Source organism: Perca flavescens, chromosome 20, assembly GCF_004354835.1.
Source record: "Perca flavescens isolate YP-PL-M2 chromosome 20, PFLA_1.0, whole genome shotgun sequence".
NCBI classification, from domain to species: domain Eukaryota; kingdom Metazoa; phylum Chordata; class Actinopteri; order Perciformes; family Percidae; genus Perca; species Perca flavescens.
In genome coordinates, this window is record NC_041350.1 from 19,345,358 (window position 1) to 19,489,536 (window position 144,179).

A 144,179-nucleotide genomic window follows, 5' to 3' on the forward strand; every position below is an offset into this window, starting at 1 on the left:
GTTTGATGGAGGCAACTTTGGTTCACTGAACATATTTTAATGACAATAAACTGTTTAATGTGGACAAATGCCTCTGCCAAGAATACATATTACATACACAGACATAATATGTTTCAAATTATTCATAAATAGGCCTACGTATAAAAAAAAACACATTATCCATGTCTTTTCCCGTTGGTTGTCCTGTAGATAACACAAACAAACACCTGTCCATGTGCTGTTTGGATGTTCGTATAAGAAAACAGCAGAAAATCTTTTGTTATTGTGGCCTCCATGTTTTCACACACCTGATGCTCTAGGCTACGGCCAACCGTTGGTGGCAGTCATGCAAAAAGTTGTTATGTTATATATAACAGAAGAAGAAGAACACGCATCCCGACCATGTGAACGCTGCCAGTCGGAAAAACAACGTAACCACGGGGGCGGTCCCTGTTATTCCGAGGTGGCATGAACGCGCCATAACATAAGTGTTCCGTTTGGGACAACACTAAGGGCCATTACTGAGTCAACGCGAGCAACGCGAACAAGCAACACGAGCGACGCGCTCCCTTTCATAGTTTAAACAGCGGACGCAAGTAGACGCAAGTAGACGCAAGTAGACGCAAGCGTCACGGGCGATGCGTGAAATGTAATACACCGCCCACACAACAGGGGGTATCAGAGTGCTCCGCGGGGTTCGGTCGGCAGAGCCTCCACGCCGGTGTTCGGTCGGCAGAGCCAGACATGAGCCAGACCCTCCCGGAGAGCAGCACTAGTCCGAATTGTGACAAAAGTGACAAAATAATGCCAACATGTTCCTCTCATGTTACGTTGTTTTTTGTACACGCTGTGACTCTAGAAATCACAACATGTAAATAGGAACATGTTGGCGTTATTTTGTCACTTATTCGGAGCAGTAGGATTGCTGGAACCATTCACCTGCATGTTCTCTGCTGGCCTGATGCCGCTGGAGCCGTCAGACAGCATTACAGCACGCACGGAGATGAGAAGGATATGCATCGACTTGTCTAACTCTGGGGGTTAAGGTGAATAAGCTAAATTCCCTATAAGTCGGCGTGTTCCTTTAAAGGCTCATTTCTTTTGCATTGTGCTTGTATTTTCTGTTTTAGATGCTCTTACACAGCAGATGGGGACAGCCGCTGTCACCCAATTTACTTTTGCCCAGGCTGTGCAACAGTTGCTGCACTATGCGCCAGACCAGGCAGGACGGACTGGACGACAAACCAGTCAGACATCAGAGGACCATGAACTGTAAATATGCTAACGAGCACAAATAATTAAATAAGAGGCTAATAAAATTAATTTCTTTTTACCTTAAACAGTGTGGTGTGGTCAGTGTTTTAGGCTAGGCTATAGGCATACAAGCTTTCAAATGTTCCATCACTTTTTAACATCCTGGCTGTAGATAAAGCAGGATATTCATTATAGGCTATTTAATTTAGGGCATTACATTTTCGTATGCCTAGCAATACTTTTCTATGGCTTAATAATGTTTGAAATTCCATTGAAATCACGTTGATCCTTAGTTCAGTTGAAATTTCAACATTGTTTCAATATTCCTGATAATTGAAATACCATTGAATTTCGGTTGATCTATGGACAGGATTTCAACGTTGTTTCAATATTAAAACAGGGTGCAAAATGATGTAGATCAACATCAGAGTTTGATGTGACTTAATGTTGACAACAGAATGTTGATTTAACATGGTTTCAATGACTGTTTGCTATCTGGGATAGGCCCTACAGGAGTCTGTTTTGTTCTGCGGTGCTTCGGTGGACCTTTGAAGAAAAACTTGAATAGCCTAAAATTAATTAGTGAAAGCCCTCATTTTCTGCTGCTCTTATCTGCCACAAATCCAACACTGGGCTATCTCTGGGCAGCCCTGGCAGTTGTAGAGTCTCCCTCCTTTGTAATCATTGCACTTTTCACAGTTGTTTAACAAATGACAGAGTTTTGCAGGCGCCACCAAGCGACCATCCTGTGACCTCCAAAGACCTTGGTCTGTCTTTTCTGCACCTTTTAAAAGCCACTGATTTTTTTTCACAGGGGCCTGCTTGCTCATGTTTTCTCCATATGTTTTCTTTGGTTAATTCTAGACTGTTGTCTGTCTGTAGACATATCAACTGTCTGTTGTGATCATAAGGTATTTGTGCTGGGGGACTCCTGGTAGGACGATCTCTAGCCCAGTGTGTAAGCTGCCCACAGGTGTAACAGCCAGGGAATCCTCTTGGTCTACCTGCCTTCTTTTGTGTGGTCTCTGGTACTGCATAGGATAATGTTGTGGCGTGACTGGTTCTGCCATGATGTTAAGTCGTCTATCCCTGACTATGTAAAAATGAAACAATGAAAACAGAAACAAAATGAAATGAAATGGAATGAGATTTCCAATGTTAATTCAACACAAACGATTCTAATTACAATGAATTATCTTATTTTATAGTTACTACAAAACATGCGCTACGCAAGTCGCCTCCTGCTGACTCAAATTTCAACACCACACTTCTATTGAAAATGAATATACAGTATTTTACAACCCTATATTAAATTTTTTCCTATTTTGCACACAGACTAGGTTCACTTCTTTAACCTCACAGAGAATTTTTTCATGGACCATTACAGGCTTTTTAAGCTTTACAAACACACACACATATATATATATACAAATACAATTAAGTACAGTATCAATTGGTAGGCTATTACTTTTTAGATGACTTACAGAGTGGACTCTGCTGAATCTCTCACACCTAAATCCCCTAAATAATTATGCAGAGTTTTTGGTAAAACACCTAAAATGTCTACTTTGTGACATAAATACACAACCTGTTCCCACAGCTTGTTTGCAAATATTTGTTAAGTGGAATGTAGGCTATGTGAGTTACAGTGTACAAAGTGCTCTACTGAGTTGTAAACAGAACAGAGATCATATTATAAGAAAGTCACACTCCATGGCAGACAGACAGGCTGTTTATACAATGCTACTAGATGGAAAAAAAACAGAAGAGGGATAGACTGGAGGAGGGAGCATGCCAGCTAATAGTTCCAAGTTGTCTGACATCATAATTTCCTTTCCCCTTTCCTTAAGCTAGTCAGAGACAGACAAAGAACAGTAGAAGAAGGTAGGCTACTGGAGCAGTGCAGTGTATCTGGTCATTTTACATCTGGACTTCCTGAGAAAGAATGGCTCTTTTGTCTACAAGGTACGCATAAGCTTTATTTTGACTTTTTATGTTTTGCCATTATTCACTGTAGTTAGAATATTAACAAGGGCCATAAACAGCTTAACAATGTTTACTGTCAGTATTATTTTGTGTTTTTTAACATTGTCTGTGAATGGCAGTATACAGATAATTTATAAAAATGTACTCACCTTTACAAAAAAGTGATCTCAAACAGAAAAGGGTTAATCCTAGAGACCAAGTATATTTGTTGTTCACATACATGTCTACATCTAGATTGCATTACTCACTACTCACTATTTGTCTCAAATTTGTGTAGTCATTACGATCCATTTTAAAACTGCTGTACTGCAATGCTGATACAGAAATATTGTAAGAAGAGTTCAAAAAAGGCTCTTAATGCATTTCAATTGAAAGCATTAAATATGTGCTAAATAATAATCAGGGGTGGAGAATATTGTTAGGCAATTACATTTACGTACTTCAGTATAATTTTGAGGTCCATTATCTGTTTATTTATAGTTCTACTCCACTTACTTTGCATATTCCAATTAATAAAAAATAAAAACATTTGGTTGTAAGCAATCACAATCTTCTTGGGCAGCACTAAGCTCCGGATGGTGGCTCTGCAGAAATAGTCTCCAGAAGGAACTGTTCACACAATACAGTAGCATGAGCTTTTTAAATTTGCTAGATACAATGTTAAACGTAATTTTCTCTATCAGTGTATCGCCGTGTTTCACCCATAGCAATCCCCTCCAATCTGTCCCAAAACATCCCAGTATCTTACTGGGATGTTTTGGGACATATTCTTTGTAAACTGGCTTATTGCACAATCCAAATAAAAATTTGCTTGGAAATGTACTTTGGTTGATCCAGACTGTTCATGGTCAGTGCCCTAAGCCCCGAAGCCCGGAATCCCAGTGAATGTCATCTTTCATCACCCATTTAACAGGGAAGCTGCCACCTATTCATGTAACTCAGATATTATTCCATTATTTCTTTCTTTCACTATTAAGTGTTTTTGGTAACATCTGATTCCAGAATTTCGTTTCCCTTTGTTTGCACAAGTGCTTTTTGGTTTTGCACTTTCACCCCCAGAAATAGAGTGAATCTTTAATGATCAGTGAAATTCTCATCAATATAGTCAAGACTTTCTTATTTTCCTTAGGAGAATTTTGTATCTTGCATTGGTGAGAACAATGCTGTAACACACAGTTCCATACTCTCGGAACGTACACATACACACTAACATCACTATATTAAGAGTAGTGTCAGCTCACAAAATGAGTCTAGTATCAAACAAATAATTTATTAATCCTTTATGAATATTTCTTTCATTTTATAAATTCCAGGTAAAATCAATAAAAACTGTGTTTCTTTGATTACATACAAATAACTCAAAATATAGTTCACAATTCACGTACAACTTAAGAGGTATGGTACGCGGTGCTTCCCTAAAAAAGTGTTCTGTAACTCCCAGCCAGTAACCGCGTGCAGTTGTGCAGCCCTTCTCATTTCCAAATGCCGATTTAACCCTTGTGCAGACACAAAGAAGCAGACATGATGAAGCTCTGCATTCACTCATGCTCCACCACCACCTTGCTCTCTCTCGCACTCTTTCTCTCTCTCTGTTGAGGATTGGCCAACTTTGAACCTTCTTCTCTTTTAGTTTTTGTCTAAAATATTACACACATACAAGGTCATTGTTGTGGCTGTAAGCAGTCCAACAAAGTGCTGCCGTGAGGGACTAAACACTGAGAGATGCATAAACACACTGTGAGACCATAAACAACATGATATGTGGCTCCTACAGTCATGCTCTGGAAGTTTCTGGCAAGACCACAAACAGCCATAACAATGTATTTACCTGCAGAGTTTTAAGAGAACTCATCGAACCCAACCCGTTTAATTTGAAAAGCTACCAACGAGATGTGATAAAATCATTGTAAAACTGACTTGACGCTGTCGCCCCAAATGAATGCTCTTGGGGGTTTTGTCAGGTTTCTGGTAGTATGGTCTAGACCTACTTTATCTGAGTGTCCTGAGATAACTTCTGTTAGGATTTGACACTATAAATAAAATTGAATTGAATATTTCACAGTATTAGTATTAGTAGTATGTTGATAATGATAATAACAAAATGTTAAAGAAAACTTTAAAGTTACTTTCAAATCGTCGTTTGTTTTAATCTTGTCTGGTTTGCCTTCCCTTTAACTCTCCACAGCGACTCTGCTAATTTCAGCACCGTGACTACATCAAACCAAAACAACACAGAGTGTCCTCTAGCAGAAATCAAAGATTGGCAGTGGACTGTGGTCCCGGCGTATATGCTGCTGATCAGTGTGCTGGGAATCGGGATGAATGGTTTTGTCCTGATGGTTTTCTGCCTCCATAAGAAAGCCTGCACCGTGGCTGAGATCTTCTTGAGCAACCTGGCTGCTGCTGACTTTTTCTTAATGGCGTGGTTGCCTTTGTGGGCTGCATATGTAATCAACAGATACGACTGGCCCTTTTCTCATCACCTGTGCTCACTGTTCGCCCTTTCCATCAACATGAACGCCTACTGCAGCATCTACTTCCTCGTTCTGATTAGCATAGATCGCTATATTGCACTTGTGCACCCGCTGTCCCATAAAGGAATAAGTAGGACAAAATTTGCCAAACTGGCCTGTCTGCTTGTGTGGGGTTTTGGCTTGCTCCTGAGCGTCCCCACACTCGTGTACAGGAAAGTGGCCTACTACTCTCAATTTAATAAAACTATGTGCATTCTTAATTACACAGATGTCAAGGAACAACTCCTGTTTGAAGGGATGCAGAATACATTCGGCTTTATCATACCCATTTGCATAATTTCCTACTGCACTCTCGTTATTATTAACTCTCTGAATAACCGGTTAATTGAGAGCTCAAACAGCCAGAAAATGGAGCAGAAGGCCACCACTCTGGTGCTGGTGGTCCTCTTGGCGTTTGTGATTTGCTGGGTGCCACACCACGTGGTAATGATACTGGAAACACTCAGAAGAGCTGAAGTCCTGAAAGGATGTAGCATCATTGCCAACCTAGAGATCTGCCGCGCAATCTTCATGTACTTAGCTTTCTTCAACAGTGTTCTTAACCCCATCCTCTACGTCATTGTAGGAAGGAACTTCAGGGGAAAGGTCAGGGGTCTCTTCAAGCAATGGAGCATTAACAGAACAATGACCTACCGCACCACCACCTCCACAGGCTCAAACCTGTTGAGAAGTGTTAAAACTGAAGTAAACTCAATCTGATCTGCAGGATTGTTTTAATTAGTTTTTTCGTTTTACAATTTCACATAATGAAATTGTTAGTCATTTTTACAAAAGATAAGAACCCTATTTGAAGTAATACTTATGTAATCTGAATTCACATTAAATAAGACCCTGCTCAATACTGTGAGGTTTGAACTCTCGCTTTGATTGTTTGCGCCTCATGGGACATACTGTAACCCTAAAAGACTAAAAGAGGAGGGAGGTCTTCTGGGGAACATCATTTTTAATCCTTTTGAGAAGATGTAACTCTTTTGTTATAGGATATGGGACTCAATTTACCGCATATGCCATTCTAACACTTGTGCCCTAACTGTTTCGTTAGAAATGCTTTCAGACTTAATACAATAATAACACTGCTACATAATTAAACAGCATTACCAGATTGTGTTGTATATTGCAGAAGTAATGGGCATCAAACTAAGATAATGGAAGTAATGTACCAAAGAGATGGAAACAGACTTTGTGTCTCTGTGTAACAGCAAGGTCTTTATATGACACTTTAATGGTAAGATGTCCCACGCTCATCTGTGTGCATGTCTCTGTATATATGTCTCAGTCTGTGTCTCTGTACTGTAACATGGTGTTGCTGTTACTTTCTTGTAATATTTTACTGTTGAAAACCTCAAAACAAATATTTTATAACCATGTATTCTCCCTTCTGTTTATGACATTATAACTCATGTATCCTTTCTTTGACTCCAACATAAGAGAATGGCCACCTACACACTGCGCATATATTTGCATGCTTGTACAATTTGTTGCTTTGTACAGTTTATTTACACTTCAAAGTCACAGTAGCCTGGCCACATAGTGACTCACACAGTCATGTTGGTATTTCTTTACAGTGTGAACAACCGTCACTGTTGCTGAAACATCTGTGTAAATGAACGATTTGTAACATTAATTTAATGTGATACCTGGAGTGGCATAAATGCAAAAACGTAATCTTTTGCTCACTTACGAATAAACTTACACCTATGTGACTGTATGAAGACATGCTCCTAGAATGATTTATTTTTGTCAGCACTGCAAAGTTTTGACAAATCTTTTCACAATGAATAAAGTTTTTGTAGTTAAGTCCTTTTCAACGTGACACAAATATTAAAGTATAATATCTGTACATTGCATATCGGTTATTATTTTCATAGATTTCTTTTCCTCAGTTATGATAACATTGTTTCCAAGTTAACTGCTGAGATCTTGGAACAGAATGTCATTGCTTCAACAGCGGTAAATCAAGCAGCTTATAAAGAAGCGAACAAAATGAGCAACGGTGAAAGCAGTGACATAACAATGAGTCAGACTGGGTAAGAAACACAAGCAGTCATGTGATTTGTTTAAAATCTGATAACTGGTGGCCCTTGCCCAGTACTTCTTGTTTTTTTACACTGGAACTCCAGCACATCCAACAAGCTTTATTTGGTGAAGAAAAGTAAATATTTTGAATGATCCCCAATGGCAAATTGCATTTTTACACACAGGCAAACATGCACTAAGTAGAGAGATGTGAGAGTGAGGGGGAGCTGCTCATTAAAAGCACTCTAAGGAGTTGAGAGTTTAGTGCCTTGCTCACAAACCTCATCAGTGCCCAGGAGGAGAACTGGCACCTCTCCAGCTACCAGTCTAAACCTGTACTATCACACCAGTTACCCTCTGATTCTGTTTCATTCAACCCATCATAGATCAGTGTCACCACTTTATTTAGTCAGGTTCTACCTTGTGTATATCTATAACATAGCCTAAATCAGTAACTGTATTGGTTTAAAATATATCTTTATTACAGTGTATTGTATATTGTGCTGTTAGAAACCACAAGAGAATGAAACAACTGTTTGAAATGTGTGAAATACAATGTAAATCCGGATTACAATGTTACCATCATTCAAACACAGTACTTTATAGAAAATAGGAAAAGCATCCACAGTTCCCATTATTTAATGTTTTAAAGGGTTTCGTATGATTCTCTAGCCTACCAGTAGTGTTCCTTGTGTTTTCAAATTCAAATATTCACATTTTGGTCAGAGTAAGTATGTGTTAGCGTCAAAATGCTGTTTTCCAAAGTCTTTTCCCCCGTGACTTGACAGGTTTATTATTCTACACTAACACTATATTATTTGATTTTTAATACTGATGCTTCAATGGTTGACAACCTAGGGGTCGGCCCCCTCCAAAATGTCAAAAGATAAATTTGAGATGATTAATGGGATATGAAAGAACAAAAATTAGAATTTTGCCACACAAGTTTCTCAGTATATATATATATATATATATATATATATATATATATATATATATATATATATATATATATATATATAATATCATTTAAAATTCATAACTATCTAACATGTTCTTTTCTATGAAATATTGTATCATTTTCCCTCTTTATTATTTCAATGGAAACATTGCTTTAGAGAGAAACATTTTCTTTGGTGGAACAGCTGACATCACAGTATAATTTATTCATCCTATAAACTTTTATATCCAGCTAAATCTTTGGGTTGGTTTTGTGTTGACTATAAAAGCTGCGGAAATAAAATGACAGTCACAGTGAAAGCATTGGATGTTGTTTTCATTTCGGGCATGGCAAAACATGTTTAACCAGGAACTATTTACATTGCGGAGTTTATCTTAGTTCAACAGAACACAGGGCTCTCACGTTACAAGGGATGCAAACGCGAAACAAACGCGAAACAAACGCGAGCACATCTACCTCCTGCACCGTGGAGTCTTCAGTGGAAAAGCACATGTATCCAGCTGTCTAGTCTCTTTTTTTTATTGTGGGCTTGTATTGTATATAATATGGATGCTGATGAGGAATGGGAACAGCACGGCGTTCTATCTCATCAACCTGTCCATTTCAGACCTGCTCTACACAATCTCTCTGCCTGTGTGGATTGAGCTGGCCCTGCAGAGGCCTCTGGGTGGTCTCTGCAGTTTAGTAGCTGTGATCATGCACAACAGCTTTTACATCGGCTTAGGCCTCCTTTGCTGCCTCTCTGTCGATCGCTACCTAGCAGTGGTCTATCCTCTCCACTTTCATTGGGTCCGAGAGGTGCACACAGCAGCAGTTGTGAGTATTGCTGTTTGGACTTTGGAGATTGCCATCCACATCATCTTACTTGACCACAGGGGGGCGCTGCAAGCTTTCTCCTCAAGAAGCTTGTGTGAGGAGCGAATACCCATGACACAAGAAGATGCCAAAAATTATTATTATTTGGAACTGTGTATTTTAGGAGGTAATACTAAAGGTGGAAACTAAGTGTTCGTGTCCTGATGCCGTTTTACTGACAATTTTATGTTAATGCGATGGCATAATTTTCTGTGGGGACATTTTTTTTAAACTTTTTATGGCCCCTTCACTTCGGAAACCAAACCTATTCCCTTGTGTTGATTTTGTTTTGAACAAATCATCTATTTTATTGTTGAAATGTACAATGGTTAACTGTGAACAAGATCACATCTACATGTATTTCTTGAGTTGATAATTGATTATTCAAGTTGAGCAATAGAAATATAAAATAGGATAGGATTGTTATATCTGTTGCCTTATTTAATTTAAGGATAGTTTAGTTAAATATTCAAGACTTTCTTACTGCAGTACTTAAATGCCCTTATGTACAATGGAAATTCACTCTTAGTGCTTCCACAGACAGTGTATGTTTGCTGAGCCACAGCAGATGGATAGTATCACAAACAGGAAAATTGGTATTACTTTGGAAGATCCCTTTTTTATTTGTTTAACTTTACTGAAGCCTCACATTAACTTTGTCTGTTACTTACATGAAACAATTATGTTCACACAGATGTGTATTCCTTTATCAGACAATAATGGCTCAAGAACCTTTTCAGTAATGACAGTGAATTGTACAAGTGCTGGTCTGAGGTGTGGCAGAGTAAAAGTGGATATCTGAAGCTCTCTAGTGGACAGTTATGGAAGTGCAGCAAACTGTCTCTACACAGTTTACACTTGTATAGTTGATCATTTCAGATCTCTCTTCTGTGGTGCGCTTGCACAATGTTTTACATGTTTTATTACATAACCTGTAGTGTTTTATTACAGCTATTAAACCGAACACAGAAATAGATATATGCCATAAACATTGTCCTCTTGTATCAAAATCATGCAGCTCATACACAAATGCATGTACAAACGTAGAAACACACACATGCACACACAGGCTTTAAACATTAAACAACCAGGAAACTGCTTTATGTCCCCAGATGTGAGGTGAACCCACATAATGCACTCTAAAAATGCAATCTTTATATTTATATATTATGACAAAATGCAAGAGTTTGCAAGGTTTTATTCTCAGGTGTTTAAAAAGTAACATTTTGTCATCCTGCCTTCATAACAATAAAGGCTGGCAAAGACACCTGCTCTTCCATGTGAGTCCTTGTCCTTCCTCTTCCATCCATTCATCAATGCCAGATAATATGCTTCACCTAACACTGAATAACCTGCATCAGCAGAAACTGGAGGCTATAAAGGCCATCTGAACACCCATCTTCTCACCTCTCATCTCTCACTGTCCTTGACTCTGCAATAGCCTTCTTTATATGTATTATTCAGGTGTATGTAGAGATGGAGATAACTAAGGATCACTGGGTTTTGTCAGTGAATTCTAACTTCATCTGGATGTCGGCAGAGTTTCAGCAGCAGCGCGTGTGAGAGCCTGCTCCATCTCAGGCATGATCAATGAATAGTAATCTACACTGGTGATCTGTGCACACGTGTCATAAAAAACATGATCCTTGTTGGAATAAAAGGGTAGAGTGCAAAGTGAGCTGCAGTGCTGTAGTTGATTCTGTATCATATAAAAAATGTTGGTGTTGGAAAGTTGGTTGAAAGAATAAAACAGGTCTTGAGTCAGGATTATGAGACACATTTTGTCGAATCCCATGTCACGGCAACTGTGACCCACACTGGTTGTTGGCAGGCAAGCTAAGGGAAAAGTCAGGGCAATGTACACATACACGTGTATGATATACATGCCGCAGAGAAAATCTGAACCGCAGATGTGCTAATGAAGGAAACAGATGGACAAATATAGCAGTGTAGAGTTGTGTGGTAACAATATTACATAAGCCATTTGTAATGTAAACTAAGAGACTAATAGATTTAATAGGTTTTACTGTTTACAACAGATGTTTTACTGTAGTTTATGCAACTATAAACTGGATTTGCTGCAGTAAAAATATAACCGGAACATTTCTTTCATCACTGACTCTTATCCTTAAATATTTTCCTTTCATTAATGTTGCCACAAATTTTCATGCCGTTTGAAATTTCATGTCCATTTAAATAATTTATTATTCCAATCTAACACCATGAATAAATCTGCTTCTCAGACTGGCACATCTCTTCCCAGCTATCTCCTAATCTATAATCCAAACTGTCTCACCGTCCCTCACTTGTTTCTTTCCCACTTGCCAGACATGCACAGTCAGACTCAGACATAATAACAGTTATCTTAGTCATTAGGGAGCAGAGTAGGGAGAGCTCTTTGTTTCACTATGACTCTTTTCCAAGTATCTGAATGCGTAATGGATTATTATCTGTGTGACATAATGCTGGAAATGTGAGCATTTTATTATTCTACAAGGGCGTGATTCAGTCTAAGCCAAGAAGTCAGAACTTGACTCAAACTTTCCATGATTATTCATACATGTAAATCTGATATAGGTAACACTGTAAATAAAGTAAAGCCTTCACTCCACTCAGCTTGGAGCAAGAGCTGACACCAGGCCTCCAGAGGGATTCAGCACCTAGGAGGAAGAAAGTAAACTCCTCTTAGCTCTGGGACTGAGTGAAGAAGGGTCCAGTCCCAGAAGGCAGTGTACTCCCATAACACAGTCTCCAAAACACAACCCAGATGACTCCAAGGTTACATTACACCCGGATGGGGCATATTTGCCTAAGACTATCCCCGCAGCCTTTAGCTCCATGGCTTTTGAGCTTGTGAGCTTTTGTCTCCCTGCTTTTGCTTCTGAGGAGCAGACAAGGTTGCATCTCCTATGTCCTGTGTATGTGCCACGCACCTGCACAGACCACACTCAGAGTGTGTGTTTATGTGACCAGTTGGACCAGGGGCTATTGAACTGAGAGGAGAGTTAGTTAGTTAGATAGTCTTGAGCATGGGGGATAGTTCAGGGCTTGTGCCCTTTTCTATCCATGAAGACAGCGTGTGAGGGGAGGAGCTGGAGGAGGAGCCCACTCGGAAGGAATGAAGGCAGCATGTGACCAAAATTATTATTATTATATATATATATATATATATATATATATATATATATACAGTACAGGCCAAAAGTTTGGACACACCTTCTCATTCAATGTGTTTCTTTATTTTCATGACTATTTACATTGTAGATTCTCACTGAAGGCATCAAAACTATGAATGAACACTGAATTATGTACTTAACAAAAAAGTGTGAAATAACTGAAAACATGTCTTATATTTTAGATTCTTCAAAGTAGCCACCCTTTGCTTTTTTTGATAACTCTGCAAACCCTTGGTGTTCTCTCAATGAGCTTCATGAGGTAGTCACCTGAAATGGTTTTCACTTCACAGGTGTGCTTTGTCAGGGTTAATTAGTGGATCTTTTTTCCTTATTAATAAAAAAGCAAAGGGTGGCTACTTTGAAGAATCTAAAATATAAGACATGTTTTCAGTTATTTCACACTTTTTTGTGAAGTACCATATGTGTTCATTCATAGTTTTGATGCCTTCAGTGAGAATCTACAATGTAAATAGTCCTGAAAATAAAAGGAAACACATTTGAATGAGGTGTGTATATATATATACACAATACTGTGCAAAAGTTTTAGGCAGGTATGAATAAATGCTGTAAACTAAGAATGCTTTCAAAAATGGAAGTGTTAATAGTTTATTTTCATCAATTAACAAAATGCAGTGATGGAACAGAAGAGAAATCTAAATCAAATCAATATTTGGTGTGACCACCCTTTGCCTTCAAGACAGCATCAATTCTTCTAGGTACACTTGCACACAGTTTTTTTTCCAGGACTTCTTGTTCTTCTTTACACTGAAGATAATTCTTAATGACCTTGGCTGTATGTTTGCGGTCGTTTTCCTGCTGCAGAATACATTTGGGGCCAATCATACGCCTCCCTGATGGTATTGCATGATGGATAAGTATCTGCCTGTATTTCTCAGCATTGGGGACACCATTAATCCTGACCAAATCTCCATCTCGATTTGCAGAAATGCAGCCCCAAACTTGCAAGGAACCTCCACCATGCTTCACTGTTGCCTGCAGACACTCATTATTGTACCGCTCTACAGCCCTTCAGCGAACAACCTGCCTTCTGTTACAGCCAAATATTTCAAATTTTGAAGACAAGGCCAACCTCTGTGGGTGAGACATAAAAGCCTTTTTTGTCATTCATACACACTCTCAAACAATTTTTGATAGATGAAATTGGAATTCTGCAGCAGCCCTGTAGGTAAATTGCACATCTCTCTAATGGATCTCTAAGAGCTGTAAAGCTACAACACTGATAGTTGACATCAGTTAATGTTTCTTTAACTGTCAGTATGCCAGAAGAAATCAGGAACCATAAAAGATGCTTTTTGGCATCAGAGAAATTGTAAGAATTTTCAGTGTTTTTCTCGCTCTAGCTAAGTGTCATGATTTATGAAGGCCAGATGGATGAAAATACTTTGCCAAGTATCAAATGAATAAATGTTTTTCTGTTGCATACAGCAATCTTGTGGAAACATAACTAAAATGGAAGGAGTGTCTGTCTGTCTGTCTGTCCATCCTTCCGTCCGTCCATCAATTTTCTCAACAAGCATTCATCCGATCAACTTCACACTTGGTGGGTGTAATGCTGAGGACCCAAAGAAGTGCAATGTTGAGTGCAAGTACTGTTACACCACCTCACAGCATGCTAGGCACAGCTCGCTCTCCATCACTCGCTACAGTACATTCGAGAACAAATGAAGAAAGAGTGACTGGAGATGTTACATTGTAGTAACCAGTTCAAGCGTCAGTGACGTAATTTTCAGAATGAACGCTTTCTTTCTCCGGAAATAGCCTGGTCCCAAATAACCAACTGTTAGCAAATGGCGTGTATACTCTAACATTGCTAGGGGAGGCAACTATGTAATTTCAGGTGTATTGCTCAGGACCCAAGGAAGCAAAGTTTCAGTGTGAAGTAGTTTGGTTAGCAGTTCTAGAAAAAACTGTAAGCAGCAATACCACTAAACAAGCAATCTTCCCCCTTCCGAAACAGCAATAGTCACATTAAATTTGCATGTGCAAATTTCATTTAAACTGCACTAAAACTGGATGTGCCAATGAGATAGATGCAGTCTCTCAAGCTTTTGATCACACAAGTTAATATGGAGGTTATGAATCAAACACATGCCATCATGGTTAAACTCTTCCTTCTCATTTTTTATTAGGAGGCCTTTGGGTGCAATCAGATGTGAGCAGCCACCCATCACAGTTCTTTTCCCCCTGTACTGTTGTAAAATAACAGTTGATAGATGGAAGATTCAACAATACCATCCATCCATCCATCCATCTTCGTCCGCTTATCCGGTGTCGGGTCGCGGGGGGAGCAGCTCCAGCAGGGGACCCCAAACTTCCCTTTCCCGAGCAACATTAACCAGCTCCGACTGGGGGATCCCGAGGCGTTCCCAGGCCAGGTTGGAGATATAATCCCTCCACCTAGTCCTGGGTCTTCCCCGAGGCCTCCTCCCAGCTGGACGTGCCTGGAACACCTCCCTAGGGAGGCGCCCAGGGGGCATCCTTACCAGATGCCCGAACCACCTCAACTGGCTCCTTTCGACGCAAAGGAGCAGCAGCTCTACTCCGAGCTCCTCACGGATGACTGAGCTTCTCACCCTATCTCTAAGGGAGACGCCAGCCACCCTCCTGAGGAAACCCATTTCAGCCGCTTGTACCCTGGATCTCGTTCTTTCGGTCATGACCCAGCCTTCATGACCATAGGTGAGGGTAGGACGAAAACTGACCGGTAGATCGAGAGCTTTGCCTTCTGGCTAAGCTCTCTTTTCGTCACAACGGTGCGATAGATTGAATGCAATACCGCACCCGCTGCGCCGATTCTCCGACCAATCTCCCGCTCCATTGTCCCCTCACTCGCGAACACAACCCCAAGGTACTTGAACTCCTTCACTTGGGGTAAGGACTCATTCCCTACCTGGAGAAGGCATTCCATCGGTTTCCTGCTGAGAACCATGGCCTCAGATTTAGAGGTGCTGATCCTCATCCCAACCGCTTCACACTCGGTTGCGAACCGATCCAGTGAGTGCTGAAGGTCGCAGGCCGATGATGCCATCAGGACCACATCATCTGCAAAGAGCAGCGATGAGATCCCCAGCCCACCAAACTGCAACCCCTCCCCACCCCGACTACGCCTCGATATCCTGTCCATAAATACTACAAACAGGATTGGTGACAAAGCGCAGCCCTGGCGGAGGCCAACCCTCACCTGAAAAGAGTCCGACTTACTACCGAGAACCCGGACACAGCTCTCGCTTTGGTTGTACAGAGATTGGATGGCCCTGAGAAGAGACCCCCTCACCCCATACTCCCGCAGCACCTCCCACAGTATCTCCCGGGGGACCCGGTCATACGCCTTCTCCAAATCCACAAAACACATGTAGACCGGTTGGGCATACTCCCAGGCTCCCTCCAGGATCCTTGCGAGAGTGAAGAGCTGGTCCGTTGTTCCACGACCAGGACGGAATCCGCATTGTTCCTCCACAACCCGAGGTTCGACTATCGGCCGAACCCTCCTTTCCAGCACCTTGGAGTAGACTTTACCAGGGAGGCTGAGAAGTGTGATACCCCTATAATTGGCACACACCCTCTGGTCCCCCTTTAAAAAGGGGAACCACCACCCCAGTCTGCCACTCCTTTGGCACCGTCCCAGACTTCCACGCAATGTTGAAAAGGCGTGTCAACCAGGACAGCCCCTCCACACCCAGAGCCTTGAGCATTTCTGGACGGATCTCATCAATCCCGGGGCTTTGCCACTGTGTAGTTGTTTGACTACATCAGTGACTTCCGCCTGGGAAATCGACGACAATCCCCCATTATCCTCCAGCTCTGCCTCTAACATAGAGGGCGTATTAGTCGGATTCAGGAGTTCCTCAAAGTGCTCCTTCCACCGCCCTATTACCTCCTCAGTTGAGGTCAACAGTGTCCCATCCTTACTGTACACAGCTTGGATGGTTCCCCCTTCCCCCCTCCTGAGGTGGCGAACAGTTTTCCAGAAGCACTTTGGTGCCGACCGAAAGTCCTTCTCCATGTCTTCTCCAAACTTCTCCCACACCCGCTGCTTTGCCTCTTTCACGGCAGAGGCTGCAGCCCTTCGGGACCCCTTCGGTACCCTGCAACTGCCTCCGAGTCCTCCGGGATAACATATCCCGGAAAGACTCCTTCTTCAGTCGGACGGCTTCCCTGACCACCGTTGTCCACCACGGTGTTCGTGGGTTACCGCCCCTTGAGGCACCTAAGACCCTAAGACCACAGCTCCTCGCTGCAGCTTCAGCAATGGAAACTTTGAACATTGTCCACTCGGGTTCAATGCCCCAGCCTCCACAGGGATGCACGAAAAGCTCCGCCGGAGGTGTGAGTTGAAAGTCTGTTGGACAGGGGCCTCCTCCAGACGTTCCCAATTTACCCGCACTACACGTTTGGGCTTACCAGGTCTGTCCAGAGTCTTCCCCACCCTCTGACCCAACTCACCACCAGATGGTGATCGGTTGACAGCTCTGCCCCTCTCTTCACCCGAGTGTCCAAAACATACGGCCTCAGATCAGATGAAACGATTATGAAATCGATCATTGACCTTCGACCTAGGGTGCTCTGGTACCAGGTACACTTATGAGCATCCCTATGTTCGAACATGGTGTTCGTTATAGACAATCCATGACTAGCACAGAAGTCCAACAACAAACAACCACTCTGGTTTAGATCAGGGAGGCCGTTCCTCCCAATCACGCCTCTCCAGGTGTCTCCATCATTGCCCACGTGTGCGTTGAAGTCCCCCAGCAGAACAATGGAGTCCCCCACTGGAGCCCCATGCAGGACTCCAGTCAAGGTCTCCAAGAAGGCCGAATACTCCGAACTCCTGTTTGGTGCATATGCACAAACAACAGTCAGAGTTTTCCCCCCACAACCCGCAGGCGTGGGGAGGCGACCCTCTCCGCCCACCGGGTAAACTCCAACACAGCGGCGCTCAGCCGGGGGCTTGTGAGTATCCCCACACCCGCCCGGCGCCTCACACCCTGGGCAACTCCGGAGAAGAAAAGAGTCCAACCCCTATCCAGGAGTATGGTTCCAGAACCAAGACTGTGCGTAGAGGTAAGCCCCACCAGATCTAACCGGTAGCGCTCCACCTCCCGCACCAGTTCCGGCTCCTTCCCCCACAGAGAGGTGACGTTCCACGTCCCCAGAGCCAGCGTCTGCTGCCCGGGTCTGGTCCGTCGAGGCCCCTGACCTTCACTGCCACCCATGTGGCATCGCACCCGACCCCAACGGTTCCTCCCACAGGTGGTGGGCCTAATACTAAGCACACAAAAGGAAAATAAGTAAAGGAAGGAAGCAAAGAGCTGTAAAAGCAGATGAACGTTTTGTGCGGATTGTTAAATAGTTTTGATTTGTTTAAAAGGGGGCAAGGAAGTGAAGGAAGAAAGAAGACATGAAAGTACACAAGAAGTAAGGCACTAAGACAGTTAAACACTGAAGTTGTGTCTGTCGAGCAGGAGATAATTAAGCAGAGAGCAACAGATGTATATTTTTTAAATGTTTACATGTCTCCTAGTACATTGCTGTGTATGTCCCAATATGTACTGCAATAATGATAATGAGTCAACCCACCCACTCACTTGAGGTTGCAAATGTAAAATCAGAGTTTATGAATATATTAAAAATGAAATATGTCTTTAACCATCTTTAGATATTCATGCACAAGTTATGTATTTTAGTCAATGGTGTTAAACAATCAAATCCCTTTTCTGGCACTGTGCCGCATGAGGTTCTGAAAGTGTTCTCCTACCCCAAAATGCAGCGTCACACTATTATCCCGAATTAGTTGACTTTACTAGAAATTTGTGTGGAAATCCGTTGCTGAAACTTAACAGGTCAAGTTGTATTAGCACAGACTGGTAGTTTGAAGCAGTAGACAAATCAAGTTCATATAAGTAGTCACTACTAAAAGTCTTTATTTAAACATGTTCCTTTTTTAATATATATGTAACAGTCTCTACTTATCAAAACTATAGATAGACATCAAACTTATAAACATGTTTTTTTCTTTCGAATAGTATAGTTTTAAGAAAAATGTATTCCATACATTAGTTCCAGTAAAACAGAAAGGATGACAACGCATAGATCGTAATTTCCAACGTGCTCTGCGTGGATCTGTTTGATCAAACACTGACTTCAGCTCCTTGTTTGATTCATCAAAAACATGCCATCACATGATAAAAAAAAAATGGATATTTTTAACTAGGAGGGTGTGAGGGTACAAAAAGATGTTTTGTTGCCTCAGAGCAATGATATGCTGTACTAGTTAATTAGTTCCGCGTGCAATGCAGCAGACTTTTTTTCATTGACACAGTAAGGTGTTGTTATATCTCAATCTGTATTTAGTGGAGTTTTGTTTGGGATTAAATGGGTAATTGGGATTAAATGGGTAATTGTATTCATTACATCACATTTACTATAAATGCTGCACATGGGGGCAGATACTTTAAATGACAAATTATTTTTGAAAAAAAAAGATCTAAATTTTCATCTAGGTATACAGTAATTATTCAGTTGTGAATGTTGTTACTGTAATTTATGTGGTGAAAAATACTTTTTATGGCATTTTGATTCTCTGCTTGATGCTTCATAGACATGTTTGTCAAGAGATGTTTTTTCTTGTTTCCTGTAGTAAAACCTACTCTACCATTCTCTTCCATATCAATGACTCAGATTGACTATCTAAGGACATGAGTAAATAGACTAATGAACAACAACTCACAAATAGAAAAGAAATGATAATTAATAAAGAAAACGTGTTTGATTAATTATGTGTGCGGGAAGAACAGAAAGATAATGAGAGACACAAAAGTGAGAGAGAGAGGAGGAGGTCAGTTCCACCATGAAGGAAAACCCTCCACACACACACACACACACATGCACACCCGCACACACATACACACACACACCCTTTCTATTATATGCAATTTATAGCTCTGCCTTTACTGACCTGTCTCCCTGATTAATTTCTTCTGTGGCGCTGTCAGCTGGGTCTTTTTTCCTGGGTGCCATGCACACTTTGACACATGTGACAGTGGCACCCAGCTATAAACATAAACATGTGAAGACCTTAGGCTCCACTACCCTGCAACATCACACAAAAGCTGCAACAAGGCAAATTCACATCATGTGTGGGCTATAATTGAACAAAAAATGGTTAGGCTAAAATTTGGAGTTGATTGAAAAAAGGAAAAGGATCCAAATTAATTTAAGTGTGCAGAGAAGCGATGCTTTGAATAAACTCCGTAATTTGAGAGCATTTGCATTGTGTCTTTGTGTGATTTATCTTTGTCTTCATTACCTTGATTTTTTAAGGGTAAAAAGGTGAATAATACATAAACTAGATGTTCAACTTGAGATTATTAAATAGTTCTTAATATAGTACTAGTACTATTAAGAGTACATAGCAGAATTTAGGAGTTTTTAAAATAACTGTAGAGATAATTGAATAATGAAATTAAACTAGCCTACATAAAGTGCTAAAGAATATTTTCAAATTTGTCTACATTGTTTTACAGGAAAGTATGTCACTAGAAATGCATGCAATACATTATGCTATAAGAGCAGGTTGCATGCTGGCAACATTCACGCCAGTGTCATTTGTTCCACTAAGCCAGCAAAATACATTGGTTGTTCTAGGTGCGTAGCTGGGGAAAATTACAAGATTCTTTTCCTGTATTGTGTAGCCAAGAGCATGTGGTGCTAGCTTTAATGATTAGACATGTACATATATGTTTAACCAACAATTAGCCTTTTCCAGGAGAGACATTTTGACATGTCACAAAAGCACATGCGTAATTAATCAAATGAATAATGGCCAAATCCCATTTAGCTGTTCCAGTTTCAGGGTCCTGGTATTGTGCATGCTGTCCCATATGCTAATGCTGTTATAACAATTACCAGATTTCAAATGTATTCTCATGTTTATTATCTGGAAAAAGGCACTCACTACATTTAATGTGATCTGTTCATAAAATAAACGGTATACAACAAACTTGTCACAGGTCGTGGTCATGAAAATGTTAATGATATCAGATAAACAGGTTACAAGTACAACCAGTGTGTGTATTTCGCCTTTAGAAATGCATGCAATGCACGCTAGTGATACATTTAATAATTCTGTAAAATGTAAAGAAGGCGCTGGGTAGTAGTGTCAGTACCTGTTTGTAAAATGTGAATAAAGTTAGAGCACATGTGTCAAACATGTTAGTGAGTAAACCTCTAGGAACTACAGGAAAACATTTCAGTGTGAAGATGATTGAAGCCACAATGTTTGACCATTTCAGAAAAGAAATACAAAAAAAAAGAAACATGATATATTTTACAGTTCAATGGAAAATTCAACTCAAGTGCTTGACTGATATAAAAAGGAGTCAACACAGATTCCAACATGCTTGATGAATACAAAATCAACAGCATCTCATTCATTCATTAAAAAGTAATTTAAGAAAGAAGACTGAAGTCTGAAGACATTTGTGATAAAAGTGAATGTCATATACAAAAAAGTTTTCAACATGGCTGACAATCCCATGGCCAAAGGTGATTAAATGTGTCTTGTCAGTTGAATTCCAGCTCAGTGTTGATCCACAATGGTGGCAATCATTACTGAAATAACATGGTTTTTTTTACAAAATATGAAAGAAAGCAGTATATTTCATCTAACTAAAACAAAAAGAAACATTATTACAGCTGTCATTTCAAGCTTTAAAGTTAGTCAAACTGCTATGATTGTGTTTTAATATCCATGCACAATCAAGGTGAATAGATATGAGCTTTTAGTATGTAGTAGTTTTACTGTTGGTTGCATTTTCAAAGTCACATACCATGTAGGAATAATTGTACATGTCAGCTAGGCAGCTAATATTTTCTATTGATCCAGTGGAAATACAACCTCCATTCATTTAATGTTGTAGTCCTTTAGTAGCTGAGCTAAAAATAGCCTCCATAATATGATGACAAAGTTGAGATCGATAATGTATCTGAAGATGGATACCATGAACCTAGCTCTCTGGATGTCCTGCCCACATTATTAAAAAATAAGATTCAACATTAACAGACCGCTGTTGCCCAAGTGTCTCTTAAGAGTCGTCAAGGCTGAAAGACAACAAAGCTGGAAACATAGCTCCTATAGAAATAAAAGTTCTTAAGAAGCCCATTCTACAGTACCATCCGATATGAGGTATTTTAAGTACAGCCTCTTCTGTCTCTTCAATTTTTTGGCAACATATTTTCCTCCCATGGCTATGGCACGATGACTAAATTTCCTGGGAGCAGTTCAAATATAAGCATAGGAAACAGAAAGGCACATTTATTGACATCTCAAAGGATCATGCACTCTTGTTCTCTGTCTCTTTATCGTTCACTCTGTTTCTCTCTCTGTCTTTGAAGCACTCTTCCATTCAATGCCTAGTCGTTCCCTCTGTCTTTGGCATCCCCTGGTGTGAACCCATTCAACCTGCTGCGATCAAATGAGCACTGTGCCAGGTTTGTCAGACTGGTGTTTCCTTCTTTTCTTTCTTCGTTTTCCTCATCTGGCTCCCCATCTTCTTCTACTTCCGTCCTCTCCTCCCCTAGCATGGCACTGCCATTGCTTATGCCTACACTCGCCCGTCGCTCTACTTCATCAATGTTCCTCCGCAGCTCGCGGTTCTTGTTACGTCTGGCCAGCTTGGTTAGGGATCCAAAGCGCAGGTTGAAGAGATTCTCCTCCGAGGAAGACGCCGTCTGTTGCGTTTGCTCACTCCCCTGATGGTCGTACGGCCCACAGGCCCCCTTCAGCCTCAGGTTGTTGAGCTTGGTGTCGATGCTCTCCTGAGAGGAAGTCTTGAAGCGACCGGCATCCAGGCTGGCGAACAAGGCTCGCTTTTCTGGAGACAGCATGTCCAGGGAGTGAGCTCGCTGCTCCAGGCCAAGTTGTCGGCGCTCCATGCTGCGGATGGTGGCAGCCCGCTGGAGCTTGTCATGGATCTCAACACTCAGGCGGCGCCGCGTTTCACGGAACTCTGCTCGAACATTTGCCTTCCATTCAGCTGCATGAGCTTTAATCTCCCCAACCTGTGACGACAGCACAGTAAGGAAAGGATCCGGAAAATATTTGGAAAACACATGGGGTACAATCTGCAGCAGCAAGACATTGTCATTGTGGTACATTATTCTTTCTAAAAGGCCCTGAAAACAAATTTCTCAGTCAGCTTCTTAGTGTGAGTGATGGGGTCTTGAATGATAACAAAATCTTCTGACAAAGATGGAAAAGTTTTGGTTATTTCTTGGGTATCTGGACTGGTTTTCCTCCCATCTCTCAGATAGAAGTTTTTCTGTGTCACATGGTCCTACATGTCTGAAACTGCTGCCCTTTCCTGTGGTGTGCCTCAGGGTCCTATATTGTTTGCATTGTATATGCTTCCCCTCGGCCTTATTATTAACCAATTTAAAAGGTATATCATTTCAATGTTACGCTGATGACATCCAGTTGCATGTCTCTTTTAAACCTGATGATACCGACAAATTGGCAGTTTTGCACAATTGTCTGACTGCCATTAAGGACTGGCGAACAACTTTTTACAGGTCAATGCAGATAAGACCAAGGTCCTTATTGTTGCTTCAGGTAACAGCTTCCAAAGTGGTGTTTGGGGTCTCTTTCTTCAGCTGTAGTCTAATCTCAGAAATCTCGCTATTACATTTGATTATGCTATGTATTTTCATCAACATATCAAATCATTGACCCGTACATGTTTCTTTTAATTAAGAAACATTGCCAACATTGTAACATTGTATCACAATCTGAATGAACCTCACCTCCTCTTTGGTCTTTTTAGACAGTACTCTGAGCCAGTCTCCGATCATGCTAAGGACAGCCGCAAAGTACGCCAAACCAACCAAGATCCAGAACCACACCAGAGGCTTGTACCACTTCATATAGTCCATACTACGGTTACCACCTGGGGGATACCAAAAATAAGTCATGATAGTTTGACAAAACAGTAATCTACATCATGACAGAAACAACCATCTGCCGCATAGATCTACCTGCCACATAGTCTCCTATTCCCACTGTAGTAAGTGTGATCACAACAAAGTAGATGGCTTCTAGTGTGGTCCAGCTCTCGATGTGTTTAAAGATGACAGCAGGGATGGTGACGAAAACAATGCAGCCAGCCAGGATGAACATGATGGTGGACGTCACTCTGATCTTAGTCTGGCTGATCTGTTTGTGTTTTTGCTGAGAAAACCAAACAGGAGAGATGCTATGAGAAAAATACACCAATTAAAAAAGATATAATGATGATAGTGTGATCATCAAAGGCCCAAAGGAACAAATAGGAAATAAAAAGAACTAAAACTAACAAACTTGCAACTCACCCTGAATATCTTCTCAACTCTCAAGATGCTTTTCACAAAGATGGTCCCCAGCTGGTCTCCAATCCCCGCCAACAAGAAGCCAAAGAGAGGTATGCCAAATATGGCATAAAGGATGCAAAAGATTTTCCCGCCCTCCGTGCTTGGAGCTATGTTTCCATAACCTGTCACAAACAATGAAAACAGGAGGAAGAGGAAAGAAGGAAAAAAAAAATGGTGATAAAACATGGCCGAAAAGACGTTGTCAGGGGCAGGCGGAGGAGGTGGAGTGTTAAGAGTAAGATGGGAAGCAGAATAATACAATCAAGATTTTCTTATGCAACATAATCAATTGAAGCCCATGTAATACTTATTAGTTCCTACTGCAGGGGCCTGTGGTAAATAAGCTCCTAGAGAGACAATAATTAGGTTCTTCTTAGAGAAAATTGTATTATGGCCCTACAGTGACAAAGATAGAAGAAGACAATGAGACACATCAAGGACAGTTCTATCATTAATATTTTGAATACCTCTCTAGAGAGAGAGGTAAATTAATCCACTGAAAGCCAATGTTTAGCAGTATAATAGCAAATGCCAGTTGCGTTTTTTAATCATAATGTCTTTTTTATCTATTTAATATTTAACACTTTGGCCTTCCGTACTTTCTGACCATACTCTGGGTAACATTTTTTTTAATTAGGTAAAAAATGTTTCATAACAATAGCGGATTTAACTGGTATTAGAGCATTAAAGAGTGAATTGGTTAAAACCTTACCTATGGTTGTGATGACAGTTCCAGCAAAGAAGAAGGCACTGCCCAGGTCCCAGTAACTGGAATTGTAGGATACGTTTCCAATAGGACTCACTCCTGCATTTACAGCATCTATGGAATGCTGGAAAGAGGAAAATGTATGAATGATTTTGTGACTGGGGGAGAGGAATTAATCCTAGATCCATGTCATAGAGCTATGATAAGAAGAAGAGCTAAATGGATGCAGTTACAATTAATTGAATCTGTTCAATATTATTTTATTTTGCAGTGGAATCACATCATGATAATATGATCATGTTACAAAATGCATTTAATTAAAAACACACTAAGCAAACACAATAAGCACTGCATTAAACATACTTTACATTAAACATACCTCTGATTATTTCATAATTTCAACATTTTGCATACAGTTCGTCAGTAGATACATATGTCTGCTGGTTGTGACGAGCTGAACTATAAAGTAGTTTTCCTTGCTTTATTTAAGTCCTAAACAGGAAAAATAATCCAACAATTCGCAACCACTGTCCTCAAGCATGCTGTTTTTTTATATAAACAAATATCCTCCATCTGATAAAAAGTCTATGCAGGTAATTTTAGTATTATGCAACACAATGTCACAGTTGGATTATGCGCATGAAAACAATCAACCGTTATAATGTCAACATATGAAAACACTCTGCCTGTGGACTTACAGTTGTTACAGTATATGCACAAACATCTAGCACGAGATCTGTTCACATTATTCAGTGTCTGGCTCTTCACCTGGAGCTGTTTCTCCTCTCTGCATTCTTACCCACTCGGCATGTTTTACATTTTACGTTAAATAAATCTACATAGACTTTATCTCTCTTTTCTTCTGTGTCAGCCTTTTTCTTTAGTCCCTCAGCTTTTCTTTATCCCCCGCTTGTCTTAGGAAAAGCATCATTATTCTCATTGATTTCCTTCTGGGTTCCATTATGTAGCCATGAAAGGTTAATCTACTATGTTGTGTTCTTTCTGAATTCCCTGTTTATTGGCAGTTTATTAGAAAGCATTTATTTTCTTATCTCCATGGAAATTAATAGTTAAAATTTTGCCTCTTGGCTCCAAATAAATATCCCTTCTGCTGACATGAAAGTCATTGTGGGGAATGCCTTTGGTACTAAATAGCTGTATTTACCAACATTCTTGGGTAGATATAAAGTACAGCTTCTTCATTTACAGCAACCCCAATGTATCCATTCAAGCTGTTAGTGAGATGCACGTCCATCTACTAAAATATATATCAACTCTCATGACATACATTTCAAACCAGACAGAGCGGAGGACCACTTCCACACACATCACTGCACATGCCTTTTCATAATCTTGCATGTGATTAAATCGGCTCCATCAGCACAGCTCCCCTTATGAGACAGATTAATGTATCTAAAATTAGCCAATTACAATAATGCTATTTCATAGGTTTTAGCAGACACAGCTACATAGAGACAATATCAAAGTGGTAATTATATACTAAACCCCCAAAAGCCTAATTCTGGAGTCAAGGGACATCTATAAAAAGCCTCATAGATCTGAATACTTTATGAGTAGGTCTATTTTTGTCTTTCGCCCTTTTCACGCCAAGTTCATACTGCATTAGAAATGTGGAAAATCGTCCTTCTCCACAGGCAGTTTTGAGGCACGCAGATGCTGATTTGTGTTGCAGAGTGTTAATTAGGACGACAAATGGGGTTTTTGTTTCACATGGGCTCTCCTCCATTTTGATTACACGGAAGAATCAGCACACAGACATTCTTGCAGACACACAGTCACCACCAAATGTTTGAAATAGGCTCTTCGCTAAAAAGTGTTTTCATGTTCTACACTGAGAGCAAGTTAATTCACTGCAGATCTTCATCTTCTCAGTGTGCCTTTCTACCCCACCAGTAGCACCTCCAAGAGGTGGCCAGGTGGGGTGGGCAGCCAACCTGATACAGTCGCTAGGCTCCCCTTGCAAGCCGCATAAGCATAATATCTGTGTCCGGATGCCCTCAGACTTTTTATGAAGACTGGACTGAGTTTGGGGTTTTCAGTTTGCAGTGTTTTTCCTCCTGTGTTTCTGTCCTGCGTTTCCCTCCTTTGCCCATCTACACACCTGCTCTCAATCAGCCTCGTTAGCCCTCATGCTCCCAGAGTTGTTTCCAGCCAATCAGCTCCCTGCCTGTTTTCCTGCCTAATGACCTCATTCCTCTCACCTGAGCTTCTCGCCCCATCTTTCCACCTGCACGTCATCCCCTCGTCAGAGTAGTTTGTATTTAAGTCCTCTGGTTGTCAGTTTAGTCTTCGATTGATCCTTTGCTTTCTGCTCTTGTGATCAGTTTAGCCTTGGCTGCATGAACCATTGAGTTATTTTTTCAACTTACTGTTACCTGTAATCTACTGTGTTTAGGTTGAAGTGCTCCAATCTTTATCACAATGTGCAAATTAAAGCTGTTTTAATAATTGTCAATATTTTGACAATTATTGACGCTTTTGACATTTTTGAACGGTTTTAACACTTTGGAGGCTTTCTTTGACACTTTCGACACACTTTCCTACATAATCACCTGCTGTTCTCTGGTTCGTCTGTTTGTAAAGCATAAAGTATAAATTATTACCCAATTCTGTGTTACATCTAGGCTTCTTGCAACTTCATTCAGTTATTTTTGGGAAATTTGGTTGAAAGAAACCCAGATTTCTGATATAGAAACTTTCAAAATGAGTCACATTTGACCTGAGGAAAACAGGGTGGTTAAGGAAAGAAATAGCCTGAAGAACTATGAATCGCCAAACTTGTGTATATGATATGTAACGCATTAAGACAGGATTGTTGTGAAACTCAAAATGTTAACTACGGGTATTAGTCCATGTATGTCAGTTAAAACAATAACTGTAAAATAAGAAACCAAAGTATATCAGTATGTTATTCCTTAAATCTCATATTGACACATTGACGTTCTTAAAATTCAGTTATGGCTTTTCGTTTTGGTGCGTCAACCCAAGATTTCCAGTGGCTCCATCTGGCCACCCCTATGAAAGATTTGTGGGGCACTGTACCCCCACAGCAGGTAATGGCAGTAATCCAGCCAATATGGTGCCTCACTCTCTGTGAAGCGGTGCCAAGCACTCTCCTCTGCAGCACTCTCACCTTCACAAATATCTATAGCCTACACTATCTAACACCTTGAAGCATTTAAGCTGCACACGTGACTGCCAAACAGGAAGACTCTGGTCCATCACAGATAAGAGTGATTTATCAGAACTGTTTGTGAAGTGATTGAAAAAAAAATAAAAATCTGACTTTGACACACAGACATATTACACTCATTGGCCAATTCATTAGGTACAACAGCTGCAATATTGGGCACCTGGATAGCTCAGTTGTTAGAGCAGGCGCCGATATATAGAGGTTTACTCCTCGACGCGGCGGGCCAGGGTTTGACTCCGACTTGTGGCCCTTTGCTGCATGTCTCTCTCCTCTCTCTTCCCTTTCATGTCTTCAGCTGTCCTGTCAAAATAAAGGCCTAAAATGCCCAAAAAATTTACTTAAAAAAGTGCAGTATTTCCCTGTGACGTGTAGTGAAGGAGTGTAAATTAGCATAAAATGGAAATCAAGAAGGCTAATTTGAATTTGTTCTTAATTGAGTAAATGCACTAAGTTACATTCCTTTGTATACACAGCATCTTGTGTTGAGACATTTGATGTCATGTACATGTCTTGTTTTTTTTATGCACATTGTGATGACCCTGAGGAGCCAATTTCCTCATTACTGTGGCATTTTAGATATAAAATAATAAAGCATCTAACTGTGATAATCGTTTTCACAAACCACCACAAATCCATATCATCAACTGAAACTTTTTTGGTTGCGTTTCCTGATGTAGATTCACTGCAAGTAGCTCAGTGTTTAGGAAAGTGTATTTGTAGATAAGTGACTCATCAATAAATGAGGCTTGACTGGTGTCAATAGCAGCATGGCTTCACAGTGTGCCAAAGTGTGAGTCATCCCGACGGTGCTGAAAAAGCCAATTAGGTCTGCTGCCTTTGTGGGCGTACACTGGGAAGGTGGACAGCACAGATACTAAGGCAGACATGAGAAGGTCAAAAGACATGCATGGACACACACATGCTGTGGAGCAAAGCTTTGCAAGTGCATCCCCTTCTGTCGTCTCTCGCACACACACACACATGCCTCCCAAGGTCGCCATTTTTCTGTCAACTTTTCCGCCAAACAGTTCGACCACAGTGAGTCATCCACAGCTGTGTCGCCACAGAGGATCTTTGTCTGAGTGACAGGCTTGACACAACACGAACAGACCGATAACAGAACCTGTTAGAGGACCAGACAGCCTCTTTGATGGAGTGTGAAGAAGCATGTCCTGAAGGCCTTTTCTTGAGACGGCAAAGAAATAAAATGTGTTATTTGTCAGTGTGAGTTTTTTACATGGCATGATATTCATTACTTTTTGCAATACTTAGAGTTGAAGTACCATCATAGCTGAGTGATCGATCAATATTATTTCTTCTGATTTAAAGAAAAAGTTTGACATGTTGGGAAATCCACATTCTTGCAGACAGTTAGCTGAGAAGACTGATACCACTCTCAAGCTGGTATGTAAAGCTAATTAAACTGCTAATTAAATTCTTAACAATTAATATATAGGCCTACATAGGCTTATGTTAATTTGGGAGTTTTATAGTTGACAGCTGAAGATTCTTTGACATTTGGACAGAGCCAAGCTAGCTGTTTCCCCATGTTTCCAGTCTTTATGCTAAGCTAAGCTAACTGGCTGTTGGTGGTAGCATTGTATACTTAGAAACTAAGTATACAATATATACTAAAAGTATTAAAGACATGAGACATGGTACTGACCTTCTCATCTAACTCTCTGAAGAAAAGCAAATATCTCAACATGTCAAACTATTCTTTTCATACATTAAATTTGTCAGATGTAGCTAATATTGTAAATGAGTTCTGGAAAAGTTCATAGTGGCAAATAACTGGTGAGACATGCTGTCATACGTTATGTCATGTGTCTGAATCTGAGCATTTGTCCAGGAGACAGTCTTGTCTATGATTCAGCTGCTGTTACTACTGCTGCTGCTTCATGCAGCAGGAGGTTGGTGACTGCTGGCCTGTGTAATAAATAATTGATTCCCTCCAGACTACAGGCACACCATGCTAAAGGTTTTTTATTTCCATGGTATCTTTAGGAAATACTGTCATTGATTTTTTTCACAAAGTTATGACAGCACTTTTGTGGCTTAAAGGTTGTGCGCTGCAAGGGAAGAAGAAGAAAGGATGCTTCGCTGAGAAAGAATAACAGAAAATATGTGGGTGTGAAGAAGGAAGACAGAGAGACAGTTAGGCAGTCCAATATTCACTGGAGCAGTATTGAAGAAGCTACCATCAAATGGAGCCATTCTAGCGGAAAGTGGAGCACACCAAATGCCATGTGGAGGGTTGTCTCTTTGGGGTTATTTCAAGCTTAAGAGAATCAGAGGGGTCTACTGTGGTGCCAATGTGAATCTTGTATTTTTTTCTTAGACTACTTAAGAAAAACATGGAAAGTACATACAGTATTTTTTTATTTCTTCTCTTCTGCAAGATCTACTGTATTGTATGTGTTCTGCAGAATACTGCTAATAAGGTACTCCTGTTGGTTAAAAGGCATTTGCCATTTGGTCCTTGTGTTTGTGTCACAAACAGTTACTCTCTAAAGAAAATATCCCTTTTTTTAAGAACATTCTCTGCAAAGGAGTGTTTGAGTGTGTGTTCTCAGTCCTGCTTTTTTCTATCACGGCACTCCCTCACATATCAAACTTTCCACTTGGCAAACTGCACACCGACACATATCAAATTATTGTCTAAGTCCGCTTCCAGTTGCATATGTCAGCTTGATGTATTGACCTTAAACCTCAACCTATAATTCTGGGTGTGAGTGGTGACACCATAGGAAAACATGCACTGTTAAGTTAGAATGTGATTGGAATTTGTTTTTTCACAATTGGCTTTTTATTTGGTCCAGTTCACACTGATATTGGTTGAGAATGCCAACATGTGGAACATTGCCGAAACAGCATGCTTCAGGTCAGCTTGAATCAATTTACTGCGTCACAGTTTAAGGGGAGGCAGTCATATTTTTAACAACCAGTTGTTTTATCCAGGTAAACATGTGAGTGATCTGCCACAAAATGAATCATTCTTATAGATGCCACATTTCATTCTATGATCAGACAGACTTTAATGTAGTGTGTAGTGTGAGTATTAACTATCACAGGGTCACTCAGCTCCTGAAATCTTCCTGAATCTTACAAACCCCAAACATTTTACTAAAGTCCTTGTTAAAATATATATTAGATATATCACATAGGCTTTTGGCTAGAAGACAGAGAAATTTGTCTTAGAACATTTCTTACAAGACAGCACTGCTCTTGTGGCCGTGAGCTAGTTTCCTTATTTAAAACATGTGGGTGTTGTTAAAGCCTCACTCTGGGATTTCATACTGTACCAATACAATTATTATTAAAGGTACAAGGCATTAAGATACATGTCTCAAAACATACCACTATTCTACTGAACAAAACAAATGTAGGCTGTTTACTATTTAGCCCTCGGAACCAGATGAATCTGTGAGTTTTTTTATTTGCTCTGGCAGATGCATCTGGTTCCCCAACCGTTCAGACAGATTGCTGGCTGGGCCAATCACAACAATGTATCTCATATGGGGCGGGTTTGATACGATGACTGACCATTTGCGAAGCCTTTGGCTTTACGCAAAGTATGTGATGACATCATTTTTGGCTTGTGCACTCTCGCACAAGGGGCACTACGGTGAGCATGAACCTAGCTTGGTAAAGAGGAGCACCATTGCAACATGGCATCATGACTTTGCGTAAACATACACGCCACTTTCCTAAAGCCAAACAGCGTGTTATCTGTATACATTTTGAGCTATCCACGTGTATGTGTACACTGTATACAGCAGATGTAAACATACACACCACGTTGCCGTGAACGTGCCGTACTATTGCGAGAACGTCACACGCATGTAAAAAAAAAAAAAAAGAAAAAGGTTGGATTTAGGAAAAGAACATTGGGAAAGGCTTTAGAAACAAAAAAAAAACACAAAAAAAAGAGACAAAAACACGATGGTGACCAACGTCACACGCTTAAGAAAACAATAAACAGTTGGGTTTAGGAAAGAAACATTGGGGAAGGCTTAAAAAAGATGGCTGAAAGTCCTGTGTTTTACCCATCCACCACCCCAGCCAACCTTCCTCTGCGGACTTACGTCTTTTCATACTACTCGCAATGGTGAAAATTCACACTTAATGTAGGTCAATGGCGGCCAAAGGGCATTGATAAACACGCTAAAAAACGATTATGCATCTTGATAACATGCCAAAATGGCATAAGAATTGGCGTGTCATACATACAGTACAGGCCAAAAGTTTGGACACACCTTCTCATTCAATGTGTTTCCTTTTTATTTTCATGACTATTTACATTGTAGATTCTCACTGAAGGCATCAGAACTATGAATGAACACATATGGAATTATGTACTTAACAAAAAAGTGTGAAATAACTGAAAACATGTCTTATATTTTAGATTCTTCAAAGTAGCCACCCTTTGCTTTTTTATTAATAAGGGAAAATAATTCCACTAATTAACCCTGACAAAGCACACCTGTGAAGTGAAAACCATTTCAGGTGACTACCTCATGAAGCTCATTGAGAGAACACCAAGGGTTTGCAGAGTTATCAAAAAAAGCAAAGGGTGGCTACTTTGAAGAATCTAAAATATAAGACATGTTTTCAGTTATTTCACACTTTTTTGTGAAGTACATAATTCCATATGTGTTCATTCATAGTTTTGATGCCTTCAGTGAGAATCTACAATGTAAATAGTCATGAAAATAAAGAAACACATTGAATGAGAAGGTGTGTCCAAACTTTTGGCCTGTACTGTACGCCACTGTATGAGATCAGTCTGACCATTGAGACATTTTTCCAAAACAACTAAGATGTCTGCAGCCGATGTGGAACTTTCTGTTAAAGTACTATTTTCAAATGGCAAAAACGGCAACAATCGTTCACAGACATATTGATGCTACACAACCACAGCTCACCTCTGCACGCTGTAGTCTGTTTACATTTGTCCATCGCTCAGCACTACGTCACGTTTCGTTGCTCTGATTGGTTGTAGGTCTATCCAATTGTGTCGTAATCGTTGATAACGCCCCTTGGGAATCAAAAATGAACTGAGAGGTTCCAAACTAACTTGCATTTGGGATTTGGTCTCGCGATGTCAGGCTAACTAGTAGGCTAGTATTTGTTTGCACATGAATTGAAGACACAACAAAATTATTAGAGTGCAATACCTGCAATTACAATTCTCAATTGCAACTGTGTTACATCATAAAGGTCACTCTGACTGACCTGATTTTAAACATCTAGATGGTTGTTTCTCTAAGATTACTTTTATGTACTATTATGTAACATTGAACTATGCATGCTAGCGTGTATTGTATAGCTACAGTGTGTTTGCCAACAGATGCAAAGTCTCACTGAGCATCATGGGCATCTCTGTGTTTAACCTGAAGGTATTAATGTGCTTCCTGCTGAAGGATGGACCTGCCTCTAAGTGTGCTCATGACATGTACTCATTAACTGTCATCAACCAGGAGGAAGTGAATAGAGGGTGTATCTTTATGATGCTGCTTTAGTCACTATATATATACCAACTACTTGCATATACATACTTAGGGGCTAAGTGCACCTAAATAGAGAAGTACAATAACAACAATCCCTTGTACTGGGGGCTGACAATCATTTCAAAAATTTGCAACAGATACTAGACTGGAACAATTAAAGCAACAGGTACAGCCACTCCTCTGTGGAGTGTAGAGTAGCTGAGTAGTGGACTTAACTCCATTCTTTCATTCTTCACCTTGGGACATTGGTCTCAATTCAAAGGTCCACTTACTAGCTTTTTCTGAGCTTTTAATTACATGTCATCTTCATTAATGAATGGAACAGGAACAGGTGTCATAATATATAAATATCCATACAATGACTGCTTATTGTCAGTATAGCAGTATAGCAGTTAAGGAGCAATGTCATCATTCATTTGGACTCAATTAATTATTTTCACACATTGCTATTATGAAAATATTGATTAACACAGATTTAAATTAAGGGTAGTTTGCCATAAAAATGAATTAAAAGTTGTATGTGGACGTGAGCTATTCTGTCAAATTCTGCAGCAGTCCATGGACAGTGAAATTAAAGGCTTGATTTGCTAAAGGGCAATCTGGATATCACAGCAAGTAGCTTCCAAGCTTTTCAAGATTAACTAAATAACCCAAGATCCTCTAATAATTACCCCTGATGGAAATAACCATCTATAAAACTGCTGCTATAAAGGACAGTCCTCTGACTTTCTTCCTCTTATCAATCAAATTGAATGCCACTCAGAATTATTAAGCAGATCATTTTCATTGAATATCCTTCTTATCCTCTTACAAGCTAATCTTTTCAGTGAGGAAAAGATTCAACAAATGCAATGTACTATTCCAGGGCTGTCTGAACAGCTGGAAGGAGAAAAGTTTGTTAAATGTGAATACCATGTCTCACTTAATGTAAAACTCCAAAAGCTCATCTCCAGTTTCAATAACTCACCTCGATGAGCTTGTCCAGCTCTTCTGGAGTCACACAGGGGTGTTTCTCCAGGAACAAAGCTTTCTCCAGCGTGATACTGGTCTTCTGGTTGCTCTCAAACGGCTGCTCCAGTGCCCTGAATGCCAGACCTCCACACACCAGGTAGAGAACGACCACGATGAACACCGCCACCACCGTCTTCCACTTCATCACTGAGTGGAGCGCTGCGACCGTGCCGTCATAGCTGGCGTCCATGCTGGCCACCACGCTGGCAGAGCGGGAGGAGATGGACAGGCGTGGCAGTGGACAGTGACCATTGGTCTTAGGGTCACAGCCCATGGGGTTCTGCATGGTGGCCACACTGGCCTGGACTAGACTCGACTTAGCCATGCCAGGCTGGACCTTTTTGGGAGGGACCAAGTTGGTCTGGACCGCCACTAGGAAAGAATGAGAGGGAAGAGTGAGAGGGAAGAGAAGGCTAGATTAATTCATGTTTTGTTTGTTGGAGCATACCAAGACAGAAACAATTCTGTATCTTCTGAACGTAATTCTGATGATTTTTTAGGGAAATGAAAATGAACAGACTGTTCTTGGCTGAAGGCCCTGAATCTGTAGCCTCGTGAGACCGTCCTGATCTCGCGAGCTCCAGTTTTCCACTCGCAGATCAGTCTGGCATCTTGAGGCAGAGAAAATTTGGAGCCGTTAGCCAAACGACCGGGCCAATCAGCGTTGGTTTTGCAGTGGTGATAGACAAATGGTTTATCCAATCAGCTAACCAGTATTTTCAGACAGCGGTAGCCGCTCGCTAATGCTTTTTTTCTCTAGGATCCTTCTTTTGGAATATGGTCCGTGAACCTGAAATGGTTCCTTTTATTCCTAAATTCTCGTTACACAAACGGCAAATATCCTTTACCGACATGTTTGCATGCTGAGCTAACGAGCTATGCTTTGCCTGCAGCAGCAGGGGCGGGCTTGTGGTTGTATTTTGTATCCACGCTTCGTGGATCTGATTGGTTGATTTGGCCCATCTATCACCAACATAGGTGATAGACAGATGGTTCATCCAATCAGCTAACCAGTATTTCCACCCCTTCCCAAAAGTTCTCCAACGGAAAGTTCACAGATGGATATGCCGAGCAAATGCGAAGCAATCCATCTGGTGGAGTCAGGTTACTGAATCTGTTACAGTTATGAAAACAAATGTAAAGACAGATTGAGCGTTGAGAAATCAGAAATCACTGCACAGGTTTGGACTCAGCACCTGGACAAGAAAGACATGTATCTGTTTTGCACACTAAACTCTACTTTATGTGGACACAAGCTCATTACAGCCACTGGAAATCTATATAGCCTTCTGCATGAAACATTACAAAGTGATTTCCTTCTATTACTCTGAGCTAATTAAGGGCTTTTCATCTCTACAAAGCCAACACTCAAAGCTATCAGCAAAAAAAGGCCTGTTTCCAGTCTACAGCTGCATCAAAGCGGCCATGACAACATCATAACATTCTGAGAATTTGTTAAGTCATCGATCCTCTGAAATAGAGCCTCAGAAGCCCACAGCTGCCTCCGCCTCAATCACTAATGCGGAAAACATTGTCATCAAGTTGTAATGAATGGAACACCTGTAGGAACCTGAATTAGGGACAACAATCAAATGATTGTATGCATATTACATTAATGTACATAAATGGTGAGGAAAAATAAGAACAAACATGTACATACAAATATTTAAACACATACCCTTTGCAAGTAAACCCCTACAGTATAGGTGGAGGTGAAAATGGAATTACCCTCTTTGCTGAGAAGCAGGATTCAATTTTTCTAATAGACTGTAAGAGAGGGAGGGATAAGTGTCACTTTGAGTCATTGGCTTCTGGATGGGTTTAAATTAAATGCATGGGTGCTGGAGCAGGTCAACCAAGTGGCAAGCAGCACCTGGAGGCAGCCAAATTTAGATTTCTATAATGTGTATAAAGCATTGGATAAGCTATTTAGAGCTCAGGCCTTTACCCCTGACGCCCCCATCTCTCTCAGATTGGAGAGCATGGCGTGCCTCAGAGCCATGGTGGTGCCTGTTGTCTACAATGATGCAACTATCGTAGGTTGGAATACGAGATGGATTTGTTTGAGAGAGGCACTCTTTCATGGGATAGGATCACTTATGGGATATGCTAAGTACAATGTATGCACTCAGGCACACATCCCATGATGAGTCAAGGGCATCCAGGAAGTGTCTTATTCTCTAAGCCAGGAGCCTGTATCATGAGTGAATCAATAACAGCCAAGTGATGTCAAATGCTTAGGAAGGTGCAACACCGCCACTTTCAATTTATAGTACTAACCTTTAAGGGCGGTGGCTGGCTATTTTTAGAACATGAGATGAATTAGAAAATTAGGACTGAGAGGTAAAGCAGCAGAAAGAATATAACTCTACATTAATATGTTCTGCTGTATTTGGTGCAGTCATGATGATGGATGCAGTTGAACACTGGACAATTAATTGCAAATTGGACCAAATCCATAACTAGTCTTACTGAGACATTAATTGCTTTTTATCTCATCTTATGAGTGAGTGAAATTAAATAAATCAGCTCTATGCAGCAGGGCAGCAGCAGCTATACACTGTAGGGCAGTTCAGAAAACTGGATCTCATTAACTTTATTAGTTTAGTGATAAAAAAAACAACTACTACATGTATAAAAGCATATGTAAACGAATATATGTCTATATCTAAGTTTTAAAACCATAAAGCCAAAACCCAAACTTGAGGCTGTGTGGCATTCATCTAAAAACCTTTCAAACCACTAAAATTGCTTCATATTGATTTTTGCAAATTAGATCAGGCCTGAGTGGAAAGCAGCTTTTTATCTGATAGTATCTGATACTCACTCTCTCTCTCTCTCTCTCTCTCTCTCTCTCTCTCTCTCAGCCCTCACTATTTGTTTCCAGAGCAGAGCCAAAGCAAAGGAAATGTTCACTGGAGACTCAGGTCCATAAAAAAATGGAAAAAATATGTGGATGCTGATGAGGATTTGATGATGACAATGAAATGTTGCATCAACCATTTACCACACTGTTTAGTGGGGCACATTTGTTTTGGGTCACTGAATACATTCAGTTTGTCAACATTTCAGCATGTCAGCTGCATATTGTGTGTAGAAAAGCATTATTTACCCACTGATGAACAAAAGACAAAAGTAGTAGTGATAGTAAACATGAGTGCACATTTTGGGCTGGCTCAGGTCGGCTCTTGGCCCTATTATTCCCTATGGTACTAGACAGGTTTTAGGCATTAAACTCACCAGCTGAGACTCACAATCAAGTGTCAAGTCAGCCTGAATTGTTAAGGCCAAGGACTTCCGACAAAAACGAATTTCAAAATAAAACCTTTACTGAGGACGTTACAAGTAGTCCAAGGTCCAGGTCCAGTACCAATGTAAGACCAAGCTAAATTTCCATATTTAAGTAACCATATGTAAAAGATCATTCACATTAGAGGCCACAGATGAGGAGTAATTATCTATTTCCTATGAGATTAATTATTTGGTAGAATCAGTAAGCGATTTGTTCATTTTTAACAGGGGAGATAGACCTAGTTCGTTTCGTTCACCTGCAAGACATGAAACTGACAGAATCACAATTACAAATCTGTCTGCTACTTCAGCACCACGGACAGCTCCATTGGATTTATTAATGCACACTGCTACTGATACAGAGCCATGGTCGGGGCCGTATTCTAACTTGCACAAACCTCAGTCAGATAAAGGCTCAATAAGTCAGGGAGACTACAACACAAACATATTCAACTAAACTGCCGCTGGACTCTCTCTCCTACTAGGGGATGAGAGGGGGATGGCAGATGATCAAGGGGCATGCATTTAGTTCAGTTTGCTGAATGGCATCCCCCCTCAAATCGCCTACTGGGTATCATCCACCTTGAGTGACCAGCCATGTCTGGTAGTTCTAATCGTAAATTATAACTTCATGCAGAGAATTTCATGTGGCAAATCCTTTAGGCAAAATTATTCTTTAGGTAGTCTCGCTTTGCCAGACCCTCCTCCAAAGCGCGCTGAAGAAGGGTCTGGCTACTCCACATAGCATTCGGGGATGGGAGGAAAACATGCTCTGGTTTATTGGCATTTCTTTAAACCAATCATAACCGTCATGGGCAGCGATAAGTGCTGGACGGAGCCGCTGCAAAATAGTTGTGTGAGAGAAAGCTCAGATTGGACAGATAGTCTAGCTAGCTGTCTCAATTTACCCTGCAGAGATCGGAGGAGCAGCCAACAATTAGTCCTCATATATCCACCGAATTTAAAATTCCAACACGAAGGAAACGGAAAATACATGCATCTGGGGAAATTTCCTGCGGCACCGGAGCATTCCCAGAAGTGGAACATCAAGGATATAGATAGACTATTCTTTAGGAAACTTCTATACATGCTTTTATTTTGATATCTTTTCCGGTTTCACGCTGGTTATTCCTGCCAGCTTGAAGCACTTGAATCTCTGCTCCCAGCAGCGTTTCCTTGCACAACAGAGCACACGGATGATGGAGAATAAAGAAATACGCCCAACCGCTTTTTCTCGTGTTAAGGGTCCTTTTTGCAGGATAGAAACATAGACTACAAAAAGCCTAAGAGAAAACACAAAGTAAAATAATAATAAAAAAAATGAATAAGAAATTGTGCTAAATTGTTCAAGCCTGTGAAAAATGTTGCCTGGTGTAATGTGTTGCGTCTCAGGTAGGCTATATCGCTATGAGATGCTGTTGAGATTAGGAGTAGCCAAATATTAATTAACATATCTAAAGTTATCAGACCATAAGAAAGGAGTGTTCACCAACCTTGTTGTTCGGGGTCCCAGTTAACTTGTTTCCTTGGGGTTTCTATTGGAAATTTCATCTCTATTTTTGTTCTCAATCGAAACGTAAGGGAATTTTGTTCAATTCGATTAAAAAATACAGAAAAAGAAATAACGAGGAATTCTCCCACATCTTTAGGACATCGTGTTTTCGTGTATCTGGGTGTAAAGTGTACTGAGGAATAAACGCATCGCAAAACCGCATTGTCTGCCCCTGCTGTCCCCCCTCCTTTTTTCTCCACCTCGCTTGGACGCGCGGTGTTTGTCTGACAAGAGAGATAGGTACTTGGACCTTTCAATGAGCCACATCACGTCTCACACTCAAACACAGACACACAAACACACACACATCAGTGGTCCGGTCCACAAACACAGCCAGTGTGTCCAAAAAACAGCAAGTCTACCCACGCGTTACGCCGGCATCAAGAACAACGGGGAAGGATGCTCTCCTCCCTTTCATTCCTAAAGCGCTCTAGCCTACTCCACCTGCATTTTAGGCTACTGTAATTAGCTGGAGGAGATGTGCCTCCGGCTTTGCATCAGCTCCGTATTCATTCCTTTTTATAGGCCTAATCCTGTTTTGAATACTCACTCTTTTCTTTATCCCCCAAAACACGATTATCCTCTCATGGTTTGGCAACGGTGGTGACGGAGCACATGGCGCAGCGCGGCAAGTCAGAGATGTACGCCAAATCAGCAGCAGACTTCAACCATTACATCATTCACATGTAGCCTATGGGAAACAGTGCATTATTTATGAACTTCGATAGCTAAAGACAAGTCATCTCCTCTATCCCGTCAGACCCCCTAACTGTGTAGCCTACTAAGTCAGATGATGAGGCTCGCCATTTTACTGAGCAATTTAGGCTGAATTGTTTTCAGGAAATATCAGGTTGAGTTCACAAGAAGTCTGTCGGCTTTGGCCAACGTGTAACTTTTTCTTTTGATTTTGTTGCCAAAACATCCTACAGGTGTTGCAAGTTTTTATTTAAAGGACCACATTATTTTTCTATGTTTTGTCCACCCATTCAAGCAGTATTTAATATGTTGTACTCTACATCCCATTGATTCCCATTCATTGACTGTGAAAGTAAGCCTGCATTGGACTTAAGAACTGCTTTAATTTTTGTCAGTTATTATATAACTGCAATACAGCAATTTCATACAACACACTCAAACGGAGAAAAACAAGCAAAATAAAAAAAAAACTCAAGTAACTTAAAATTGATTAAATAAATAAATGAATAAATGATAACAAGTTTTTTTAGGAGAGATATGCCAGATGATTCTGGGCCAGCAATGAAAAAAGAAGAAAACCCATTGCTGCCTAGAGAGTAAAACCACTTTAAGAAATCCATAACGATTAGGAATTTTTTGAATAAGGGTTAGCAGTAGCCTAATGTAACATACTGAATGTGACACTCAGCATACAGAACCATGGAGGACACATGTATCCAGGGGAAATAATGTGGAGTAAAACTATATATACTTTATTTAATCAGGAAATCACATTGAGATCAAGATCTCATTTACAAGTGAGACCTGAGAACAAAGTGAAATATCAAACAAAAATACAATCAAATGAAAATAAGAAAGATTGAAAAATCAAGACAAGTAGACAGCAGTATCGGCCAATCGTCCCATTGGTATTAGTGCATCCAATTTTAGATTACTCTGTAAATGATTCCAGAGAAATGGGGCGAAATATCTGAAGGCTGTCTTTCCAAGATTACTTTTTACTGCAGGGACAGAAAGTGTAAACCAATCCTGAGAACGAGTGTTTTGAGTATGGTGTCTTTGGCTCAGGAGTGAAGACAGGTAGGGGGGGCAATTTTTGTAACACTCCCTTATAGATACATAGGTGAAAGTGCTGATCTCGTCTGATGGAGAGGGAGGGCCAGGGGCGTACCAAGCTTTTCAAAAGTGAGGGGGATGGATGTGATTTGTTTATTAACAATAAAAATGATGGATACAATGACAGAGGGGTACAAAATGTATAACATACAAGATATAAAAAGCTTCCCATTTAAATGAGTGATACTAGAAAAGTATAAAAACACACGAAAAATAAGTTCGCGTTTAAAGTCTGTGTAGAGAGAATGGTGTCGTACTGTTTGTTAACATGGGCAAACGGAGCATAATCTATGTGCTAATTTGCATAAATAGCACAACAGATCTAAACATTGGGTATAGCCAGCTGAAAATGTCTTGTTGACATAAAAAAGTAAAAGACTTAATGTAAAGGTCTGAATGGAACCCCATAGGCTACCCATGAGCATTAATACACAGGCAGGAAGAAGTGCTTTAAACCAGCATTTATTAATTAGCCTATTATTGCAGAGATGGGGTTTGGGGCTGGGTCCGTGGGACTGTTTCTGGGGGTTCACTTTTTTATTTTACCTACCTTTTGTCTTCTGCATTCTCCTTACCCTTGTTCTTCCCTCAGACTCATCCCCCAGAAACAGTCCCACTGACTCAGCCCCAAACCCCATCTCTGCAATAATAATACTGGTTTAATACACTCAATAATCAATACTGGTTTAAAGCACTTCTTCCTGCCTCTATGTATTAATGCTCATGGATAGCCTAAATGGGTTCCATTCAGACCTTTACATTAAGTCTTTTACTGTTATATGTCAACAAGACATTTTCACCTGGCTATACCCAATGTTTAGATCTGTTGTGCTATTTATGCAAATTACCACATACGTAATTATATTATGATCCGTTTATTATGAATGCTATAATGTAGCTAATGTTACAGAACGTTATACTTCTTACATGGGAAACTACTCGTACATATTAGCTTTCATTTAACGTTGCTAGTGAAGTTAAAAAGGTGCAGTTACCATCCATACTAAATACAGGCTCAGTGACCACCAACTGGGTCAGACAGAGATGCACTTCCTCCTCCACTGGGAAAAACTATCTTCACTAAGAGATTTACACCTTGTAAAAATAGCCCAAAAACTAAAACTTCCCAAAGTTAACACCAGAAGAGAAGCTGGTAGTTCTCCTAGGAGAGGGGACAACAGCTCCACTGACAGCTAAACATGGATCTGCCTGCCACAGCCTGAGGGACTCACAACCACTTAGGATCCCAAAATTACAGATTTGTTTAGTATTGTATAGTAATTATATTAGAATAGTATATATGTGACACCTACATATTTAATATATGACATGTATTGTAGGCTATGAATTTCTGTAAACTGCTGAGAGAGAGAGAGAGAAAGAGAGAGAGATAGAGAGAGAAAAGAGAGAGAGAGAGAGAGAGAGAGAGAGAGAGAGAGAGAGAGAGTCTGATTACCTCCGCTGTCTGAAAACTCCTGTTTTCTGAACGACAGTTGACACATCAACGTACTATGTGAAGGTATTTCATCATCTGCTGTCTCAGTGTGTAATCCCCTGTGTCTTCTTACTAATAACAACTGTTTTCGTCTTCTCTGAGGTGATTTTCGACCATTTTCGACGTACTTCTTTTGACATTCTGAACTACCGCAGAAATGTCAGAGCACGTCACGTGACCATTCTAAGCGAATCACGTTGTCAGAAATTGGCATCAGCCAATGAGATTGCGCTTTTAGAATCAAATGCCCCTTTTACTTTCACGATTGGTTGCTGATGAAAAGGAAATTGCCATATTTGGATCCGACAGCATTGTAGAGGAGAGAGCTTTCCAACGGTATATGCATTGGGTATATGAGATGACCGGGTGCAGACCTGGTGCAGACCTATGGTGCAGACAGCGATCGCGGAGCAGCGGGATGATTAAGACCGCTGCGAAGTACACACCGTTGCCATGAAAAACAGAGCGTTGCTATCGCTACACACAGCCTACGACGTAGCTACGGCGGCAGTTCGACGCGAGGCGTTTGTGCAAAACTGCGGAAAAACTGCAGAAAAAGTGTGGGTGTTGAACCCTCTCACCGGGAAAAGTGTGGGTGTTAAAACACCCACATCCCCCACGGGTGCGACGCCCCTGGGGAGGGCCATCCTACCTTCTGATATAAAACACAGTGATGAGTGCCATATGGGTTCCCAGTTATAAATCTAAGAGCTGAATAGTAAACAAAATCTAGAAATTTAAGGTTAGAGATGGGGGCATGCCTATAAATATTTGTTTTCATAATCCAAAACAGAGAGAAGGGTTGCTTTCACGATCCGTTTCCTACAAAAAAAAAAGGAAAACAAGACAAGTTCCTGTGCAGAAAACTGAACTTTTAAACTAAACTTGAATAGGCTTTTTCATAACAGACACTATCAAACACATACTGATAACATTTATTACTGTATTGCATTGCAATAATTGCTGCAATGGAGCCATCATTAATAGTTCCACCTTTTCTTTTTCTGCTAGGACAAGCTGTGAGCATGTTCTTTGAATCTGATTCATATACGATAAAGAAACAAACTGTAATTTTGTGTAAAATAAAGATTTTCTTGGCTCATAATTGAAAAATAGTCTTTTTTACTCCTGTGTATAAAAGGATAATGTCTTCAACAGAGTGAGAAAACGTTAGGAATAAAGTTGTTGTAGTGATGTCATTCAATTTGAGAATGCGGCATGGGGTATTAAAAGATTATTTTACATGAATGTGTGCCCTTTAATGTTGCAATATAATCAAACTGTTAAACACTAAAAAAAAGTAATTTAAGCATGAATTGGTTTGGGGTTAAGGCTAACTACGTTGTTCAAGGAGTCTGTTTCACACTAAGTAATTCACAATCCTTTGTTGGTAAATGACGTGATGGGTTAAAAGGTCTATTAAACAATACAAGGAACATGGCAGAATTAACAATATGCTGCTGATAGAATGATCCCATTACCGGCATGCACCCAGCTGAATCAGAATTTATATTGGTTGCACTCTGTGTTTTCCCACATTGGTCAGATTCTCACACTGCCACATATATGTGAGGCCACTTTGCTGATTTTGGTTTTCAGCTGGCCAGATGATGTTAACCTCAAACTGTCCTTAAAAACAGCACACCAATATTAAGATAGGCTACCAGTCAGTAGCCTTTTATATAAGTAAAAGTAGTACTACAGTGTAGAAATACTCTGTTACAAGGAAAAATTCCTGCATTTGAACTTTAATAAAAATGCAAAAGTATCAGCATCAAAATGTACTTAAAGCACCAAAGGTGGTACAAGTATACAGGCTATTCATTATGCAGAATGGCCCATTTCAGAATCATAGCCTATATTATATTATTGGATAATAATGATTGATTGACATAAATGTCAGTTTAATATGTTGTATCAATAATCTAAATCTGCAAAGTAACCAATAATTAAAGCTATCAAATGTAGTGGAGTAGAATGTATATATTTGCCTCTGAGATGCAGTAGTATAAAGTATAGTAAAGGATAAAGTAGCATAAAATGGAAATACTCAAGTAAAGTATACAGGTAATACCTGTATACTTTACTTGAGTATATAAGGTACATTCCACCACTGGTTTTATGACCAGCGAGGATAATATAGGCTGACTTTTCCTGCAGTTTATGGGCTTTGCATTGGCTCCACTTGCTCCATCTGTTTGTCGAATGTTTAAACAGTGGCTCCAAAAATATCACGTCCACACCCAGAAATATCATGTGTTGAAACACAAATGCTTATGGGGGATGTTAGTCATTTAGTTTATATTCTGCTGTCTTGGCATAGGCCTGTGTGCTGTTATATTAAAATAAAGCCAAGCATTTATTGCTTGACAAATCTTTATTCATGTATTGGATTTTATTGAATTCTGAGACAAAGAAAACTTTTTGCCATGCTCTTATTTCTGTTCACTTTTCCTAGGTGTGGGTTTGTCTCATGGTTTGTCTATGGGTTGCGTGCATAGACCATAGATATATTAAGAGCATACTCAGCATAGACATACAGTATACGCGTGTGGGTGGTATGAGGCATAGACATATATTATGTCTATGTTATGAGGGCTGACTTTCCTTACGCATGAGCGTGATGACGAAGGCAATCATAGCAACCAGCATGGCGACGGGGAAGCTTTGCTTCGCCGCTCATCTGCTTATAAGCTCATATTAGGCTGCTACCTCTAGCTACGTTAGTTGATTATCTTTCAGCGGTAAAATGTTTACAGTTAAGTACCTTGTAGTTGTTGTTGGATGTATCCAACCTCTGCCGTCGCTACCCCAGAATATTTCTGAGGAAAATGGGATACGCTAAGTATTGCATTACCATGGACTCGAGAATAGGTATGCAAATACTATTAGCATTAGCTAGCTGTAAGTTAGCTGCTAGTTAATCAGCAGCAAGGAGCAAATTGTGCTTAGGCAGCTATCTAAAGATAAATTCATCCTGAGTGTGTATCACTAATGTAGCTTCAAGTTTAGTAGCTAGTTAGTCCAGTAGAGAATGGTCAGCCTTTTACTCACATTGATTGCTTGTTCTCAAAACTTAAACTTAAAACCCATAACCAAGACGGTAACGTTAGTAACATACTGTAGCTTGTAACACGATGTTTTAAGGTTAACTTGTTAGCTTACTTTATTTTGGTACATTAAGATAAAGACGACATTTTGCCGTGTTCGTACGTTGCTATTTTCACAAAGGTACTAGCTAGCTAGTTAACGAGAACTATAGCTATATTAACGGTAAAAACCAACAAAAAAACCCCGAATAAACTCAGATCTAAGTAAAATGGACCAATTGCATTTATTTATTTTTGCTGATTCAAAGCATACACTTTTGAAAATGATTTATTTATTGTTTGCATCAGATATTTGTTGTTCCTATTAGTTGACTATGGGAGTCAACCTGTCCATATCCTTTTATGATCATTTTAGGGAGTTCTTCATCTGGAGTGGGGTGCAGCAGCCCTGGTGTGAGAGGACAGACTTTAAAAAGTAGCCGTGAGTATAAATATGTGCTAATAAAATGACAAATAAGTCAACTGAGTATTGGCCATTTGTAAGATAAAAGCTTCATTTTACAGTTGTACTGTATGTTGTTCTCTGTCTTGTGTTTTTAGCTTTCTGCCCTCGCTCCTCCAGCAAGTTAACACAGTCCATTGTTAAAGACCACATGGTGTCTCATTACAAAAAGGTTTACTCAGCTAAAGGTGAGCTACATGGCAGGAGTACATTGTGATTCTTACATTGACATTCAGTAGACCAAACTAGTTCAGCTCTTGCATACATAATATTCTTATATGTTGAAGTGGTTAAAACATGTGTCTCTGTTGCATAATATTTAGATTGATAATCTGTGATCTGACTTGTTTTGCCTTGTTCCACAGCTGCCATTGATGCATCAGTACCCAAAAGCTTGATACACAGTGTAAAATGTAAGTTCACAAGTATCAAATATTAAATGATTAATTCAACTTAAAAAAATATTTCACTGTTGAGATGAGGATGTACCTTACATTTCTGGGCACATTTTCTGATATATTTCTCATATTAACGCAGCCACAATGATTTTAATAGCATAATCATTAGTTTAAATGTAACCCCTAACAGTCAGGTGTTGGTGTCTTAGTGGTAATCAGAATCAAAGACCTTTCTCTTTGAAATCCCCACTTTGCACCATCATTCAGTAGTTCAGGAAGACATGAATCATAGTACAGGCAGAGTCCAATAGCAGCACTGACAGTAGCCTCAATAACCAATAATGTGACTCATCACATTTGAGTAGAGGATGCAACTCATCCTCATCTTTAATGGTAAAAGTAATGCTCTCTTCGTATGTCGTTGCTATCACAATTGCTCTCTTGACCCTCCCATACCTCACAATTAAGTGGAGTCTTTCTTTGCCTTTTTATAGACTATTTCCTGTATCCATTTTTTTTTCCATTGCCTGTTTACAGACAATGACCAGATCAGACAGGAGCGGCTGAGGAAAGGGGCTCGTCCTCAGTCAGCCCACTCTCTTAGCAGAGCCTCCTGCTCCTTGGACCAGGTAGGAAATAATGTTACTGATGTGATTCCCATTGCTTCATATGATGGCAACATATCTTATGTAGAAGCCATGACTTTGCCTGGCTAGAAAACTTGGTGATCACAAGCGTTCAAAGGCTTTAATAAATGCAAAGTCTTCATTATTTCAATACAACATGTTTGCTTTTCAGAGTAGATTATCTGTGCAGTATGATGACAGCCCCTACCTCTGCTCAAGGAATTCCACAGTATCCAGCCCAAGGTTCAACTCCTCCTTCCATGCCAAGGAGTTAGTTTATCCATCGTATAAAGTCGGTTCTCAGAACCATTCTCATCACATTCGCCCAGCATCAGAAATAAAATACCGTAGCCCGGAGGCAACTTCACACAGAAAACAGTCAGCGTGTTCACTGGGAGCTTCAGGAGATCAAAGTTGCTACAAGACTTTCCAGGACCCTGTTCAGAAGACGTACAGCGGAGACTTGCTCCAGAAACATTCACAGCACTTTACACAAGATAAACCTTTCACACCTAAGACCCTGAAATCAGAAAAGAGTTCATACCTGTCACAGTATCGCTACTACACAGCACCATGGAGGAAACCTACTCAAGATTGCACCGACTCAAGATTGATGCGACAGGAGACATATCATGGAAGGTACTTACCAAACATCTCAGTGAGTCTCAAAGGAAAGCAATAGATATGTCTTTAAAACAATTCTCTTAATGTGCTACATGTATTCTAATGTGTTAAGAAATAATCTTTTTTTTTATGCAGCACAAAAACCAAGGAATGCACACAGGAATTTAATGAGCCATCTCAGGTAATTTTGAGGATTTAATTTAATTTTTCAGATATATTTTCTAATGTGTCTAACAATGCAGTGTCAACACTTTTCTTGTTAATCAATTAATCAATTTATTGACTGACCTTTTTTTTAATCATATGTGGATGGATTCATTTTCAAATGTTTTTTCTTACATCATTGGTGATGTAAGAAATCACTTAACTTATAGTGTATAAGATTTGATCTAATTCCAGGCCTAAAAACACATCTATGCCTTTAATTGGTGTCCCATAATTAGTTCAGTAAAGTTGAATGCAACAAGTTTTGTATTACCCACACTGACTGAACTGGATGACTTACCGTGGTACAGTATCCAAATAAAGTTATAATTATTTGTTGCTCAATGTCAGTAATCCGTATGTGGTTTATCGTTCAAACCATAAAGAGCTGAAGTGTTTACAGCCACATGAAACATTTGATCATGAGACAGCCTTGACAATATTAAACATCCCTTCTCATTTTACTCTCCTTTTTGTTGTACAGGGATTTAATACAGAGCATGATTGGTCAGAAGATGAGTTCAATGGCACATATTTCTCAGCATCTAGACAACAGAGTCGAGCAAACAAGAGCAGAGACCATGAGTTCTTTGACTCCTCATCCAGGTGAAGTCATGAAGTGGAAATACTATGTTGCATTTTCAGCAGAATGTTACACTTTGTGTATTTTCTGTGTAAAATTTTAATAATTTCATCATCATCTTTTAGGGTCTCATCAGAAGGCGGGACATCGGCCATTATGAAGAGTGTATCTGCAGAGTAAGTTCTCTTTGATAATGTCTAATCCTTATACAGCTTTTGATTTATATAGTAGAAAACTATTGCCAGATGTATAAGGATTTGAAAGTGTGATGCTTCTGTGAATATTAAGAACCATCTAAAATAATGTCTCTGTGACGTGAATAATTCTCATCTGTTCAACAGGGAAGAAGAATTAATGTACCTTGAATTCATTTCTGCTGTAACAGAGGATATCTTGTCCAGGGAGCACATCTCTGACAGGTTTGTAATTTTTTCTATTTCTATGAACTACAAGACTACAGTCAGTGCTTTGTTAGCTTGAAGATAGTTACAGCACATGTATAGCCTGGATAGAACTTTCTTAATAGCTATAGCATATATATATATATATATATATATATATATATATATATATATATATATATATATATAGTTAAACAGTGGCTAGTGTCTGTTACTACCTCCAGATTCATTGTCTGTGTCCCCTGCAAGGTTCCTAGACCGGGTGATAAAGCGCCATATTGACATGAATCGGCATCAGCTTGATGTGGTGAGTATATAAGTTTGTGCAGAATACCAAATATGTTAAGCAAGTCATGTTTCAGTGTTCACATCTCACAGCTTTAAATAAATATATATATATATAAAAAAAAGATTGTCACAAAGTACTCTTCAGTTTCTTCTCATGCATCTGATTGTTTGTTTTTAGGGTAAAATGCACCACCTTCTGGAAGTGCTGCGTAAAGATTTTCAAGAGCCAATCGTTACATCTACCTCCAGTACAAAGCTTGAAAAAAATGAGAATGCTCTGCTTGATTCATTCCTACCACATCTGGAATCAGGGGGGAAACAAGTGAAGACCAAAAAGGACAATAACCTGTTCTCTTATGCATCACTAATTAAATACTGTGATACGCCAGATTATTCTGATCCCCTATTGGGGTCTACACCCTTATGCTCTCCTGAAACGACTGCTGCCTCACAAACCAAAACAAATGAAAAGAATGGAGAAGATGACAATGAGGAAACGGCCATTAGCTCTCCTTGGCACAGTGAGCATGTTCTTGATAATACAGGAATCACTGAAGAGGACCAAATAAGCACAACTGAGATAAACAAAGAAGTCAGCCATGAAACCCATGAATGCACCACTATAACCAGTGATGAAGGATTTCATCAAGACCAAGCTGCAGTCAGTTATGATGGACAATCTAAAGAGGTTGAGGATCTGGGGAGAAGATTGTCAGAGTCACTTCATGTATCCAGCAATACACGCTACAACAATGTGGAGACTGCCACTGAGCAACATACAAATATCGTCGCCTCTGTCAGTGATGATGAGTTCTGAGATTTTCTTGTATTCAGGGATTGAATGTCCTTTGTTACCAAGTGAGTGTTTTTCCAGAGAGAAATATAGTTTTGTATAGTTGTATTGTTTTTGTAAATGTGATTACACTGGTTGTGTTTTCCATGTTTTTAACAGCCCCACCAATATGGTGTTGTAGTTCTATTCAGTTTATCTTTTTACAAAAGCACAATGACATTTTCACACAAGCAAACAGGGTTTTGCGATGTCTCATTTAGGATATTGTAAAGTGGGCACACACAGCTCCAGAATAATGCTCTAAATTGTTTCTAAATTATTGCCCATGGTAACTATAATGATTAGCATTTTTTTATAGGATAGTCCATAGCACTACACCGATGTCAGATGTGTGGAATAAGTGGTATCCTTTTAGTTTGAGTGGATTGCAGTGTGTCCAGTCAGTCTTAACTACGGTGAAACTATAGTTTACATACTTTTGTTGTAAAGAAACTTGTACATTTTCCAGTGTGTTTGACTTGACATATGCCTCTGAGATGTAGCTACTAGGAGTTGACTGTCACCAGGAAGTGTCTTTACAATTGCAATACATTTTCTATTCTTTTGATTCTTGTATTCTGGCCTCTGATTATTAAGACTATATTACAAACTGGTAATTATTCAACCATCAGCAAAACAAGCGCGCCATTATTAACAAATTTGATGATAGTGACTTTTTGCAAACAATTACAGAGAGGAGCTCTATAATCACTGCACAATATTCTGTGTTTGCGATTACAGCTGCCAGTCGATGTAAAAGGTAAACAGACAGGTCAGCGGCCAGCAGTTCCAGGCAGCTGTCCCGTTTCTGGCATTCTCCCCGCTCGGCATTCCAGCTGTCTGATGTCATGGCTCTGAAAACCTCCCTGTATTCCTCCGCCACGGAGGCACTACAATGCATTTCTAAGCGTCTGACCAAAGAAGTACGCCAAACCATATGTTGTATATGGCGTTATTGAAAAGTCTGAGTATATTCCAATTCGGTGGTTTATCAATTGCTGAAGCACACTTATTAGAGCTGGAGCCGCGGATGTAGACGGAATACGCTTGTTGCTCTTCCAATCCCAGGAAGCGAAACACGCTTGGAACTTGAGTGAACTGTTGGACCAAGAGGCATGAGTGCTACGTTAATTTTGATCCACAAACAAACTACAGACTAATTGGCTGTCTCTAATTCCGATAAATATCTAGAAAGTTGCGTAATCCATCGACCTTGATGGCGGAATCTCTCCGGACCTAATTCTAGTTGGACTTCTAAATTGCATGGAGTGGCTAACGGTAACGTAAATGTTTTTGCCCAAAATATCTACCGGCAACGTCAGCTTCCCAAGGGTGTCGTCTATTTGCTGGAACATAAGTTAGCATGCTAGCGTTAAAGCTAATTTAACGACAGTAGTTAACGATTAAAGTTAGAGATATTTATACAAGTTACGTTATCAATGAAAGTAGCTAACGTTAGTTAGTCCTAACAATGTTAGATATTTGGAACAAACCCATTTGAATTTAAGTAACGCCAAGTTAGTTAGCATTAAGTTATAACGTCGAGAAATTGTAATGAAATGGATGCATGTTTGAGATGGATAGCAGCAGGGATTTTGCAATAACGTTAGCTTGCTGCGTATTAAATCAGGTCGCTCTTGTCAGTGTTTGGATCAGACTATTAACTGAAAGGGGATTAATCTAACGTTAACCACAATCTTGGAAAATGGGTTGCAACTCTTATTATAAACGTCAATTGACGTTACACAGGTTAGGTAGCCCACTACAAATTGCTGTCCATACATTTGCTTTCAGTTTTTTTTTTTTTCCTTTTCAGAGTGTAGCTAAACTTAAGACTTATAGAGAAATGGTAACGTTAACGTTTTGGTAGCAAATCCGAGATAGCCAAGTCAGGTCATTTAAAACAAAATGCCGCATTTAAGAGGATTACTTTACGATAAGTCTGGGTTTGTCTGGTCCAGCGTGTGTTTCAGCGTGACTGACCAAGTGTAAAGTTTATGTATCGTAACATATTCATTAGTGATGATTATGACCACTAAAGTATGGTGCGTGTGTATGATGCATCCTCCCTTTCCTAGTTTGCGACATGACGCTAGCCTTTATTGTGAATTGTGATAGTGTTTTGGAGCCTGTTTATTGGCAGACCCCCTCGCTCTGATATCTCTCCATAAATACATGTAAAGGTCCTATTTGTGCATGTGTGTGTATTTCGGGCCTGTGTGTAATTTGAGGGGGAACAAAACAGAGTTAAAAAAAAAAGTAATTTCCCTTTTTCTTTTTTTCTTGTGAATCGTGTGTTTTGGGAATGTATTGAGATGTTTTCTTCTCACTTTTCAGATCTGTCTGTCTGATGATGAACCTCATGACTTGTAACATTCACACATTTTTCGAGGGGACAGCAAGGGGAGTCGTTTCTCTGGACTAAGTGAAGACCTCCCTCTTGAAGAAGTTTAAAACATGCCCTTGCCATTTGGCTTAAAACTCAAAAGGACTCGAAGGTATACTGTTTCAAGCAAGAGCTGTCTTGTCACTCGGATTCAGCTGCTCAATGGAGAGTTTGTTGAGTTTACACTTTCAGTGGAGAGCACTGGACAGGAATGTTTGGAGGCAGTTGCTCAGAGACTTGAATTAAGAGAGGTATGTATGTTTTCATGCAATACAATTACTGATTGTTCTTTTATATACTTTTTTGAGACTCACCACAAGGACAAGGTTGTCTTTTGGCCACATTATTACTAGGAACTGGTAAGCAGTACACAGAAACTGAGATAACCAGTTTGACATTGTTTATTCATATAATACAATCTTATAGTCTTTGTCCTGCTTATAACATGATTTAGGAATTCGTCAATTACATACACTACATTAACATGTATGTAACCAACTCATCACACAGATTAACAAACTTATGCATGTTTTTGAAATGTTCATTCTAACAGAAGTGGCAGCTCTCAGAGCATCGCCAATAATGGTCAAGAAAAGTAGTTCTGAGTCAGTATTGAATAATGTACTAAGCTTCATGTCTGCATTTGGTCATTATGGTCACACAGTGAAACCCACCTGTTAGTCATGAGCTGAAAGAGATGCTGTCACTTCCAGTTGCACCTCAAATCAACAGTAGAGACTGGTGGCAATCTGGCCTAGGAACTTGCACTATGTGACAGTTTCTGTTTATTTTGCTGCATAACGTAGCAAGGCTTCATTTATCATTGGTCTGTCTAGCAGTGCTACTGACAGGCCTCCACTCTCAGAGTTTTTCTTGTACGCAGAGAGTAATAACCGTACTGTTTGTTTTTGATGTCACAGGGTTTGTTTGTGCATTTCGGTTCTCAATTCAGTCTTTGGTAGAAAGGGTATTTGTAGTTGCTAACCAATGCTATCTAGTGTGAATCAGTTATGTTGGCAAGTTGTGGTGTAGTTGTGGTTTAAGAGCAAATCATAGTAGGTCTCTTTCAGCTTAATTGTCTCTGGTAAACAGCAAGCCTATAGGGGTTACTTTTCTTAACCGTTCATTGTGTGATGTTCAGTATGTTCAGTAGTGTATATATATATATATATATATATATATATATATATATATATATAAAATGTCCTTGATCACAGTGTGGTTCAGGTGTAATGCTTGTGCTTACTTTCTTTGTTGTTAGATAACATACTTCAGCCTGTGGTACTTCAACAAGCAGAATCAGCAGAGATGGATCGACTTGGAGAAGCCGCTGAAAAAGCAGCTGGACAAGTATGGGCTGGAGCCCACCGTTTACTTTGGAGTCGTGTTTTACATACCCAGTGTCACCCAACTGCAACAGGAGATCACGAGGTGATGTTCCATCAGTGACATGAGGTGTCTTGTCTAAACTTATTAGCTTAGGGACAAATTATCTACACAAATGGCAGTCAAAAAGTTATACATTTTAGTTTTTTTTCTGTAAATAAGCTTTGGCCAGGTTAAGGTGGCCTATAGTGGAAGTTGATGAAGCAGCTTAGATGCACAGTTGTACCCCCTGAACCAGGTGCCGCTTTATACTGATGTCTTCTTACCTCTCCCCATCCATCTCTTATAATACTTCACTCCAATCAGAGAAGTATCAAGTATTAATATTATGAATATGTCAGAAGCTATTTTAATACTGGTGCTTTTGACAAGCTAGGTAATTACTTTTTAGCTGTTTCTGCAAACCTGAACAAAGTTGTCATTTGGTTGCTGCTTGTCGATTCTTTACTCTTGAGTAACCCTCTCTGTCTCCACAGATATCAGTATTATCTACAACTGAAGAAGGATGTTCTGGAGGGCAGGATCTCATGCTCACTAGAACAAGCTATTCGTTTAGCTAGCCTGGCAGTTCAAGGTAATATGAATGTAGCCGTGCAACAGAAAGTTAAGTTTGACAAGCTTGGTGTTTCTTGGCATAAATCCTTCAGTAGTGACCGCTTTAAGTCCCATGCATAGTAATTACTGGTGCAATTACACATCAATTGTCCTTAAATCATGATACCGGCTGCTGAAACACCAAACTTTTCCTCACATCTTCAAAATTGTACTGGAAACAATAGTTATTTCCAATGATTTCTGGATGGGAGGCTTGTGTCAGTTCGTTGAGTTAATTTATCTGAACTGCAGGTTTACTAGGGTTGGGGTGTAACTCCAATAAGCCTATTGATTCTCAAACCGTTGCATTTTAATCTCAATCAGTGCAGGAGAAAACAAATGATAGCTAGAAAAATGGGACTTTAATTTGGAATTTCATAAATTGTCTTGTCTGCTGCTTGCATTAGCTTTAGCCCTGACATGTCCTCCAGCCAGAAGAATCTCAAACGCTGCTGGCAAAGTTATATCAGGCTCTGCAACTTACTGGCCTGGGTGTTGGCATAGCAGAGCCGCTGAGATCACTTACTCCTGCAGCCATGTTCAAATGACTGACCAGCATGCAATATGTAGATTTGAAGAAAAAAAAATAAAAACTAAGAAAGTTCCCTTTTAGATTTAATCACTGCTTAAGTTGTTATGCAAACTTGCATTTGTGCTGTAAATGTTGTTTAGTTTTCTATTTTCTGCCTCTGGCTAGGATATTTTGGAATGTAGGGCAGTTGTAGCTTTTGACCAGTGCTGATACCTGGATACCCAACATAGTTGTGACTGTTGCCAGCAGACAGCCTGAGGCTGGTAACAGTTTTGGATCTCCACGTTGTCAGACGCTAAAGCAATTCCCTTTCTTAACAAACAGGCCCCTCTCCTAAAATTAGTTAATCTTGTCATCATGCACTGCAGCTTTCCAAAAGGCATTACACCATTCTGCAATTTTTGAATGTCTGTTTGGCCTTGTACTAAATGCAGAAATGGACATGTAATAGAGTTTATTCAGAGAGCAGTGTTATGCAGAGAAGGCCTATGCCTTGCTGTATTTAATCATTAAGTGTCTTTTTTTGTCCACAGCTGACTTTGGAGACTTCAATCGATATGATTCCCAGGAGTTCCTGCAGAAGTTTGCACTGTTCCCTATTGTAAGGATTTTATTTTTTATCAACATGTTACATGAAAAATGTTGCAGCTATCCTTATTTGTATTTAAATACCAGCATTGTTTCAAACCTGACTCTGTTTTTGCAGGACTGGATCCAGGATGAGCGAGTCCTGGAAGAGGCCACCCAGAAAGTGGCTCTTCATTATCAGTCCTTCAGGTGAGCAGGTGTTCTCCACATCAACCTGCCTCTTCTGTGTGTGGATCATAGACAAACAGTCTTGCATAAATCAGACATGAATCAACATTACATAAGTTTATGCATTTTTTACTTGTTAGTGTTCCAGCCTTGGTGTTTTATGTAGGTTCAGTGGGTTTTGATGTTTTTTGGGTTTTTTTTGGTCATATTTTTGTCTTGTTCAGGGGTTTATCAGCCCCAGAGGCAGAGATGTTGTACATGCAGGAGGTGGAGAAAATGGAAGGCTATGGCCAGGAAAGCCATCAAGCCAAGGTAGGTTTACGAGGTCCATCCTGCGATCCCCAACAGCCCAAACGTCGACAAAGTATGACATTGGCTAACTAGAATCTGAACTCATATTTTCTGTCTGGATTCTTTCACCTGAAAGACTGTACTGAATGTCTTTATCCTCTCCTTTCATCTAAACAGGATAGTACAGGCACAGATGTTTCCATGGGATCCTGCCTCGATGGCATCTTTGTCAAGCACAAAAATGGCAGGCCGCTTCTTTTATTTAGGTAAGTCGGGAAATAAGGATGTAACGGTATGAAAATTTTACCTCACGGTTATAGTGACCAAAATTATCACGATTTCGGTATTATCGCGGTATTTTTAAAAGTGTGTTCAATATGTTAAGAAAAGCACTAATAGGCCTACACAAGCTGAAAAGTGTAACGGTGCTTATTATATTACAATAACTGTTAAACTGGCTACTGAAACACTGGCCCGCTGTAGGGTGGCTGTTAAGAACTTGAACCAGAGATGTCAGACTTTGAGATCCAGGAAGATTTATTTACAACTCAAACATGAAGTTAACTATGAAGTTGTATTTGACGTTACATGTGAAGTTGGATGTGGTTCTGAAATATAAGCAAATAGTAATGCACATTAATAAGCATCTGACTTACTATAAACATTATTTAACAAAACTAAATGTTATAGCCACCAGCAATACTAAGAATTTAATTCATTTCTCTGTAATCATTAACATAAATGTAACATATTGCCCAGTAACACAAACTGAGAATAAGCCACAACTATTACAGCACACATATCCATAACTGAGCAAACTGTGTAATACACCTTTAAAAGCTAAGCACGTGGCTCCACAGCACTACTCTGTTTACTGGCGATTGCACGTTGCTAGCAAATTGCCCTAACACAACCTTAATATCAACACGTGGCTGCACAAGTAATATTAAACAATCTGCACATCTATCAGCTATGCAATAAGAAACACAGCACATATTATCAAGGCGATAATATCTCTCTCTCTCTCTCTCTCTCTCTCTCTCTCTCTCTCTCTCTCTCTCTCCCCCAAATAAACGTCACATTGTAACACGGGCTAAACTTATCGTAGCAGAACACTTGTATGAAATATGAATTAACGTAGCTTTAAACGTTTACAACGAGGCAGTAAAACCCATGACAGTTTAGCAAGCTACAGAATAGTTTTAACTTACAATTTGGCACGTACATACATCACTTCGACAAGTCCGAAATAGGAAAGGAATGATAAAGAAAAGTCAGTTTACAGCTGCTGCTGCTGCGTTCTGTCCCCTTCTCCTGTCTGAGCGCAGTGCACCTGCGCGGCAACTTCAGGAGACTTGGATGAAGCTGGGAAGGATTCATAACAGGGTTTCCACACCGTGGTAATCCACCATGATAATAATTATATTTTAAATGAAAACGGTAATTGTTATCGTCAGCATTTTTACCGTGGTTTACTGTTTACACCGGTAATCGTTACATCCCTATCGGGAAACAAACTGGTTAATGTTTGTTTGACTATTACAGCAATGCTTAAAAGTCCGGAAATATGATCTACTTCTAAATATGAACAATAAAAACTTTGTCTGGTAAATTGTGACTCGTAGCAGTAATTGTATTGAATCAGACGATTCTGTCAGTTTAGATTGAGTTTTCTGGCCCAGCTCACATCTATTCTTAGATGAGGTTGTCTCCTGTAATGTTTCTTAATGCTTTCTAGACCGGAGTGTGGCCCAAGAGGAAATGAGTCAGGTAGACTGTGATTTTAAACTGATAAGGATTGTGGGAGCATTATCATTCTTGTCAGTCAAGTGAGTAAATATACATTCTTGACCTTGGCTAAACTGTATCTATCTACATACCATAATGAGTACTAGATACCTTTTTGATCGACTCCCAGATATGTATGGTTTTTATTTTGCATTGTTAAATCAGTGCCACAGGCTTTTTAAAAATGCAAGGTTTCATAACTGTCATGAGATCATGTGTTTTTTCCCCATTCTCTCTGCCCTCCATGTTTTATTTGGCTGTGTAGGTGGAATGAAATTAACAACATGAGTCACAACAGGTCCTTCTTCGTCCTGGAGCTAGCCAACAGAGAGGAGAGTGTCCAGTTCCAGACCGTGAGTCTCTGCTGCCCTTGCACCTTCTCTTCTCTACCCGTCCCCTGGGACATTTCAGTCTCTTATTGGATTTAGCAAAATTAGAAATTGCTGTCGTCGTGGAGCTTACCATCAGCTAGTCTGAACAATGCACCTGTGTTTGTGTGTGGGTGTGGCTGTAGCTGGGGTATGTTACGCATGTGTGTGTCAAAAAAAAAAGTATTTGAGGGCATTCACATGAACCTCTTTGTTTTGAAAACATCACCTCCTCTACTAATTGTTTCACAATGTAATGATTTTCCTTCTCCTTTTTTGTGTAGGAAGACATGGAAACCTCCAAATATGTGTGCCGGATGTGTCTGGCCAGACTCAAGTTTTATAAGATTAACAAGAGTAGCCTGTAAGTGTGTGTGTGTGTGTGTGTGTTTGTGTCTCTTTGTTCCCTGTCGTCTCGTGCATGTGTCTTTCTCTTTGGTGTAGCCCTTACTCTATCCTCCTCTCTTCAGAGAGGAGTGTGACCCCCTGGCTTCTGAGGGATCCCAGAAGTCCCTTCTCACTCTATCCTTTCCTCGCTTTCCAATGCTCTCTCGTCCCTCTCTGCCTTTTAATAAGGGGTGAGCAACAATATCAGCCACCACCTACAGTATGGCTTTCCAGCAGGTGCCAACACCCATTCCTTTCTGATTACCTAGCCAACAATGCCACAGCAAACCGGCTCTCTACTGTATATCGGAAATAGGCCTTAGGTTGTGAAGCATGTAGTGACTTTTCATCCTAGTAAACTCTAATATTTGGTTTATTATTAAGAATAGCCTCTATTTTGATGAAGCCAAAGGGGATCATAATCATAAAAATGAAAGCATTGTAAAATCCACAGGGATATCAACACTATTTGTACATTGAAGATGAACAGATTAACTGTTTTATTTAAGGTCATTTTAAATCTTTGAACTACAATTTACTACAGTTGTTCAGTATCTGCTTTGATCAGATATTTCCAGATCAAAATGTTCTATGCTTAGACTGTATTTCATTTAGTTTTTGTTTGGCTTCTTGTGTTAAGACAACATTAAACACAGAGAAGATTGACGTGTTTTGTTAGATGCAAGTTAATCAAAATTAAAATGCATCGCGCAACTCTTCTCCATTACACCATGCTTGCTGGTGTACTCTAGAAAAAGCATTGCTTGGTAGTTACATGACAAAAGGACAAAGTAAGGTATTGGAAGCAATAGTGCTATTGGTCAGGTCATCTTTTTTGACCGACATTTGTTTTCCCACCAGACAAACCCAGCCTACAGTTGTCAACCCAGTCAGACGGAGATCCTCTACTAGAATATCTCTGGTAATGTTCATGCTCACTTTTCACATGTTGCGTGCTTGCATAGTTCCCTGATGATTGTCTGGCTTACATTGCAGCACATGATGTATATTCAAATCATTTTCTAAGGGTGTGTCACCACAAAGTTATATTTCATTCTTTGCTCTTGGGCAGTATTCAGATCATATGAGCCCTAACTGAATCCCTCTCTTGTTGATTTACAGCCAAAGCCTCAGGCCTACATGATGCCCCCTCCACAAATGCACTACAATGGTCATTTCACAGAACCTTACACGTCATCACAAGGTAACTACTGTATAGAGGGTGGCTTGCAACTGGGAACCTAAAAACGAGTGCATGGGATAACATTTCAAGTTACTAAACTATGCAAATACATTTCTTTTTGGCACTTTGATTGCCTGCAGCTACATTTTAATATAGCATTGTTTTGTAATTATAATCCATTGCCCATTTTAGGATGTCTTGTTAATTTGCTCTCTCACAGACAACTTGTACATGAACAGTCAGAACGGTTATTACTACCACTCCCAGACCAGCCTGGACTGCTCTCCTCTGGAATACAGCAGCGGAGGGCGTTTACGTAACGGCAGTGTGTACAGCGCCCACAGTACCAGCTCTCTAACCAATCCCCAGCACTATCATCAGCCCTCACCCATGTCCTCCAACCCCTCTATCACTAGCGATATCACAAGGCCAGACTATGTTCCCTCGCATCGCCACAGCGCTCTCATCCCACCTTCCTACCGTGCAACTCCTGATTATGAGTCAGTGATGCGTCAGAAGAACCGGGGAGCAGGAGGAGGGATGCTTTTGTCTCAAGAGCATCGGCAGAGCCACTCCATGAGGAACCTGAACATTGGAAACTCGTACGCCTACAGCAGACCAGACCCTCTAGTTTACAGCCAGCCAGAGATCAGAGGGGAGCATGGCGGAGCAGCCCAACATTATCACTATCCCTTCCATCTGGGCTCCAGCTTCCACAGCCCATCTCCATACCCCTACCCTACTGAGAGGAGGCCCGTAGTGGGGGCGGTTAGTGTCCCGGAGCTCACTAATGTCCAGTTACAACAGGCACAGGAGTATCCAGCCCCTAACATCATGAGAACACACGTGTACCGACCACCTCCACCCTACCCATACGCCCACCCTCGGCCTGCTAACAGCACACCTGACCTGTCACGTCACCTGTATGTCAGCAGTAGCAACCCAGACCTGATCATCACGAGGCGTGTGCATCACTCAGTCCAGACTTTCCAAGAGGATAGCCTGCCAGTTGCCCACTCTTTACAAGAGGTGTCGGAGCCTCTTTTCAGCGGACCCCCACAGAGACACCCATACCATGCTCAGAAGCGGAACTCTATTGAGGTTGCTGGATTAGCACATAGTCTCGAGGGGATGCGGGTCAAAGAGCGGATGGTGTCTTCTTCAGCAGCTGAAACTGCCACACCCCCTCCGGCCCTGCGTGGTGGCCGCTCTCAGGGCTCTCAGCTCAACGTGTTTTTGGAACGTACAAAGACAGAGGACAGGGGGGACAGGGGTGAGGACGTGCAGTATGGACACAAAAAGTCCCTTTCAGATGCCACCATGCTAGTTCACAGTAGTGGTGAAGAAGAGGAGTTTGAGGACGGTAGCGGACGTCACACTCCACTTTCTCAGGATGCAATAGCAGCAACTGTTCCTGACCAGCCGTCACAAAAGCACCACAGCTTGACATCTCTCTCCTCTCTGACGCCTCAGCAACAGACTCCCATAGAGCCGCCTCCCGCATATCCCATAGGCTCTTCTCTTGACCCCTCTATAACCAGCTCCTTGACTTACAAGGTTCACCCCCTGATCCAGGAGGATGAGCCTTTGTACTTGCTGTCAGATTTACGACAGCCCAGGATTATGCCCTCAGTCTCTGAGGGAGACCTGAGTGGCCAGGCCAAGCAGAAGACTAAGAAAGACTTCAAGAAGAGGCCTGTGTCTGATGTGCCTCCTGGGAAGAAAACAGTAGAAGGTTTGCCCCCTCCGGTGAGTCCTGTTCCCAATTACATTACATTATTTGAATAGTGCAATAATTGATAAACATTTTGAAATTGAGAAATAAAGATATTTCTCCATGTTACCTCAGAGAGATATATATTTTTGCATTAAAGCTTTAGTGCTCTAACTTTTTTTTATATTAATGAATGTCTGTTACATTCAAGCCATTGCCAAATGAGTTGCTACAAAGCTAATTAAGACTATCCGCTCCACAAAAACTCTCTGTATTTCTTAGTATGGTTATGTTTAGAAACTGGTGTCGTCCTGTGACGCATAAAATCGAGTGAAGATAATGACCTCCTTGGTTACGAGCAGCTGCGCGCGATCACGGGAGGCTTGTATCTGCTGGATGCGTTAACAGTTTTGTTGTCATTACTTAGAATTCTGCATGGGGGAGACAGAAACTACACACTATTGCTAACCTATCACATCATTCAATTGCACTTCAGCTTTCCACTTGGCACTTGTTTTTGTTCTTAGTAACACATGTCTATGCCTCCATATAAAGTGAAGAGTATGCATACACAGCAACAGAGGTAGTTTCAGTGGCCAGCTTTGAATGACGCAAACATTGAAAGAATGTTGTTGGACTACCTTGTAAAACCGGACCGGTGACATTCACTCAGTAAACACCCAGCGAGTCTGTGCTACTTACTTCCTCACTGCGAGGCTCACACTTTTCTTTGTCTCTACTCGGTTGTCACACCAGGGCATGAAGAAAGGAGCTAGGTTAGAGGTGAAGACGATGGGCCCTCTGAAGGTAGCCCATCTAAATGGCCTGTCAGTGTCCAGGCAGCCAATGTACAAAGAGGTCAAGGATGAGCCTGAAAGAGCCTCTAATGACGAAAGGGTAGGACACTCTTTTGATTTTTTTTCAGTGATTTGCTCCCTGACAGATGGACTTGTAAAGCAGAAACCAATGTAAATGTGTAGTTTATGCAATTGCAACTTAAGAGATATGTGAGATTTGTTACATATTGCTTATGTTCTTAATGACTTGTCTATGGCTGGGAAAAAAAATCTCATAACCAGGAGCTGCTGGCTGTGTTGGTAGTAATAACCTCCTTGTAGTTGAGGATTTTGTTATGTAGAATACATGAAGGAGAAAGTCTTAGTCAGTGTTATTGTTCTTGTTAATCTTGATGCTTTTTGCTTTGACAGTAGAGGTAAATTCCAGACACAACGGAAAATAATTAGCACTTCAGATAAACAAGTTGTCATCTGTAAGCATACTGTACATTCCTAAATGTCTCAGACACAACAATTCTCAACCAAAGACGTAGGTTATTACAGTACAGATTACAAACTTGTAGTTCAGTTATAATTCACTTCTACACATGGTAGTTGTTTGCTTCTTTATTTATCGTATAAATCCATCTCCCTATGTCATCCGCCTATTCATCATGCACAAAATTCCACTACTGTAGCCACATTTGGTCTTAACAATAATAATACATGTTTCAAAAATAACTGAGTGCTCCTACGTATTTGCAACTTTTACAGATTTGTAAAAAAGAAAAGAAACTGATTATTTTTTTAAAAGGAGCTGTTCAATTTAAACAAATATTCACACATACTTTATGTCCTCATGCATCCAAATTTGGTGTATCCACCATCTACCACTGAAAACTATGTCCTGTTAGGGAAAGCACATCTCAGAGTATGTCTACAGTAATGGAAAGTAAAACTACAGTAATAGAAAGTAAAACTTAAATGAGCTGCAGATTGTGAATCAGAGTCCCTCATAAAAGTGCTTCTATGCTGCAAATGTATTATTGTCCACTATTTACAAGGATTTTCACATAATTTAATTTCTCATGCAAAGTATCACTGCTGATTCAATTTTGACCAGATTGGGAAATTATAGTTTACATCTCACCACATCATTTTAAGTATATATAAAAAATGTAATTTATTTGGGCAAAGGAAGCCAAAATGAGGTACACTTTGTGTGTCAGGGCTGCATTATCGATGGCAGTGATCTATTTACTTTTTCCCTGTTTGTTTTAGTGTAAAGTGCTGGAGCAGCATATGGAGAGGGGAGAGCTGTTGAAAGAGTACGAGAGTATCCCAAAGCGTCGTCCAGCAGGGGAATGCACTATCGCCCAGCTGCCAGAAAGCGGAGACAAAAACCGCTTCCAGGACGTCCTGCCTTATGATGACACCCGAGTGGAGCTGGTTCCCACTAAAGAGAACAACACAGGATACATCAATGCATCACATATTCGAGTAAGTTGTGCCACAATGTATCATAATTATCTCTTTGCAAATCACTTGTACATGATTGTGTTACATAATCAAGATAACAAAGCACGTACACACCCAGAAGAAGTCATCAATTAAGCCAGGGCTCAGTTTTGCTGAAATGCAGGTTTTTAGTTTTCTCTCCTGTATTATTTCTGTGAATTTAGAGTAATAATGGCAAAATCCAATATGCACCACAAAGTAAAGGTCTACATTTTAAAACCATGTTACAGCCTACTGAATACACTAATGGAAAAGTTCCCTTAGTGATAAACCAGATGTTATGGCTTTTCTTTTTATCACCATATACTGTACTTTTCATTTAGACTTAGGGAATTATTTATTTTTTTAATCTTAGAGGAAGGAAAATGTATGTACAGAATTGCTTCTCAATGGTCTTCTGGATTTGAGATCAAGTCTGGTTGAATTTGTTTGGATGGAGCAGCTGTTCATGTCTGGTTGCTTCTCGACCACTTCAGAAAATCTAAATATTTTTGAGTTAACCGAGTTTGACGGTTAGTGCATGACTGACCTATCAAAACAATGGAAGCACTTGAAAATAAGAATGGCCTGCTTAAAATTGTAGTACTTTTTGAAGGGGTACTTTAGTGATTTAGTCTCGCACTTTTATTAAGATGGCAGACTTGTGAGCGACAGATCAACGCAAAATGGTCTGACAAATTAGTCAGGAGTTCCAAGGACGTAACTAACTATTCCAATGCAACTAAAGTTGTGCATTACGCGTAGTAGTGTCTGTAGTAGTGTCACCTAGACTATTTTCTCAGACTTGACAAACTCCTCAGAAGACCTCATACAGCTGTTTACACAGACCAAGTATTGCTCCTGGTGATGAATAAACTGAATTCTGAATAACCAGAATGAAACACATTCAATAAAACATGAGCAAATGGTTCCACCCATCTACTGCACCGAGTCTATCGCCCAGCCCTGCTAACCAGAAACTCTTCTGTGGATTACAGTCACCGTTTACAACAGTATATTCCAGCAGTAAAGGGCATGTTACTCATGCAGGGGTTTCAATGACTGCTACTTAATCACATTCACTCCTTCATTATCATGTCTCTGCCACAATAGAAATACTCTACTGCTGCTATTTCTGCTTCTCTAGCTCAGATTTTAGAAGAATTACTGATTAGCTCCTGTGACTGGTGACTTTAATAAAAAAAAAATAAAAAGAGTCTCCTGTCTCCTTAGATGACAGTAGGTGGACAGGAGTGGAGCTACATTGCCACGCAGGGTCCCCTGTCGAACACATGCCTGGACTTCTGGCAGATGGTGTGGGAACAGGGCGTCTCCATCATCGCCATGGTCACCGCTGAAGAGGTGCGTTGATTTCATATTTACAGCTCCACATTTGTTTTATTCCTCATTCCCTGGACCTAACCTTTTTTTGTACGTCGTCTAATTCCTTCAGGAGAGCGGCCGAGAAAAGAGCTTCCGGTATTGGCCCAGACTCGGCTCACGACACAACACGGTGACGTACGGTCGCTTCAAGATCACAACGCGGTTCCGCACAGAGTCCGGCTGCTACGCCACCACGGGGCTAAAGATCAAACACCTGCTGACGGGCCAAGAGAGGACTGTCTGGCACCTGCAGTACACAGACTGGCCTGACCACGGGTGTCCTGAAGACTTCAAAGGCTTCCTCAGTGAGTGGGAGCTGTATCAGTTTGTCCTTTTATGGTCATCGTGCTTTTACGATTAGATGTCTACCTGAAAGACTGAAAATATGACCGTTGTACGTTGCATCGATAGCAACATTTGTTCCACATGGTGCCACGATACTAGATCCGTTTTGAAGGAAATTAAGATAACTAGTGAAGATGATCTCAAAGTCTTGAAAAGAGAATGTAAATGTTCCAAAGCTCTGTGTCAAAACTGCTGTGTTAATTTATTGTGTACCTAATTCAGTCTCAAGTGAGTGTTTTCGTCTTTGTCCAGCCTACCTGGAGGAGATCCAGTCTGTGAGGAGACACACAAACAGCATCAGTGACCCAAAGAACACCAACCTACCTGTGCTGGTCCACTGCAGTGCTGGAGTGGGACGGACTGGTGTGGTCATCCTGTCTGAGATCATGATAGCCTGTCTGGAGCACAACGAGGTAACTCCCTCACTTGAAATAAAACCTGCGTACTTTTTTTTTTTTCCTGCAAGTTATGACCTCAGCTGGTGTTTTTTCTTCCTCGGTTGCTTTGCTGTTTGTGTTTCTAGATGAAAGACTGCCGTCTCTCTCATACTAAAAGTCTGACTTGTTTCAGATGCTGGATGTCCCAAAGTTCCTGTCTAAGCTGCGTAGTCAGAGAATGATGATGGTTCAGACCTTGTCTCAGTACACCTTCATCTACAAAGTCATCATCCAGCACCTCCGCAACTCCAGGCTCATATGAGCATGCGTTTGTCTGGCCCGACTTTAACCCCCAGTACACACGGCCATCACAGGTGATTGTAGCATGGCGTCTGCTGCAGGTTTATGCCAAACTGCACCGTGAGGACGCAGCGGTATGAATCTGTTCACTGTAGCGGTCGGTATTTGGCGGACCCCGTTTGGTCTAGTATTAAATCGGGCAAGGCTGAAGGAATGATGTGTGGACGTACAAGAATGAAGTGATACCAAATGGAGCATAAAGACTTATGACCTGCCTCTAAACAGTATTATATATTATTTTTTACATACATTATTGCTTAATGAAGCCCAGCACTTTTACAGTACTTTGCTGTACATAATGAACCAATGTTAAGCTGCATTTAAAAAAAACAAAACAATCTTTATTATAGATATGTATCAAAAACTGTATTTTCATTTGACAAAGGTCACGTTTTGGATTGCTGTTTGGTAACTATTGGTTCTGATAATGAAGGACATTTCTATAGTGATGAAGACCGAGTGGATAAGGCTCTGAAAATAGCAGATTGTCTCATGTGAAGGTTTTATTATTTTATCATGTGGCCTGTGGTGGTACAGACAGGGGTTTGTCCCTGCATTTAACTTAAGAATATAGATTTACTTTCAACAGAATGATGCTAATGTATACCGTATACCTCTTGATTTGGCTGTGTTACTTGGTATGAGCAATTTCCATGTTTAAAAAAAGCCCTAGAACCCACCAAACATCGATCTACAACAAAGCACCTGCTAAAAACAAATGTATATTCTCTGTGCACAGAGAGGGGTGGGAGGTGGCTTGGTCTTTGTTAAACACTGGATTGATGCAAAGTAGAAATGCATTGCACAGGTTCCAGAAATGTATAGTTAATGAGCAAAGAAGAAGAATGACCGAGCAGGTTTTTGAGTCAAGAGTAAAACTGGAAAGTGTATTTTATACAAATTTGTCAACCTTTTTTTATGAGAACTCAATATACTTTAACATATTTTGTCAAGACAAAGTGCCTAAATAGCTGCCTTGTAAAAGTTGAAAGGACTGTATTTTTGCATAATGTTTTCATGTGTCGTTTAATGCAGCAATATGTGTTTATTAATGCCAATCAATACATTTGAGAAACATGCCTGCATGAAGCATAAGGATTGCAAACTATTGATCATCATTTTTGAATTTGGCAAAAATCCTTTAAGTTGGGACTGTTGGGACAAAATTGGGAAGTGAGGCCATTTGTCAGTATTGAGATGTAAGTAACGGTGCTGTGCAGCGTGTTGGCTGTGGTGTATTGCGCTCGTCCTGATCGTTTTCGTGTGCAGACATCCTGCTGTTACAAATGGCCTTTGACTATTAATGAACACTTTCATATTTCCTGCTGCAGCTATAGGGAGTATTTAGAGCCCAGTTATGTAGTTCACCATGTCCAGATATGATGCTTACAGGCATGGCAAAGTTAACATGAAGTCAAATATCTTAACAATGTTAATTTGAAATATTTTGACTACACAATCAATTCAGGGCGCCAACTTAATTTAGTTTAATTTGGCTGAAGTGATTGTTGATCTCTCTTGTCTTACCCTGATGTTTTTGTCGTTGGTGGCAGACAAGTGGGCAATGATCTAACTTAACTGGAGAAAAATACGTTTTAACTGGATCTTTTTTAAAAAGGGCCGGATCAATTTGGTTCAGGTTTGGTTTTTGTTTTAAGATACTGATTAAGTCTGTGTGGAGACTGAAGAGTGATTTTTGTGGCCAATGTGTAACGATGTTGTCCATGTACAGGTATGTTCATAATGTACACAATTTAAAATTCTGCTTTTATGAATATTGGTTATTGTACAAACTATGTATAAACTGTATCTATTGAACACAAATGATATGCCATTGGTAAAAAAAAAGTGTAGAAAATCTTTTCAGCCAAGAATAAATATTTGGAAATAAATTGAAACGTCCATTCAGTTGTAGATCACCTACCATTTCTCAGTTTACATCAAATCTATGATGCCACCTTGTGGTAGGACTTAGCCAGTGGCTCTCCATCACTCTGGTTGCACTTGGTCTGTATCAGTTGAATCAACATAACGAGTTTACATTATTGGAAGAGATCTTTATTAAATAAATTCAGAGGTGAAAAAGGATCACAGGTGGTACAGAATCTTCAAGGAAATGAGGCAAGAGAGCTGATATTTTTTAGTCTGAAATGTAAAGGTACGGATTTAAAGAGGGTGAGTCTCTGATCCTTAGTCTGATCTTCTTAGTGTCCTCGGCCCTCACTAAAAGGTAGCCATGGTTTCAGTCGTCAAGGTGCACACAGACACCTCTTTAGTCAGGGAAAGATCGCTTGGCAACATACTTCACTCCATCTAACACTTAAATGACATCATCCTAAAAGGGTAAATATTTTATGCTGAAAACATGTAGTGTTTTTTTCCCCCTTTCCCTCAAATGCAAGCTGTCTCAATTCCATTTTACAAATTGTATACAGTATACGTATCGGTTATTGCAGTTAATATAAAAAGGAAATCTACATATTTTTCTAAATGTTATTGGTAATTTTGTTTCTTTTTATTTGTATTGTTTTCCAGTTGTAATCAGCCCCCTCCATTTCCACTGTGCATTGCATTGTGGGAGAATAAGGTCTTTCAAAAACACACTAAAAAAGTCACGTTTTTTTTATTTAGTAGCCATACTGACAATTTTAAGTATGCTTAATTTAGTCACTTTTACCGTGTGAACACAACACATACTCAAAACCTCTTTAGAATCAGTATGGACACAGGTACAATATTATGGCCTAATGCAGATGTGCAAAAAAAGTTAATGTAATGATGTTCTGGTATTAAAGGTCCCATGGCATGAAAATTTCACTGATGTTTTTTTTAACATTAATATGCGTTCCCCCAGTCTGTCTATGGTCCCCCAGTGGCTAGAAATGGTGATCGGTGTAAACCGAGCCCTGGGTACCCTGCTCTGTCTTTGAGAAAATGAAAGCTCAGATGGGCCCATCTGGAATCTTCCCTATATGTCGTCATAAGGGGAAAGGTTACCTCCCCTTTTTCTGCCCACCCCCACCCCCACCCCCACCCTCCACCTTGCCTCCCCCTCTCTCCTTCTCAACAGCATTTAAAGCTACCGACACAGAAATGGCACATTCTAAGGAAAGCTCATTGTGGGACTGGCTCTAGTGGCTGTAATTCTGCACCAAGGCTGAATTTCGGGAAAGAGACTTCAGATACAGGATTAGGGGACCACTAAGGCCTATATAAAAGCATCCAAAAAGCAGCATGTCATAGGACCTTTAATGGTATTTTCACTTAACACTGATGAGAATATTAAAAAAGCAAAATGAAACACTGATAAAAGTAAAAAATAGGGGCATTATAATTAATCTAAATGGAGATTTTTCACTGCCATCAGATAAAAAGGGTTTCCTCCCTCCATAGAAAACAAAGTTAATGTCAAACATGACATCCAGATCACTTAAAAAAAATACCAACACAAGAGAATGTCAGTAAAAATTAATACTGGTACCGCCCTCTCTTTCCTCCATGTCCACCATGTCCTCCTTGGTTCCATCCCCCTCCTCTCCAACCTCCTCCTCCACCTCCACCGCGGCCTCCCCAGCCACCACCTCCTCCATCTTGTCTTTTTTGCCAGGGTGGCATCTCAGGAGGTGGGGCTTCTATCTCGGAGGGACGTCCTCCTCTATCCGGGACTCTCCCCATCAGGATCTGTAGATAAGAGACAAGACGAGATGTGTCAGAACCAAACATCAGATTTATTGGAAAAAAAATCAGACTGATCTCATAAAGTGGCGTATGTATGACACGCCAATTCGTATGCCATTTTGGCGTGTTTCAACAGTTTATTTAATTTTTTTTTTTAGCCTTCCCCAATGTTTCTTTCCTAAACCCAACCGTTCATTGTTTTCCTAAGCGTGTGACGTTGGTCACCGTCGTGTTTTTGGTGTTACTAAAGCCTTTCCCAATGTTCTTTTCCTAAACCCAACCTTTTCTTTTTTTTTGGCCGACGCCACGTGGTGTGTATGTTTACATCCGCTGTATACAGCGTAGACATACACGTTTAGGAAAGTGGCGTGTATGTTTACGCAAAGTCATGATGCCATGTTTGGGAAAAGAGAGAAAGTTATTTTATACCTTGTTGACAGCACAAGCCGTATTCTCCCTGCTGGAGCCGCTGCTGGTCTTCACCACGTTGCAGAGGTCTTCTCTGGCAGCCAGCAGCTTGGCCATGTCAACGGTGGACTGTGGCCTCAGAGAGTGTCTCAGAGGCTGGTAGGCCCTCGCCATGCTGTCCACCCTTACCTAACAAACCACACAAGGCACAAATAACATTAAATCAGCTTCTACTCCTATAATGGTCATCAGTTTAGACTCCACTGTGATGGAGAAAGAGGGCAAAAAAAAAAAAAAAACCTGATTATTATATAAACGTGCCTTGGCTCTGTCCGACCACCCAAATGACTGAACTGTGACATCCAGCCGCTTGATCAGCATCCTGCGCCGACACTCGTACTCTGAAGACAGAGCTGTGTTAATGCTGTGCAACTTCTCCTGCAGAGTTAAAAAAAAAAAAAAAAAAAAAAAAAACGCAACCACAATGAGTTAATTCAAACCACACCCAGAAACTAATATAGACACAAAAGTGCATATGACGTGGTTCATTTCAGTTTACCTACTCACCCATTGTTCACTGCATAGAGACTTCTTTAGCACTGGGTTTTCAATGGCTTCATTTGGAAGATCTTTAAGTACGTTATCAACCTACAGTGACACATAGGGTGTAATGCATTACCACTATACAAAACAAGGAAAAACAATGAAGCTGTCATATCTAAAATAGCACAATACAACAAATGAACAGGTGCAACACAATGTATGCCTAACAAGTCAAGTGTATTGGCCAACTGATTGACAATTTTTTAAGTAGGGATGGAATTAAAAGAAGGTCCCCATAGTTAACCCTTGTGTTTTCTTACCGTCAACACTGAAAAAAAATGTTCTACGTTTTTGACGCCTTTTTTTCACAGTTTGTTTTTGCTTTTTCTAACGTTTTAAAATGTCGTTTCATTTCTTCTACACATTTTCAGCGCTTATTTCTACGTCCCATATTTTCTGATCTAAAACAAAAAATTGAAAACGGGTCAATGTGACTCGAAGTCATCACAAGGGTTAAAGGAATATACTGCCCCAAAAACAAATCCTTTTCATTTGAACGGTAGAGATTGCAGATTGCAGAGCAGACAGGACACATAGGAACGTGGCCAAGAAACGGCTAATTGTGGAGCCATTTAAAAGCAAGTTAATGCCTTAAACATTGCTAATAAAACATTTTTAAATCAATATGAAACCTAACAAGAAGTCAATGCAAGGGGGCTAGTCGTGGTCTGGAATATGTTTTTGCAATACTACAATGTTCAAATGAATTTGTTCAAAGTTGGCACAACTACAACACACACTTGTTATTGGTCTTGAGTCACATCCTGGCAGGGTGACAACAAAGACTCTCGTAGTGTCACGTCGGTGGCCCGGTTATAAACGCACTTAAAACGGTATCAAACAGTCCCACCTTGTCTCGGACTTGAGAGAAAACTCCTGCTGCGTCCTGTCCTCTGGGCTCTGGTAGGTTCAGTGTTTGACAGATTGCCAGGAGCTCATGACACACCGGATTCTTTTTGTGTTTTTTGGAAACTCCTCTGCTCCTCACAATCTGTGCTGCCTGGAGCTCGGAGCTTAGAAACACTGAATAAGAAACACAGAATCATATTCTCGAATTAATCTGTGACCACACAGAGCCTGTAGCAAAGTGATGGGAATAAGGAGCACGATGTGATTACATACAGACAAACTTGAGATGATCTTTTGTATTTCGCACACTGCCCTTGATGATCCCTGAAACCAGTTCGTCATAAGGACAGTGCAGCTCTTTAAGCAAACCGCTCATCTCCACCTGAAGGCTGTCCATGTCGTCTGGAAGTAGGACAGAGAGGAAACAGGTTGAATGTGATAAACAGACAGGTTTTTTTTTTTTTTGCATCATCATCCGGTGTGAATGGATGTGGCTCACCTGGACCGGAAGTAATGCTCTCCTCCAGATCACACAGCGGCTTTAACGTGGATGTTAGCCACCTGCACAGGTTCACATACTCGGGAGAGGACAGGCCACTCTCCGCGGCTCCGAGCAGCGCCTTCTCATCCAGCAGAGGACCATCATAGCTACGTAAGGTAAGCGAGGACAGACAAATTAGCATCGAAACCTCCAGACGTTAAAAATAAGCAGTGTTTCGACCTGCTACTTTTAGAACTAGCTATTCCATTCCCTCTGTCTTTTATAAACACACAGGCTGAGAACCGAACGGGGGACTGTGAAGCTATATAAGCAAAGCTAAACAAGTAACGTAACCGCGCCATGCTAACACAGCAATTAGCTTACCCAAGCTGCTCTAACGAGTCCAAAATGTCGCACTCCATCGCTGAATCCGTGAGTTTTTTTTTCCTTTTTCTTTTCATGTGTTAGTCTACTCTAAACATGACGACGTTACGGGTACAACAGTGTCAACATAAACAGGTTTTACACCCATTCATTTCTGCTGCGCTCTCATGCCTTCTCGCAGTTTCCGGTCACGTAAGTGAGCCGGAGTGAAACGTGCGAATTTCAATCTCTGGTTCCGCTGCAATGTTTCCGCTCCAGTACTAGGGAAATAGCTACATTTTAGGAAACTGCCATTTAAAAGTCAGAATTTGACCCCGATTTTAGCACTACAATGTGATACATTTTCAAAATCATTTACTGTGAAGAATGGCTTTTGTCAGTGTTAAATTGTTTATGGAATAATACAATTTTTTCCATAAATTGGTAACAGAAAAATGATGTGTAGCTTCAAATGTGTGCATTGTATGCTTTCAAAGCAGTTAAAAGATTGAACATTAAAGGTGCAGTAGGTAAGACTTATAAAACTAACTTTCTGTCACATTTGCTGAAACTGACCCTATGTTCGAGTAGAACTACATGAAGCAGGTAATTAAAAAAATCCAGCTCCTCTGGCACCACCTACAGCCTGTAGTGTGATTTGCAAAAATCCACAGATCACTGTTCAGATGCACCAATCAGGGCCGGGGGGGTGTCTAACTCATGGATGTATTAAGAGAAAGGTCTGTGTGTCAATCACTGCTCATTCACACGCATTCATTCTCCCTTGTGGGGGGAGGGGCTTAGAAGAACATTTTGGGCTTTACCTGAAAGGAGGGAGGGACTGAGAAGTTGTCCTGAATAAGTCCTGGATCTTCCCAATCCTACCTACAGCACCTTTTAATTTATAGGATCCTCTCAAATCTGTAACACTTTGTCTTAAATGCTTTTTGTTGTTGAGCTAAAATTGACATTTTTGGGATTTTTTACAATACAGAAGCAGTATTTTATGATCTCATTGAATTTTAATAAAATCTGCAAAGTAACTAGTACAGCTTCCAACTACACGTAATGTGCCCTGTTAAATGTAGTGCAGTAAAAGCAGAAGGTCAGAAAAAATGGAAATGTAGAATACAAAATACTGCATAAATCATGATAAATTATATAAATGAGAATCTTATGCCAGTATAAATCACATTTTCCTTAAACATAATCACCATTTTAATACAGTGTCTTGTCACCTCCTTGAAGCCTTTGGAGTAGATCTCCCACTTACAATTATTTTAATTATTAGTCAATCTGTCTATCCCCCCAATGATCGACTTAAACCCATATTAATTAATTATCAGAGTTGTTGCAGATCAATTTTCTGTTGATAGAACACACAATCCTTGATATTTCTGGGTAAATGTAGCTGTCTGGATTTTACACACATTAGTACCGGTATGACTTTGAAATGCTGAAGTAGAATGTCCTGGAGATTTCAGTCCTGAGTGTTGAACTTCAAGTATTTTCTAGAGAGGAAGGAAGTTTGTTTGATCAAAAGAAACACAATGAATTCTACACAGCAAAGGATTAAAACTCACCATTTTATTATGATAATGTTATTTGATATGTCAAATTACAAGTGTATGATGTAACATAAAAACAGTTACAAACATGTGTATGCATATTTACATTATATATTTATGAAAAGTAACGAGCTACATCTGTATAAAGAAAATACAACTATGACATGAGTTATTGGGACTATACATTTTACATCATATACTTGGTATTCTCGAACCATGATAAATACCTAGACGTGTAGAAACCAATAGAACCAGAACGAGAGATGTTAAATTATAAAATGGAAACTAGGATGGACGTGAGGCACTTTTTTGAGGTTGTCAGGATGTGAAAGCCGATGGCTCTAAGAAACTTAAAGAAGAAAAAACAATAGATGCACAGGAAAGAAATATGCACAAAGAGAGAGTGAAAGAAAGGGGAAAAAAAGGGAAAGAAAACAGGCAGTGTTTACAGAATAATTAAGAGTAGTACCATTTATACTGCAAGTTTCAAAACACAAATGTCTTCCACTATTTAGAACTAATCACATAAATGTTACATCAAGCGCTGTAAGATGAAAAAAAGCTTACATATAGTATCATCAGTGCACCAAAGCATCGGAGAATTGAAACATAACCACTCAACTGCTGTGAAAAGTAACTTTAAAAACAATACACTGAAGAGAAACGGGTTTATATAGCTTTTTTTCTTTTTTAATCTACACAATGTCAAGAATGTACACTTGTATGCATTCCCAAAGATATGCACAATTTCCAAGATTGAAAGAGGATAAAAGACTAGCAGCAAAGTGGTTAAAACTGAAGTCTTGTATAATGCAGGTCAAAAAAAAAAAATATATATATATATTTAAGCAGACAGACACATGTTGCATATATAATACAGTACATGACAGGAAGTTGCACTGTGCTGGTTAATGCAGAATGAGAAGTGTTATTTCAGCATTCTCTACACTTTGTATAAATGCACGTCCTACATTTTGCTTCTCAGCCAGCAAGTTTTAATCAGGTTCATCAAACCTTGGTTCAGCTTGCAATAATGCAGGGCAATCCAATCACAATGGGAGAATATGACAACCAACCAAACATGTGGTTACACACCAACCCTGCACGCACACAGCCAGCACATTAGAAACTAACACACACACACACACACACACACACACACACACACACACACACTTGTGGGCACACAAGAACGCACATATAGTAACAGTCGCGTACCCACACACATGCACAAGTGTCCACTTCATCACACAGAGCAATCAAACATCTAAAAACTCACCGTCATGGTTATATGCTGTTGGGGATTTAGGGTTTAACAGTCGTTCATAGCTGATTTTCTCTGTCAACATAATAAAATTAGTGATTGTATCTAGCAGCTTTATATGTATGTATATATATATATATATTTATGTGTGTGTGTGTGTGTGTGTGTGTGTGTGTGTGTGTATGTATATATATATATATATATATATATATATATATATATATATATATATATATATATATATATATATATATATATATATATATATATATATATATATATATATATATATATATATATATATATATATATAAACAAACTTTGAAACAAGTGGACTGCCACTGCTGTACCGTGTTAGCACTATCCTTCCTTCTACCGTACAAAACTAGAGAGAAACTCTATTAGAAGCTCAATAGTCATTACCATCACAAACGCCCTCTACTTTTCAATGTGAAATAATACTAAAAGGTGACCTATGTACATAATGCTGTCAATTGAAGCTACAGTATATGCTGACAGCAACGATAAATACAGCTCTATCTTTAAAATTTCAAAGACAAAAAAGCTGGGATTATTATCAGAACTTAAATATAGTGTTAAGTATTTACATGTTGTTTGGAGTTTGGTACCAGGGGTTGGTCATCTGCCTATATAGCTTTAAAGTGTCCTGTCCCGTCACTGACTCAGTCTGCAGAGAGGTCAATGTGTTTCCCACGTTAGAAAGTTTGCATAGAAAGTAAAGGGAGCGTTGGTCGGGGTGGAATTAGGAAAATAAATGTTCCTCCTGTAATCCAGTTATGTCGAGACCAAGGGGCCAATACATCATTTTTAACCAGGAGTGACAGGAGGTGAGAGGAGATGCATATCTGTTAGCAACAGCACATTGATGCTGTACCAAATCTGCTGTTGAATACTGAGGTAAATCCCAATTAGCACTAATTTCAAATATGCCAATGCCTTAGTTAGGGATAATTTCATTGGTTATTGCAGCCAGAAGTCCAAACTGAACTGTTATTACTGTTGGGAGTTTGCTGTTGTTCAGACTAGTTTGAGTCACCAATGGTTTTGTTCAATTTAAAATGTTCTACACTTTTGGGTGGGAAATGGGATTCAAACACAACTAGACTCCCTGTTTCCCAAAGGATCTTAAAGGAGTAGTTTGACATTTTGGAAATGATGCTCATTTGCTTTCTTGCTGAGAGTTGATGAGAGGATTGATACCTCTCTCATATCGAGCAGTTACATATGTAGCTAGAGCCAGCAGCCAGTTAGCTTAGCTTAGCTTAAAGACTGGAAACATGGGGAAACCCGGCTCTGTTCAAAAGTTACCAAATTGTTCTATCGGCATCGCAAAAGCTAATTAATTAACATTTATATCGTGTTTATTTAACCTGGAGAAAAAAAGAGAGGAAAAAAAAAAGAAGTAAAAATGACAAGTTGTGGTTTTACAGGTTATGTTATGTGTGGGACTATTTCTTGGCCCGGCACAGTAACTTCCTAGAGTTTTTGCATGGCATACTCATGTTGACAACAGGACTCCAGGAAGTCACTGTGCCCACCCAAGAAATAGTCCCACAAATTGGCTTAACAACAGACAGATCCGACCGTGGAATCGATCTTCTTGTCTAACGTTCAGAAAGAAAGCAATTAAGTGAATTTCCCCAAAATGTCGAAGTATTCCTTTAACAGTTTGATCGTCTCTTTGTTCAATAGACAAAGGTGCTCCGGGAAAAAGGACGCTGTTACAAGTCAAAGCCCTAATCACATAGTCAGTGGTGACGTTACAAGACACCAAATCAACATGTGCATATGAAGAGCTACACACACCATACACACGTACACATACATAACACCTGTATGTTTTTAAATAGCTAAGATACTCAACATTCCTGAAAACAATGCATTCATTCATCCAGGGCCTGTTAAATGAAGACATATGGAAGGAGTGGACTTTTGAGGAACAAAGAAATACTACATTTCAGAGGGGGGAATAAAAGGAAAACAAAAAGAAAAAACTGACTCATGGGACAAACATGGAAATTTAGAGAGGGTGCTGCAACCAAAGCTTGGAGAGCAGTGCTTTCAGGAGGGTTTTCCCCCATGCTAAATCAAATGTTAAATTAGTCAAATTTATGTACAGAGTAATTGTAAAATCTGAGGGATTCTACATAAAAAAAAAAACGAGAAAAAAAAAACTAATTTAAGTGCCTCATCATTTAACCAAGGAGCACCGTCACCCCTTTACTCACCGAAACAAAACTTGCTGGTTGAGCAACATTTCAGCCTTTTGTTGTTTCCCAAATAATTATAAAATGAGCAGAAAAATAACAAATGAGACACAGAAACACCAATTTCACTACAGCAGTAAATAACTGGACTAAAACTGAAATTCACTGGAGTAAATGAAATTGGTCATGTCATTGGTTTCAATTTAAATGGTTCAAGAGGTTCTAATGCTATTTTCATGATGTGGGAAAAAAAATATTATATAATAATATAATATTTTGGGGAACCCGGCATGGTAAAGTCATTACCATTCTTCCCTTCTAATCATGGAATCAATCCCTTTTTTATTTTGGAATGCAATCAAATGTTTTAAACCACCTCGGGAAAGCAAGGTCATCATTTCAACATCTTCTTAATGAATGTCAAAAAGCTATACCTTTTTTTTTAAAAACAAGCTAACTTTTGAGTTTCTTTTTTTTCAACATTCGATGGAAAGGAAAACAAGGAATTGGCCATACAACCACCACATCAACATCTCTCAAAGGTTAAAATTACACTACATATGGTGGTTAATGTACCACAAGAATTTGAGAGGGTTACCTTTACTCTTGGGGGAGGGGGAGGGGGGATACCATTTCTAGTGCACTTTTCTCTGTCTAGTAATTACATTGTCAGCAAATGCTTAAGCCATGAAGGAAAGGCCACTGTTACCCAACTGTAAATTCACAAAAAAGCAACAACATATCCCTTTTTAGCATACTCAAACAGCAAGTATTTTTTCTGAACGCAGAATTTTTTTTTTGTTTTTTTTTGTCATTAAGTTGTCGCTCTCTGTACAAAAGACAATTTTCCTTCATAAAGTTACACATTTCTTGCAGTAGAGTTCTGACATTTATGGCCTGGTTTTTCTTGTGTGTGTGTGTGTGTGTGTGTGTGTGTGTGTGTGTGTGTGTGTGTGTGTGTGTGTGTGTGTGTGTGTGTGTGTGTGTGTGTGTGTGTGTGTGTGTGTGTGTGTGTGTGTGTGTGTGTGTGTGTGTGTACAGGTGTGTTTAGTAACCTCTCCAAGTCTATTAAGCTTGACGCTGCCTACACCTCTTCTCCTTAGATTAAGCTCCTGAACTTAGCTTGGTGCTCAGAGCTCCCACAAAGCATATGGTTTGTCCTCCACTGCTGCTTGTCGGCGACAAACACAAACTGAAATCTCCAAAAGCCCTCAGAGCTGGGGATCAACAACATATCACCCCGTCTGAGAGGGGAATGAAAAAAGGATGCCGGCTTTTAATTTTCCGCTTTTATCCACTTCCTGTGTTAGCTAGCTTTGAGGGTGTCCCAGAGTCCGCCGTTAGGTCACCCCGCGGCCTTGTGCTTGCCCCCGCAGCAGCGGCAGGCCTCGCCACAGTGGTGGCAGGCGCGCAGAGGCAGGTAGCAGCACATGCAGGGCGCGATGAAGGAGAGCGCCACCAGGGCCAGCCAGCGCAGGCAGAACTGCTCGTCAGATGTGTCACATGAGCACGGGTCTGAGAAGTCGCCCTCGGAGTCAGACATGCAGTGGTAGAGCATGCTCTCGGCGCACAGCATGCAGCTGACTTTGTAGATGCACTGCTTGATCGGGTCGGGGGCGTCTTGGCACTGCCCCCGCCAGTTGTCTTCGTGGTTGAACATCTCCCGACAGTAGATGCAGCGCGAACGCTCGCCGTCCTCTCGCCGCCGCCGGCCCTTCTTGGACTTGAGCAGGGGCGAGGGCTGAGTCTTGATGGCTGTGTCCTTGCCCATCCCCATACCTGTTCCAATGCCCATACCAGGGCCAGAGTGGGAGTCCCCACAGGGGCCATCAGGAAAGAGGTACTCGCACTTCTTACTGTCCAGTTTGTGGAAGGCGGTGGGGAAGTCCAGGTCCTCGCGGTCGGCCTCCTGTTTCCACATGACAGGGTGGCGGTAGTCCTCATAGCCGCGGATGAGCACGTCTTTGCGCGGGTTGATGCGAACAATCTCCTCTTCGTCCATGTGAAAACTGACATGACGAGTCGACTTGAAGGAGACCTTGACAAGCGGAGAAATTGAGAATTAGTTGGATTGCTCGACGTGAATGAAATGATGTTGATATGTGATCGGTTGTGTGGATGAGAGGCAGACCTGTGGAGGCAGGTAGCGGCGGTTTCTGGAGGGGAATTCGTCGAAGGGTTGGGCACGGACGTAGCAGCTCCCGAACGACTCGGTGGAGACGACGTTGTTCAGGGGAGAGAAGGGCTCTTTCATCGGGGTACAGATGGAGGGAGGCTCGTCACACACCTGGGGAAATGCAGAAAAAAACATCCATTTAAGTTTGATAGATGGTTTGTGGAAATGAATTTGAAGAAGAACTCGATACATCTTGCGTGTCCCCTCAGAAGGACGCACATCAAAGAAACATCTGACATTATTGATCAATCGATTAAGGTTACTTAACTGAACAATGACAAAATAAGTATTGATTGAAGCCCTTAACGTCTTGTCATTCTCACATTCTATGTTACAATCAAATTGTCAAAAGCACTGATGGTCGATCAATTCAGTTTTCTTGACAACTGTTTTGAGCGGTGTGTAGGCCGTGTGTGTTCCACTTGTAACCACCAGGGGGCAGCCTGTGCCCACGCTCGGCCAAATGAGTGTGCGGTGTGGTGATGACTCAAGGCCCTTCTGTTAAGAACTCCGAGTTCCCATCAGCCTTGCATGTGTTCCTACAAACATTTAAACGATGATGAAAAATATCCAAACACGGGCCTTTTAAAAAAAACTTGTACTTGAAGTAGCGAACAAAAAAAAAGAGAGAAATGTTGGAAACGGTATGAGGCCGGGCGAACATTCCTTCCACCTCACGCCAAACAATCTCCTAATTACAAGAGGGACGCTCACTGTTGACATCAATCAGAAGGATATGTCCATAAATAACATCTTGTAATGCCACAGTCCGCATCAAACACAAAATTTTAAATACAAACACCGCAAAAACATATTTCTAGAAATAAAATAAATAGTTAGTTATAAATCCAACAGAAGTGGCCCAATACTTCAGTACTCATGGCAACAACATCAAAAGGGATGGCTATTCATGATTCATGCCTGCAGAGGTGATGAGAGATGGGGGAGGATTGTCAGTTATTACATCAAGAGCTGTGTGATATTTCATGTCCAGCATCATTTCAGCACAACCATCTGTATATCTCCCAGCTAACATATGCAAATTACATGAAAATAAGCAGAATTGGGGATGATTTTAAAAACTTTCTCAATACAGTCTTTTATAGATAAACTGTCTGAAAATGATCCAAATCAACTGCAAAATAAAGGGTCTTCAAGTTATAGCTCTCTTCAAGTCCCACACACAGTGATACACCAACATGGACACACGCCGAGGTAGCTTCACACGTACGAGTTCGATCGCACCATATTCAAGCCCTGTACACACTGGCTAGCGGTCCCTCTTTTCCCACACACACACCCCGACCTCATCAAGGCAGGGTTAGTCCTCCTCTCTTCTCCTTCTCCCACCCTCTCTCTCTCTCTCTCTCCCTCTCTCTACTCTGTGTGTGGAGGAGGCTGCTGGCTCTGGTTAGTCAGTGCTGTGTGTAAAGGAGCCCACGCCAGTGCTTTAACGCACAGCGGAAATCTGGTTTGCTCCCAGTTGCTGCTACAGTAATTACTGTCCTGTGGTTGCTAAGAGATGCTTCCTTTGACTTCTTTTTTTTTTCCCTCTTTCTCGTCTTTTTTTCCCCCCTCTCTCTCTCTCTCTCTCTCTCTCTCTCTCTCTCTCTCTCTCTCTCTCTCTCTCTCCTCCGCTTGCTTTGCCCCCCTCCTCCCCTCTAGACTGCTAACACATGGTGTGTGTATGTGTGTGACTTTGCTCCCTCTTTGCCTCCAAACATACCAAGTGGTGTAACGCACATCCACAGCGTCTGCAGGGGAATGTGAGGAATAGGAGACAGTGGAGGGAGAGAGAGAGAGAAGAGAGAGCTGAACAGGAAAAAATGACTGTGTGTGTGTGTGTGTGTGTGTGTGTGTGTGTGTGTGTGTGTGTGTGTGTGTGTGTGTGTGTGTGTGTGTGTGTGTGAGAAAGAGAGCGAGAGGCCAAAGAGTCTGCCGAGGGAATGTCATAAACTAGCTCCAGCTGGAGAAATGCAGCACAGAACTTAAAAAGCCAGATGACAGCTGTGTGTGTATGTGAGGGAAAGAAAGAAAGGAGCGAGGGCTGGGGGGAACCGACTTGGGCTTCCTTTTTAAGCGCTTGCCTAAGCCCCACCATTCAAAGGCATGCGTGGGGGCCAATCTGGAGCTGAGCTGACCCGAGAGGAGAGGAGAGGAGAGGAGGTGTGATCCCAGGGGCTCAGGACGGGGAAGGCTGGGGTCGGCCTACAGAACATGCTAGACCTCTGCATCAGACTGAGAAAAGAATGGAGAAGAAAACATGATGTGCATGCTCGGATGTTTGATCACACACTAAATGGTTTCTGTCTGTATATACTGTATCTATGTGTTTCTCACACTCTAAAAATAGGGCTCTGCTTAAATGAGGCAAGCCACAAGTGGTGCTCATCTCTGTGTCTTGTTAACTTAAAAAAACCAACAAATACAGCCAAGTTCTGGGCTACTCCCCATGTATCTCTTTAACAAATGGTTCGACATTTATACGCTCATTAGCTTTGTTGCAGAGGGTTAGATGAGAAAGATCGATACCACTCTCATGTCTGTAGGCTAAGCTACAGCCAGCAGCTGGCTAGCTTAGCTTAGCATAAAGACTGGAAATGGGGGGAAACAGCTAGCCTTGCTCTGTCTAAAGGTACAAAAAAAAAAAAAAAACCTGCCCAGCAGCACCTCTAATGCTCACTAAAACATGTTATATCTTGTTTACTTAATTTGTACTAATTAAAACAAAGTGATCTAATATTTTAGGTAGGTGGATTTTGTTACCTTAGAACAAGGCCCTTCATGCTAAGCTAAGCTAACAGGCTGCTGGCTGTAGAGCTTCATATTTAACAGAAGCATATGAGATTGATATCAATCTTCTCATCTAAATCTGAGCAACAAAGCTAATGAGCCTACTTCCACAACTGTCCTTTTAACACTCTTCTTCCTGGCTCCAAGGTGCTTTTATTGAGCACTATTGAAACACACCAAACCTATCTGAAAGTGTCTGAAAACGTCCTGCCAGCGCTAAATTAGATGCGGATGTTTTCCTGTGGCATTCGGGATGGGACAACAAAAAAACACATTTTTCTTTGTAGTAGCGGAAGGACTGTGGTGGTACTGCATAATTCCTGGCAGTGGGTCATCACAGCTGAGAAGGGTGTTGTGCAACCACGTTTTTTTTGTTTATGGGTAAAATATGTTGCATGTGCATATAGTGTGTGTTTCTGAGTGAGCCGAAGAATGTGGTAAGCTTGTGAAGGGCATAAAAGTGGGCGCTGAGCCTCAGTGGACAGGATGTGGGTGGAGGAGACTGTCTTGAATGCATGTACATTGACACACACACACACACACACACACACACACACACACCTCCTCGCACATGCACAAGTCAAACGCTTTTAACAATGCAAGGCTATCATGAATTCCAGTAAATTTTAACAAGATTTTTTTTTTTTAGAGATGTCTGAATCTAATCAAGGAATTAACAAGGCTTGATGGTGACCTTCCATGCTGATGAGACACTGGTGTCTGTTTTCTCAACAAGGTCACCCCAGGACCCATCTCTTGCTTCTAAAGGGGGCCCGTCAATAATACAAACCACAGGCCAGAACATAGAGGGCCAGATGTACGTACATTTGCGAAAGTAGTGTTATCAGCGACTATGTGGCCAACCCACAGAAAGCGCACGTGATACAGCTTATGTCGTAATTACCAAACATGCAGTTCATCAGGTAATCGCCGCCTTTTCCCGCCCACTATACCGTAAATTGCGCGCATTTAAAAGCGCAATTGAATGAGCGATGGCAAAGAAATCCTGCTTGATGCGTGTTATTTCGGCATTAGTGGTGTGGAAATGTATGTATTGACTAGTGCGCTGTAGCAGGTACTGATGCTATGATACGGCTGAGTGCAGACTACGATATTCCCACTGCTGATGACTATGTTTGAAATGATCCTGATGCCAATGTTTGTAATGTAGCGAGGAGTTTAACAACTGCTGGAATGGAATGTGAACGCTGAGTCGGAGATTCAATGTCCTCTTTGATTTCTTCCAGTAACTCTAATATTGCATGGCTGCTTAATCTGTAACGCTTAAAAAGTGTGGTCCTTGTGGCGAAAATCTTTTCAGCTCGTCTCCATGGCCTATGTCTTCGTCTTGCTCGGATTACTGCTGCCATTTCACCAGGAGGCATACGCCTCAAAATAGAGGCGTGCTTTCACGGGTGGATTTTGTACATACCGCGGAATACATAATTAGGCGCACTTTACGCTTCTCCTCCCATCTCTTTATGGGAAACTCCCACTTTCCCCTTCACCCACCCATGAATGCATATGCATGACACGGAAAAAGCGCATTTTCATTTCCCGCGACAGGCAGTCTGCGTTTTTACCTCAGTGCGGCCTATTTGGACATACCCCGCCATGCTTTTACGCGCACGTTGCGAAACAAATAAGCCCGAAGTGGGCGCAGAAGCGTTTGTACATCCGGCCCAGAATGTTCTATATATATTTTTTTCTATACCATACACCAAATTTCTCTCCGAGCCTGTGTCAGCTGAGACCATGTTTTATCAGGTTATCTGCACGAACAGTGATTTGACTTTATGATGGAGTGTAAAGCAACACACCTTTTTGTGTGCTGGTATTTGCTAGTTCTCTGGCTGCGGCACTTGCCACTGGTTCACTTGTCTTTCTGTGTAGCCCAGGTCTCCGACCGCAACATTCGGATGCCAAATCACCATGGTGACACCCTCGGTGGCTCACTCACTGAACCTTGTGAACACCCCCTTCTACCCCCCCCCCCCTCCCGCTGCACCCCACCCCCCTGCTGCCTAGCAACAGCGGTGCCATTGGATTTCCTGTGTTCAGGCCGATTCCTTAAAGAGGAACTTTGCCACAGGAACGGCAACGCAGCTCTCCCTCCTTCTGCCTCCTCCTCGAGTCCACATAGTACAGGATGTAAGATACTAGGCAGGTCAAAGGTGACAACAAGCCTCTGACAAGTGCTAAAAACTAAGTCATGGGAGGTACAGTGTGATGTCAAAGCTCCAGTTCAAGCTTGTTGAACTGGAGGGGCGTTTTCACTAAACAGTCAGCAAAAACTAGAAACACCATGCAGTGTAATACAACAGCCCTGCATAAATACTTGTTGAGGCTACTATTTTGGTCATTTGTGTTTTGACTCAATTATTTAGTACGTTTTCAAAGCTGTACCTTTTGTGTACACCACAAACTACAGCGTAGAAAAAAAGACCTGAATCAACACCTATCTAAAACAGTGGCAAAAGTAATTAATTTTATATTTCACAAAGGTAGCAGCACCTATTGCAGGACTGTTGTATGCACTGGGTGGCTTCTTGTCACTCGCTGTAAGTGTGCAGTGTCTTTTCACCTACTTTGCAATCAGTAGAACAGGTGACTGACATTCCTGTAACAGGCCCAGTATCTTAAACAAATGAACATGGGTGTGTAGACTTGAACTATATACCTGCTGCCTTTCTCCTGCTAACGAGAACACGACGGTCAATAGAGTTCCACATGCCAGGAACAGGGCAAATATATACAACTCTTAAACATAACGCCCCTTAACAGTTCTCAACCTGTCAACGAAGATTCAGTTTGAAGATCAGTGAAATCACAGAGCATTTTCACGAGCTGCATTTGAACAACCAGCTCCTGAGGCAATAGTTATTATATCCGCATCAATTGTAACATGAGTGACAGCTACCAAGTTAGAATGATAGAGACAGCTAAGCCTGCCCTAGCACATTCGCTGGCCAACACCCAGCTCCACCTCAGGGTCTGGCTGGCACTGGTTAAACACCTGTAAATCTCCAAGAACAACTGTTAGAAAACAAAGGCAGGTGTCAGCGCCTGGGTGGGATGCGTCAGGACTCAAGCATATGGCTCAGGTTCAAGCTATGACCTGCCTCCTATTTAATAGTGAGGGAGGGTTGAGTAATAAAACTAACACAAAGATACTTAATAAAAAAAAGAAGAAGAAAGAATCCTGTTTCTTTTTTTGTTTGTGAATGTGCGATAGGTAGCCAGACTCCTCAAAGTCAGCAAGATAAAATGTATATTAAATATTCTTATATATTCTTCACACCAAAACTCTAAGCCAGAACCTCTCACTCACCGGTAGTCCATCCTCGGGAGTATCCCCTTCCCCAAATGGCCGACAACCTGGAAGAGAGAAGAAAGAACCCAGAGGGAAAAAGATGAGAGGGCTGACTTGATCACGTTATACTCTTAAACCACGGGCTTACAGGCACTGTTACAGTTAAATAAGCAACTAAAGGCTTACAACAGTACTAACAGCACACGATCTATTGATCAGCATTGCCTGTGGCATATATACCATAATTAAAACCTCACACAGTCACCAAAAGAATTATTGACTAGCATCAGGTTTTTGTACATTACAAAGCCTGTATAATAGCACATACACATATAGCACTTTTTAGTGTCTTAGATACAGTACCTACATTTCATTGACAAATACATGGAAAGACTTGTTTTTGGAACTTAACCACTAGGGGGCAAAACCCCACAGAACACCAGTGAAATTGTGTTCCACTTCCTTGTGCTATTTTCAAACCTCAGATACAGCTCTAAGAACATGTGTAATTTATATTGTATTTATCGAAACCACTCCACACTCAATGGATGACATTTCCTCTCCAAAGCACATTTAAACCAACCGATTTACATCGCTGTTTCTTGTCAGGCCAGAATAGGACAAGACTTCTGCTTTGCTCCGACTGTAGCCGTATGGAGAAATGAAAGCTGCTTTGTGTCAGTGGGGCACACAGAAGTTAATGAAATATGCATGTCTAGAATAATGTAACCCCAACCTCGGCTGAAATGCCATGTGCCATTTCCGCATCAAAAACCCCTCGTCTGCTGATGCTGGAGTCAGAGCTTGTGTTTCAGTCTGACCATGTTACAGCTTTGCGTTACCACTGAGAATAAAACTGTGCATGGTGTAACCCGAGGATATTTTTACACAAAATGCTATTTTGTTAAACCCTTTTCTACTAATAAAGCACGGTGACATGTTTCACATCGAAGGCACCTTAATGAAACCACCTAGAAGTACAGATTAAATACGGCATCAGATTTTAAAAATGTCTTTGTGTTCATACCTGTTGACAGCAACAACAATGCCTAACTATCTTTTTGTGTAATTTAGGAGTTGCTGTCATTTGTCTCAATGCTGCATCCTTGGTCGTATTATTTAGGCAACATCAAGTTAAAGGTTTTCTGGTTTTCTCTGCCATGCATGGCTAGAGATGTCATGAATGAATTCCAACAACAAAAGTGAAGAGAAATGTAGATGATATTTATTATTGTTATAATATAATAACAAAAATGTATACATGTCATGCAACATGTTAGCCACAGGTCTGGCTCCAAATCTGATTTGACATGTGTTGCAAGTTTAAGAGCAACTCGACTGTAAAATGACATTTTAAGTGAATAATCTGAAAAATAGATTAGTAGAGTAAATTATATTGGTTTAGGTCAGTATGATGGGTTATGCATTCCAGTTGCATGGTTAAGACAAGTATTGTCATTTTACCCAGCCTTAATAAACACACAACCCTACTACGTCTCAAAAAAAAAAAAAAAAAAAAAAAAAAAAAAAAGCTAACCTAGCACTTGATTTTCATGATAGAAGAGAACACTGTTAAAGAAACTTAAAAGAAGAGAAAAAACATTTCCACTGGGATGAAGGAGAAACTGTTTGTACCTAGGGCATCAAGAGATTCTTTGTACAACTTAGGTTTACTTAATTAGGATCACTGAAGCCTCATTTAAAGCACCGATGCATCAGTCAGTCTGTCTGCATTTAGGGATGGAATACAGCTATACAGAGGACCGAAGGATTCGCTGGGCTTGTTAGACTGTGTGTGTGTGTGTGTGTGTGTGTGTGTGTGTGTGTGTGTGTGTGTGTGTGTGTGTGTGTGTGTGTGTGTGTGTGTGTGTGTGTGTGTGTGTGTGTGTGTGTGTGTGTGTGTGTGTGTGTGTGTGTGTGTGTGTGTGTGTGTGTGTGTGTGTGTGTGTGTGTGTGTGTGCGCGCATTTCTTCACTACACGGGGAAAGAGGCTTCCTGCAGCACGACTCTGGCAGTGCTGGGCCGCGAAGCAGCCTGAGCCATGTGCCCGACGTTGCCATGGCAACAGAGGGCTGCAAGACTGATACACACACGTGTGCACACAGGCAAAACATATTCTTCCCCCCTCCCCCCACACACACATTCACGCAGCAGTCCAGCAGCAGAACGATGCAACAGGAATACAGAAGAACCTGCCTGCTAAAGAGCGGCATTACACAACGAGAGAGAGCGCGAGACTCACCATCACCTGCTGTAGCTGACATTCACAGGAAAGAGCTGAAGCATTTACTAGCAGACAGACATTGTACAGCCTCTGGGTGAGGGGAATGTGTTTAAGCACAATGGCCAACCTTCCTCCCCTCATCCTGTTATGTGAACTGAACTAGGGTTTCAACTATTTTCATTCAGATCATTTTCTCAATGAATCATTTGGTCTATGAAAAGAAAATAGTGAAAAACATTCATGGTGCTTGTTGTCCAACTAGTAATTTATTGAATTCAGTTAAAACGGTCAGCTAGCTGAGCTCTCACACCAACCAAGCAGCCCTGACCTCTGGTATAACATTGTCATTCTTTCAATGACAATGTTATATGTTTAAAACTATTCACAATTCTTTGGATTGATCGTCCTCTTCAATTAAAAATTCCCAGGCAGAGCTATTTGCAAAGCAAGCCCGACAGTTGTTGCCCATGCTTACCTTGTACCTAGACTATGTGTGGACTTGTGCCCAAGAAATACAAATCTCAGATAAGCACTTGTGGGTAAGAGGCGACTGATGCCTCGTAGCGATAAGCCTTTACGATATGTTCTGCTGTACCTCCTCTATGCTCCCTAGGGTTCCCAGGTCTAGAGAGTAAAGGAGATTATAGCTCCCCAACCAGCCTGCCTGCCTCTTGTGTAACATTGGGCTGGGTGGCAGATTGCTGAGCTGGCGATTCTCCTGCTAATTGGATGACTTTGCAACCTCTGGCACTGTACTGAAAAATATTACTTATCAGGACCCAAAGCTGTTAACTAATCTGAGACCCAGCTCCACCCAAGTGTAATATCTAGTTTAGCATGAAAGAAAAAGATGTATAAATGCCATCCTGAACACAGACAGACCAAACCCTACCTTTTTTAGACTAGACTAGCCAGTCCTCAAACTTTAGCAGCACAAAAGCCCAACCTGATCAAATTTCTTCTGACTAAAGCTCTGCCCCTATCTCAAGTTGCCACCCATTCCATGTGCCCCCCCCCCCCCCCACATCCCCCACCGGTCCACATATCACCCACTGTGTTGCCTTGCCAGTCTCTACAGGAAATGGGGAGTTTATCTGGGCAGCTGGCACTGATAAGATAATGCAGGAGGGGTCATGCTTGGGTGAATGAGCAGGTAGCAGTGGGGGGGAGTCATCAACTCTAATCAACGCTATGCATCTCTCCTAGAACAGATGCTAGGTCAGCCATTACAAGCCAATGACAAACAGGCAGGATTACAGGCTGGAGACACCCACTAACAGAAAGCATGCCATGTTCATACACATACACCCGTATCATTTTACACGTATTGGATGGCTGCCAACACACATCGTATAGTGCAACCTCACAAAGGGAATTCATCAAAACTGGTCTTTTTGTTTTTAAAACACACACACACACACACACACCTTGGTTGATGTCCTCAATGGCCCGACGTATGCCCCGGTCAAAGGCACGGGCGTCAGCAGGGCTCTGGAAAGTCAGTCCGAACTTCTTGTCGTTGATCCTCCAGTGGTGGAAGATGGGGTTGACCTTGTTGTATATTACGTCTTTCTGCAGGACACACTCCAGCACCACCTGAAAACGCACAAACACAGTTTGCGCTCAGTGGCATTGTAGCTACATTTGGTAAAGCTAAAGGTAGTACGCAGACTGGCAGCTGCATCATTTAAAAAGGTTAACAAATGATGAGACTCACTGGGGAACACACGTCCTTAAGTCCTTCATCTTACTCCTCACCCTAAGTTGTTTAAATGTGCCACATTCAATCATTCCACAGCAGCATGAGTAAGGGAATAGAGCGAAAGAGATTGAGAGTAGAGGCCTGCATCTGGAACTATACATAACTCCAGAGTTTTTAAAATAGAAAACGAAAAAAACAAAAGAAATCATCCTAAACCCAATAATTTCACATACCTCTTTGGATAATTTGTAAAACACATACTAAATGGTGGGGTCTTTATTACAGATGATAAAGTTGGAGAGCAGCGGTGGTGGCGGAAGAAGGGGGGGGTGAGTATGTTTTGGAGCCAGGCAGCCCAAATGTGTGGCAGAGAGAGACTGTTTCCAAAGCCTATTATTAATCAGGGCTACTGGGCTGCCTCCCGGCCTTCCTCTAGGCAGATTAAATGAAATGAGAGACGGCCATTACAGTCTTTGAGGTTTTTTACCGACGTGCACGAGAGGTGGCTTAATGGGGTGTGAATGTGTAAGCGTGCGCATGGTGATCTGCGTGAGAGAATGCGTGAGCACAGGTGTGATGAAAAGCTCAATGACCCAAGTGCTACACCGTGCATCTTCGCAGTGCGAATGCCTTGTCAGAGGATAACGGTCACAAACCAATACTCGTCTAGTGAAAACAGATGGCACCGTTCCCCGTCGATCTGGACAACAGTCAACAGGCACGCTTTAAGAGGCTGATATACGTGGCAGCTGTACGAGAGGTTAGTGATATGTGTGTGTGAGAGGGTGCACACACAAGTCTACATTTCACTGTGAATGTCTGAGCGAGAGATGCTTTTTATCCTCGTTGCAAGTGTACCGCAACATCATTTTTCTGCATGTGAAAGATGCGTCTAACAAAATCTGTCCTCATGTCACTGTTGCCTACATTCCTCCCCAAGAAAAGCAGGGGCAAAGGTTAAGCCTCTGTGTTTACCCAGAGCCAGTGGATGAAGGGAAGAAAGAAGAGAGGGATGGAAGTGAGGAGGATCGGGTGGGGGGGGCGGTAGGGGTGGGCCTCTGGGGCTGATTGTGGAGGCGAGACTGAATGGAGCCGGAGCGGGTAAGGTGAGCGCACAGCGAGTTCGACAGAGGAGGAAGTATCGCAGTTGCATGGAAGGACAGGATACTTAACACCGCATTCCACACTGTGCTCAGAGAAAAGAGAGGAGGAGGAGCCACTCGGACAGAAACGGAACAGAGGAGGAGAGGGACGGAGACAGACGGAGGTGAGACGTGCAGAGAGTAGTGAAGAGATAGCATGAGAGCGGAAATAAGGGAGAGAGAGAGAGACTAACGTTTACGTGCATATAAGAAACCAAGCGGGAGAAATCGGGCTTCAATGTACGAATACCGACATCAGAATTGTAATAATCCTTTCAAGATGCTTGAAAATTAGAATCGTAACTGTCTTGGAATAAAACGGCGTTATGTTTTGAGCATATAAAGACAATTTGCTGTGGTGTATCAGAAATATTGATATAAAAGTATGAAAGATGGCATGCAATTAGTTAAGTTAGTTGGTAACTAAGTTTTGAACGCTTAGTAAGAGCCTTTGGTTGAAACTGATACACATTTTTCCATTGACCAAAGAAAAGCCTCTTTTGCTAACAAAGATAAGTCAAAACAATCAAATGGCAAGGTTAACAACTGTATGGAGTGGGCCCTTTCCCGAAGATAAAGCTTTTTAGAATAAGCCTGGACTACACCACATCCACAGCAATATCAATCAGAGGGAGTCAGACGATGAACGTCAGGAAGCGAGGTGAGAGCTTTGCCAGAGATTTGTCATAATGCGAGAGCCAGTATGGTAAGTAATCATCAACCAATTAGATCTGTAGTTTTTAAGAGAATCTGAGTAAAAGAGAGAGAGAGAGAGAGAGAGAGAGAGAGAAAAAGGGAGGGAGGGGGCAGGGCGGAGAGTGATTGGTAGCTATATGGAGAGCCAGCTGAGTCATCACCAGTACACTCTGTGCCGCATCACTGCGCTTATAGACAGATCCCCTCTACCTCCTCCGTCTCCCGTCTATCTGGCTCCACCTCTGTTTCCTGCTCTTTGACTATACACATCTCTCTTTCCCTGATTCCTCTCATATCTTATGCACCCCAATCACCTCATTTCTACCAGCCAGAATCGTGCCTCTGTGATTTTAAAATAACTGCATCTCGGATCTGTGTATTCCTCTATCTAGCTCAAAGCTGTGCTTTTTATGTTTTGATTCTGTCCATTTCTGGCTAAATTAAAACACTGAAATGATATCCCTTAAGACAACAACAAAAATACATAGAAAACAAGCAATTTCCTTTTCTGTGTTTTAGACATAACAAATCAAACGGCCTTTCAAACATTCAGAGGCTGTTCCTTCCCCTTTTTTTCCTGTTTTCAACATCACTCGTACAACATAATTACGGTCTTTCATTTACCTCTGAAATCAAAACACTGACGTTACTGTTTTAGACAATACTGTGGTAACAAGTACTGATATTGCCCTGCGTTTTTTTTCCGACAATGGCTAACATATTCTTATGTGGTTTTCTCTGTTGCTGTTGTTTTTCATGGACTCATCACTCTGCCTCTCCTCCTCTGATGCCCTCAGACTGTCAGTAGCGCTGTGGTTGACGCCAACACCATATCACTGGGTGGCATCCCGACAGACCTACATATGGCTGGGTGTTTGTTGTGGTGGCTGGAGGTAGACTCTGGCGGTGATAGGGGTGTTTTTCCCACATCAGAGAATAGTTGCCGGGGTCTATTCGCTGTCTGAACGACCACATTCCCCTCACACCCTTTCCTGTGCCACACACACTTGGATGGCAACGCACAAAACACAAGCATGCCGTAAACACAAAACACACATAAGAGTCACGTGGGTACGTCGAGCAAGATGGCGGCACACTAGTGGAGCTCTGCTCGCCCACCAATATTTACTCAATTTTTCTCACAATTCCCCACACTTTTTCTGGTAACATCAGCTTCCTATTAACTTCGGAACAACTGGGAGGTTATTCGTACCGTAATGGCAACTTCCAAGTATTTTAAAGACAAGACGACGACGACGAGTCGCATGTCGACCAGGAAAAGCCCACCTCAGAACGAACACTCGGAAACACTCGGAAACTCTCGGCTCTTTGCTACGAGAGAGCGACCAAACTGTCTCAAACATGGATGGTCTTTTTGCTGAGATCACCAAAATGAGTACCACGCTACAGGGGGTGGCCGCAGATATAATAACTATCAAACAAACAACCTCTGAACTGAAGGTTACGGTGAGCGGGATACAGGAAAAGTTGGAAGACCGAATGCAGATGCTTGAAAATCACAGCAAGAGAAATGACGTGTGACTGGTGGGGCTGAGAGAAACCTACGGGACGAACGGCACAATGGAGAGCTGTGTGAAAAGAGTACTCGGCGAGGAGCTCGGAATTGACGTGAACGGTGAATTTGAAATCGAAAGAGCTCATCGCTCGCTCGCTACCCTGCCCAATGACGGCCAGCCACCTAGACCAGTGCTTATCAGATTCCTACGACAGTCTGCCAGGGATAAAGTAGTGAAAGCGGCAAGAGAAAAGCGCGGGTTCGAATGGGAAGGCACCCGACTCTCCATGTTCCCAGATATGAAACAGGAGCTTGCTGAGAAAAGAAAAACTTTCACAACGGCGAAGAGAGCGCTGCAACAGCTCAACGTCAGATATACTCTGGCCCGTCCCGCATCCCTGCGATTCACGTGGAAGGGGAAGAATAAAAGTTTCACAAGCGCCAAAGAGGAGAGAAGTTCCTCAGGATTAACTCTAATACAGAATGAGCTGAACGGCTATGTATGACCGAGAGGTTTTGCACTGCGAAGATGGACTTGGACTATAATACTGACCATAAAGAAGTAGGGAAGCTGATTCAAGAGGGGTCAATGCCTTAAAGAGGTGGGTTTGAACTTTGATTCTGTGCAGCCTGAGCAACAGAGCCGGAGAGTGTACCCCACTGACCCGATCGCTAGGGTTTATTTTATCTATTTTCATTTTTTCATTCGGTTCGAATGCCAGAGGCCCCACGTGTTTTGTGGGTTTCTTTTGAGTTTTGTGTTCTCTTTCTGTTTTTTTTTCTTATATGTTTTCCTTTCTGGAAGTGTAGTTTGCACTGTTAGGATGTGTGTTAAGCTACGTTTGGTGATGACAGATAAAAGAGCAAATGATGCTAACGAGACATGGCAATTACTAGAGGCACATATGGGGGACGTAACTAATATTGAGATAAAACTTAGTCTTACAGGCATAGACTGTTATTCACACGTGGAACATGTCTACGTACCTTGTTCAATGCATAAGCTGGAATATCAATGGATGTGGGAACCCTATTAAGAGAGGGAAGGTGCTGACTTATCTGAAGCATAATAAGATCGACATAGGAATACAGGAAACCCACTTTAAAGAAGGAGAAGCACTGAAATTGAAGCGGAGATGGGTTGGACATGTTTTCCATAGCTCATTTTCCAGTAAGCAGAATGGAGTAATACTATTAATAAATAAAAATTTTGGTTTTACTTTACTCAAAGAATTCAAAGATAAAGAAGGTAGAATTGTGTGTATACAAGCACTGATTAATGGGTCCAAGACAATACTGTGCAATATCTATGCTCCAAATAAAGGTGATTCACACTTTTTTCATGAGGTGAATAAGATTTTGGGAGAAATGGAAGGTCAAATAATTTTGGCAGGGGACTTTAATCAAGTCTTGGATCCCTGTCTAGATAGAAGCACATTTAGGGGCCCTGTGATGCCTAAGGACAGAGTGGCAATTCATATGATAAATGAGGATTTAGGGTTGGTTGACATATGGCGATTGATACATCCTACTGGAAGGGAATATACTTTCTTTTCACATTGCCAAAAATCTTACTCTAGGATCGACATGTTTTTGATTTCTAATACCATTATAAGACAAGCTGTGAAGTGTAAAATAAATGCAATCACCCTCTCAGACCATGCTCCGGTGGAGCTCGGCATTGACTTAAATACTGACGTAGAGAAAAAAGGTAGATGGAGAATGAATGCGTCTTTACACTCCTGTTGAAGGCGGATATTAAATCTTTCTTTGAAATCAATGCTGGCACCACTGATACAAGAGCAATGGAATGGGAGGCGTCTAAGGCTTATATCAGAGGGAAAATTATAATTATAGCACAGTCTAAGAGTATTTAAAAAAGTTAATGGATTTGGAAAATGCGATCAAATGTCAGGAAATGGAACTATCTAAACATTTTTCGAATACGCTATATCAAAATCTATGTAAGCTTAAGTTCCAGCTGCAGGAAATCTATAATAAAAAAGTAGAATATGCTTTATTTAGGCTTGGGACAACATTCTATGAAGGAGGGGAGAAAACTGGCAAACTACTTGCTAGACAATTAAAGCAACAAGACTCTCATAATGTGAATGTGCATGATGTATCTGGGAATAAACCTGAGCCAGGATGTTGAGGACGTCACCGGCAATAAACTTTGAACCAGTACTACAAAAAAATAAAAACAAATTTAGATAAATGGTGTAAACTCAGGCTTACATTATGGGGAAAGGTTAACGTTATAAAAATGGTGATATCACCACAATTCAATTACATACTTATGATGGTACCAGTTACTACTTCTCCTCAGATTTTCAAACGATATGACAATAATTAAAGACTTCTTGTGGGAGGGGAAAAGGCCCAGAATTAAGCTTAGCAAAATGTGCTCACCTAGAGATAAAGAAGGACTGGGACTGCCAGACCCAAGATTGTATTGTATCTCCTTTTGAAATAGCCAAAATAGCCAAGCATTGGACTAAAGATAATAAATTTGATTGGGTTACTATTCTCGCCAATAGATAGATTCTCCCAGTCTTCGTCGGATTTCTTCAATCCTATCATGTCACACTCCAAAGAAATTTGGACTAAAATACATAAGATGTTTAAACTTTCACACCATGGCAATCCTACTCCCCTCTATGGTATAACTCCATGATTAAAATTGGGAAGACATCAGTATTTTGGAAAAAATGGCATGATAATGGTATATGTAACATTGCTGATCTTTTTGAAGAGGACCTGTTTGTGTCATACTCTGACTTAACTAGAAAATACAAGCTCAAGGGGAAAGATCATTTTTGGAAGTACCTACAAATCAGGAGCTGTATTTCCACGATTCAGTTCACAGTCGGAAACCACATCTTGGACTATTTCACACAACCCAAGGAGTGCCATTGAGCTTCTGTATTCTATAAAACAACCAACCAACTACTCAGCAACAACTGTAATAACCTAAAAGTTATATGGGAGAAAGACCTAGGATGTATAATGGAGGACAGGGAATGGCTGAAGATAGTATCTGACAAAGGGAAATACATAAGGGAAGTGAAAGGGAAATTCACCCAATATAAAATAATATACAGATATTATTGGACACCTTTAAGATTATACAGAATGGGAGTAATGAATAACAATTTGTGTTGGAAATGCCAGATAGAAGTAGGCACTCTAATACACTGTATTTGGGATTGCTCAGCTATCCAGCCGTTCTGGAGAATCATTTTGGAATATTTAGGTAACTGGGCCGGAAGAAACCTACCAATATCTCCAAGACTCTGCCTATTAGGTGACAGAAGTCAATTACATAACATGTCAAGTAAAGAGTTTTCTGTAATCATGGTTGGCATTACGGTAGCTGCCAGGTCGATACTTAAGCATTGGAAAACACCTAAAATCCCGGCATTAAAAGAATCGGCCAACAACATGATAAAAACAGCTTCATATGAGCATATGCTAAACAGGATAAGCAAAGTAAAAAAAGATGAAGCACCAGCATGGGTTAGTTTCTGGACATACATCACACTGACTGATAAACCTGTATTATGAATAACACTGCTAAGTATTCCAATATTGATGTGCCCCTAAAGCTGCTGATGTTATAGTCTTGTTGTACCTGATTTCATGTATATATGCATATGTTTGTATGTATTTATGTGTATATATATGCTGTATATTATTGTTGTTTTTGTTTGATTGCTCTGTCTATGGCCTAGACTCGGTTTGAATTGTAACAGGAAATTTCTCTGTATGTGATACTCTGAACTGTCATGCACCAAAGGAAAAAGCAATAAAAAAACTTGAATTATAAAAAAAAAACAAAAAAACAAAACACACAAATGTCAAAGAAGATAAAAAAAGGTGATTTAGATGCCCTGCTGTAACAAGCCTCTTATGTTGGATCGCCAGGAGCCACCAGACTCTGAGCATCATGGTGGCCTTGTCGGGCTCCTGACAGACGGTTCTCTCTCTCTCTCTCTCTCTCTCTCTCTCTCTCTCTCTCTCTCTCTCTCTCTCTCACCAATTTACGCTCTCATTACTAGAGGTCAACCGATAGTGGATTTTACTGATACCGATAGTTAGGTTGTGCCGTATTTGCCGATAACCGATTAATCGACCGATAGTATTTAGAATTTATACTGGATAAAACAGTTGACAAAATACATACTTTTTTTCAAAAATAATCCAGACGCTTTTGCCAATAATCAAAATAATAATGTCATATTTATTGATATTACACCCACAGCAATGCTACACAATCATGTGTGTTGTCTAAAACAGTTCTCCTACATATTTGGAGTCATCCAGTGCAAAAATAAACATAATGAGCATTATAATTCATATAAAGGACAAACTATTTACATTTCTTCAAAAAAGGCCCAAATGTATGCCAAATCTCAAAACAGTGACGCCATTCTTCTCTGTAGAACGATTTAGAACTAGCCTGACCTGGTCCTACCATGGATGTATTAAGAGAACGGGTCCTATTCAGATTCTAGTCAGAATGTGAGTCTGAAACCGCTCCATTGGGCTAGGATAGACCTACAACCAATCAGAGCAACGGAACTCAACACTGTGTATCGTCTCCATAGCAACCACTCTTTGCACAATGCATTCATTCTAACTTCCGACTTTTAGACTTTTTTGAAGCTGGATATATCATTTGTTGCGTGTAAATATAAATGTGGATAACGTTAGTGATAGTGACATGCTCGCTACAGTCGCATTTCTAGAGATGAATCGGCGAAAACACGTTTTATTTCTCTGATTCACGGCTTTGTTCTAGCGCCGGCGCTCCCTCTCTTCAGTCTTTCTGTATGTCTCTCCACCATATAACGCTCTCTCTCTCCAGTCTCTCTCTATGTCTCTCCACCATATAACGCTCGCTCTCTCCAGTCTCTTCGGGGAGTTGTTGATGCTCCTCCGCTGAGGATTTTAAAATAAATGCGCTGTCGATTCTACACATCTCAATTCTCCAGCGGCAGCTACTACAGATCGTGGACGATTTGGGTCGGACTTGCGTTCATTTTTGTCAGTGTTTAACCGCTTGAGGTTAGTTAGCCTACTACTAATGTTTAGCGTCATCTCAGCCTCGAAAGCAAACAAACCTACTGTTGTGCTGTTCTTTCTCTACTAATGCAGCATCTATTCAACAAATGAATAACTTTATAATGATATAACAAACCTTTTTGCTGTCGATGCTTTAAACGCGCATCTGATGTCAGCCTTCTCCGCACAGCATGTGCTCTCCGTGCAGCGCGCAGTAACACGTGTCGAAAATAAACAACATGAGGCATCATTGATAGTTTTTATTTTGCCTCTAGAGGCCGCTATTGTAATGCATGATGCCAGCAGACTCTTCTCGGCTCTCGTGTACTGTGTAATGAATGACAAGCAACGGACGCAACCAGGAAAAACTATCTGCATGGATTTTTGCCGATAACAATAGTTCCACCAATCAACTATCGGTGCCGATTAATCGGCAAAACCGATGAATCGGTCGACCTCTACTCATTACCACAGACCAGGATTATCCCGGATCTACTGGATCTGTTTTAGATATACAGCACAATGAGTCAGTGACAAGAAGATCATGAGCTTTACAGCAACTTTACAGCAAAAGCCACAAGGATTAGAACTACAATGTACAACTTGATCTTTTCGAGCCTCATTGTTACTTGTGAGGATCCAGAATGACCATGCACTTTGCAGGTTATGTGCTTGTATGTGCACGTGTTATACATGGTGCCAAAATATGTGTTGAAATTCAAATTATTTAACATGTTCAGTATTTTCCTTCAGTTTGTGGAAGACTTAGGTGCACATATTTGGCAAGGGGTTTAGGCGTCCTTCCCCAACATTTTTCAATAGAAAAAAACAAAACAATTTTCCTATACATTTTGTGTCTCTTTTTGGTCATTTTTGTTTTCTTTGGGGTTGTTTTCAGTCTCTGGTCATTCTCTCTTTGTAGTCAGTTTGCTTCCCTTCGTGGTAGTTTTGCATCTCTTTTTCCACATAATTTTGGACCATTATTATTACCATATCTGTGTCTAAAATGTTGGAAAAGCTAGGACAGACCATACATAAATAACACTCAAAGCGTAAAGACAAAACTTGCTAAAAAAGTACAACTACAGTCATTAAATCTGAAAAAAAAAGTCTTTTAGTTACATTCATTCGGCTTAGGTGCTGCCCAAAACGGCTCGGGTGCTGCACCTAAACCTTATAATGGCAGGGAAACCCCTGTTGTTAGTGAGTAGACATTAGTAATGAGTAAGCTCCACATGTTTCACTGCTGTAGGACATTTCACAGTCTGTGAATGAAGCCCTGTACTGCTGGTATAACTGCAACTAGTGACATTGTGCATGCAAACGTTAATTATTAGTTTTATTCCGTAAATGTTGTTGAGGCAGAAATATAATCTTATATTGATTTATTTTTTATTTTGTTAGCCTATAAACGAAAATTAGCGATACACTATTATATTGTGTTGCTACAGACCCAGCTGCGTCCATATATAAAATACAGTGACTGCAAAGAGTTTGGAAGGAAATCCTGCAATGCATTGCGTTGGTAATGCTTACCTTGTAGACTTTTAAAGATTTTCCAGCTGAAATGAGTAGTCGGTTAGTAGTTTGTTCTTTGACAGACAATTTCAAGCAAAATTCCAAACATTTGCTGGTTTCAGCTTGTCAAATGTGAGGATGTGTTTTTTTTGTTGTTTTTTTGTCTTATATGTTAATTAAGTAAATATCTTTGGGTTTTTGACTGTTGGTCGGTCAAACAAGCAACGGGTTTATGTCACCTTGGGCTCTGGAATTGTGTTGGGGCATTTTTCTTTTGCATTTTCTGACTAGAAAATGAAAAGAATTGTTAATTGCAGCAATACCACAAAATCCCTGCTTTTTGAATGTAACCAGAATCTTTCTACATACATTTTGAAATGGCTTTACTTTTTTTTTTAACCGTTTATAAAAATGTGTCAGGCCACATGGCATGTCTAAAAACCTTCCTTGCTCATAGTTTAACTATATTATCTATATTATAATAAGAGTGTTTTACACATGTAGACATTTGGGATTTATTTTTTTTACTGTGAGAATAACCAGAACATATTTTCCTGGCCTAATTTACTGACACATACAGTCTTTACATAAAAAAATCAGGAAAAAAGGAAATGCTCATAAAAAAAAAAAAAGTAGGCAAATACTTGTGTACTCATGGAAAACCGGAGTGAGTGTGAATTTCCAGCCCCTATTCCATCATTTAAGTCCCTTCCAAGCTCTTTGTGCGTTCCCACATCCCTCATCCCACATTCTCTTCTCCTGAGTAATCTGCCCTTCTCCCTGATGATGATATCATCATGCATCACAGCATCATGCAGTTCGCTCCTATTTTCAGATACCTGCGCCATGGAGGAAAGCCAAACAACCACTTCCTGTGTGTGAGTGTGTGAATGAGTGAGACAGAGAGAGGGGAGTCTGGGAAAGGGGGGCACAGGGAGATCTCATCCAAAAGAATGCAGACAATGTCTCTGGTTTGGGCATCTGAATGTGTGTGAAAGAGAGGAACTGACTAAATAACCAAATGTTATTTAGTCATTGTTATTTTAAATGCAGCGTAGCATAACCTAATACATTGTCACATTATGAGCTTGAGGTTCCCTTACCAATTTGTCTTTGAGCCTCTCGCCCTTGATGTGAAATTCCACAGCGGTGGGGCTGGGACTGGGGCTGGGGCTGGGGCTGGGGCTGGGGCTGGGGCTGGGGCTGGGACTAGGACTGGAGCTACAGGGGCTGAGGTTGCTGCTGCTTCCTTCGCTGCCTCCGCTGTGGGTGCTGCCGCTGTCCTCCGCCCGGCTGACCTTATAGATGGTGACACAGCTTAGGCCTCCGCCCCCCAGGGGAAGCCACCCACCACTGGAGTCATCCCGAGTCATGACCACTGCTCTCACACGCGCATAACTGTCACTGTGAAGGAGGAAAGGAAGGAGAGGAAAGGGAGGACGATGAGGAGGGTGGAAGGAATAAGAAGAGAGGGCAAGAGAAAAACAATGCTTTTAGTGAACATCATCAGTAGCAATCAGCATTCAAACATTTCCCGGGGCTTTTTCCTTGAGGGCCTTCTTTTGGTGACCATCTTATTTCTAAACATCATCAAAAGTACACAGCATGAAATATCAACCCACATAATTCAGTTCAACCGCAGCATAAACAAGTCTTATTACAGTACACATAGCCTACACAAAATGGTTAGTGAATGTGTAGCGAGGAACACACCATAAACACACAGATAAGATAAAGCGAGAAGATGAGCATACCATGTCTACATCACATTTGTCCAACAATTTGAGGGTTTAAAGAGTTCTGCACATGCAACATTACACACGACTAGTCTGATACTGAGATTACATAAAACAGAATGAAACTACGGGGAAATCTGGGTGGTGTCAGAGGCTTTTACTAGCAACAAGCTAGCCTAAAATCTAGAATAGAAAAATAGAATGAGAAGGAGCAAAGGCAAGGATTCAACTTTTGAATTAAATGTATATTTTAGGTTTAGTGCATTACATAACCGACTAAAGGCTTAGATTCCTAAAGTCTGAAGCTGTCAGTTTATGTTTAACCCCGGCAGGAGGGTGACTGACCATGTGGCCAAGTTCAGGCTTTGGCTGCTGCTGATCTCCAACCTTTCCCCCAAAAGCAGGTGGTTTCAAACTAGACAACACATGACAGGGGCTCCAACTCACATGAACCTCTTTCCTTTCACATATCCGATGATGCTGCTGTTGTCTCACTTAGCTTTCTCATGTCACCTACAACGGCTTTGGATCACGTTAGTCACGTATAATAAATAACTACGTAACTGAAAGAAAGCATACTAATAAAAAGCCCAAATATGTTTTTTTTTAGATGCAGGAATGAAACATGAGGTGAGGTTATTCACTGTATTATAAAATGCTTTTAGTTTCAGAGGTTAGTGCACAGGTAATAGCAGGCAGGGTGTATAAAAATGCATAAAGTTTCAGGTTTTTCAGACATACAGCAACATAAACACATGCATTATCAAACAGCCACAAACTGGAAAAAGGCTGAACTGCCATTATAATAATCCTAATATAAAAAGTATGCAGTAAAGAAAGGACCTCTGCCAAAATAGCACAACCGAATGTATCACTATATTGGTGATACAGCATATCAGCGGACCATATCATGCCTTACTTTAATTCTGCCTATTAATTTATCAATTCTACATCTATTTTCCCTAATTCCATTTTCTCTCCCTCCCAACCTCAGTTGCCTCTCTGTCCCTTCATTTAGAGTCAGATGTTTCCATGATTAGATAACACGGACTGCACTGGGCCACCGGAAATGACAAAGGTCAGGGTGTGCTGAGGGCAGCATTTTGCAGAAACTCCTGGTAACATATTAAAGGCTGGGGAAGATCTAAGAGCTGACAGAAACCCGCTAAGAGAGGGAAGAATGTGACTGCCGGATGTCTTCCTGTGACACATTGCTCTCTGGCCGACGTCCGGGTTGACCAATGAAGATGTCGTCACAGGGTCTGAAACATTTCCTGAAGAATTTCTTCTAATAGTGGCCAAATATGAAACAGTGATTAAGGGAGAAAAATGTCACTAACTGACAACACAGTTACCTAGTAGCTACTGCTCTAAAAGAAGAATGGCCGTGTCCTCCCCCTTACTGCCTCTTCACTGTGCTAACCTTTGCCCTCCTGCCTTCCACACCCTTGGAAAACCTCAGTGCCCAGGTTAGTAATTAATGCAAGAGCCAGTGAGCATTAAATCTGAAGCTATTTTTTTTTTCTTCATGTGAAAGCCTTGATATCCTGGCACCTGGTAATAGTTGACCAAAGTTCTTTCAAAGGATTGATGTGTATGATAAATATGGATAACTTAAAAACAAACCAACCGACAAAACAGAAAAACCACACACTTCACTGTGGCAAATTCTGGTCTTCTCAACACAAACACACTGTTCACTGTTCACACTGTTCACACTGTTCACACTGTTTCTAGACTAATAACTACTAACAATGTATGTATGTATGTATGTATGTAAAAGGGTCACTGGTAGTGATAAACCTAGACAGAATTATCACCCAAATCTGCAGCTACCCTTGGCTTTAAAGTGAGTTTCAGCTCATTCTTTAGCTCTCATGGTGTCCTTTTTAGCCACAGCAGGCAGCTTTTTTTTTTTTTTTTTTTTCGAAAAGGCTCTGATAAACCCACTATATACTACTTTCTCAGCACCAAACGCCAGACAGATACAGTTAGTGGCTAGCCGGTGAACATAGTGAAGCATTTAGCAGCTGAAGAGCCAGATATTTCCCTCAGGAGAGACCAGGAAATAGAGCTAAAAGAGAGTGAATATTGCACTTACATTCATCAGGTGGCCAGAAACATGACTCCATATGAACGATAGTGTTGCTCCGTAACTGCTGGACGTGTAAATAAGCAGCTGTCTGCTAACAAGTTTGCCATACCAAATTAAAAGGTGACGATATGTCAATGTTGTGTTAAAAGCTTGTTTCCGCTGTCCCACCACGGCCAAAAAAAGCAGTTATTTCAGGTTTAAAGTTTAGTCGAACCTTCTCATTTTCAATCGCTTCTTTTGAGAACTGAATCTATCCAATTTGATATTAAATATTTGGAATATGGGTTTGAGAAGAATGACATTTTAGTTTGTTGGTAAGTAGCGACCAACGCTTAGCTGACTTGCTGGTACATTTTTATGTACCAGGCTGCAAGCACATTGATTTCTTTTAAAAAGGTAGAAAAGAAGTAAGGAGTACTTCTGCAAATGCACTGCTTCAAATCCAAGCAAGGTGGTTTGGCACGCATCTGTCATTAGACAAAAACACGTTTGTAAAATGACTAATATATCTAATCGCAAGCAGCTGACTGTATATATCATGGTATACTTCTAATTTATTAATATTCTTTAGATTATCCTTGATTATGTTTTCTCATTTTGACCTTCCCATAAGTCTTCACAAATAAATACATCCAAACAATTAGTTAGACTGAATGGCTATCAAATCCTTCAATCATATTAAATTTGGTAGAGCTGTGCATGCTACTACTGCCTGTTCAAAGTTGATGCCTTGCCAATCTGTCTACATTCTTAGCAAGCTTCGTCAGTCACGGTGTAAACAGCAGGGGACAACACTGGAAGTCTTTTACTTGTTATTATAATCTTCATAATTCAAATGATTCTGCCAATCAAACATGAGCAAATAATAACGCAGAGCAGGGCTGGACAATAACAGACAGACAGAATGTATCGAATAACCAACATTATGAATCTCTTATGCACTAAATGCACTCATGTCACAACTGTCTGTTTTCTCTCTCACGTGCTGCCCTCAAGCTTAAACAGTAACTGGTCGTGGGAGACTGACAGAAAAACACAACCACGACTAACTTCCCCTTGCAACCTTCCAGCAACAGCATTTCTGGTTACACCTCATGACAGCGCCACAGAAGCAGTGCTTAACCTTACACAAGAAGGGGGAGAAAAAAAAGCATTTTTGAGCAATATAACAGGCAGTAAATGAGAGAAATACTGCCGCTGTTACACCCCTCTATGGCCCCCAATAAAGGATGATGGGTGCAGGAGGGGCAGTCAGTCAGGCAGGGGGTCCCTGGGGTGAACAGAAGGCAGACGGTGGTGTCGCTCAGCCATGACCAGGGCACAATGACCAGGGCCTGACCCTTCAGACCTACCATCACACACATGCCAGCAACCATGACACTCACAGGGAGGGGGGCTGGGCCCTGAGAGGAAGTGAAGTGGACTGTGTATACGCACATTTTTGCATCTAGCTTAAAAAAAAAACGTGTCAACCTCGCTTTAGGAATAAGAGAAATACCTAGGACTAATTAATACTCAAGTTAAATGGTCAATAATTAAAATGGAATCTCTAAAGTAGACTTCTGAAACATGCAGGCCACCAACTCAACTCAACCGACAACAAACCAGCTAGATCCATTTAACAAAATCTTTAAAACAGCGGAAAAAAAAAGGTTCCATCCGCTTCCTTTTTTTCTCCCTCATATAAAAAAATTCTTTTCTTTCTTATGGTAGAAACAGTAAGTGGTCCAAAAGTATATTTGAGTGCAACCTGCTGCAACACACACACACACACACACACACACACACACACACACACACACACACACACACACACACACACACACACACACACACACACACACACACACACACACACACACACAGTTCAGAGTGGGATGGGGGACACAAAGGCTGGCCTCCACGCCCCTTGCTGGGAGCACACAGTCGACTGGACACACAATTGAGAGCGGAAGCAGATCAGCTGGCCTGGGGAGAGGGGGGGGGGATAGAGAGAAAGGAGCCCCCCATTCCAAATTATTCCAAGTTATTCTGCTGGATGACTGACTTCATTTCCGACCAAAAGCAGGAGAGAAAAACAGAGGGAGGGGTGAGAGGGTAACAGAGGACTGTAGGAAGAGGAGGAGGAGGAGGAGGAGGTGGCTGTGGATGGGAACAGGGTGGAGACCAAGGTGACAGTCAACAGCTCCCACCCGCATTTGAATCGACTTTTTCTATTCACAAATAGGATGTGCATAGACTTTTATGGCATCTATACAATATAATATATGCAGTAAAACAATGAACTGTATCTTACTCTTTCAAAGCTAATTTAAAGGGGGAGCAAAGAGCAAACAAAACACCATGACCGGTAAATCAGAATTCAGCTTCCACTTGAAATTCAACGTGAGAAGAGAAGAGAAGAGAAGGCGTGATGGTGGAGCACGTGCAGACCAGGCAGGCCTGGGCCTCGAGGCCGGCTGGAGAAGGGGGATCCTGGGACAACCATTTCCTAAGTTGACAAAGTGGCCGTTTGTCTGCTGCTCCGGCCCAGGCTCACTGGGCTCCAGCATGCCATCATGCTTTGCTCCTGTCTCAGCCTTGGGCTTCCCACCCCAGAGGGGAGTGGTGGAGGGGAGGGGGACATGGGGGGGGGGTATTGAAAGAAAGACAGGAGGGGGAGAAGAAGGGAAGGAGGAGAAGGAAGAGGAGGAGTAGAGGAGGAGAGGAGAGAGAGAAAGGATGTGGCCTGAGCCCTGGGTGCTCGCCAAGTCACCCTCCCTTTCCTCCGCTCCGTCTCCCCCTTCTACCCAACCCCTCCCCGGCTGCCTCTCTCTACACAATGGCCGCTTCTCTGCTGAAATTTCACGTTATTGGATCCCGGGCCTGGAGTTTTGTCCTCCCACAATGTCCAGGCAGCGGAGCATGCTGCAGGGGAGACACACTCTGCAAGCTAAAAGCTGGAAAACCATTCCTCCTTTCATTAGCATCAGAAAAGAGGAGAAAAGCCCCCTCCACCTCTTTTTTTCCATCGCCCCTTTTCCTCCCCATCTCTCCCCTGTATCAAAACCGGAGGAAGACTGTCAAGCTCGGTCAAGCTCCACTAGACCACTTTGGTTTGTAGGACTTTTGAGGGGGGTCATTAAAATATCATTGGGGAAAATAAACACAAGCTTCTTATCCCAATCCGATTCTATAGATTATCCTCCAAAAGGAAAGCAATCACTAGGAAAGTAGAGGCGGGAATGGAAGATGGCGTAAAAAGCTACTCTGGGTGTGACACATTATCTGTATTTACTTGACTGTGTGGCTATCTTCACCAGCTGTTATCTTTGAGAAAAGATGCTACTTTTACATCTCCTTCACAGCTTTAGCCTAAAATACAAGAAGTCCTTATGTATTCAGTGTAGATCAACTTCCCCAAAGATCTACACGAGTCCAGCGCTTGCAGATACAATGTAGCAGAAAACTATGTATTATTTGAATGCAGTCAAGAATTTATAAAAATGTAATCCATCACAAACAAAAATCTAGAGTAACAAATGGCAACTTGGAGCTTAAGTTGTAGGAGGATAAAGTGGTGCAGTTTCCTTCACTGTGATCACGCCTCATTGAAGAAATAAATAACATGCAATCTGGGACTCGACCGTCGATTCCAGCAGTGCATCTAATCTGAACGGTGCAAACTTGCTGGCCAATTAGCCGCGGTTCAATACCCCTAAATAACCAGTGGCAAACTCAAGGGCACGGACATACTCAAAACAAACACCAACATGGATGCTGTGCAAATTATGACATACAGCCAGAACAAGACACTTTTGAAGGGGCTGTCTGTTAGCCATTAATAAAACAGAACAAATAATGGGACAATGCCTACAGAAGCACCAACAGGCAGCCAGCATCACAAGGCTGCTACATTAGCTGCAGTGAAAACTAATACGTTGGCTATAGAAAGAGAAGTGAAAGAGAAATTTGCCCTATCTCCTCTCAACACCTCAGGCTGCTGGTGAGTCATCTCCCTCACAAGAACATTCAGCCTAGCTACCAACTGACTCAGGAAAGAAAAAAAAAAGAAAAAAGAAAAAAAAACAGAACAAGCCTACTCTGCAGCTGCACCACACAGCAAATCTACACTTCAAATTTACCACCAACCTTTTACAGAAATACCACCTAATACGACGGCAAACGAACGGATCATAGTCGCTTCTGGTAGCATTCGTCACAGACAGCAGTTAGTGGGTCAAATGAGCCTGTAGCCCAAACCAAAGATAGACCTAAAACAGCAAATGAATGTCAAAACCGCTCACTCAGACAGCGTTTCTAACATTGATTTTTTAACCAACCCCTCTATTACTGGATTGGGCCTGCAACCCCAACAACAATGTTCTAGGTGCCGCTGCGCCGTGGCACTATAAATCACAATGATCCCATATGTGTATCAAATGCCAAAAAACTATTCTCAAACATCAATCAAAGCCACATATTGAGATGATCTTAATTTGAACCGCAAGCATTTGGAAAATTAAAACCTTGCGCTTGCCATTACCAAAAAGAAAAAAGAGGAACCGCAAATTTCGACTGCTGCGTCTCTGGTCTTCTTTGATGTAAGAGTAGTCCCCAGGGACACAAGCGTCTTCTCGTCATAGTTACTCTGAAACCGGGGGCGGGGGGGAGACCATACAACTCAGGCACAACTTGGGAAGGATAAACCACCAAACCTTGATGATGGCCCATGCTATGGATGTAAAGAGAAACTGCTGTGACAAGTTGTAAACCATCACAGCATGCTCTGTTGTTGGGAACAACATAACATTATTATCATATCAGAAACCAACTTATTAGTTCATCTTGAAAATCAATTAGATTCCCATTCAATCGGCTTTCCATACATCCTCTGCCTCTAAGATTTGGAGGAATCAAGAAACACTTTTACCAAACAATTACAGTCTGTTCCCAATTCTAAATATAGCCACTAAACAGGACAAAATCTGATCAAATGTTACTGAGCAGATAAAAATATATGTTCTTACGTGCCTCCAATTTTAAATTGTATTTGAAAACTTCACTCAATAATTGATTTAATAAAATAAAGCTATGATTGCTTACATTTACTCTTCTAGGATCCAGGCCTATCTCTCCCAGAAACACATACACATGCCAAATGTTGCCAGAGAAATGAACACACAAGTGTGTGTGCGTGTGTGCACAGGCGCACACACAGAAACCCCTTCCTGTTTTCAAAGTGTTTGGAAACTCAATCAAAGACACAAGGTTTAGGATTTACATCTGTGCCCTTTTATGTCTGTGGCCTCGCAGGAAAAGAACCATCTCAGCCCAGCTGCAGCAAAGAGCTCACAACAGGGCCCAGCCTTCATGCTCCCGCATGCAGCACAACTGAAAACAATATCCACAATTCAGACACTTAGTGCTAAAAGCACTTCTTAGAGGCATTGAGATATGGTCTGTGAACATCAGAGGCCCTGCTTGACAAAGAAATAAAGACAAGCCCTGCTATCAGGATGCTGTGATGGAGACACAAACCAATCAGCAAGTTTTTTAGTTTAGGCTTACAAAGACAGCATATGGTCTTTGTCTTAAAAACAAAGAAATTTGGTTTGAAATACACTTTAACTACACTGCTGACATTTATGCCAGATTATGCGTGCTCCTAAAATACTTGAAGAGGAAATGAAAATTATAAGAGGGAAGTGGCTCAGGTTTAAAATACACAGAATCCAGGCCTAAATCTGGCCATGGGAATGGAACAGTCCACCACTATACAAGGCCTGTTCAGTTTGCTGGCTTGTCTCAGTTTCAGACAGTTCAAGCATTCTGGTTATACAGAGGAATACTGTCATTAATAATCACGCAAACAATACGACGGCTTCTACTAGAACAAGCAATACTCTGTACGCAAAATAATTTTTAGGATTGTGCAACTTTTCAGTTTAAGTAAACAATAAAAACTGAGAGAGATTTAATTTCTACAATGAAATGAAAGTGTCTTAGACATAGCCTACACTTAAATCTTATAAAATGTGAGAACATGCCAAGCAGCCAGTTAAGTAAAATGCTGTTGCTAGTGCCCTAATGTATATTTGTCAAATAACACAAATAACACATTTCGTCTCTGTAAACCACCGTAGTCACAAGCAACACTTCTCCAAAAGAATACAGAAGCAAAACCAAAGATGTGTTCAGCTCAGCAGATTGTGTCAAAGGTACGCTATTGCCTGTAGTTAAGACCAGCCCAGCTAGTAAAGCTAAGTGTTCATTAAAGCTACATTGTGTAAGAATTTCTCCCATCTAGCGGTGAAATTGTATATGACAACGAACTGAATATTACTTTCTGGCCCTTCCTCCTACGGTGGCCGAACCCGAAATAAGCTCTCTACATCGTTTACACGCAGCTGTTCTAGCCACTCCGATATTAACTTTGGCCTTGTTGCTTTGCTTGTCGCCTTGTCGTTTTTAATTCTCTTTTTCGCTTCCCTGGAGAGTAATCTCCCCATTGCATTCGTCACGGCGCCAATAGGTGTAAGAGGTCAAAATGCGGAGGTATACGTCCCTCTTTGGCTAAAGTATTTTAAAGATGGAGGCGCTACATGGCTGCCGTCATTCGAGCGAGTCGCTCGTATGTATTGTGAATGATTCTGAATGGCAGATTCTACGCTTACGAGAATACTTTTGATTAGTTATTAATTACACATGAGTACATATTTGTGAAAGATCATAGGGTTTCCTGCTACGAATCAACTCAAAAAATGACACAATGTAGGTTTAAGGTCATATCCAACAACTAGCCAGGGTTTTTCCTACATAGAGAAAGTTTTGGCGCGTTCCAAAGAGGTTTTAGCCAGGGCCAAAGGAAAATCACGAGCACCAAAGCGTCTGATTTTCAGCAGCCAGCCTCCCTCTCATCCACAGCCGCTAGATGGCTGAGCTGCATTGTTTTGACTAGACCTGAACGCTCCCCTGTGAAACTAGCGCTATGGGATCTCGGTTTTTCTGTGCACAGTCAGGCTGTACCGGGACAGTCGCATTAAACATCAGTCCAATTCCGTATTTTGGTACCGTTGGTTTTAACACCTGATGCTCAGTCTTTCTGCTGCGCCCCATTCACATAGTGTCACGTTTTACACTATGAAGGTTAAACTCTGCAATTATTCCGCGGTTCAGATGCATGCGGAACCGTGGTGGACCGTTACACTGTATATTCAACATCACAGGTAATTGATTGATCAAAAGAATGTAGCATTTGTAGTATTTCAAAAGAGAAATCATACACTTAACGTTTTGTATTCATAACACGATTGTATTATTGTACGACAGTAATAGCTCTTACCTTATGTAAGTCACGCCTACATTTTTCAACTTAGGAGCAAAACGTGCTCCTTGGGAAAAACGTTACCATAAAGCCAGCTGTTCATATTAATGAAACAAACTAGACTTTTGGGTCAAGTGTGGTCACATCTGGGCCCATGAGGTCCCGGATGTAAAAGCCCCCTTAATGCTGTTACCAGTCACCAGAATTTTGTGTTTTCCTTGAGATAAATTAAGACGTTTTCACCATAAATTGGTGCCTAAAAATGTATCAGAATGCAGGAAATGAAGTCTTTGACGCTCAAATTTTCCTGGGGGAGGACACCCAGACCCCTGCTTAATGTGTCCCCCCAAAGGCCCATTCTGAGCCAGGAAAAACCCTGCTGGCAATAACCCCAAATAACACTATCTATAAAAAAGGTCCAGGAAATTATTTAGCTTAACATAAGGGCCACAGGATATAGGCAATTACCCAGGCCATAAAGCACTAGCCCTAACAGCTGAAGTAGCTGTCTCCCTTTGTCGTTTCAGGACATGATGGGGGTTGTTTAGGAGGAATGTGTTTAGAAAGCTCTGCAACAGGAATGGGAGTGCAAAACAGCCCTCAGGTGATAAGATCACGACACCCACATTGGCAGATAAATGCTGAGCTGTCAAATCAATCACACAGATAGGAAGAGGACACAGAGAGAGGAATCACCTGACTGCCAACAGACAACGGAACTGCAGGAATCTAAAACAATGAGGCCATACCCTATACATGTTCAGTGGAACATGGAATCACCTTCACTGATGAAAATGGATGAGGGATTCATTTAATTAATTTTAGCAAAAGGAGTCTGTAGGCCCAAATGAACTAAAATGATCACCTGCGTGATTTTTATATTTTCTTATGGTACGGATTGATGATAACAGAGAAGACTCTATTTGTCTAACTGTAATCTATTTCATGGTTGTTGTTTTTTTAAGAAAACTCAAGCTTAGAAGCCAAAAATGTGGAATTTTAGCTTAGCGGGGCATTGGATGCAATGTGTACAAACAAGCTATTCACATGTATAAAATGACTATGAAATAAGAGTATCTACAGTACACAGATAACCAGCCCAGTGAACCTCAACAGACTACCGCCTCGGTTGAGATAAATATTTTAGATAAGCGTGACATTCAGCAGAGAGGCTGCTTGCAAGCACATACTTTCATAAATCTCCCACTTCTCCCAGCATGACCATAGTCCCGACCAAACCAAAATCTGACGAGGCTGTATGTGCCTTCTTGTCATTTCAGCCTTGTGAACATAGTTGCACCAAGGCCAAGTAACATGTTCTCAGCAAAGGGCTTACCACCCATCATTCAGACAAAACCACTTCAGGACTGTCTCGTCACACATTTTGTTATTAATTAGATGTTCACAATGCAAGCTAAAGGAGAACAAACACATAGTTCCTTTATTACGGTTGTACATGACAGCATGAGGTCTAAATTATAACCATACAAACAAAAGGCAGACTTATTTTAGGGTTTAGCAAGTGACTCATCAAAGATCTTGAATTGATCTTATCAATGGAAGAGAACACAATGTCACAATGTGAAAAGGGACGCACGCACAACAACATGGGACTATTAACCCTGATGCTAAAAAAAATGTAAACAAAAAATAATTTGTTTTTGTAAATTGCTTTGTCATTGGAAAGAGCATATTAAGGAGACTCTCTTCAGCAAAAAAATAAACGGCTCAGTTGACGCTCTGTATTCTCTTCACTCCAGTACTATGAATCATACAACAGCCTGAAAGGTGGTGGAATCATAGCAACAATGTTTGGATCACTTCGCCATCTTAGCTGCGGCCATCATGCAGTGTGGAACAAACCCAGCATATACTGTATCTAGCACACCACTGATGATCTGTAGCCAATGGCAGCAGCTCCTGGGGCCCCGAGGAGTCCCTGAGGTTATTGCAGGGAGTCCCACCAAATTCAGGATTGGTTTAATTTGACTGTAATTTCTCTCACTGGAGGTTAACACCATGAGAAAATAAAATGCATTCAGATGACGAATCAGAGCTTTCACCCTTCACACTAGCATCAAACATGCTAGGTTATTACACAATTGAGGGTTAATCGTGACTGATTGCAAAAATCGGATACATTTCCATGAAACAATATGTAGCCTAGTTAACTGAGAGTGAGTGGTTTAATTGTAATCGACATGTGTGTGGCTTGATATGAGGAAAAAGAACTTTTATGTAACATATGTTACATAAAAGACAGAAGTGTAGTTCAAGGACACAGCATCCACGCATGAAATCAATCAAACTCATTTAGGCCAGATAGATGGAATGGGGAAAAACATGGGTGTGTTTCGAACATTAAACCATGGCACTGTGAATGGCTGGAAAGGGGCATATGACCTCCTCTGTGACAAATACATTATCAAAGAAAATCCTCTGAGTTAGTGAAGGAGAAAAAAGGCTAAATACAACACGAATGTAACATAAACGGCTGGCAGACAAGCACGGGTGTTTATTTGTTATGCATTGTACAGTAAATGCAGGAAATGTGATCATTGTGTGATCGTCGGTGCAATGCGAAACAGTGTACAGTGCTGTGAATGGGCAGGCAGGTACTTTATGAATGGAGGGGATCATGTGACCGCAGCACCTCCCGGAGCAGATTCTCACTGACTGTCAACAAGCGCACACAAGGGATCAGCCCATTAAAACAATAGCGAAATGCGACTTGAAATGGGCGCGACGTGTACAAAAACACATCATGTTACAGATTACATTGTTGTTGGGGGTCTGGGTGTGAATGTGAAGCCCTTTTAACCGTTTATTTTATGAATGGAGATTGTGATATGTAAATGAGTGTGATTGAGAAAAAAAAATGGCATCTTCAGCTCTTCAACGTTGACATTGCCGCAATCGACTCAAAGGGTTTTCATTGAAGAAAGGCTGGACTGAAATACAAAAACATGATCTGCACGATTTTAATCGATGATTATGTTCCGTAATCATGGCGGACAACAGTTATACAGATCTATTGTCAACATAACGCTTTCTGATCATAATGTAGCCTACTGGATAGACATATAAAATCATATTTAGACCGAATTATTGCTGTGTAACGTTACATCTATAACGAGCGATCCCTTAACTCATCTTATAACTGCCGATCTATAAAGCAGTAATACATATCCTGGGCATAACATTCTTCTGTTAAATAAATTACGTGCAGGCAACCATTATTATACACACATATGTATGTATATATATATATATATATATATATATATATATATATATATATATATATATATATATATATATATATATATATAATAAGACCAAAATTATTAAGAATGATGTGGATTTTATTTTACTATGGGCCTATGCCACTGCTTGTTATATATTGTCATACTGTTTTTGTTAAACTCATAATGTAGCTAATCCATAGTGTAGTTTTCCATTAGCCTGCAAAACTATTCAAGCAAAAAGATTATAAGTCTGTGCTTCTTTATTGTCGATTTTAGGAAAGTAACGTTAAGGTGATGACATTCCAGCGTTGCTCGGTTTGAAATGTCATTGGGAAAAGGTAACGTTAGTGATCAGCTCATCGGGTAAAGCCGTGTTAATATCTCGCTAAAGATATGCCAGTACTCATTATTCCAACTGTATGCTGTATGTAAATAGAGAATATGTATAAACAGTTACTCACTCGTTGTTTGGATTTGTTGAATCTTCACTCATTTTTTCCTCACGGGGATCCAAATCCTAGCAATAGCATCGACGACGCAGTGACGGCGGGATAAAATACCACAAATATCACCATTTTCCTTCACATATAGAAATTACCCCTATTTTGGATGGTAAGTAAATGATGTACAACGGGGCATGCCTAGCTAAGCGTCCTTGTGAAAACCAAGTGGAGATAGTTTAACGTTAGCTTCGCTGCCTGGAACTAACGTTAAATCGCGAGGAGGAATGACAATCGTTGATTCATTTTATCCTCCCTGGAAGTAAAATCCGACCACAACAAATGGGCCATCGGCATCATCCTCTTCAACAACCACAGATCCCCGCTTTGCAAAAATAAGAATAGATCCTTAAAAAATGTACAAAATGTTGTAGTCTGTAACGTTTGGCAGGTTATTTATGGCTGGCTGTCGAGCATCCATTCGCCAACTTCAGGTCCAGGACAACACTTGAAAAAGCGTTGTGGAGCGTTGCTCCGTCAACGTGTCCGAGTAATTTGCAGTAAAGGCATCCAAAGCCAAAAAAAAAAAAAAAAAAAGGTTCAGCTGTTTTCAATATGAATACTGATGCGTAAAGTAAAATCATTTAGATTTGAAATTTCCTTGAGAAGTTGGTGGACATCTGCTTTATTCGAACTCCATTTTCAACTCGGGGGGAATGAAACATCGGAAAACTGGGCGGATGTGTCGACCCTCGCTTGAGAAAATTAGATCCTTCCGCGACGTAGTAAAACCATAACACTCTTGCGGTAAAATACGCTCAAACAGCACACTTTTGATTGTATCTCATTTAAGGGTAACGTATACAGTACTAAACAGCGTCCCCTTGTAGCCATATGCAGTGAATTAGGAGTGTTTCTTTCCAAAGTTGACCTAAAGTAGTCCCCGCACTTCCCAAAAGAAGTTTCCCTTCAATCACGCATTGATACAAGAGGGAAGCGTCTGTGTGATAGCACGCAAAGTAGAAAATAATCCGGAGGAAGGACTTGGGCTGACAAACAGACTCGGCCATTAACAATTTCTGTTGTTTTCTTTCATTAAGCAGCCTCATCATGATAGACCGCCCCCCGAACCAACCAGAACCAGATTTAAAAAAATCTTCATGTGAAACTGTGGGGAAATGCTTTAAATGCACACAGCTAAGACTGCTGCAGCACGAGGAATTACATTAGACCCCATTCACGATGAAAGACAATCAGTATTCTTTTTTTTTTTATTATTATCTCCTAGCGGGTTCATATTGTTATTGTTATATAGTTATAATGCATACGCAGAGCTTCAAGCCAACATTAAGTGAAAGAAAGTCAATTCACAAAATGAGGTTATTTTGTTCTGAAACACAAATCTATTCTGAGGGCTAGTTTGAAATTACAGAGTGTGTGGTATTGTTTCAGTAATGCAATAGCCTATAATGGTTAATAAAAAATGAGGCATATGAGATTAACCTCCATAACTACTAAACACAAGCAGGGGTTTTGATACAAGTAGTCTTATAGTTAAAGCTGCCCCACCTTGCACCCCAAACTCTCTCTAGGCAGCTGGAGCACCCACCAAAATAAAACACCCTCAGAGACAACCAGAAAAATCCATGTATGCACCTATGAATCTTATTTGTAAATGTGTTAAAAGCCTTGCAGAGCGAATCGTTGGCCTGGTTGCGTAAGACTTAAATGCTATTGGATTTCTGTGCTGTGTGGAATGGCAAGAGATCAGGCTAAATGATTCTGCCTGGTTGTCATAGTGACAGCATGTTGTGTGAGAAGTTTCTTTGTATTTCTCTGGCTTTCATGCAGCTTGTGCCACATCCTTATGTTGCAGCCATATTAAACATCCCTCTGTGTCACTGTATATAAATAGCCCATGCATTCAGGACCCTCACATGTGCAGCCCTGACACATATTGTGCACTTCCTTTTGTATTTGATTAGATTTCCTGTCTGAGGTGTGTATTGCTATATCCTGATGATAGCCTGAGAGCAAAGGTGAATTGTCTCTTGGGATTGTGCAATTCTAAAAAGTCTTACATAGGGTAATCAAGTTACAGAAGACAGACTCTGTCCGCACTTTACTTAATGTGGCCACTCGTCTTCACTTCTTCTTTTTGTGAATTAGGTTATCATTGTCATGCTCAAGCTCACGTCAAGTCCAAATAAAGTGGCTCTTGTTTCAAAAAGAGCAGAAAAAGCAATGACCATGAATTTTCCCACCAGCATGCTTGAACCCTTTAGAGTATTCAGAGTTCAGGAAGTCGACCTTCATTCTAATGTCACAAATGTGGATGTGCATTTCCTGTGTTTTCACACACTGAACACACTGTAGTAGCCTATACTTAAACAAGGCAACAGGATGTTTGGCTAACAGAGGCATCCCTTGACTTCCCTCACTAAGTGCAATCAGGGTCATCACAATTCTCTTTAAAACGGTAAACAAGCTAACATTCCTATATTACCAACAAGCAACCACAGTATAAAGGATGTGTTTAGCTCAAACCTCATTCAGCAGAGTCCAACACAAAAAGAACCTTACTTGACTTTCAGGAAGATGGTTGAAATGATTTGCAGATCATAGTCTGTTGTGATTTGTGTTTGGTCACATTTCTTCATTTTCACAAATTAAAGTAATTAACTTTAGTACTGACACTCATATTACAAACATATTATTTTTCTTGGATTTGACTTTTTATTCTACTTATGAACTTGAGAGCTTTAATTTCTGACTTGAAATACAAGTTAACATTTGAAATGCATAAATTAAAGCTTAGTTGTGACTTTGTTACATTGACGTGATCCCTAATGAACCTGTTTAGACCTGTGTGTAGGGTTGGAGAGGACTGTAATGCTTATTTTGTGTCTGTTTGCAGATGATAAATAAAATGTGATTAATTAATTGAATTACCAAATGGAAAATTCACCAAAGAACTTGATAACATGATAGTGAGGTATGAGATCTTTTCAAAACTGGAAATTCGCCACCAATAATGATGAGGGACAAACTAATCTACCTCACGGCATTAAAAACAAACAAACCTCTCCATGGCCACTTTTATTTATGATATCGTGGGAGATTCCTCACTAGTATTGGACCATGATGACTCAAATCAGATGACAACCTCAAAACACAGGTGATGTGATCACCAGCTCCTACCAGCCCGGTCACAAGAGAGGAGAAGCGAGGGCCTCTCTTTGTACAGCAACTATGGAAAGGAAATCCAGTCTGTGTAGTTGCCGCCATACAGTCTGCGAGACCTCAGGGCATGAAGGGAGAAAGAGTGGAGATGGCTGATGAGCTCTTTGTAAATAACCTAATCTCAGGATCCTCTGCCTTACATTTGTTTTACCTCCCTCTTTTTTTGTCAACACGTTTAGGTTATTGGAACTTTTGTTGAATTTCCAGTGTTTCTTTCCATTCATAAAAAACATACACCTGTAGAGTGTACCTCTCCTGTTTGTCTGTGGGACTCCTCTGACAATGTCAGTGGAATCACTGTGTTCTGGGCCAAAAGGTGTGGCTTAAACAAGAGGTGCTGATTTTTAAAGGCCTGGCAGCTGAACAAAACAATGCATACCTATGATTAGTGTGGGCCTGGCCTCGGAAACCTGGAACTTTTAGGCACGCTAATTGCAGGGTGGTGAGTAGAAAAGGTGTAGTGGCTAGAGGGGAAGGAAGTGTGAGGGCCTTCAGGCATGTTTGACTATGTGCGGTGTACTTGCACTGTCTGTCTCTCTTTCAGACTGTGTGCATATGCATATGACCAGTGTGGAACTAAAGATGCAAACATTTACTATATTTTAAATATAGAATACTGTCATCCTCAGAATACTGGTTGAGAAATCTTTGAAGTTATTTAAGCAGCATGAGGGGATTTTCTTTTTCCAGATTTTGTTTCAAGAATGTCGTAGAAGACAAATGTGGATAACTAGATGAGTAAAGTGTGTCAAGCTTAAAGAGCTGGTCTTGTGACCATGCACAAGGATGTTGGTTCAGATGGGAGGTCATTATGGTTGCAAAGCCCTTGAGAGAAACATCTCTGGGATTGCTGAATTTGTGTAAATGCTTAGAATTTGAACGATGTGAGCATCTAAAAACCACACTGTAGTGTGTTTTAGAGGGGGAAATACGTTGTTGTGCTTAGAATGAACAGAAACCAAAAGTGTGGCACTATACTTTCAAGTAAATTGTGTTTTATACCACATAGCTTTCTGTATATTATACAGTACATTGCATGTGTCATGAGGGTAAGACTGACAGACTGTCACTCCACTTCAGATTTGCTGTTAGGTTTGAAACTAGGCTTGATTACAGTTAACGCTCAAGATCTGCTTGCCAGTAAATTTGTACTAGCCGCTAACATCTCAACTACAAAAATGGGAAACTAAATTGGTTTCAGCCGCAGTTAGCTTTTTCAGCGCTCAAGACTCTGTTACTTCCTATTGTTTGCATGTTGTGCGTGGGCTTGATTGAAACCTGATCTAGCTGGGGAAGCTGTGTTTAGGGTGAGGTGGACAGGCCTTTGTTGCTGCCTGAGGGGTGTTTATTTGGGCGGCTTCAGTTGGCTTCCCTGTAATCATCATCCAGCCCCACAGGATAGAAGGGATTAATGAATATGTTGGAGGGGAAGTTACAGATGACTATTTACCATGCTCATGGGGATGAGTAGGAACAGCATCCGAGACGCAGGAGAAGTTGGCGTGCGTGTGTGTGTGTGTGTGTGTGTGTGTGTGTGTGGGCACGTGCATGCTTGTGCGGTTGTGTGTGTACATTTATGTATATAAAAAAGAAGAACGTGAAAAAGAGCTAGACAGAATGTTTCTGCTACCATGATCTCATATTGGCATTGGTAAAGGAATAGTTTTGAAAAATATGCTAATTCGCTTTCATGCCTAGAGTTAGATGAGAAGATTGACACCAATCTCGGGGCTGTTAGTTTAGCTTAACACAAAGACTGAAAACAGGGGAAAACAGCTAGCGCAGCTTAGAAATAGCCTCGCACATACCGTAAGACCATGTGTTATTTTTACAGTTCAGTTTTTGTACGGCTTTACCAAGTGTGACATAATGTATTTAAAAGAGATACTTGTAGGCAGATTTGATTGATTTTGGTCAGAGCCAGGCTAGCTGTTTCTCCCAGTTTCCAGTCTTTGTGCTAAGCTAAGCTAACTGGCTGCTGGCTTATTACCATACAGACATAAGAGTGGTATCTATCCTCTCATCGAACTCCCAGCAACAAAGCAAATAAGCTTATTCCCAAAATGACAAACTATTTATTTAAGCAATAACTTAAATATTTACTCTTTGTTTAACAATTGCATGCTTTATTTTCCAAAATTGCAAATATGACTTTTGCATAGAGGCTTTAATGTTTTTTATTTGAATATAAAAAGATGAAAAGACATTTTTACTGTTTTGTTTTTACTGCTATGTTTCCATTCTGCATCAAACAAGAAGCAATCAATGACTGTAAATCCTACGAGTCAAAACTACCTACACAAACATAGACATATTTTGCTATGAAAATCTAGTAACTAACAATAAGTTAGTGGGTAGCCCCCATCCCTCTCTTTCTCTCTCCTATGGCCTCCTCCACTTAATCCTCCCGCTCATCTGGGAACCACCAGCATCCCTCCATGAAGAGACGCATTGTGCCCAGATTATTTGATTGTTTTCAGATGTGTAAGCTTTCCTACACAAAAGAGGAAGAACAGGGTTTGTCCAAAAGCCAGAGGCTACTTGGCCAATGGACGGACACACAGAGAGGAGGGGGGAAAGAAGTGCTCGGCGCGGGGCTCAGGGAGCGGACACACGAGTCAGGAAGTGACCCCTGCAATGCCAGATTACAAACAATGTGTTCTCTCAACTTCTGCAGTCCTCGCTGTGGAACATACCACTTCTGCGACAGCCAAAGGGGTGGCGCTTGTAGGAGGAAGGAATGACGGTTTCAGCCCTCTCTCTCCCTCTCTCTTTAATGCTGCATCCATTCAGTGAGTGGTGGAGGGAGTTGGTGGGGTGGGGGTAGTCGGGCCAGGAAGGCACTTCACTGATGAAAAGTCGCCACATGGAAATGGATGAGAAGTGGGCTGAGTAGGGTGGGGGGTGAGTGGGAGAAGGGCGGGAATTGGCTCACGCTACCAGCAGACATGAACTGGGATGTAAAGGGGAAGAAAGGGAGGGAGGTGAAGGATGAGAGACAAGGAAGGGGAAAAAGGATAAGGATAGCGATGGGGAATGTAAGAATAGGGGAAGTAAGCATAACGGTGAGGGAGGAATGCCAGAGAGTAATGGTCTGATTCATGGCTTGTCAAGCATGGAGTCCCGTGCCTGTAAAATAGCATGCAACCAACAACCTTTTCCTCTGTCTGATGGTGGAATAGTGTGGAAGGGAAGCAGCGCGTTAACACTGAATGGAGCTTTTGTTCTGGGGTTGTTGTGTCTTTACATTTGAACAAGCCTGCAGATTAAACTGACTTTGCATGAGGACAGCATCCCATTCTCTCTCACATCAAGCCATCCGTCTCTCCATCTCATTTTTCCTGCAGTTGTCTCCCAGTCACCTCTTTAATCCCCTTAACTGGCCTACCTTACCCTTGAGAAGAGGTGATTATTGTCACATATTCCTATCGATGCTGTGTTTGTTCACATTGACAACCTTTTTTATTCTCGTCTAAAGAGAAAAGAACCTAAGCAAATCTCCTGATAAATGAAGAAAAGACCCGGATGGGGACACACGCGCGCACACACACACACACACACACACACACACACACACACACACACACACACACACACACACACACACACACACACACACACACACACACACACACACACACACACACTCCACCCCCGTCTGCACTGTCATGTGTGACTCACAGTGCATCGCAGCACCGTATGAACTTCAAAAAGAGGCTGGCTGTACATTCAGTGTATTCAACCCCTGCTCTTTAAATAGCTCAGCCTCCTCCAAACAGAAAAGACGAAGTATTAAAAATGACTGAATCATACAGGAATTAAAGAAGCAGAGAACATATTTTCACATAATGTAGCAGCACAAGAACAACACTGCACAGACAATGCTAGTTTGTCTTGGTTTAAGCCTACATGTATTCATGTGAGCAAGGTAGCCCACGTATGTATGTACAGAGAATATAGATTTATGTGGGTGGGTGGCTGGGTGTTTTACAGAAGTTAATAGGTTATTTAATATTTGGTTGTCTTTTTTTTATAAATGTCAACATACATACACATAGATGTTCTGTATGACCACCTATGTGCTTCTATGCACACATGGGTACGAACGTACATGCCAACATGAGCATAAATGTGTGTGTGTGTGTGTGTGTGTGTGTGTGTGTGTGTGTGTGTGTGTGTGTGTGTGTGTGTGTGTGCTGGAATGCACCTGGCCTGATAGGCAGGCAGAGGAATGCTGAATACTGTCTCTCGCCCAGGGAGGCAGGGCTGGAATGTGGCCCAGGCCCTATTCTTCTCTCCACTGCACAGCACAGGAGAGCTGCAGGTTCACACACACACACACACACACACACACACACACACACACACACACACACACACACACACACACATTGCACATCCAGTCCTGAGGCCTGGTTCTGCTCGCAGCCAAGGTTCCACGTGCACCGGTGTGTCTGTGTGCGTGTGTGTGTGTGTGTTGGTGGGGGCTGTAAAAGTGCTATCCTGCATGCCCGTGTGTGTGTGTGTGTGTGTGTGTGTGTGTGTGTGTGTCTGTCCATGCACGTGCTTGAATGTGAATGAACAGACTTCTCTAGAGTGCAACCTGAGAGCAATTAATTTTTCCTTTCGAGCAGTCGCTGTGTAATTTTCATTGCTTCACGCATTGTTATTTGGTCGTTCCATGGTGCTGCAAATTCCAACCAACAAAGTGAGCTTGTTGCTCCTTTTAAAACTTCACTTCAACCCCCTCAAATCTAGATACACACCACTGACGGTCAAGTCCTTAACACACAGCATCTGATTAACCCAGTTTGTGTGTTGTAATTGTATTGATTGGCACCGAAATGTAGACTTTAGATGCGACCACAATGCAGATGTTGCTGTAGAAACTAACAATCACACAATGTATCCACATAGAGCTAACTTTATATGCTGCATATAGTACAGCGATCAGTGTAAATCACCTCAACATTTCCCTGGATTTACACATAGCCACACTAGAAGTAAGTAAAATATAAAATAAATATAAAATTTCATTTAGATCCAAACAGGAGTATATCAGCATTTTCATTTCTTCCTGCTGTGTTGTGCTGTACATTAAATGCTATCCATTCTCTCCTTGGCCCTCAGAGCTGCCTCAGGCCTGAGCTCACTACATAGCACTCAGATCAAAGAGTTAATTAAAGAGCCTAGGAAGTATGGGGGAAGTTGGCCTCTATGGTTTATATGTCTGTCACCCGCCAGCACACATGCAGACCGGAAAACTAGGCTTCTTAAATGATCGGGGAAATTAGCCTGTTTCCTACAGCGAGTATGGCTTTTCAGGGTCCTGACAAGTTTGACTATCATGATGAAGTTCAACTTTCTAAGGAACCAAATGTATAAAAAGATGTTGGGATGGATTTGTCCAGAAAATGGAGCTGATTTAACAAAACTATTATTCATTCTCGTAAGCATTGTCAAAAACCACAGAAGTTTAGTTTCTGTAAGTTTGGCCACTTGGGAATGACAATACCACTAACCCAATCACATGCTTTCAGTCAAAAGTCCCTTGACATGATTTTTGAGAAAGGAAGACAACAGTTAATCACTCTAAATTCACCAAAGTTTGCTTTCATGTATATATATATATATATATATATATATATATATATATATATATATATATATATAGGGCCGCTGGTCAGATGCGAACCCTGGCCTGCTGCATTGAGGAGTAAACCTCTATATATGGGCGCCTGCTCTACCAACTGAGATATCCGGGCGCCCTTTATGTATTTTTTTAAAAGAGGAACTATAAAAAAAAAAAAAGAAGGTCCACATAGTGCTGTCATTCAGAGCCAATTTACTGCATGGCAGTCTTGAGACTTGCAGAGCCAATTGATTTTTTTCATTGCTTCTCTTACACAGCGCCAGGATCTCTGGACTGTTTTCTCAAATGGGGACAAATAAACAGGGTCTGTATGTTTATTTGGAATGGGGCGAAGGAAGGAGAATGGGAGAAAAGGGAAGGGAGAAGACAAAAAGGACGTGGTCGAGGGTGAATGGAGGAAAGTGGGAGACGAAGGGGTAGAAGTGGTGGGAGTAATTCTACTATTAGAGCTTGTTGCATTGACTCTGACCGTGGCCTAAAAGCCAAATCAAAGCGTTTCCATTCACACTGAAAGTGGCTTTATGTGGGCTGACAGTAGTGCTGGGCTGTAAGACAGAGCTCTGGTGTCACATGGACACAGCTTCTTCCGAGCACTGCTGCCTGTTCTATTTGTCTATAATAATTTTTTACTTCTTTTTTTTTTTGAAATTCCATTGTATATTGTTTATGTATGCAAAAGCCCACTGTTTATCTGCACACGTTTTAGTGTTTGCAGATGAATAAGGTTTATGTATCAGCCTATATGCAATTGTACCTGAGCTAGTGTGCTTGCATGTACTTGTGATGGATTGTTTGTACATGCTAAAGTGGAGGGGCATCACGTGTAACCATGTAGGTGTGTGAATGAACAAGCAGCAACCCTGTTGCTAGGTGAAATTTGAACCACTTCATTGCCAGTGCCTTCTTTTGGCCTATACTGCCATCAAGTGGGGGAAGGTAGTACATATTGTGTTTATCATGTGCAACAAAATGATTAGGCACAAGTCTGTGATCCACACACAGTTGTAGTCAAGCTCTTTTCTAGAAGGAGGCCAAGTAGAGACTGAGTCATGCCTGAGACCAAAGAGAGGTTAGGTCAAGACTCAGGGGCTGTTTGTAATATATTGTAAAACTGTAATGCAACTATAGTTTCTACACTTTGCGTTGGTATGGGGTTGAGGTGCATAATTGTACACAAAAAATATTCATGCTAGTCCACGGTCAAGACAAGTCTGAAACATGGCTCAAGCGTAGGGCAGGAATCAGAAGAAACATGCCAGAGTTTAACAAAAGGTTCTTAACTAGCTTCAAAAACAACACACAGCTGACAGTTTTGTGAAATAAGTGTGCTTGGCTCCCCCTTGTGGCTGATTATGGTCTCTGCCCAAAGTATGAGTGATGTATTTGTCTTATCAACCTGCACTTATGTATGGCAGGCAGCACAAGAAGGTTAATGATAATCTTAGTTTGCCGAATTGTTTATTACGTTAAACATAAAATAAGCCTGTTTTCAGTTTGTAAAACGGTCCAGGTCATTCTGAAATAGGACTCCAGCCCTATAAATCTGTGTGTGGATGGTGTGGATACGCTTTCTGTTACGTAACACAAACAAAACAAAGCAAAAATGTATGGGCAACTGCTAATATCCAAACCACAAAACAAACAAAGGTTAAAGGGATACACCACCGTTTATTGAAATAGGGCTTATCACGGTCTCCCCTAGCTGTAGATAGGTGGGCCACTGCATTTTTTGTGCATGCATTGTTTTAGTCCAGTTCAACACTGGCAGTGTAGTTAGCTTAGCGTAGTGAATGGAATCCTATGTTGCCAGTTAGCATGTTGTGAGTAAAAGTGAGCCAATAAAAGACAAAAAAACAACCCAGTTTTTCAAAAAGAAATTTGGAAATCCCATGTTTTGCTATTGTTAAGAAATCTCTAAAAGATGTGTTCGTTCTGATTTCTGGAGGAGGAAGGAGAGGCTGGGGGAATTGAAAGTTAACAAGTTAAAAAGGTTTAATAAAACAACACTGTGAAAACGACAGTCAACAGACAAATGTTACACTGTAGCTGACAGCGGACTGATCTCAGACTCTCCTTGTGGAGTCACATAAAAACAGTCATGTGACATGAAAAACAAATACACTGTAAACAGCGGACTCCAACTGATTCCCTTGCGGGGTCACAGATTGAAGTCCCGAGACATTCCCCGGATCACGCATTTATTCCCCTACATCTGGGTGGTTCCTCAAATGAAATCTTCCCCTATTGGTCAGATGTCTCTCAAAAGAAAAGGTGTATGTTCCCAATCAGTGTCTTGAGGCTACACCCGGTCACAGGATCTTACTGAGACGGTGTCAATTGTTTCCAAACTACAGCAATACTCGTTCTTTGTCTTAATCACATCTGGCTCAACAGGGGATGGCTCCCCCAAAAAGAGACAACAGTTACCTTTTCTGTGGGGACAAGGAGTCTCCTACAGTATGCTAAATAACAGCCATGACCTAATTAATTCTTTAGAAGCTAGAGGTTGGGTGAGGCAGTCAAATGCTGATTAGTGTATTTGATTAGATCTAGCAAGTACATTGTTTTCAAAACAATAGCCAGGTTTTAACTTTTTAACTTCAACCATCCCTCATTTTTCACACCTTTGGTGTGAAAACACTATGAATGTTAATGAAAACAATGTCATTACATAAACATAAAAATACAACAAAAATGTAGACATTAGCAAAATGTGTTTGATTTATACAAGAAATTATTTTCCATCTCTGACCTCATCTTATCAGACATATCTTGTATCAAGAAGGTTATTTCTCTAACCAAATATATTTAGCTAGTTTTACACAGAGATTAGTGACTAGCATTCCATTTGAAACAAAAACAGATACACTTAATTAAATCAGAAGCTATTAAAAGTTGTTGACCAGGTAAAAACAATGGAAGGGAAAAAAATCTTAGAAATCAAAGAAAACAAAAACAAATTCTACATTCCACACTGCAGTTCAAATACTGCACAAGTAATAACTTGTCTCAAATCTGTAATGCAATCAGGTGGGTTGAAATCTATTCAATGGCAAATCTATGTGAAAGCACAGAGAGCAGCTGACATCAATGTCCATTGTTGCAAAAGCTGCAGTATGAGGAATCTGAAGTCCAGATTTTTGAAAGTTTCATATTCAATTTTGTCCAATGTGGAAATAAAGTCTCTGGGGACAAAATCTCAGATTGATTAAAATTCTCGCATCAGCAATGTCTTTCCTAGCTCGATGGAAGGTGACAGATCAGAGGAGAGCCCAACGTCTCCAACTGGATTGACCGCTGGCCCAATTCTCCTCGCTCCCCTTGTTGGCGTTGGTGTTCTCATAGCTGTGCTGACATTCAAGGGTTAGATCCCACGAATACGTAATGAAGCAGAAAAGACAGGAGTCACACGCCCTCTCAGCGACCCCCAGAGCAGCCACAGTTTCTCTCTCCCTTAGGACAGCTCCTGTTTTCTGAAACATCAGGATGGACTGGTTGGGTGTGCTGCTCGCTCCAGCACCTGTAGGAAAAAGCCATCCTTAGCTTTTTTGGTGTGTCAGCAGGCCCAGGGTCAGGGAGTGGGATCCAGTCTCCTTGCTCTGTCAGGAAACCACTGCAGGAAGTCAGCAGAAGTCAGCACCGCTGGTTCTCTCCGTCGGCATCTGAACCCGGACTGGGTTCCTGTAGGCACTCTGCTGGGCTGAAGTTGAAGTGCGAACATGGATCCTTGTGATGCGTCTCTCCCACTCCACTGCAGCGCTGGTGTCCAGCAGCACCTTGCATGAATCTCTCCACCTGGACCTGGACCCCTTGATCTCCTCGATCAGATGTAGTCATCAGGCTGAATGGCTTTATCGGCAGGAATCTGGAGGCTGTTTTCACCTATGAATACAATTACTGACATGCCAACACACTGCCTTGCGAAAAGTCATATTATTGATAGTTTGTCCTTGATTTGTCCATTAATTTCTCATAGAGGAGAAATTTCCTTTGTCATCTGTGTTTTCCAAAGTCCTTAAGACAATGGGCAAAAAGCTTCAGTCCATAACACAATAAATGATCCCAAAAAGTCATGAGTCCATTGTAAACATACAGTACAGATCATCAATTATAAAAACTCCACTATTTTCTTTCTCAATGGGGGAATGGGCTGCTTGATTCATCTTTTACTTATTACTTCAAACATTTTTGACAAACTTGATCAGCAAATTGCTATATATTTTTTTTTTTGAGCAAATCAATTTCTATATAAGTCACGTGTCATTCTTTTGTGCCACATTTAATACTCTGAGCAGAAGAAGATCTGTGTAGTATTCTGTGTGGCCAGCACAGAAAACTATTCAAAATCCTCAACTCTCTAAATCTCCCCCCATTTTTTTTATTTTTTTTTAAACAAACTAGGGAACACACACACACACACAAAAAAAAACATATTTAAAAAGAAACATCATTAGAAACATGAAAAAGAATAAAAAACAAAAAATAGTGGAAGATTAGCTACAGTAAGATCAGAATGCTTAAAAATGTAATGAATTTATCTTCATGTGGCTGTTATTTATCATTTTTAGTGAAAAACAAACCAATTTTGAGTCAAGATACACAAAAATGCCAAATATATCTACTAAATTATCCATTGAAAAAAAAAACTAAGAATCTTAAATTCATTTTGGTCCAATTTTAGCTAATGTTAAATTGCTTAAAAGTACCTCAAATTATTTTCCCCTTTTCAGAGAACCCCCTGGAATGCTCTGACTTGCAATGGGCTTCATCAGTCACCCAAACACAATCCTACTCAAAAGCAACAAACCAAAAAGTAAAAGAAAAGAAAAAGATAACAGAAGGATCAGAGTAAAATGTAAAAAATGTAGCAGAAGAAAAACAAACTCAAAATACAGTAACCTACTTAGAATATAATGATTAATCCCTTATTTCAATTACAAAATATTCTGGCATGGGGGAACATATCAAATAGTTTAGAGAGAAGATTACAATGATTCAAGCATTCACTCAGGAAATCTGTCTGCATCTATTGCATTGAATGAGGTGTGAAAACCCCACTGTGTCTCCTAGACAGTCCTTCATTAACACAGGAGACAATACTTTAAGAGTTTGTTTGTTGGAAGAATAACTGAAACTTAGTCAAGGAACAGAGAAATGGATTTAAAGTTAAACAAGACTAAAACTGTAAGGTATTATCCATTTCTGTCCCTATAGAACAACACTAAACATGAACAAAAAATGTAATCAAATGAAACCAATCATTTCCAATATTCAACGTTTTAGCAGGCATCTTTGCCCCCTCGAAACACATTTTCATACATTTTTAACTGCTTAGCATTTTTTCATACATTCACTGAGAAACTCCATTCAAACTTTAAAATGTTCCACGTCTTTCATACCTTCAGGGTCGGCACCCAACTCTTCAAAGACATTCATACAGATTAATCTATTTTCTCACTGCTTCATCCATTCTCACTGATCCACCCTTTTCCACAAAAATCAAAACAGCCATCCAGTTAGCCTTTCAATCATAAAGCATTCACAATGCAATCTCTTCAGAAATTTCATTTTCTCTAGTTTACTGTATTTTTCCATAGTCTCACCCCTAGCTGGTTTTAGTAGACGCTCTGTTGTAATGATTTACCAACTAGATGGAGTCGCTGTTCGTTATACCACTCAGGCAATGGAATTTCCAATGCAAAATTCAACACAAACGAACATACACAACCACACTGCGTCTGTAACCTCAACACGTCCACAAACCCCACCGCTGAGCTGCACGCTCTCAATTTAAACAAAACAATCTTATTTACAATTTTTCACAAAACACACACAGCGCGCGTGAGTCGCTGCCGCAGACTCAAATCCCAACACCACAATTCTTTTTAAAATGTATTTACAGTAGGCCTTTCTTTACAATTCCTACGTGTTTTCACACAATTCGACTATACCTATTATTAAATTGATTTTCCTATTTCCATACTATGGGTCACAAGGAAAACTGAAGTACCTTCCCATGGCGCTTTACGCCTGTCGTCACTCAACGTCAGCTTTACCAGGTCGTATACTCCACAGCTATTAAACTGGCTTTAAAAAGTCTTAATGTTTTCCTCCGTGCCTTCACAGAAACAAATTTTCTGTGGCCGTCCCCCGGTCTTTCTATTTAAAATGTATTCTTTGGTTCTGACCCGGCCGATTCAAACGGACTCTTACTTGCACACGACTCAAACGATTTCAACCTAATGTTGGTGCACCTTAAATTTTTAATTTATTCGTTGGTTCTAACCCGGACAATTCAAACGGACTTCTACTTGCACACGACTCAAACGCTACCTCGGGTCTCCCGTCCCGGTCGGCTACTTGTGCATTTACACTATATGGACCTTCTTTCAGGTTTTTTCTTTTTTTTTTAAGCTTTAACACATACAAATCACACACAATCACACACATTGTCTTGACTTATCGTTTTCAACGTAGTTCTCAATTGGGCATTACTTTTTTTTAATTACTTTTACAGATTTTATTAGACTTACGAGTGATGCCGCTGAATCTCTCACACCTAAATCTCCTAAATAACTATGCAGTTTTTGATCAAACAGGAAATCTGCTCACCTTTCAATTTCGGGCCCTGTGTGAGAGAGGTCAGCAGTCATCAGCCTCCAGTTTTTCAATTTGCCTTTTTTCCTTTAATCCTCCAAAAATCCACGTCGAGGGTCACCATCTGTTAAGAAATCTCTAAAAGAAGTGTTCGTTCTGATTTCTGGAGGAGGAAGGAGAGGCTGGCTGAATTGAAAGTTAACTAAAAGGTTTAATAAAACAACACTGTGAAAACGACAGTCAAAACACAAATGTTACACTGTAGCTGACAGCGGACTGATCTCAGGCTCTCCTTGTGGAGTCACATAAAAACAGTCATGTGACATGAAAAACAAATACACTGTAAACAGCGGACTCCAACTGCTTCCCTTGCGGGGTCACAGATTGAAGTCCCGAGACATTCCCCGGATCACGCATTTATTCCCCTACATCTGGGTGGTTCCTCAAATGAAATCTTCCCCTATTGGTCAGATGTCTCTCAAAAGAAAAGGTGTATGTTCCCAATCAGTGTCTTGAGGCTACACCCGGTCACAGGATCTTACTGAGACGGTGTCAATTGTTTCCAAACTACAGCAATACTCGTTCTTTGTCTTAATCACATCTGGCTCAACAGGGGATGGCTCCCCCAAAAAGAGACAACAGTTACCTTTTCTGTGGGGACAAGGAGTCTCCTACAGTATGCTAAATAACAGCCATGACCTAATTAATTCTTTAGAAGCTAGAGGTTGGGTGAGGCAGTCAAATGCTGATTAGTGTATTTGATTAGATCTAGCAAGTACATTGTTTTCAAAACGGGTTTTAACTTTTTAACTTCAACACTATCCAGGGTCACCTGATCTATCTTACTTTTATGCCAGTTTTTTAAAAGAACGTCGGATTGGATCACTGTTATCCAAATACCAAATTTCAGGATTAACAAATCTTGTTTACCAGAGCCTTAAATGGAACCAACAGTAGCCTACTGGCTTAGCAAAGAACCGTGGCCACAAATAGCCAATGTTTGTTTTAATTTTAAGAAACAGAACCCTGTAATAAACAAACATTTTACATTCCTTTATAATGTTTTTTTTTTGTTTACCGTATCTCATTAGATGTGACATGCTTCATATATGCTTCAAATATGAATAAATGTATCTATCATCAATAAAAAATTATTTTGTGACCATTCAAAAAAAAATTGGTTCAAAAAATCACAACTGAATCAACCCTTCTGATGGGCTCAGGATAATCCTGTTTTTTTGGATCAAATAGATCCCAAACCGAGTTCAAAGTTTTGAAAAACCCAAAAGGCAGGTTTGATCCAGATTAAATGTAAAATTGGATTACATGATCTGATCTTAGTTCGGAATCCCTCTTTTGCTTTTGAAAAACACATTTCCAAGATTTGATCCAATCTGAAATCCAACTGGATTACTTTTGAAAAACTGGGCCCAGGAAATCCTTTATGTCTTGGGTTTGTTACTGGAATAGCATTGTAACACCAACCTGAAATTCAGATTAGTTACGTTAAGCACAACAGGGTTGTGTCTTTAACCTTCAAGATGGGTCAAACGTGTGTAATTGTTTCTGGCAGGCTTGATGAGACTGTGTTATTAGTTAGGTTGCAACTCCCTTTTGGTGTGTGATTAGTTGATCAACATAAATCTCAATCAAACTTGATATGAGCAACTTCTGATACCTTCCCTTAACCATTTAGTATGTTTTTGGCATTGTGCATCTTTTGAACTTTACACAGTTGTTTTTTATGCAGTCTATATTTGCATTTCCCTTGGGATACATTACATTCTATTTCTTATTAAAGGTACTCTAAGCGATGTCACGCGTTTTTTAGGCTACAACATTTTTCGTCCCATACAGCAAACATCTCCGCACTATCTGCGAGCTGCCGGTCCCCTAAACTTTACTTAATTAATGTCAAGAGGATCACTGATATAACCCCGAATCTTTTTTTGACAATTAGTCAAATGAAAAAGGTTAGAGATAAGCCAACTGCTATTGCAGAAATGGTATCAAATAAGGAGTCAGGGTCTCCAACGCCAAAATATTAAACAAAGAGCCCTTAGAAACAAACAACACTAATCTCCCTATAACTGACCCAAAAACAGGAGAAAAAAGGGAAGCAAAATAAATGGCAGAGAACCCCCTAGCTTTCTTAAAGTTATCTAGACTAGTCTATATCCACGACATTCCACTTCCGGGATTTTTCAGGTGCCGGCGAAAATTCTGCCAGATGTCCCTCTTTTTAGGCCAGATGTCCGTAACTGTAACCTTCTGCTTTCTTTGTGTTGGCATTCTAAACTCCGGGTTGATTCATGAGAAGGTCTAGCAATACGAGACTGTATCTAAACTAACTGAAAAGGCACTCCTACAAACTAGTCAGCAAAGACAAAGGACAGGTTAAACACAGCTGTATAAAGGTATTATCGAAACAGAGTTTCGCCAAAAATAAACTCAACGCTAGCAGGACCAAATAAACAGCTCAGTGGCCGAGAGGCCAGGAACACTGCTTCTGACAGTTGATAGAGTAGTATACACTCACCTAAAGGATTATTAGGAACACTTGTTAAATTTCACGTTAATGAAATTATCTAATCAACCAATCACATGGCACAATGCTTCAATGCATTTAGGGGTGTGGTCCAGGTCTATCAATCTCCTGAACTCCAAACTGAATGTCAGAATGGGAAAGAAAGGTGATCTAAGCAACTTTGAGCGTGGCATGGTTGTTGGTGCCAGACAGGCTGGTCTGAGTATTTCACAATCTGCTCAGTGACTGGGATTTTCACACACAACCATTTCTAGGGTTTACAAAGAATGGTCTGAAAAAGGAAAAACATCCAGTATGCTGCAGTCCTGGGGGGGGCGAAAATGCCTTGTTGATGCTAGAGGTCAGAGGAGAATGGGCCAACTGATTCAAGCTGATAGAAGATCAACTTTGACTCAAATAACCACTTGTTACAACCGAGGTATGCAGTAAAGCATTTCTGAAGCCACAACACGCACAACCTTGAGGTAGATGGGCTACACCAGCAGAAGACCCCACCGGGTACCACTCATCTCCACTAAAAATAGGAAAATGAGGCTACAATTTGCACGAGCGCACAAAAATGTTGCCTGGAGAACTTCCTTGATTCTTTGTGTCATTGATTCAACAAGGTGCTGGAAGCATTTTTAGAAATGTTGGCCCATATTGATTAACCTGACTCCGCCAGATGGATTGCTTCGCATTTGCTCGGCATATCCATCTGGGAACTTTCCGTTGGAGAACTTTTGGGAAGGGGCGGAAATACTGGTTAGCTGATTGGATGAACCATCTGTTTATCACCTATGTTGGTGATAGACGGGCCAAATCAGCCAATCAGATCCACAAAGCGTATGAAAATACAACCACAAGCCCGCCCCTGCTGCTGCAGGCAAAGCATAGCTTGTTAGCTCAGCATGCAGTAAGGAGATTTGCCGTTTGTGTAACGAGAATTTAGGAATAAAAGGCACCGTTTCAGGTTCCCGGACCATATTCCAAAAGAAGGATCCAAGAGAAAAAAAGCATTAGCGAGCGGCTAACAGAATTAGGGCTACCGCTGTCTGAAAATACTGGTTAGCTGATTGGATAAACCATCTGTCTATCACCACCTAACCCACCTCAAAACCAACGCTGATTGGCCCGGTCGTTTGGCTAACGGCTCCAAATTTTCTCTGCCTCAAGATGCCAGACTGATCTGCGAGTGGAAAACTGGAGCTCGCGAGATCAGGATGGTCTCACGAGGCTACATATTGATAGGATAGGGTCCAACACGGTATTAGTATGGTGTTCCTAATAATCCTTTAGGTGAGTGTAGACACGTTCAGTCTCAAAACGGCGTGCACCATTTTGCTACAGTTTCCTGGTTGAACGACATGTTTCCTCAGAACGGTGTTAAATGGTATGCAACAGGGGTACGTTCAGCCCAGACAAAACGTTGCAACGCGTTTTTTAAAAACTGAAACGTGTGCGTTGAACACCCTGTTGTGTGCGCAAGCACTCTGCCTTTTTATTACCACGGGTTTACAGACACGTCTCTGCTAACCCTCAAAGCCGTTTCACACCGTTTCGAGGAAACCTGTCGTTCAACCAGGAAACCGTAGTTGTTAGATTGAACGTGCCCCACGCTTTGAGTTATGTTTTCTCTCAATTGGTGGGTGTGTCTCTCGTTTATTGGCGGTGTCACAGGTGATCCCCAATCAGCAGCGACGTGTCTGTAAACTCGTGGTAATAAAAAGGCAGAGTGCTTGCGCACACAGCACGGTGTTCAGTGCACCCCTGTTTCGGTTTAAAAATTCATTGCTGCTACATTTTGTCGTGGGCTGAACGTGGCCCTAAAACACTGTGCAAGGTCAAAATAGAGGTCAGGGGATGTATGAAGCTGATGAAGCTTGCCTTTCATGAACTAATGTAAGATGTATCTAGTGGATTTTCATGTGAGGATTTAGGCCTACAGCTTTTCCCTATGTTGTCAATTGGAATAACTGAATCTATATATTCCGCGGTTTGTTTCACATTACTGAACTGCCATTTTCGGGTTTGGCAATATGGAAGCCTCGGCGGTGCTTAGACGAGTGGAGCAGCTGAGCCAAGAAGTCTCTGGCCTGAGGAGGGCATTGGAAATGCAGGCAGAAGTGGGTGAGAACTTCGGGGCAATTGTTGCTGCCACGGATCGCCGTGTGACAGCGGTGGAGACGCACCGCACATCGGGCTGCGACCCTGGGACTGCTGGCACCGCACGAGAGGGGTTGCAGGGGCTAGCAGGCCCTGTTCGACAGGAGGAGACAACAACGTCTCGCGCTGGGAAGTCTTGTCTCCTGGGTCTGGACACCGGGATCGCAAGCATCTCACGCGGAGAGGTGAAGGGGCTGGTGGGCTTTGCTCAACAACGGGAGCTCCTGGATGTCGCAGTAATATTGCCATGATCACTACTACAGTCCCCACAGTGGAGCGTTGTTGTGAAAGAAGGTCTCAAAAAGCCGGGGTCCCTTAAAGCAACTGTGCCGCGGAAATCCAACAACAAACAAGCTCACTTGAAACGGGACCAGAGGAATGTGGGAGTAATTGAAACTGGTACTGAGAGCAACATTGGAGTGGTGAAAACAAAGTTGGGGAATGTGTTTTGCCACTAGGTTTTCTCCCACTCTGGATGCAGACACGCTACATGAATATTTATCTGAGAAATTGGAGAACGGAACAGTGACGTGTCGAAAGATCGAGTCGGCCCGCAGCAGGTATGGCTCATTTCACATCACCAAAACTCTCGCCCGACAGGACTTGCGTTCGGCGCTATTATGAGGCCCGTGGCCCCAAGGCATTTGGTAATGAGGTGGGGGGTGAACTGAATTGTCATGGTACACCTGCAGCTCCACTTGAGAGCCAGCCTGCATTGTAGCTGCTATGATATGAATTAACTTATGAACATCTGTGTCGTGTCTTATAATGTGCGTGTGCTGTGTTGCGTGTTGGCCACAGTGAAACTGATAAATCACGCCGTATTGTTGTGGACAAATTGATGGACACGTGACATTTTGTGTGTCCAGGAGACGTTCCTGGCTAAACAAGACCTGAAAGGACTAAATTCTATACATAGGGACTTTCATGGGGCAGGTGAATCAACAGCTGACCTAAGTGCTAAAGTTGTCTGGGGGAGAATTCCAGGGGGGGGTAGCCACGATGTGGAATAAAAAAATATAATTTATAGAACATAATCATTTTGAATGTCTATACGCCATATGAGTGCATACAAAATGAGGATGAGTACCTCAGTAGATTGGCATTTATCATGTCTTTTATTCAGGACAATTCTTCTACCTATCTATGTCGTTGGTGACATGAATGCTGATGTATCTGATGCCAATTCTTTATTTGGTAAACATTTAATGCAGTTTTGTTCAGACGGTGGATTGATTTGATCTAGTAAGGTACTATTGCCGAATGATAGCTATACTTATATCAGCGAGGCCTGGCACTCTACTTCCTGGCTGGATCACTGCCTTTTGTACAGTGGATGCCCATAACTCCATCGATATGATGAAGATTGGTTACGATCTGGCTACTACGGATCTTATACCCTTTCTCATGGTGTTGAACACAGGCAATTTACCAGTGTTGTTGCCTGTGGATAATGGCATTGATGTAGGGAAAATAAATTGGTCAAAATTGTCTTAAGAAAGATCTTAATTAATATTTCAGTCATTATGATGCTTTGTTGGGTAATATTAAGGTCCCAAAAGATGCCTTATTGGGTTGGGATATGAACTGTAAGAATGTACAACGCTGTAAGGATTTAATGCTATATTTAAATATGCACTTCGCTATATTAAAAGAAATGAAAACACCATGAGGTCAGATTCACTGGCATGGAAGCTGCAAAAAAATAATGTTAATGACTTCTGGAAAGAAATAAAAACTATGAATAATTGCAAAACATCTCTCCCATCTAATATAGATGGTGTGAGTGCTCCTAGATGAAATTTCACAGTTATGGCGGAAACAATATTATGAACTTTTAAACTGTGTAAAAAGTAATCGGTTTGTAGTGGATAATGTAGAGTTTAATGATGATGTTGTTGTCACTTCTGCTGACGTCAATGAAGCAATATTGAAGTTAAGAGATAATAAGACCTGTGGTCTGGATAGTATTACAGCTGAACATCTTGAACTTGCCAGTAAGAAACTGTGTCCTCTGGTAGCTATGTGCTACACAGGTTGTTTTGTTCATGGAGTATTATCTGATTCTATGCTCTCTGTGCTAGTACCAGTTATTAAAGATAAAGTGGGGAAGCTGAACAGCTCAGATAATTAATTCAATTCTATTTTATTTATAGTATCAAATCATAACAAGAGTAATCTCGAGACACTTTACAGATAGAGTAGGTCTAGACCACACTCTATAATTTACAAAGCCCCAACAATTCCAGTAATTCCCCCAAGAGCAAGCTTAGCAGTGGCTATTGCGACAGTGGTGCGGGAAAAACTCCCTTTTTAGGAAGAAGCCTCGGCAGACCCAGACTCTTGGTAGGCGGTGTCTGACGGTGCCGGTTGGGGGTGTGATGAACAGTGGCGTAATAGTCACAATAGAGATAATGGAACAGTGACTACAATGGTAGTCATAGTAGTTCATTTCATAGCCGGGCACAGCAGGGCGCTACGGGATATTGCGTGGCACAGCAGAGCGTGGGTGGACGCGGCAGGACGCAGCAGGACACATAGCTCTGGCCAGTGTTATGTCCAAAGTGCTGGAGACCATTCTATTGTGTAGACTTGAGAGGTACGTCCTGTCTACTGATTTACTGAAACCCAATTTAGTTTTAAAAGAAAGCATGGCACTGATTTATGTATTTTTGCATTTTTAGATAAATATAATAGGCAAAATTCCACAATGTTCATGTGCTTCATTGATGCTTCTAAAGCATTCGATCGTGTTAATCATGAGAAATAATTTTTTAAATTGTCTAAAAGTGGGGTCCCTGTTTTTTTTTTTTTTTTAATAAGAATCTTAGTTTATTGGTACTCTCATCAGACAATGAGAGTGAGATGGGGGAATGTTACATCTGCCCCCTTCCACGTGACCAATGGTGTCCGCCAGGGCGGAATTCTGTCTCCTTTTCTTTTTAATATGTATGAATGATTTGTCTTTGCATTTTAAACTCACTCAACTTTTAGACTCACTAATTAATCACCTTATGTACGTAGATGTTTTGGTCATTTTTAGCCCATATAGTGCTGGTCTCCAACAGCTTCTGAGAATATGCACACCGTATGGTGCTGATTTTGATATAAAATACAATGCCAAAAAGAGTAAGATCATGATTATTAGAAGTAGAGAAGACAGACAGTCAACCTTCCCTGACTTCTATCTGTCTGGCACTGCATTTAGGGTGTGCAGTGAGATTACATATTTGGGCCATATTATTGCAAATGACCTGTCTGATGATAAGGATATCTATAGGCAGCGTCGGAAGCTGTATGCTCAAGCGAACTTGCTGTGTCGTAAGTTTAGCACGTGCTCTGTATCTGTGAAGATCTCACTCTTCAGAGCGTATTGTACAACTTTTGTATACTGCCTACCTGTGGTGTCGTTATAAGCAAGGCAGCATTAGAAAACTCATGGTGGCTTATAATGACAGCATGAGGCTGCTGCTGAGAGCTCCAAGAAGCTCCAGTGCAAGCCATATGTTTGTCAGTGTCAGGGTACCTACCTGCTCTGTTTTACGTAACTTGATGTATAGATTTATTTGTAGGGTATTGGAGTCAGATCACTGTTTTGGCTAACCCTGTACGGAGTTCTGTCAGATTTTCTTCCAGACTGTGGAACCGTTGGTGAACATGTCTGTATGTCAGACACTGAACATTGTAGAAGGTTTTGTATTTTTGTATTTTATGTTATAATCTTGTGTTTTTTATTGTGATATGGATCCCCCTGGGTCTGAAATAAAGTTTATATGATATAACTAAGTGTCCATTTTTTGTTAGATACATTTTAGATTTTAAATTAGATTATATGCTTGATTTTATGTTGATGTTTGGAGCTAGCATGACATCCACTAGCTTTAAATAAATAGTGGCCCAGCTATGTTTTCAGATAGTTGTTTATAGCTGTTTTATACAGGACTGAGTGCCATTTAAATTTAAAAACAATTGTTCAGCTGCTGTCCTCCTGGAAAAGGCAAGATACATATTAATAATTTAATTAATAATTCTTTGGGCATTTTTAGGCCTTTATTTCCACAGGATATATACAGACATGAAAGGGGAGAGAGAATGACATGCAGCAAAGGGCTGCAGGTCAGAGTCGAACCCACGGTCACTGCGTCGAGGAGTAAACATCGATATATGTGCCCCTGCTCTACCAACTGAGCTAACCTGGCCACTGGATACAAACATTTCTAAGTAACTTTTTAAGGGAATTGGAATACTCACTCACTCAAAAGAGAGATTTGTTTTTTGTGTGGAATATTCTTTAAAAAGCCATGTCGGGAAATAATGCATTACATATTACGTACATTTTTAAGATGCTTTGTTGTAGCATTGGCCTGAAGTAAATAAACATTTGATATTCAATCACTACCTTAATGAGCTGAATGACAGTTATAGGCCCAGACTGTTGGTATGTCTTTCAGCTTCTATTTATGTGCCTGGACTTTAAGTGCGCATGCTGTGTCTCGTGTTTCACAAACCTGTGGTTTCCAACTGGTCCAGCTCCAGGGTCCAGATTACTCCTTAGTCATTAGTTCAAGTTTCACGCATAAGATGAATTAACACACATTACATTCTGTTTCACTATTAAACATGTGGCCTTAAAACACAATGAAATAAAACCTATTGCAAGAAAGTGCAAAACTTGAATAAATAGCACTGCAACCAAATAAGTGGATATTACATCTTAACCCTTTTTTGATTTTTCAAACATTTTAAATTGTTACATTTTTCTATTACACATTTTCGGCGCTTATTTCTACGTCCCATTGTAAAACAAAAATTGAAAACTGGTCAATTTGACCCAAAGTCAACACAAGGGTTAAAGCTGGACCACGACCCACCAGTTGGGAACCACTGGTTTGATATGACCCTTATCCATCTTTGCTTTTCTGTCTGCTTTTTTTCCTGATGGTTGTGCCTTTTTGTATACACAACTGTTTTCATTATTTTGGATTTTGTAGTGGTTACCTAAATGGCTGGTATTACTTATTTTAAGTGTCTGTATCAAAACATAGCTGATATACCATCTTGTATTTCCTAGACTTGTTTGAGTGGTAGGCTACTGCTTCATTGTTTGGACATGGATGGGTGAGATTAAAGATTTATTTTTGTTTTAAACGGATTAATCCGTTGAGTTGTGCAGCATGATGTAAAGAGCTCTCAACATGCAGTAGAAGTACACAGATACAAATGGAGAGTGTTAGAAAGCGCTGACATTATCAGAGACAAACACGTTTACTGATGGTGAGTGAAAACTTTTTGTGAGTTGTTTTATGGATACCAAAACCCCACCCTCCCCCCCACCCTAAGACGTAAAGCACACGTCTGTCTCCTCAAGGCGTGTCACCAGTGCTTTGATCAGTGTGATGCGTTCATCCTGTCACCATGAAGGGATGAGTGTCATTGGCATTTAACACGGCAGTGTCTATCCCAGATATTTGCACACACAGGAACTATGATTCCACCGTCAACTCTGTCAGTTTGTGGCATCTTGGCAAAACATTTGTCCATCGCATCAACATCTGGCATCAATATTATGCCAAACAAGTCCTTGTTAAGAATATCCGAACTTCCCCCGTATGGTGTTAGGTTTGTTCCAAGTATACTCTGTCAGCTTGATGAGTGAGTCTTGGTGAAATTCTTTTGAACTTGATAACCTTGGTGTTCAGGAGGGCGAGGAGCAACACGCCAGATGCAGAGTAACCTATCATTGCCATTTAGTAAAGATGTAGAGGAAAAATGTAACCAGGTGAACTATTTATAGACAAGGTGGAGAAAAGACTTCTAAATGCTGCCCGTTATCTGTGAGTCCGCTTTGATGTTTGAGTCATCCCACATCAACCTCATTCTGTTTTTATCCTCTGGTTTACTTTTGGTCTTTGCTTGAGCTGGAGGTTACCGAGGCTATAACTGTAGAAAGCTTCTTCTGAGTTTTTTTTAGCAGAGCGGAAAAACGCCCAACGTTATTTAACTTCACAGCAAAATAACCATTGGCTGAGACGGGCCATTCTGTGGTTGCCTAACAAGAATAACAAAAAGATGCGACTGGCATCGCTCTGTCTGATCGGGGTGTTTTCAACAAAAAAGGCAGTGCGGTGCGTCTTAGGGCTGTAGAGATGGGCTGATTTCCCGTTTCACCTGTCTGGTCTGGTGTATGAGGCTAAACGGGTTGGATTATGCTAACAAGTTGAACCAGCATTTTTCACTATGACACCATCTGGCAAATTAAAAAGTAGCTTACATACAAAACCTGTGCTGCCGCATTTGTGGCACTAAATCCAACTTGTATTGCAGGTAGTGTTGCGCAGTAACGTTAGCCTTACTAGTTAAACTGCTTCTAAATAGCGTCTCTGTTTTCTGAACTAAACAGCTTTTCAGAGAGAGGGGGGGAAGACATGCAGGAAAATCGTCACAGGTCGGACTTGAACCCTGGACCTCTGCGTCAAGGCATAAACGTATGTGTACCTGCTCTACCAACTGAGCCAACCCGTCCACAATAAGTAACAATTTAAGGGAATTAAGAAACCGTGTCTCCATTACATAGTCGGCCCACCAGAGAACACTGACAAGTTGATTTTTAGAGAGAGAGAGAGAGACCCCAACTCAAATCATGGGGGCCATATTGGGGTAGATATAGGAAACTCCGAAGGCAGTCGTAATATTTACCTGGCAGGCTAGGCAAACGCTGTTGCGCTAATGTTAGCAAACGTCGGAGTTGTGTTAGCTAGCTGTCTAAACTTGTGAAAAGCTGAACAACATCCCCCGTCCAAGCGGTGTTTCACTTTCCCTCCAATATTATTAGAGGTCGACCGATTCATCGGTTTTGCTGATTAATCGGCACCGATAGTTGATTGGTGTTTAGTTATCGGCAAAAATCCATGGCAATAGTTTTTCCTGGTTGCGTCCGTTGCTTGTCATTCATTACACAGTACACGAGAGCTGAGAAGAGTCTGCTGGCATCATGCATTACAATAGCGGCCTCTAGAGGCAAAATAAAAACTATCAATGATGCCTCATGTTGTTTATTTTCGACACGTGTTACTGCGCGCTGCACGGAGAGCACATGCTGTGCGGAGAAGGCTGACATCAGATGCGCGTTTAAAGCATCGACAGCAAAAAGGTTTGTTATATCATTATAAAGTTATTCATTTGTTGAATAGATGCTGCATTAGTAGAGAAAGAACAGCACAACAGTAGGTTTGTTTGCTTTCGAGGCTGAGATGACGCTAAACATTAGTAGTAGGCTAACTAACCTCAAGCGGTTCAAACACTGACAAAAATGAACGCAAGTCCGACCCAAATCGTCCACGATCTGGCTAGTGGCTGCCGCTGGAGAATTGAGATGTGTAGAATCGACAGCGCATTCATTTTAAAATCCTCAGCGGAGGAGCATCAACGACTCCCCGAAAGCACGGTAGCGTTATATGGTGGAGCGAGATAGACAGTGAGTGAAAAGAGGGAGCGCCAAGCGGCATTAGAACAAATCCGTGACTCATTGAAATAAAGCATTGCTGTGGGTGTAATAACAATAACTATGACATTATTATTTTGATTATTGGCAAAAGCGTCTGGACTTTTTTTGAAAAAATGTATGTATTTTGTCAACTGTTTTATCCAGTATCAACCAATCGGTCGACCTCTAAATATTATTATAAACATAATAAAGGCACCTGGACTCGGTCATGACCAAAAGCCATTTTTGGCAAAACCAGTGGCAGAGACCGAGACAAGTCCCGAACATTAACACGCTAGCAATAATAACTTAGTAGTAACCGAGGCAAAGTTATGCATTAATAATATTTGGTGATCTAAATCAACATAAATGGTCACAGTATATTACATTGGAGTTACAGATGACAGTTCAAGTCAGACTAGCTTAAATTCAAGTCATGACTATGGCAAGATCACAAGCATTTAGGTACATGGAGTACTAGCGAAAAATCTAATGCTAGCATAAGTCATGGCTAACTTCAAACTTCATTCATTTCTAAAGCAGTGTTAGAACTTTTTTGACAGCATAGTACACATTAATGATGGTATTACTATATTTGTCCTATGTAATTTGTTATAAGTCGAAGAGAGAAATTTACATTAGGGCTGTGCAATTAATTGAATTTCGATTTTTGGCTCCCAATGATCACCAAAATAGTATAATCCAGAAAAAACTATTATTTTGCCATGTTCTGTTTTGCAAGAACACTCTTATTTTGTCTTGTGTTCTGAATGACATGCGCACATCCGCCCCTCCCGAAGCCAGTCAGGGAGGCAAGTTGTGTGCATATCATCCGCTGGAATTTAAAAACTCAGCGCGAGTAAAGATGGCAGCAGCGTTTGGTGAGCAAAAAAAGGCAAAACCAACTCAGTTGTCTGGGAACAGCTTACGTTAGCTAACCCTGCGGTCCCTCTGCCTGTTATATGTTCTGTGCAAAATGTTCCATTAAAGAAAAGAGAGAAAATAAATATTTGCATGTGCTGTAAAGTGGTTAGAAAAAATGTAATCGGAATCTGCTAAAATCGGTATCGGCTGGCCTAACTCAAAGAAAATCGGAAATGGGAGTCGGCCTAGAAAGTTGTAATCTGTGCATCTCTAGTCACAATTCATTTAAAAACCAATCTAAGGGATTCATATCATCGTTGCTTAAGAAAATTACGAGGTTGATATTTTGTCAGATTTTCTTTTTTAAATCCCAAATATTGATCAGTAACTGCTTTAAAAATCCAGTATTGGTCAGCATAGGGGTAGGCTTCTTTTCCATCATAGAATCAGTAACCGGTTTATTGCTAATAAGTTTTTAACATACAAGGAATTTGCCTCGGTATTTTAGTGCTCACCGGTCACAATATACATAGTAAGAGAAAAAATAAAATAGGTACTGCAAAAGTCAAGAATCATAAGAAATAGACATTTACAACAAAGATAAATATTTTAAATGAAAAGAGCTGCTCTGTGTTTTAAACGAAGAGGATGGAATGTGAAAAAATTTACTAAAGTGTGCAATTGTTCACAGTATAAATATGTGCAAAAATAATGAGAGAGAGAGAGAGAGAGAGAGAGAGAACAGGTTGGAGTCGTACCCGGGACTGCTGCGTCAAGGAGTAAACCTCTATATATGGGCGCCCGCTCTACCAACTGGGCTAA

The 144,179-nt window shown here is 40.9% G+C and overlaps 6 protein-coding genes across 11 annotated transcripts; 3 read left to right on the top strand and 3 right to left on the bottom strand.

Moving 5' to 3' along the window:
- Positions 1 to 3,054: 3,054 nt before the first annotated feature.
- Positions 3,055 to 6,927, top strand: LOC114547179 (B2 bradykinin receptor). Its single transcript, XM_028566409.1, has 2 exons — positions 3,055 to 3,198; positions 5,405 to 6,927. The coding sequence occupies exons 1-2, from the start codon at positions 3,179 to 3,181 to the stop codon at positions 6,450 to 6,452; spliced, it is 1,068 nt and encodes a 355-aa protein (XP_028422210.1). The 5' UTR covers positions 3,055 to 3,178; the 3' UTR covers positions 6,453 to 6,927.
- Positions 6,928 to 20,715: 13,788 nt separating this feature from the next.
- Positions 20,716 to 42,897, bottom strand: kcnk10b (potassium channel, subfamily K, member 10b). Of its 4 annotated transcripts, XM_028566201.1 has the most exons (8): positions 42,741 to 42,776; positions 40,023 to 40,163; positions 34,586 to 35,001; positions 24,898 to 25,015; positions 24,147 to 24,307; positions 23,814 to 24,006; positions 23,583 to 23,725; positions 20,716 to 22,841 (listed from the first exon to the last, which is right to left on the bottom strand). In XM_028566201.1, coding segments are annotated over exons 2-8 (1,680 nt in total). In that variant the 5' UTR covers positions 40,024 to 40,163; positions 42,741 to 42,776; the 3' UTR covers positions 20,716 to 22,193. The 4 variants fall into 4 exon arrangements, with proteins under 4 accessions (XP_028422002.1, XP_028422000.1, XP_028422001.1 ...); XM_028566199.1 differs by lacking the exon at positions 40,023 to 40,163 and having other exon boundaries at positions 42,741 to 42,897; XM_028566200.1 differs by lacking the exon at positions 42,741 to 42,776 and having other exon boundaries at positions 40,023 to 40,255.
- Positions 42,898 to 45,363: 2,466 nt separating this feature from the next.
- spata7 (spermatogenesis associated 7) lies at positions 45,364 to 50,855 on the top strand. Of its 2 annotated transcripts, none has more exons than XM_028566167.1 (12): positions 45,364 to 45,653; positions 46,245 to 46,310; positions 46,430 to 46,519; positions 46,697 to 46,744; positions 47,267 to 47,358; positions 47,528 to 47,994; positions 48,115 to 48,160; positions 48,668 to 48,789; positions 48,892 to 48,942; positions 49,108 to 49,185; positions 49,417 to 49,474; positions 49,634 to 50,855. In XM_028566167.1, exons 1-12 carry the CDS (start codon positions 45,611 to 45,613, stop codon positions 50,270 to 50,272), a joined length of 1,800 nt encoding a protein of 599 aa, XP_028421968.1. In that variant the 5' UTR covers positions 45,364 to 45,610; the 3' UTR covers positions 50,273 to 50,855. The 2 variants fall into 2 exon arrangements, with proteins under 2 accessions (XP_028421968.1, XP_028421969.1); XM_028566168.1 differs by lacking the exon at positions 45,364 to 45,653 and adding an exon at positions 45,673 to 45,882.
- A 248-nt stretch (positions 50,856 to 51,103) lies between these two features.
- ptpn21 (protein tyrosine phosphatase non-receptor type 21) lies at positions 51,104 to 68,324 on the top strand. 2 transcript variants are annotated; one of them, XM_028565426.1, is made up of 19 exons: positions 51,104 to 51,210; positions 52,625 to 52,924; positions 53,935 to 54,104; positions 54,536 to 54,633; positions 55,719 to 55,786; positions 55,892 to 55,962; positions 56,166 to 56,253; positions 56,410 to 56,498; positions 58,286 to 58,373; positions 58,673 to 58,752; positions 59,637 to 59,697; positions 59,898 to 59,979; positions 60,179 to 61,707; positions 62,429 to 62,569; positions 63,730 to 63,948; positions 65,179 to 65,307; positions 65,399 to 65,633; positions 65,926 to 66,086; positions 66,244 to 68,324. In XM_028565426.1, the coding sequence occupies exons 2-19, from the start codon at positions 52,745 to 52,747 to the stop codon at positions 66,370 to 66,372; spliced, it is 3,618 nt and encodes a 1,205-aa protein (XP_028421227.1). In that variant the 5' UTR covers positions 51,104 to 51,210; positions 52,625 to 52,744; the 3' UTR covers positions 66,373 to 68,324. The 2 variants fall into 2 exon arrangements, with proteins under 2 accessions (XP_028421227.1, XP_028421225.1); XM_028565424.1 differs by lacking the exon at positions 51,104 to 51,210 and adding an exon at positions 51,217 to 51,565.
- Positions 68,325 to 69,586: 1,262 nt separating this feature from the next.
- fam98b (family with sequence similarity 98 member B) lies at positions 69,587 to 73,039 on the bottom strand. The gene is made up of 8 exons (XM_028566243.1): positions 72,814 to 73,039; positions 72,448 to 72,596; positions 72,222 to 72,350; positions 71,950 to 72,122; positions 71,064 to 71,144; positions 70,818 to 70,934; positions 70,518 to 70,685; positions 69,587 to 70,091 (listed from the first exon to the last, which is right to left on the bottom strand). Exons 1-8 carry the CDS (start codon positions 72,888 to 72,890, stop codon positions 69,879 to 69,881), a joined length of 1,107 nt encoding a protein of 368 aa, XP_028422044.1. The 5' UTR covers positions 72,891 to 73,039; the 3' UTR covers positions 69,587 to 69,878.
- Positions 73,040 to 78,875: 5,836 nt separating this feature from the next.
- Positions 78,876 to 115,560, bottom strand: spred1 (sprouty related EVH1 domain containing 1). Its single transcript, XM_028566239.1, has 7 exons — positions 114,846 to 115,560; positions 101,283 to 101,403; positions 101,103 to 101,153; positions 89,786 to 89,954; positions 86,153 to 86,199; positions 79,984 to 80,139; positions 78,876 to 79,890 (listed from the first exon to the last, which is right to left on the bottom strand). Exons 1-7 carry the CDS (start codon positions 114,875 to 114,877, stop codon positions 79,198 to 79,200), a joined length of 1,269 nt encoding a protein of 422 aa, XP_028422040.1. The 5' UTR covers positions 114,878 to 115,560; the 3' UTR covers positions 78,876 to 79,197.
- Between the last annotated feature and the right edge of the window lie 28,619 nt (positions 115,561 to 144,179).

Excerpts from the sequence above, each read along its gene's own strand:
- spred1 (XM_028566239.1), bottom strand. The coding sequence starts at position 114,877 with ATGAGTGAAGATTCAACAAATCCAAACAACGA. Across the intron at positions 86,200-89,785 it reads CATTGAGGACATCAACCAAG|GTTGTCGGCCATTTGGGGAA; the intron begins GTGTGTGTGTGT and ends TCTCTCTTCCAG. Across the intron at positions 80,140-86,152 it reads CTCCCGAGGATGGACTACCG|GTGTGTGACGAGCCTCCCTC; the intron begins GTGAGTGAGAGG and ends GCATTTCCCCAG.
- ptpn21 (XM_028565426.1), top strand. The coding sequence starts at position 52,745 with ATGCCCTTGCCATTTGGCTTAAAACTCAAAAGGACTCGAAGGTATACT. Across the intron at positions 56,499-58,285 it reads AGGCCGCTTCTTTTATTTAG|GTGGAATGAAATTAACAACA; the intron begins GTAAGTCGGGAA and ends TTGGCTGTGTAG. Across the intron at positions 66,087-66,243 it reads CCTGTCTGGAGCACAACGAG|ATGCTGGATGTCCCAAAGTT; the intron begins GTAACTCCCTCA and ends GACTTGTTTCAG.
- fam98b (XM_028566243.1), bottom strand. The coding sequence starts at position 72,890 with ATGAAAAGAAAAAGGAAAAAAAAACTCACGGATTCAGCGATGGAGTGC. Across the intron at positions 72,597-72,813 it reads GACTCGTTAGAGCAGCTTGG|CTATGATGGTCCTCTGCTGG; the intron begins GTAAGCTAATTG and ends TACCTTACGTAG. Across the intron at positions 70,092-70,517 it reads CGGCTTGTGCTGTCAACAAG|ATCCTGATGGGGAGAGTCCC; the intron begins GTATAAAATAAC and ends TCTTATCTACAG.
- spata7 (XM_028566167.1), top strand. The coding sequence starts at position 45,611 with ATGGGATACGCTAAGTATTGCATTACCATGGACTCGAGAATAG. Across the intron at positions 48,161-48,667 it reads AATTTAATGAGCCATCTCAG|GGATTTAATACAGAGCATGA; the intron begins GTAATTTTGAGG and ends TTTGTTGTACAG. Across the intron at positions 48,943-49,107 it reads ATGAAGAGTGTATCTGCAGA|GGAAGAAGAATTAATGTACC; the intron begins GTAAGTTCTCTT and ends TCTGTTCAACAG.
- LOC114547179 (XM_028566409.1), top strand. The coding sequence starts at position 3,179 with ATGGCTCTTTTGTCTACAAG. Across the intron at positions 3,199-5,404 it reads ATGGCTCTTTTGTCTACAAG|CGACTCTGCTAATTTCAGCA; the intron begins GTACGCATAAGC and ends AACTCTCCACAG.
- kcnk10b (XM_028566198.1), bottom strand. The coding sequence starts at position 39,471 with ATGAAATTTCCAATAGAAACCCCAAGGAAACAAGTTAACTGGGACCCC. Across the intron at positions 24,308-24,897 it reads AACTGTCATCACAACCATAG|GTTATGGAAACATAGCTCCA; the intron begins GTAAGGTTTTAA and ends TGTTTGTGACAG. Across the intron at positions 22,842-23,582 it reads CTAAAAAGACCAAAGAGGAG|GTTGGGGAGATTAAAGCTCA; the intron begins GTGAGGTTCATT and ends CTGTCGTCACAG.